Source organism: Hypanus sabinus, chromosome 13 (assembly GCF_030144855.1).
Source record: "Hypanus sabinus isolate sHypSab1 chromosome 13, sHypSab1.hap1, whole genome shotgun sequence".
Taxonomy (NCBI): domain Eukaryota; kingdom Metazoa; phylum Chordata; class Chondrichthyes; order Myliobatiformes; family Dasyatidae; genus Hypanus; species Hypanus sabinus.
Window position 1 is genome coordinate 54717261 of NC_082718.1, and position 144179 is coordinate 54861439.

The 144179-nt window shown below is 42.5% G+C and overlaps 3 protein-coding genes across 4 annotated transcripts; 1 reads left to right on the top strand and 2 right to left on the bottom strand.

The window, feature by feature from the left end:
* Positions 1 to 11045: 11045 nt before the first annotated feature.
* Positions 11046 to 14199, bottom strand: LOC132403497 (uncharacterized). The gene is made up of 2 exons (XM_059986900.1): positions 13960 to 14199; positions 11046 to 13681 (listed from the first exon to the last, which is right to left on the bottom strand). Exon 2 carries the CDS (start codon positions 13512 to 13514, stop codon positions 11781 to 11783), a length of 1734 nt encoding a protein of 577 aa, XP_059842883.1. The 5' UTR covers positions 13515 to 13681; positions 13960 to 14199; the 3' UTR covers positions 11046 to 11780.
* Positions 14200 to 26079: 11880 nt separating this feature from the next.
* LOC132403871 (glycogen [starch] synthase, liver-like) lies at positions 26080 to 108173 on the top strand. Its single transcript, XM_059987645.1, is given in 18 exon segments — positions 26080 to 26377; positions 37157 to 37220; positions 37222 to 37336; positions 41838 to 42029; positions 43060 to 43245; positions 56764 to 56908; positions 60118 to 60235; positions 62353 to 62473; positions 69538 to 69644; positions 70873 to 70932; positions 74544 to 74622; positions 76170 to 76283; positions 86156 to 86177; positions 86180 to 86275; positions 103854 to 103949; positions 104051 to 104214; positions 104943 to 105023; positions 105154 to 108173. Coding segments are annotated over 18 exon segments (2073 nt in total). The 5' UTR covers positions 26080 to 26256; the 3' UTR covers positions 105346 to 108173.
* Positions 108174 to 109624: 1451 nt separating this feature from the next.
* Positions 109625 to 115971, bottom strand: LOC132403498 (spexin prohormone 1-like). 2 transcript variants are annotated; one of them, XM_059986902.1, is made up of 6 exons: positions 115883 to 115971; positions 115708 to 115765; positions 114868 to 114930; positions 114079 to 114206; positions 112518 to 112573; positions 109625 to 109698 (listed from the first exon to the last, which is right to left on the bottom strand). In XM_059986902.1, the coding sequence occupies exons 1-5, from the start codon at positions 115967 to 115969 to the stop codon at positions 112571 to 112573; spliced, it is 339 nt and encodes a 112-aa protein (XP_059842885.1). In that variant the 5' UTR covers positions 115970 to 115971; the 3' UTR covers positions 109625 to 109698; positions 112518 to 112570. The 2 variants fall into 2 exon arrangements, with proteins under 2 accessions (XP_059842885.1, XP_059842886.1); XM_059986903.1 differs by lacking the exon at positions 109625 to 109698 and adding an exon at positions 109805 to 109887.
* Between the last annotated feature and the right edge of the window lie 28208 nt (positions 115972 to 144179).

Below are 144179 nucleotides of genomic sequence, written 5' to 3' on the forward strand. Positions count from 1 at the left end.
TGGGTGACTGGAGGCATGAGTAACTATTGTATTTGAACGGAAGAAATCACTCTATTTTGAGTCCAGTGTCTCATTTATATTGAGTTGGCAAACTGTGAATAGATGGAATTTGCTGATGAAATATGATTGAGATTAAGCTCAAAGGCATGACAAGTGCTGTCAACTGAGTGAGAGAGCTGTCGGGTGGTCTCCTAGGGTAAAAGTTGGGTATCTGTGGTCAGGAGAAATAGTCTGGTCCCAGTTGTAGATACAACATACCTTCAAAACTTGCTTCGCAAACTAATCACCCGGAGCTGTCCCTTTAAGGACAAAGCCCTCAAAATATTGGAGTGTTCTATAATTTAAGCAGAGAGTTCACAAGCAGAATGGGAAAGGGGACAATTCAATGAAAGAATGGTATGAATAATGGCAGGAATGGGAGAAGTGTGTGAGAGGGAAGGAGACAGGGATAATGAAATTAGAGACGAGAGGGGAGAAGGATTGTGAAATTAATGGGAAAGTTAGAGGGGGAGAAAGAATCAATAGGAAGGGTAGGAAAGAAGAATGCAAACAGAAATTGGAAAGAGATGGAGGAAGATGAAGAGCATATCAGAACGGAATAAGACAATTTGCTCCATCAAGTCTGCTCTGCAATTCAGTTGTGGCTGATTTATTATCCCTCTCAACATTATTCTCCTGTCTTCTCCCTGTAACATTTGATACCCCTACTAATTAAGAAACTCTGCTAAGTGTGCACATAATAAAGAACTTCACTTCCCAGTGGGCAAGCTGGGTGCTTCACCCCAGAACAAGAGATGATATTTGTCAGCTGGTCACAATGATCAGTGTGAAGCTAAAGCCATTCTGTAAGTAAAATGTTCTAATGTTAAACCAACGCTAAGTTTGTCTTTATTAAGAACAAACATAACAGAACCTATTAACTTTTTAAAACATATACCCAATAACTGAGCTACCACAGCTGTTTGTGGCAATGAATTTCACAGATTCATCACATTCTGTCTAAAGAAATTCCTCCTCATCTCTGTTCTAAAGACGTCCTGTGCTCAGGTCATAGACCCTCTCACTGTTGAAAACATCCTCTGCACATTATCTAGGCCTTTCAATATTTGTAGCATTCAATAAGATCCCCCTTCATTCTTCTAATTTCCAATAAGTACAGCCCAGAGCCATCAAACACACTTCATACATTAACCCTTTCATTCCCTGGATCAATCTCATAAATCTCCTTTGGACTTTCTCCAATGACATCCTTTCTTAGATAAAGGGCCAAATCTGTGAACCAGTACTCCAAGAACAGTGTGACCCATGACCTGTAACGACTCAGCATTATATCCTTGCTTTTATATTCTAGTCCTTTCAAAATGAATGCTAACATTGCATTTGCCTTCCTTACTACTGACTCAACTTATGTTAACCTTGAGCAAATCCCACACTAATATTCCCATTTCCTTTTGCATCTTTGCTTTCTGAATTTACTCCCTGTTTAGAAAATAGTTTTTATGCCTGTATTCCTTCTCACAAAGTCTATGATTTTATTCCATCTGCCACTTCTTTGCCCATTCTCCTAACCTGTTTCAGTGCTTCTGCAGACCTTCTGCTTCCTCAACACTATCAGCCCCTCCTCCTATCTATGTATCATCCACAAAGCCATCAATTCCATCACCTAGATTATCACCATATTCCCTGAGAAGTAGTAGACTTAACTCCAACCCCTGTGGAACACCACTCATCACAGAGAGCCAACCAGAAAAAGGTCCCTTTTATTCCCACTCTTTGCCTTCTGCCAGCCAGCCAGGTTTTTTGTCTATGTATATATTTCTTCAAATACAATGGGCTCTTGTTTAGTAGCCACATGTCAGCACCTTGTCAAAGGTCTTCTGAAAATCCAAATAGACAACATCCACTGACTCTCCTTTGTCTATCCTGCTTGTTATATCTTGCAGATCTTGCTGTATGCTGATCTTGATGTATTTTAACCTGTTCCTTCAGGTACCCTGAAACCTCATCCTTAGCAATGGGCTTTGATGCCTTGCCAACTACTGAAGTAAGGCTAACAGGCCTATAATTACTTCTCTTTTGCCTCCCAGCCTTCTTAAAGAGTGGAGTAATTTTGCAATTTTCCAGTCCTCTGGAACCTAGTGATTGTTGAAGGATCACTACTAATGCCCCCATAATCTCTTCAGCTACCTCTTTCAGAACTCTGGAATGTAGTCCATCTGGTCCAGATGATTTACGACTTCAGAGCTTTCAGCTTCCCAAGCACCTTCTCCTTAGTAATAGTGAATGCACTCACTTCTGCCCCGTGCCACTCTTGAACATCTGGCATGCTGCTGCAGTATTCCACACTGAAGACTGATGCAAAATATTTACTCAGCTCACCTGCCATTTTGTTGTCCGCTATTATTCCATCTCCATTACCATTTTCCAGCAGTCTCACGTCCACTCTTGCCTTTCTTTTTCTCTTTATATATCTCAAAAAAGTGTCTTCTTTTTGTATTATTGGATAACTTACTTTTCTCTCAGTTTTGTTTTTTTTACTTGCCATCTGTTTTTTAATCTTCCCAATCCTCTAGATTTCCACTAATTTTTGCTAATTTTCCTATTATACTTTTCCTATTATGCTGTTCTTGACTTCCTTTGTCAAGCTCAGTTGCCTTATCCTCCCTTTAGAATACTTCTGCTTCAGATGAAATGATTCTGCATCTTCCAAATTACTCCCAGAAACCCTAGCACTGCTGCCCTACTGTCATCCCTGCTAGTGTTCCTTTCCAATTAAACTTTAGCCATGTCCCCTCATGCATCTGTTACCTTTACTCAACTGTAATACAATACAACCAATTTTAGCTATGGGGTGAATTTTACCATATTATCACTGCCTCCCAAGGATTCCTTCACCTTAAGCTCCCTAATAAAATTTTTTTAGTGGGAAAAACTTGCCTTATTTTAACCTGTGGTCACCATGACATTAAAAAATGCAAATTTTTGCTTTGATTTAGTTAAGTAATTCAAAAGTTTTTACCTGCAAGTATAGTGGATTTCTGAAGGTCTAGTTTATCAGAAAAAGGGAAAGATGTTATCTCTTGCATGTAATACAGTATATTGGTCTAATCGGCTATCTCCATATATGGACTAGATGTCATGATTTTACTCAAGAATGAGTAAAGAACAACACACTATACACTAATATTCATTCCATTGTAGAAGAATTACTTTTGACTTATGATTATTAGCCCCTAACAGTTTTATCTGACAGAATGACGTAAGAATATTATAGAAGGATTTCCTTTGCTCACCCTTTACCTACCAGGATGTGGAAACCTAATTTAGGATTACCCATTGATCCTTGTGAAAATAAGAACAGGTATCGGTCATTCAGTCTCTCAAAGCATTCTGCCAATCTATTGTACAATGTCCTGTGTATGTTACTAAAAATGGCTTCTTTGGGGTGTTACGAGCAGGAATGCTTCTTTGTCGGATAATTGTTTCTCTCGCGGTTGTTTCGCTTTAGAATGGCTGATATGGTAATTGTATTCATTTGTTAGTCTATAGGGAATGTTATTGTGTCTTGTGATGCTGGGAACTTGTGGTGAACTATGTGCCTGTCGGGACACGCCCCTGCTGACTGCTCCTGTGGCTCCTCCCACAGGCCCCTGTATAAAGGAGACCTGCGGCCTGAAGCTCGGCCTCAGTCTCCAAGACCTTGTATGATAGACACTCACTCCTGGTTCCTTCTTCCAGTCAATAAAAGCCGATATCTCGCCTACGTCTCAGTGTGAGTTATTGATGGTGCATCAGAACTTGGAGGAGGGGTTTTGGTGTGAGGGGAGGCCGAGGAAGATGGACGTGTGCTGGAATGCTCGTGAGACCACCGGGGTGGTCCCAGGTGTGACGGCCGGATGGGTCGATTGGTTCGTTGATTGAGCTCCAACGAGTGCACTAAACAGACTGAACTTTAATAAGTTGGCACCTTTTGTTTTTTTCCTTATATATATATATATTGTATTGCCTACTACTCTTTTAATTTTAGTAAACTCTTTAAAGTGTATTTCATAACGGTATTTGTTGTGGATTTGATACTGTTGGCGGGCTCAAGGCGTAAACTCGATTCTCACAGCACCTGCGTGTACGGGAGGTGGGTTGGAGAGTGGCTGGATCTCCTTTTCCCCTAGCCTAGACGTATACCAGCCTGTTGGGTAAGTGTTATTTTTGTGGGGTGCTCGTCCCGGATTGGATTGTCAGGGGCTGTGGAATCGCGCAGGCAGCAGAGCGGAGATGGACAGAGATAAGTTTGCTTGTTGGTGCGAGTTTGAAAGTGTACCAGTACAGTACGCATGCGTAGTGAGCGGAGTGGATTTTCGAGTTTCGGGAGACGCGATAGTGCGGGGTTTAAGTTCGGTGAAGGGTATTGGGCAGGTAGAATTGGTAGCTAGACGGTGTGGTAAAGAGGTAGAGTCTAGCTGGGTGTTGGTTCGTACGAGTGCTGAAGTCAGGACGGTGGAACTGCCGGCGACGTTCAGTGTACCGGGGGAGGAGGGGCCGTGGGGGCTCCACTCCTACAAGGATGAGGCTGAGGAGTTAGAGCTAGAGGTGGACCCCAGAGAGGTGCCCGGCACTAGTAAAGGGAGGTGGGAGGAGGGAGTCGTGGGGGCTCCACTTCTACAAGGATGAGGCTGAGGAGTTAGAGCTAGAGGTGGACCCCAGAGAGGTGCCCGGCACTAGTGGGAGGTGGGAGGAGGGAGTCGTGACTAAGCCCCGCTGCCCAGGTAGGGTGGAAGCCTCGGAGCTGGCAGCCGCACTTAATTCCCTGGTGGGGGTGGCCGAGAGGCCACGGCTGAAGCTGGGGGTGTTCTCCGGAGCCAAGCCTACTCCGGACGGGGAGGTGGACTATGAGACCTGGATCGAGCATACGTCTTTGATGTTAGAGGAGTGGCCAGGCTCAGAGGAGGAGAAGAGGCAGCGATTGGTGGGAAGTTTGAGGGGTTTAGCAGCCAAAACCGTCCGGGAGTTGAAAGCTGAGAAGCCTGGGGGACTGGAGGACTGCCTAGAAGTTTTGGAGGGAGCGTTTGGGTTGTCAGGGGAACCCTGGCTGCTTTTAGCAGAGTTTCAACGCCGGAACAATGGAGAGGGGAAAAGCTCTCCGAGTACTTATTTAGGATGGAGGGGATGCTCTCGGGGCTGCGGCGCCGGGGGTTAGTGAAGGCACCTGACGTGGCTAGCGTGAGGATGAGTCAGATATTCAGTGGCTCTCTGGAGGAGGACAAGGTGGCGTGGACTATCCAGCAGGCTTATAGGAAAGGTCCCCCTCCATCCTTCGGGCAACTGATTAGAGAGGAAGAGAGAGCGTTGGGGCAGAAAAGGGGCACGGGCCTACGGGAGCGATTTTCAGCGATACAGGAAGTGGTGGCTGGGTGGCGGAATGACAATCCCCCGGGGAGTAGGGAACCCCCTTTGGAGGGGAGGGACAGGGGAGGTACCTGCTCTCAGGGGCGATCAGTGCAGTGGATTGGGAGCAGGAGCCATCCCGGGAGAGGAGGGGCGGCAGGCAGCGTGTGCTTTAACTGTGGGAAAGAGGGGCATTTCAGGCGGGACTGTGGAAGGCCGAGGGTGTGCTATAGCTGTGGAGAGGAGGGTCACTTTAGTTGGGATTGTGAGAGACAAGGAGTCCCGCGGAGGACAAGCCCCCCTACGACTGAAAAGGGAGAGGTGTCGGGAAACTTAGGGAGAGGCTCAGTGAGGGAACGGACTGGGGCCTCTGGAGGAACACGTTCCCAGAGATCAGCCAGGGGACCACCTGGCTCTATTCCACGCCTCTATTCTGGATGGGCTGGTAGGCCCCCGTGCCAGTGTAGGTCTACGGATAGAGGGAGTTTACGCAAAAGCCATTCTTGATGCTGGATCGCAGGTGACCTTATTGTACCGGTCGTTCTACAATCAATATCTAAAGCATTTGCCCGTAACCCCATTTACTTGGAGCGCTCCTGCAAGAAAGTAGCATATATTATCAAGGACCCCCACCATCCAGACCATGTTCTGTTCTCACTCCTGCAATTGGGCAGGAGTCCTACACCAACCACCAGGTTAATACCCTTCAACCATCAGGTTCCTGAACCAGCTTGGATAACTTCACTCACCTCAGCGCTGAAGTGACTCTGCAACCTACAGACTCATGTTCAAGTACGCTACACATCATATTCTCTGTATTTTTTTCAGTTATTATTTGCACAATTTACCCTCTTTTGGACATTGGATTTTGTCAGTCGTTGTTGTGTGGCTTTTCATAGATTCTGTTGTATTTCTTTATTTTCCAGTAAACGTCTGCAAGAAACTGAATCTCAAGGTGCACATGGTGCCATATATGTGCTTCAATAATTTACTTTGAGTTTTGAATATTAGGAGTTTCCTTGTTCTGAACACCACAACTCTTCCTAAGCTCTACAGCAATGTTGCTTCCGCTCAGACTGTCAAAATACTTCCATCATCTATAATACCTCAATTATATCACACTTTAATCTTGTATAGTCAAGAGAATTCAAGACTAGTTGAGGCAACCTGTCCTCTTAAGGTTTTTTTTAGAGATAGACTGTGAAACAGGTCCTTCCAGCCCAATGAGCCATACCACCCAGCAACCTACTTTGTTAATTCAATCCAGGACAATTTTACAAAGACCAATTAACCTACTAACTGGTATGTTTTGGACTGGGGGTGGAAACTGGAGCACCCAGAGGAAACCCACACTTTCACGGGGAGGATGTATAAACACTTCACAGAGGACACCAGAATTGAACTCCAAACGCTGACACCAGAGCTGCAACCTTTTTAATGCAAGTATTTCTTCAAAGAAAGAAATCTGATTGCATTTCCTCTTCTCTTTTCACAAACCCTTTAATATTAATCCCTTTTCAGCTATTTACCTAATTTCCCTTCAAATGTCATGATTGACTCAGCTTTAGTAACTGCATGTGGTGAAGCATTTAATGTTTCTAAACTCCACTCCAGAGAATACAAGTTTTTCATATTTATTGTCCATAATTTTCAATACACCCACAATCAACTCTTAACTTTCTCCATTCAAGTGAATATGGCCCAAGGTTACAACTCTCACAATGACTCAATCCTTTAATTTCTGGTATTAAACTTGTGTCATAGAGTCAATAATTCCAATAGGGTAGCCATGACAATACCAGCTTTTACATGGATTATTCACTTGCCAGTTTTATAGTTCTGCTTCCTGAAATGTACCTAAAAATCTTAAATCATTTTAATTGCTGGATGCAGTGTATAACTGCTGAGAAAGTGTCTGTGGAGGGTATGTTTCCTCTTGTGGAAGAATATAGAATTAAGGGTTACTGTTTAAAAATAAGTGGTCTGCCACTTAAGACCAAGATGAGTCAAAATTTATTCTCTCAGATGACAGTGGGTCTTTGGAACTCACTTCTTGATAGAAGCAGTCTTGGAATATCTTAAGATAGAGGTCAATAGAAGGGGTGAAAGATTATCAGGAGCTGGTGAGAAGGTGGAGTTGAGGTAATAATTAGAGCAGAGGTAAGAACAGTGATTTCAATGTTGTGAGTTGGCACTCTCCAACCTTCAGCTGAGGCCTGGGAAAGTGGCAAATATTGGGATCCTTTCTGAGTATCCTGCCAAAGTCAAAACCTAGACTATTAATGAATTGGGGAAGTGACTAGGGGTAAGGGGCAGGCAATATTTGGGCTGCATAACCTAGGGTGCACTGTCCCAAATCCAGACAGGGGTTGGTCAGCTCCGATGTGTTTGGTCGAAGAGCAGAGGTAATGTAGGAAATTTCCCCATTAGATTCTCGAGCCTTTTACCTGAAGGAAACTCTCACTAATCCTGTGAATGCAGCTGTGGATCACATCCTGGCACAGCTCTCGGCAACAATGAGCCAAATTTTCCAGGGCAATTGACTGTATTACTTCCCAATTTCAGGGATGAACTATTCAGTGGCAAAAGGATCACAGAAATACTGAATGCCTGGGAAATCAGCAATTGAAGGTGGGCGATAGTTTATGGGTGGTTCATAAAGCAAGATGTGTAAGTAAATACCTTATTAATAACACCTTTTCTGTAGAAAATTGTGATAAACAGTCACCACAAACAGCGAGGAGGCGAGTAAAGGCGAGACTGACTGGAGGGCCGAGGTGCGTCGAGGGAGCAATGCAAAGTCGGAGCGAGGTCAAGACACGTTCGAGATGGAGTTGGAGCGAGCAGAGCAGAGGAGTTTCGGAGCTCATTCCCCTCAAATGAGAGTGAGTTTGAGTTGATCTAAGTGTAAGACTGATTTGTAAAGATCGGCTGGAAAGTCACGCAGCGTCCAGGCCCAGAGTTTATCGACGTGGTGGGCCCGGGTCCTCACCCAACGGCAACGTGGTGTCTGGACAATTTAAATGCCAGGCCAGATGGATTGAAAAGGCAGGGTATCGAGACCAGAGGCGAGGGTCCAGCCAGTTCTGCTCACTGCTCTGTGACTCTCCGTGATGCTGATGCTGAGGCTATGTCCTGCTCCGGGCTTCGTGCCTGCGAGCTTCGCTGCAATTTCTCCCGCTACGTGGTGAGCTGTGGGTGAGGCTATGGGTCTGCTCTGGGCTACGGACTCACTTTCATTCCAAATGCTGTTGTTTGCGTGAGGTGTTTATCGTTTCACTTTCTCTCTGTGTATTGGGTATTGGCCTTTTTTAAAAATTGTATTCTTTCAGTTTCTTGTTTCATGTCTGCCTGTAAGCAGATGTATCTCAAGTTTGCATAATTTATACATATTTTGATAATAAATGTACTTTGAACTTTGAAATCAGCGAAACCTCAGAAACACCCGTCAACATTTCAAAGCCATGACCCACCTTGTGATTAAAATTAACACATTGCATGTCCCTGTCACCACCAATACCCATCAATCTAGAGATGGAAAGTATATATTTAATATAGTTCAATTTCCTATATTTTCTTGACTTTCACTGAGCATTCCATGATGCCAGAACTTGTTTCTCTTTTTATACCAAGTGGCCTGTCAATCTGAGTGAGGTCTCCTTCTCAATCTGGACCCCCACACCTGCTCCGTGTTAAGTGCTCAGAAAGGACCAATGATTTATCCTTGGTCTGAGAATTAATGTGATAACAGTTATAAATGAGGCTTATGGTTCACAAAAAAATCCACCTTATCTTCTGCTGGATTGCAGACTATTAGCATCCTCTCCACGAATATTCTACAATCACATCTCTGTCCGCTATACCAACCTATCCTTTTCCCCTCCTGCCACCTCGGCAGCAGCTAACACCCCTATCCTAGTCCTCAACATTCCTTTACACAAAAGATTCTGCAGATGCTGGAAATGCAGAGCAGCCCACACAAGATGCTGGATGATCTCAGCAAAATCTATGGAGAGGAATAAAGAGCCCAGTCTTGATGAAAGGTCTTGGCCCAAAATGTCTACTTTTTATTCATTTCCACAAATGCTGCCTGACCTGCTGAGTTCCTCCAGCACTTTGTGGGTGTTGCTTAATATTCCTTTCTTTGAATATTCATCATTCCCCAATTATGGCAACACCTCAACATTCCCTGGTGCTATAACAATGTTTGAATCATCAAGTGGGCACCCAAAGGATCAAACAAGCATGAAGTTGCACTTCCTTCCCCTTTCATTCACCTCTTCAGTGTTCACAATCCTGATAACAGTCCAATACCCGATAACACTTTCTCAGTACTGATAATGATCGTATCGTACTGAGTTGATAACCAGTCAGACACTACCGGTGAAAAGTAGTGAGCAAGTAACACTAGTTTGATATCTCATTGGTGACTGGCAACGATCACATGATAATCTGATACTCTCCCACAGAGACCAGCAGTGAGTGTGGGAATCTGAGGCTGCAGTGCTTCACTGTTTATCCTTTACAATGATTTGATTGTCTTGAAAATAATTGATCAATACTCTACATTTCACCACAGTATATATTCACATAAATCACCGTACATTTATTTAGCTGTCTCAGAGCACAGCATATTGATGCAATTACAAAGAAGGCACATCAGCAGCAATATTTCATTAGGACTGGGGGAATTTGGAAATTCATCAATGACTCTAGCAAAATTTACAGATGTACCATGGAGAATATTCTGGCTAGTTTCATGTCTGGTATGGAGGCGCCAACGCACTGAATCAGAAAAAGCTGCAGAGTTGTAAACGTAGCTAGCTCCATCATTAGAACTACTCTCCCCCCCTGCCGAGGACATCTTCAATGGGCCATGTCTCTAGAAGGCAGCATTCATCATTAAGGACCCTCACCATCCAGAGCATACCCTTTTCTCATTACTACCATCAGGCAGGAGGTACAGGAGCCTGAAGACACACACTCAATGTCTGAATGGACAATGAACTCCACCTTACTTTTTGCTCTTTTTACACTACTAGATTTTTTCAAAATCATTTCTTATTGTAATTTATTATAATTTTTGTACGTACTGCTATCACAAAACAACAAATTTCCTCCTGTACCTACTGAAGTAAGTAGATGCTCATGACCTTCTGCTGTAATCTAAACACTTCAAGGTTCATCACATGGTGCGTCTAGGGATGTTCTTCTGTATGTGACTGTTGTAACAAGTGGTTACTTGAGTTACCGTCATTTCCTGTCTGCATGAACCAGTTAGGCCATTCCCCTCTGACCCCTCTCATTAACAAGGCATTTCCAGCCACAGAACTATCACTAATAGGATTTTTAAAAAAAAATTTACACCATTCTCTGCAAAAGCTGTAAAGGATTTTGCTATATTAAAAAAAAATCCCAGGAGATTAGCTGCTTCTCAGATACTCAAACTACCCTGTCTAACACCAACAATCATTCCAAGGTCAAAGTCACTTAGATCACTTTTCATCTCCATTCTGATGTTTTGTCTGAACACCCACTGAATCACTTGACCACGTCTGCATGCTTTTCAGCATTGAGTTGCTGCCACATGATTGGCTGATTACCGAGCATTTCTCAAGCACTGTTTGCATTAACGAGAAGGTGTACAGGTGCACCTACTGAAGTGATTGTCACGTTCTCCTTCGGGTGTAACGAAACGCCGAATTTAACGTCCGGATAAACCACAGTTAATAAGAACCAGATCGCAGTAAGATTAACCATTTACTGTTCACTCTTCACATTAACATATGGTGAAAACTGTTGATAAAACAATACAAGATTGATACAGTATTTGTTCCTTCCTTAATATCACATTTCAAGTGTAAATACTTGCAAAGGTGACTATAACTACATTACACTAAGGTGCAGTATACAGGGAGAGTTTACCTGCTCCATTGACTACTTTAAATACACTTCCATGCAAACTATCCGCGACTCTTTAACTAACGAAAGCATAAACATTATCTACCGTCGTTACCTCTAACAGGATCAGCATTAACATCTTAGTTCAATATATCGATTATCTATTAACTTACAGCGTTGCTCTCACTGTGATTTCTCATGCCTGCAAAACTGCTTGTGCTCAGGTGAGCCTCGTGGAAAGCCCCCACCCTCGCGCTAATTTCAAACCGGTGTTTTCCCACAAGACGCGGCGAAACCGGATGTGACGTCATCGCATGCCGATATATTTTACATGCAATGAATATACTTTAAACACTTCTAATTCTAACTAGAAAATACTATTGAATGAATCACTAAGCGAAAATATTATAAACTAAATAACTGTCGTAAAGACAGCACACTCCCCGCTTGACCTTCGTAAGGTCACAATGAGCAGAGTACAAAACTTAGTCTCTTAATCAGTCATTGGGTAGAAGTAGAATAACTTCTGTAACTGGCCCTTGGTAAATTTTCACATCGCCTTGGTCGGTAGTCTTCAATTCGATCTTCCTGACATGTCCATCCCCGATAGGGAATGTAGCAGTGATTCTGGCCGTTGGCCAGCTGTTGCGAGCGACTTGCTTGTCCCTGAGCAGGACTAAGTCTCCAACTTGAAGATTCCTGCGGGGTTCTGTCCACTTTTGTCTCTGTTGCAACAAAGGTAGATATTTTTGTCTCCAGCGAGGCCAGAACTGATTTGCCAGAGCCTGGACTTGTCTCCATTGTTTTGTGTACAAATCCTTGTCTGAGAAGTCTCCTGGTGGAGGAGGTGCTCCTGCCTTCTGCGTAAGGAGCGTTGATGGCGAAAGTATAAAGGGGTTTTCTGGGTCAGAAGACACAGGTAGGAATGATTGTGCGTTTATAATGGCTGTGACCTCTGCCATTAGGGTGCACAGTACCTCGTGGGCCAATCGGGTGCGTTGCTGTATCTCAGGTTTCCTTTTCCAGGTTTTCCGTAAGGACGTGAACCGTTTGACTGCCTGCTCTTTGTTATCTGGTGAGCGCTGGCGTGGTTCTCTGATTGGCAATGGGGCAACCCCATTATTTGCTTCATCTCTGAAGACCTTGGTGTCTTTGGGTTTTAAAGAAATGGTATCTTGAGCTGATTGTGCAAGTTTGTTTCCGTGCTTGGTTTGAACGAAAACTGACTGACCTAGCGTCTCGTCGGTTACTTTACGCTTGGTAATGTCTTGTTGTGCTTCTTTAGGGTACACCTCAGTGAGGCAGATCTCGGAACAAGAACGGCTTGACTGAGTTTGACCGCAAACTTCTGTACAGTTCGAGCTGACAATTGTTGTCCTGGAGTGAACCTCTCCCTCCCCGCCGTCCTGTTGTGGGGGTGAAGGAGCGTTGTCGGTTCTTTCATTCTTGACTTCATCACGGAGCCGTGAGGGTAAATTTCCTTCCTCGTATGGATGTGATGCAATCGTGACTCTCTGAGGTTCCTCGTAGCTGGGGAAGTTATCGAATACGTATGGAGAGGGGAGACGAGCCTGCCTGTCTATTTGAGATTGTACATAGTCGCTTGTGCGTTCCAGTCTGGTCCTTTCTAAAGTAGATCTTGCTGCGGTCAGATCACGCGACCCTTCAGCTTCTTCTATGTACTTTGCTTCCGCCATGGCAGCAGCTTCTTCTCTTTCTAGCTGCAGCACTTGCAACTCTGTCGATATTTTTGCCATTTCCAACTGGATTTCGGCTTCTCGGGCGGCCCTTTCTTTCTGGATTTCGGCTTCTCTGGCAGCCCTTTCTTTCTGGATTTCGGCTTCTCTGGCAGCCTCTTCTCTTTGGATTTCGGCTTCTCTGGCAGCCTCTTCTCTTTGTCTGGCGGCCCTTTCTTTCTGGATTTCGGCTTCTCTGGCAGCCTCTTCTTTCTGGATTTCGGCTTCTCTGGTGGCCAGTTTCATTTTCAAAACTGCTTCTTGTCTGGCGTAATGCAGTCGCACCTTGGCGGCTTCTGCCTTGGCTCTTGCCTGTGCGGACTTACTTGATGTCGTTCTACTGCCCTTGTCGCTGGGCGCCATCGACTTGATCCCGGATCGAGCTGACATTGCAGCACGTGGAACACCTGATAACGCCCGGGTGGGCTTACTTGATGTCGGTTTACTGCCCTTGTCGCTGGGCGGCGTCGACTTGATGCTGGATTGAGCTGACATTGCAGCACTTGAAACACCTGATAATGCCGCTTTTTCACTGTCACGTTCTCCTTCGGGTGTAACGAAACGCCGAATTTAACGTCCGGATAAACCACAGTTAATAAGAACCAGATCGCAGTAAGATTAACCATTTACTGTTCACTCTTCACATTAACATATGGTGAAAACTGTTGATAAAACAATACAAGATTGATACAGTATTTGTTCCTTCCTTAATATCACATTTCAAGTGTAAATACTTGCAAAGGTGACTATAACTACATTACACTAAGGTGCAGTATACAGGGAGAGTTTACCTGCCCCATTGACTACTTTAAATACACTTCCATGCAAACTATCCGCGACTCTTTAACTAACGAAAGCATAAACATTATCTACCGTCGTTACCTCTAACAGGATCAGCATTAACATCTTAGTTCAATATATCGATTATCTATTAACTTACAGCGTTGCTCTCACTGTGATTTCTCATGCCTGCAAAACTGCTTGTGCTCAGGTGAGCCTCGTGGAAAGCCCCCACCCTCGCGCTAATTTCAAACCGGTGTTTTCCCACAAGACGCGGCGAAACCGGATGTGACGTCATCGCATGCCGATATATTTTACATGCAATGAATATACTTTAAACACTTCTAATTCTAACTAGAAAATACTATTGAATGAATCACTAAGCGAAAATATTATAAACTAAATAACTGTCGTAAAGACAGCACAGTGATAATAAACCTGGTTCAGATTCTGATTCTGATTCAGTGAACAGAGAGCCAGGTCTGAGATATACCGTATCTGAACATCTCCAGTTCCATTATCTTTGAAGGTGTCAGTTAGTTCCTACCTAATGAAGGGGATAGGAACTTTATATGCATTGAAACCATAACCCTTTATTTAATCCAATGGCTGCTTTTCACTCCCAGCCAGGAAGCACCTTCCAGAATATCAGTTGCCTCTTTGCCATCATCAGCAGCTGACTGAGTACGTGTATTGAACGCTAACCAAATCTAAGAAAGACACAGAAAATACTGTATGACATTGAGGCCAATTATGTGGAATATGCTCTGAGTAAGAATGGTGGAGGCAATTAAAGAGGAATTATTTAAGATATGTGTGGAACGTGTTTTTAGGGAGGTAGTGGAAGTGGATACAACAGTGGTATTTATGAGACATTTAGACAGACACACAAGGAGGCAGGGTATGGGGGTTAGGGATCATGGCAGCAAATAGTTTTACTTTAATTTGGCATAATGATTGACACATTACTGTGATGAACTGTTCTGTGTTCAAAGATATATAAATTCTGAAGCTGAAAATCAGTATTCAGCGGCTGCTTAGAAAATATGTAATAATCTTGTAAAATCGAGAGAGATGGATTGCAAATATAATATGGAATGTTTCTTCCAAAAATTAAATACAAGCACCAAAAGGACATTACAGCTGCATCAATACAGAAAGGTGCTAGGAAAAGGAGAGCAACGTCATGAAGGATCCCAACCACTCTGTTCATGGACTGTCTGTCCCACTCCCATCAGGAAGCATTCCTGACCAGGGCCACCAGACTCAGAAACAGTTACTTCCCCAATCAGTCACGCTGATCAAAATTTCTACTCACTAAACCATCCCACCACAAAGTTCCCACCATCGCTACTTTATCATTTCCTATCAGAGTCACCTTATGTACAAATATTCTTAAGTCTAGCATCACTTCATGGTCGCAAATCAATATATCAATGCACTTAAGCAGTCATATGTATTTATTTTTATTGTGTTATATTGTGCTGCATCAGATCCAGGGTAACAATTATTTCATTCTCATTTATACCTGTGTACTGGAAATGTCATTAAAAAATCTTGAATCTTGAATCTTCAAACTGCTTTTACTCCTGTGTGATTTGGATGCCAATTACATTAGCTTTTTCTCAGTGGTATGCAGTCTCCACCTGCTGGTAAAGTGTTTTAACTGACATAAAGGTGACATTAACTCCAGAGCACCTTTACTGGAACTTCCAGAGTAAATTTCAAGATAATCAAAAGTCCATGTATGCACAGGTGCAATGGAAAACTTACCTGCTGCAGCATCAGGGGCACATAGTATCAAATCCACATCATTCACAAACCAAAAAAACATAAATTATACAAAATTATACATGAAAGGGAACAATAAGAACAAAAAAAATCCGTTGCAGAGCAAATTGGTCAAAATGGTCACAGTATTGAATACTAACATAGTGATTATGGTTGTGCAGGTTGGTTTAAGAACAGAATTGTTGAAGGGAAGTAGCTGTTCTTCATTCGAAGACTTCAGCTCGTGTTTTTGATATTTATTGTATATTATCTTTCTTTTTGTATTTGGACAGTTGCTATTTTCTGCACGTTGGTTGAACACCCAAGTTGGTGTGGAATTTCACTGATTCTGTTATGGTTATTATTCTATTATGGATTTATTGAGTATGCCTGCAAGAGAATGAATCTCAGGGTTGCACATAATGATATATATATGTACCTTGATAATAAATTAACTTTGAGCCTGGTGGTGTGGGACTTTGCCTCTGTACATCTTGCCCAATAAAGCTCAGGGAAAATGAGTATGGCCTGAGTGATGGGAACTTTCGTGATGCAAACATTGACAAAGTGAATTGTGGGCATTTTGAAAATAATCACTTGTGCAGTTGTCAGTATGTTTGTGTGTGAATATCCCTGAGACTGTGCTTTTTCGTGCATAATTTTACTGAGTTTATGTTTTTTTGTTTGTGAATGATGTGTATTTGATACTATGTGCCTGTGATGCTGCAGTAAGTTTCTCATTGCACCTGTGCATATGTGGACTTTTGACTATCTTGTAGTTACTCCTAAAATTCCAGTAAAGTGCTCGGGAACTAAGATGACTGCACTGCTCCAAAGAGTGCTCTATGAGGTCTTTCTTACTCTCAGCCATTAGGCTCTATAATGAGTCAACCTATAGCTGAGTAAGTGATGACCCCCCTCCTGTTAGACGATTTGAAGTAATTTATTTTTTATTCTTTTCTACTTCTCTTCTAATACTTGTATATCCATGCACTTTAATGCTATTGTGACACTGTAATTTCCTTTGGGATCAATAAAGTACCTATCTATCTGAGCATAGAATGAGTAATTTGCATTGCAGGAGAATATAAAAACTATATTTGTTTCATATGGAATTATAAAATGTGTACTGATGTACAGTTTTGAATACTCACAGAAAAAGAAAATCAACAGTCCATCGGTGGATAAATCACAGAGAGATGGAAGAAAAGGCTTGGAGCTAATGCTAGGAATATTAGCAACAAGAAACAGGCCCTTTGGCCCAAATGGCCCATGCTGACCAAGATTCTCATCCAAGCTAGTCCCATCAACAATATTCACCACCACTAATTCTGTTTTATTCTTTGCAGATGCTACCTGGCCTTCCTATTACTAATTCAGATGTCCAGGATTCGGAGTAGTTAGTTTGAAATAGGTAGAAGTGCTGATTGTCTGATCTGCCTGAACTTTCTCCTGTATGTGTAAATGTATTTGGCCAATAAATTTGCTCCTTGAAAAGGTTAACTGTAGGGATGTTCCCTGCTGGTCACACCCTGCTCAATTCCATATGCAAATCCTCGGCAAATGAAGCAGCCTCTGCCCACATGGAGCAAACCTTGGACAATGCTCAGGTATGGGCTAATATGTGACAGGGAAGATTCCTCAGCAGTGTCAGAAACTGACCATCTCCAGCAAGAGAAAGTCTAAGCATCCACTCCAACTATTCAATGACACTCTCATCATTGATATTAATATCCAGCGCTTCCCGTCGTAACTCAAATGGGCTAATCATATGTATGGTGTGTCTACAAGAACAAGCCAGAGACTGTGAATCTTTGGAAGAGTGACTCACCTCCCAACACCACATAAGGTCTTTACACCATCTAAAATACAGAAATCAGGAGTACCATGGAAATCTTCCACTTCGCTGGAAGAGGATAACTCCTGCAACTCTCAAAAGGTTTGACACCATCCAGGATGAAGCAGCCTGCTCGATGGCCTCTCAACTGCCTTCCTAAACATGCAGTCCCTCCATCACCAGCGCTTGGTCACACAGTCTTCAAAAGACACTACAGTACTTGTCCAGAAGACTCCACATCAGCTTGAAGGACAAAAGCACACCCTGGGTCTTCCCCAAGTTACCAACCATGCCAATTTCAATAGATATTGCCATTCCTTCTTCTCCGCTGGGTCTAAACCCTGGAACTCTGTCCATCAGCACTTTGTGAGCATCGTTACCTAGTGGACTGAAATGATTTGAAGAGTCAGCTCACCACCACATTCTCAAGAACAACAATGGATGGGCAATAAATGCTGGCCTTACCATTGATGCACCATTTCAGAAAAAAATACAGCACAGAAACAGACCCTTTGGCCCATTTAGTCCATGCCGAACTAGTCCTATCGACTCGTACGAATGCCATAATCCCCCATGCCTCTCCCATCCATGTACTTATCCAAACTTCCCTTAAATGTTGAAATGGAAGCTGCATCCACCACTTCTGCTAGTAGTTCGATCCAGACTCAAACCATCCTCTGAGTGAAGAAGTTCCGCTCAGGTTAAGGTTCACGTTAATTATTTCACCTGTCACCCTTTACTCATGACCTTTGGTTCTAGTCTCATCCAACCACAGGGGGAAGAGCCTGTTTGCATTTACCCTGTCTATACCCCTCATAATTTTTGTATACCTCTATTAAATTTAGCCTCATTCTCCTACACTGCAGGGAATAAAGTCTTAAGATATTTAGCAAAGCAATTCCATTTTGCTTGATTTCTTAAGAAAGCAGTATGACAATGAAAAGGGCAGAAGAGGATTGTGGAGAGAACACCATGAGGAATGTGTCAGCATTGTAGTGCCAATGAAGGATTGCCACCTTGTCGTGGTGAAGAGTTCCTGAGGTCCTGTGAGTGATACTCCCCGGAGCTTAGCTCCTGGTAGGGTCACCCATAGCAGTAAGGTCAAGAGGGAGGCTCCAGGCAAAGAGCAATCCAACTAAGGCCTCAACAGTAAAGCTGTCAGAGGATGATGACACATCACAACAGCAGTGAAGGTGGAGGAAGGCTACAGCAGAGAAGAGTCTCCAGTCTTGGACCCTGATCCTTATCTGTCATGTACCGTGTGAAGGCTGTTGATGCATCAGCCTTCCCTCATTAAACAAAGTAATGCACAGGCGTTCTCCATTAAGGGAATAACCCCTTGGGAGAACATCATACTCAGCTTGAGTGAGTGATCGCCAATGAAGGGATTTAGAGCAGGTAGACGAGAACTTTCTCATTATGGTCCAGGATCTTCATGGTATCTTTAACATTGTGTTGGTGCTTTACATCTTCATGCTCTTCACTTGGAATATATCATATCATTCTCTAAGAGAACCATTGTAACCGAGCAGTGGTGTGGTGAAATGAGTATTACAAACTGGGATGGCAAGCCTAGATAGTGTGGACATGTAGATTATGTTTCCAATAGGGGGAGGGTCTAGGACCAGAGGGCACAACATCAGAATAGAATAATGTCCCTTTAGAACAGAGATGAAGATGAATCTCTTTAGCTAGAAGGGGTTGAATCGATGGAATTCATTGCTCCAGATGACCATGGAGGCCAGGTCATTAGGTATACTTAAAGTCGAGATTGATAGGTTTTTGATTAGTAAGGGCATCAAAGGTTGCAGGGAGAAGGCAGGGGAATAGATTTGAGAGGGACAAATCAATCATGATCAAATAGCAGAGCAGACTCAACGGGCCAAATGGCCGAATACTGTTCCTATGTCTTATGGTCTTATGACTTAAAACAGAAATGGTAATGCGAAGGGAAAGGTGGAGGGAGTACTTTAATGCAACGACAAAGTGAAGGTGAGCCAAGGTCTGCAGATACTACTGTGACGGCTGGAGGGTCTTTCTGACAGTTACGTACGGCAACAGTGTTCAAATGACGAGGTTGCGATTCAAGGACCAGTGTCACCACATTGGTTCCTGAAGAAGCAAATGATAATTTACAATGTTTGCACTTCTTTTTACAACTCTTAATCTCTCCTCCTAAGTCCCTTAATATATTTGCACTGTGCAAAATATAGCCTCATGTCCATTCCACATTTTAACTGATCCACTATCAGGGATCTCCATTGGCCTGTCACTCAGATACATTCTCATTGATGACCTCTACCTCCTGTTCTTTGCCAACATACTCAGAACCGACCCTTCCAATCAAGCTGTTGCTTAATTGCTGAGCTAGCGTCTGTGCCTGAGAGCATATTTTGTAAAAAAAAAACATAAAATGATGTGAACTCTCAGTAGATAAGGCAGCATCTTAGGAGAGAGAAGCAGAGTTTCAGGTTAAAAACTATTGCATATTTGTTTGAAGTTTCTGTCATCTGCAGTAGTTTTATTACTTCTTTTGAATCATATGTCTTATAGGTTGAACAAAATATGGCTTTACTCTTTGGAGCAAAGGACAATGAGAAGTAACTTGATCAAAGTGTACAAGATAAGAAGTATTGATCAAATAGATAGCCAGAGAGTGGAAATGCCTCATACAAGGGGGCAAAATATTAACATGATTGGAATAATGTAAGGGGGGAGATGTCAGAGATATATTTTTTACAGAGTGGTGGGTGTATGGATCATGGTGCTAGGAGTCATAGAAGCAGATATGTTAGAGACATTTAAAACATAGAAATCTACAGCACATTGCAGGCCCTTCAGCCCACAATGTTGTGCCGACTATGTAACCCATTCTGTAAACTGCCTAGAATTACCCTACCGCATAGCCGTCCATCCCTCTAAGCTCCATGTACCTATCTAAGAGCTTCTTAATAGACACTATTGTCACTGGCAGTGCATTCCACATGCTCACCACTCTCTGTGTGAAAAACTTACCCCTGACATCCCCTCTGTACCTACTTCCAAACACTATACCCCCTCGTGTTAGCCATTTGGGCCTCTGGCTATCCATATGATCAATGCCTTGTACACCTCTATCAGGTCACCTCTCATCCTCCGTTGCTCCAAGGAGAAAGGGCCAAGTTCACTCAACCTATTCCCATAAGGCATGCTCCCCAATCCAGGCAACATCCTTGTAAATCTCCTCTGCATTCTTTTAGGAAACTTAGATAGGCACAAGGATGATAGAAAAATCGAAGTCTATGTAGGAGGGAAGGGTGAGACTGATCTTGGGGTAAGTTACCAGGTCAGCAGATCAGGGGCTGAAGAGCCTGTACTTTGTTGTGCGCTGTGTTCTGTGTTCTAGTCTATATTGAATTAACACTAGTCCTGTGAAGCAATTATTGTAAATAATTCCCAGAAGGAAATCAAGCTTTATCATTTGAAAAGAAGCAAAATGAAATTGTAGTGGGCAGTGTTGTGTAGAGATGAATTCTGCTATTTCACAGCTCACAGTGTTAGGTTCGATCCTGACCCTGGGTTCAGTCTCTGTGGCCATTGTAACCCCGAGGTGCCCTGGACTCGAGTCATATCCCAAACACGGACTACTAGATAGTTTAATTGGTCTATTATATGTACTGTTTTCCATCAGTGTAGGTTAATAGCAGAAAGGAATCAAAGGGGAATTGATTGGCAGCTGTGAGGGCGAATGAGTTGCTGGACTGCAGGGAAAAGAGCGGGGAAGTGTTTAATAAAATTACTTTGGGAACTTATTACGGAGCCTTCTGTCATTATAAGAGCTAAATAAAACACCATTATTTTTCTTTCTCTACTGAAGGAAACGGCACGTACAACGATAAAGCACGTGGATTCAATAATTTTATGTTATTTCTGGGCATATGGCGATGTGCACCTGCGGATTTAAAATATTCGGTTGATATATTCATTAATTATTTAAATTAAACGCAAATAAAAGTTAGAGTTTGTGGTGAACTATGTGCCTGTCGGGACACGCCCCTGCTGACTGCTCCTGTGGCTCCTCCCACAGGCCCCTGTATAAAGGAGACCTGCGGCCTGAAGATCGGCCTCAGTCTCCAGGACCTTGTATGATAGACACTCACTCCTGGTTCCTTCTTCCAGTCAATAAAAGCCGATATCTCGCCTACGTCTCAGTGTGAGTTATTGATGGTGCATCAATTTTATTGACTGGAAGTTTTAAAACATGGAACCCGTTTTGCGTCCGGACCGGTTGGATTTGGACCCTCAAGACCCTGACGCAGCTCTCGCTTTTGAACACTGGCTTGCATGCTTCCAATCGTACTTGGCGGAGCTTCGTGCGACTGAACCCGCCGTTATGCACAGAATCCTACTCTCGAGGGTCTCCTCCAAAGTTTACTCCTTTATCCGGGACCTGCCGACCTACGAAGGGGCACTGGACGCCCTCAAACGACAGTACCTGCGGCCGGTGAACACCGTCTACGCAAGACATCGTTTAGCTACCCGGCAACAGCGGCCTGGCGAATCGTGCGCTGAGTTTCTCCGAGCACTACAGACACTCGTCCGAGCTTGTGATTGCAAGACGCTCACGGCAGAACAGCATGCGGAGCTGCTGGTGCGAGACGCCTTTGTGACGGGACTGAGGTCAGTGTACATGCGCCAGCGGCTGCTGGAGAACTCGGATCTTACCTTAAGCTCGGCGATAGAGAAGGCCAACGCTCTAGAAGCTGCGCGGCATAACGCCGACGCTGTCCAGTCGCGCGATTCCCCGCCGGTTCCGTGGACGCCTCAGACCCCGCCACCGCCGGCTCCCGGGAGCGAATTCGCCAACGCCGCCGCCAGTCGCCATTCCACGAGCTCCCCGACCCAGACCACGGCTGTGGCCCGTAAGCAACTCGTGCTTTGTTATTTCTGTGGCCAAAAGAAACATCCTCGACGACGCTGTCCAGCGCGAGAAGCGACCTGCTCCAGCTGCGGAAAGCGGGGCCACTTCGCCAAGGTCTGTAAGTCTCAACCTCGAGCGGAGTGCAGCGCTGCGGGTGAAACGTGGGGGCCGCCATCTTGCATGCCGGGATGTGGGCGGCCATCTTTGTCGACGTCAGCACGCCCCGCCCCCGATCCTCGGATGCTGACCGGGTACCCCGGATGTGAGCGGCCATCTTTGTCGGCGTCAGCATGCCCCGCCCCCGACCCTCCGATGCTGACCGGGTACCCCGACGGCGATCCAACTCTGGCCACTGTGACTCTCGACCAAAGCGCCCCACACCAGCTTGCAAGATCCATGATGGACATCCAGGTGGAGGGGCACTGGACTGGATGCCTGTTTGACACGGGCAGCACTGGGAGTTTTATTCACCCGGACACAGTGCAACGCTGCGGACTTGCAACGCGGCCGGTCAGTCGGAGGTTCCATTTGGCCTCTGGGTCGCAGTCCGCAGACATCCGGGCGGGTTGTGTAGCGACTTTGGTGGTGCAAGGCACAGTATATCGGGACTTTGAACTGCTGGTCATGCCTAATCTGTGTGCACCTGTGCTATTGGGGCTGGACTTCCAGAGCCATCTCGAAAGTGTGACTATGGTATACGACGGGCCCCTCCCACCACTCACTGTCAAGAATCCTCAGTTTTGTGGGACTTGTTCACATACCCCGCTACTGACCACACACACACACACGGACACACACATCCCATCCAGAACCAGGCCAACAGCTGCGCTACCGACACTTGCAGCCTCTCCACTCTCAAGATCCCTCCCCCACCGCTGTTCGCCAACCTGACCCCCGACTGTAAACCTGTGGCAACCAAAAGCAGGAGGTACAGCGCGGGGGACCGGGCCTTCATTCAGTCGGAGGTGCAGCGGCTGCTCAGGGAGGGGATCATTGAGCCGAGCACAAGCCCTTGGAGGGCCCAGGTGGTTGTTGTTCGGACTGGGCAGAAAAATAGGATGGTGGTGGACTATAGTCAAACCATCAATAGGTTTACGCAGCTTGACGCATACCCCCTACCCCGCATTGCGGATATGGTCAACCAGATTGCTCAGTATAAGGTGTACTCGACAATAGATCTGAAATCCGCTTATCACCAGCTCCCCATCTGCCCAGAGGACCGCCCCTACACCGCCTTCGAGGCGGGCGGCCGGCTCTATCACTTCCTGCGCGTCCCTTTCGGTGTCACGAATGGTGTCTCTGTCTTCCAGAGGGAAATGGACCGGATGGTGGACCAGTACCAACTGCAGGCCCCATTTCCCTATCTGGATAACATCACCATCTGTGGTCATGACAGGCCAGATCACGACGCCAACCTCCCAACGGTTTCTCCAAGTGGCCGCAGCTCTGAACCTTACTTATAACAGGGACAAGTGTGTTTTTGGTACCACCCGCCTTGCTATACTTGGGTATGTCGTGGAAAACGGGGTTATTGGGCCTGATCCCGAACGTATGCGCCCCCTGTTAGAGCTCCCTCTTCCCACCACTCTCAAGGCCCTCAGACGGTGCCTGGGGTTTTTTTCCTATTACGCCCAATGGGTCCCCCATTACGCAGACAAGGCTCGCCCCCTGGTCAAGTCTACCTCGTTTCCCCTCTCTGCTGAGGCCTGCGCGGCCTTCAACTGCATTAAAGCGGACATTGCCAAAGCTACGATGCATGCAGTGGACGAGACTGCTCCCTTCCAAGTGGAGTGTGATGCCTCCGATTTCGCTCTGGCTGCTACCCTTAATCAGGAAGGCAGACCAGTAGCATTCTTTTCTCGCACCCTCCAAGGCTCTGAAATTCGGCACTCCGCGGTGGAGAAAGAAGCCCAGGCCATAGTGGAGGCTGGTAGGCACTGGAGGCACTATCTTGCTGGCAAAAGATTCACCGTGCTGACCGACCAGCGCTCGATTGCGTTCCTGTTCAGCAACCAACAGCGGGGCAAGATCAAAAATGATAAGCTTTTGCGGTGGAGGATAGAACTCTCCACCTACACCTATGATATCCTGTACCGGCCTGGCAGACTCAGTGAGCCCCCTGATGCCCTATCCCGGGGAACATGTGCTAGCACACAGCTCGACCAGCTGTACGCCCTTCATGCACAACTTTGCCATCCGGGGGTCACCCGATTTTACCATTTTGTGAAAGCTCGGAACCTGCCGTACTCCCTGGAGGACATCAGGACGATGACCAGGGACTGCCAAATTTGTGCCGAGTGCAAACCGCACTTCTACTGTCCTGACACGGCACAACTTGTCAAGGCCACCCGCCCTTTTGAACGCCTGAGTGTTGACTTTAAGGGCCCCCTTCCCTCCACTGACCGCAATGTCTATTTTCTCAGTGTTATTGACGAGTTCTCACGGTTCCCCTTTGCCATCCCCTGCCCCGACACCACTGCCACGTCCGTCATAAAAGCCCTGCGCCAGCTCTTCACTCTGTTCGGGTATCCCTGCTATATCCACAGTGATAGAGGGTCCTCCTTTATGAGTGAGGAGCTGCGCCAGTACTTGCTAGCTAGGGGCATTGCTACCAGTCGGACCACGAGTTATAATCCCCGGGGTAATGGCCAGGTAGAGCGGGAGAATGCCACAGTGTGGAAGGCCACACTTTTAGCCCTCAAGTCCAAAGGGTTGCCGGTCTCTCGATGGCAGGAGGTCCTCCCTGAGGCACTGCACTCTATCCGCTCTCTGTTATGTACGTCCACCAATGCCACCCCTCACGAACGCCTATTCTCTTTTCCCAGGAAGTCTGTCACTGGGACCACCCTACCAGTTTGGCTGACGTCCCCGGGGCCAGTGCTGCTCCGGAAACATGTGAGGAGCAATAAATACTCCCCGCTGGTGGAGAGGGTTCACCTTCTCCATGCGAACCCCCAGTATGCTTACGTGGTCTTACCTGATGGGCGGGAGGACACGGTCTCCATCCGCGACCTGGCACCCGCAGGTGCAGCAGACCACTACCCTGAAGGCTCTCCGGTAACTGTGAACCCTGCACCAGAGGTGACACCGTACTCACCAGGCCCTACACAGACTCCTCACGACACTTGTATACCGGGCGTTTCGTACGCATTTATACCAGGCGCCTCGCACATGCATGAGGGATCACCGGCGCCTAGTGGGCAAGAACACGCGCAACCCCCGTCCCCTGTGCAATCGCCAATGTTGCCGGCACCTATGCGGTCACAGCCGGTGCTACGTAGATCGCAGCGACAGATTCGACCGCCTGATCGGCTTGACTTGTAAGAACCTTCGCTACATGAGGACTTTTTCCAACGAAGGGGGGGGTGAATGTGGTGAACTATGTGCCTGTCGGGACACGCCCCTGCTGACTGCTCCTGTGGCTCCTCCCACAGGCCCCTGTATAAAGGAGACCTGCGGCCTGAAGATCGGCCTCAGTCTCCAGGACCTTGTATGATAGACACTCACTCCTGGTTCCTTCTTCCAGTCAATAAAAGCCGATATCTCGCCTACGTCTCAGTGTGAGTTATTGATGGTGCATCAGAGTTTAGAATGACTCACTCGATTACTTTTTTGCATGCAACAAATTGAAGCTAAATTCACTATCGATATTTGAACACCTTATTAGAAAAGAAATAACGGAGTGGAATTGACCTAAATTACAAGTCAGTGGGGAAGTTTGTGTTGCTTCCGGGGTATGGGCTGGACACCGGGACAATCACGTGACACAGGCATGTCCCAACTGTTCTGAATTTTTCCTCAGCCAGGACCCTTCCTCCAGTCAGTTGTGCGACTTTGGAGGGGGAGCTTTTTCCCTACCCAGTCATTGAAATCCCAGTGCGGAGTCACAAGGAGCGACGAGCAATTGAGGCCAATTCTGCGCACGTTTGATCACAAGGAATTTCTCCAAAATGCCTCGGGGCAGGTCACTTTCAGTGACTTCTTTAAGTGGCCTTCTCGACTGGCAGGATGAGAATTTACCCGTGGAAGATCTAATGCTCTTTGAGGTGTCTTGGGAAGTCACTAACAAAGGTGAGCAGTCTGTTTCAGCCGCAGAATTCCCCCCTCCCCCGAAGACATTGGCATCATCCCACTGTCCTTAGACCGATTAAAGTTTAATAATTTCCCGCCGGGTGTTTGTGATAACTTAATTTGAAAATTACCCATATCAAATAATTAAGATTGTCCATTTTTAATAGCGAAATGCTGATATGTTAACCTTTAATTTCCTTGTCAGGTTGTGTGTTATCGACCCACCAAATCTTTGACCTTTACTCGTTGTTCATTAACTTAAAGCCAGTTGACGTTAGGAAATGCCTGTGTGTGTGGCGGGGAGGGAGGATTGTTTGGATGTCCAGGTGCAAAGTTGTGTTGTGTAGAATTTGGCTTTTCGCTTAAGCAACCCAGTAAGGCTGACATAGGAGCTGGAGCCCGTCACGTGCTGGGTTGGGTTCGGAGTCAGTTTTTAATCATATAAATCAGGGCGCAAAGAAATTCCTTGTTGGTGTGAAGCTGAAGAGTTAAAAGACGATAATGAAAAAGGTAGCATTATCGGGTTGAGACCATGACAGCGTCGCCTGGAAGGAGGTGAGTGGGTTAAGTGTTGGGATAACTACTGTTTTGAATATTATGGTTAAGTCAAGAAAGGAGCTCCAATTATCATATGGTCTGTATAATAAAGGTCATTTAATTACCTAATGAAATAATTAATGTTTTGAGAATTCTAAATGATCCGGTGTGTGGTATAGTGGAGAGTATCCTGACTAGGAAACAGTGTCATGGCCTGGTATGGAAACACCAATGCTCAAGAATGGAAAAGCAGTGGATTCAGCCCAGTTGATCGCAGAAAAAGCCTTCCCCACCATTTTCTTGCAGGCATGCTTTGTTCTACTGTGAATGCCTGCAAGAAAAAAATCTTAGGGTAGTATACAGTGATGTGTATGTATGTTGATAATAAATTTATTCAAATTTTTGACCTACTGTATATAAAGAGACAACGCTACATTCAGCCTTCAAAATATAGTTAACAGTCACATATAACTCTGCCATGGATGGTCCCAAGCTTAGCTGCGAAAGGAGGGTTGGGCATAGGGCTAGCAACCCCATCCTGTAAAAACTAAGTTCTGCAGAAACTCCAAAGAACTCAGCCCTGGGAAAGGAAGGATCTTAGAAGATGGGCTGCACTGGTATATCTGGGGACAATTTGATAGACTGGCCAAGAAAGAGGATTCTGGTGAGCTGTTGTTGATGGCTTATGCTCCAGTAGAGGTGATGGGCTAAGAAGAACAGTCACTAATGGGCTTATTAGAATTAAGCTCATCTTTAGTCATTATACAATGTTATGATATTGGTAGTTTACTTCCAAATTTGGGGCCACTTTTCACCCTACTAATGGTGTGGTAAATAATAGGAGAATCTGAGGTAAATGTAAATCAATTTTCCGATGATACTCAGCACAGTATATCACAATAAGGAAGCTGTGGCTGTTTGTAGTAATTACATTAAAGATATGGTGCTGAAAATGCGTGGTTCAGAATGTAGGTTTGAATTGAGTGGTAAAGCAGGCTGCTGGCCTGGAGATGTGACAGCCCAGAAGCATATGGGTGAAGCAGAGCAAAGAACAATCGATGAGCAAAGACTAATAGATTGTGTTTGATCCAAAAATCAGTGGGCAGTAAAATGTACTGTTTGAGACCTATATAATCTATTTTTCTCGTTCCTCAGTGATACTGTTCCAGCGGTCTAACCTAGAAGATCAATAATTAAGTTGAATTGAACCAGGGAGCCAGTAATTAGTGTTTTTGAATCAGAATTTCAGACCACTGTTCAAGAGCTGTGGAGCTCAGGGCTCCACAAAACATGAACCCGAGATTCTGCAGATGCTGGAAATCCAGAGTAACATTTTTAAAAAAAAGCTAGGGGAATGCAGCAGGTCAGGCAGTATCTATGGTTCCATTCCGACTCCCCTTTTAATCTTCCTTTTTTCCTCAACTGCCTGTCACCTACCTTGGGAGTCTGTCCTCCTACCCTTTCTCCCATGGGCCATTCTCCTCTTAGATTCCTACAGTCCTTTACATTGTCCACCTATCGCCACTCAGCTTCTCATTTTATCACCCCTCTCTCAATTACTACTTCCCCTTCACCTATCACCTTCCAGCTGGTACTCCTTTTCCTCGCCCACCAACTTATTCTAGCTTCTTCCTCCTTCAGTTCCAGTCTCAGTCTGAACTGTCAATTCTTTATTCTTCTCCATAGGTGCTGGCTGACCTGCTGAATACCCCCAACATTTTGTTTGAGGGGAACACTTGCTGTTGTCTTTTTTTTTTAAAAGGTTTTCAATATGTGCTGAGCCAGAGTATTGTTAGCAATTGGAGCAGATCGTTGGGGACTAACTAGGATTGAAGTGCAGGGGCAGCTGAAAAGTGAGGGAACTAAGGTCAGTAACATGAATTTCTGATCTTGATCTAGAAAGTGTAATTGATTTACACTTGTAATTGACATGTACTGAATAAGGTTTAAGAAAGCATTTTGCTTGCCATCTGCTCAGATTGTTTGAAAATATAAATACACCGAGTTAATACAAAAGGATAATAAATGGTACAATGCAGAGTATAGTGTTTTGGGTAAAGAGAAAGTGTTGTGCAAGACATGCAATTTTGAGAGGACTGGAACATAAAAGCAAGAATATAATCTGAAACTTTATACGGCATTTGGAGTATTGTGAGCAGCTTTAGACACCTTATCTAAGAAAGGATGTGCTGGCATTGGAATGGTCCCAAGCAAGTTCACCGGATGATCCAGGGAATGAGAGGGTTCATATGAGAAGCATTTGGTGGCTCTGGACCTGTACTCTCTAGAGATTAGGAGGGTAGCTCATTGAAACATATCAAATATTAAAAGCCCAGGCAGTGTGGATGTGCAGAGTATGTTTCCAGTGGCGGGGTAGTCTAGCACCAGAAGGCACAGCCTTTAGAACAGAGATGAGGAGGAATTTCTTTAGGCAAAGTATAGTGAATTTGTGAAATTCATTGCCACAAATGGCTGTGGATGCCAAGTAAGTGTGTATATTTGAAGTGCTGGTTGATAGGTTCTTGAGTAAGGGTGGCAAAGGTTACAGGAAGAAAACAGGAGACTGGGACTGAAAGGGGTAATAGATCAGTCATGATGGAATACTGGAGCAGATTTGATGGGCGTTTTGGCCTAATTCTGCCTCTATACGCTTGAGGTAGACATTAAGGTGCAAGCACCATGATGGGTTAGATTGAGATTTAGTTCATCTTTATCGTTCAGGAAGATCATTTGAGAGGCTTGTAACAGTGAGATAGAAGCCTGGTGCAGGTAAGGATGAGCATTTCATTATGATATCATGCCTTTATAATTGGAGCCATTACTGCACTACCATCTATTCTGATTTTCCGTATGAAAACTGGGAGGAGACATGGGGAGCATGTTAATTTGATTCAACAGATGTGATGTGGGTTGGAAATTGTTCAGCATTTAGCCAGAGTGTAAGATAACAATTCTTGAATTAAGGGACATAAAGAGGGCAGCAGTGCACAATTAGTTTTTATATTTTGGTAACAGACTTCTGTTTTATGTAGATAGAGGGCACCAAACTGCTACAATTAGTTAATTGTTATCCCTGGATAGAATTTGTGATGCAAAAGATTTCTATATCAATGTCCTGTTTATTAGAGTTAACACTTTTTTGTAAAATCAAGTAAATTGGGTAAGAATTGGAAATGTTAAGACTGGGTCAAAATTGCTTTTTTGGTGATGAAAGTAAACTGAAAGATTAAAATATTTGTAAATAATAAAATACCATTAAGTGAAGCTACTGCTCTACATCTTGAGAGCAATGTCCCACAACTTTGCAGGCCAGATCCAGATTGAAGTGCTGGATGTCTGAAAATGTGGCCCAAGAAGAGCATTTTGTGGGTGATGGGGATGAGGATGGGCAGATGTCATTATGTTGGTGATGTAATGAGATAGGATACAATGACACAAATAACTCTCAGAATGGGTGGGATAGCAGTGAAGGGTGTTGCTGGAGGAGGGGAAAGCTAGATGCATTGTGGGAGATGATATGAACCAGACCCCAGGAAGCTCTGAAGTTAATAGTGTAAGTTGCCCCCTGGTGTTAGAGAATGGTGGAAGAATTGGGTGGGAATTAATTGATAGGTGAAAGAGGATGGGATGCAGGAAAATAGAGGAAGTGGGACAAATGACATGATTTGCTGTGCTTGCAGCCAGGATAGATTTGATGAGCTGAATAACTTGCTGTGGTGCAGTCATTACATAAATTGCGGGATCACACCGAGCCAATGGTCTTTGAAGACTCACTAGAATGATCAAGATCAAGATCTGTATAAGTAGTTTGGAAGCCATTGAAAGAAAATGTCTTGTCACACTGTTTTCAGAGTTCTGTTAATGTAGTCAGAATTGAAAATCTTGGTAAAGGATAAGATGTGAGTGAAAGTGAAACATTTGCAGTTAAGCATACACTTGATGAGTTTTATTGAAATTGAGTATTGATATTTGCAGGAAATGGCTTTGACTTTATCAGATTTATTGTGATTTGTGGCTGGGAGAGATTTGTCTTGAAAGTATATATGTCACCATATCAGATTCAGTTTCTTGCAGGCATTCACAGTAGAACAAAGAAACACAATAGACTGAATGAAAAACTACCCACAAGGACTGACACATAATTAATGTGCAAAAGAAAGCAAACTGCAAATACAAAAAAAAATAAGTTAATAAATAATGCTGAGAACATGAGTGGAAAGTAAGTGCATAGGTTGTGGAATCGGTTCAGTGTTGAGCTGCGTGGTTAAGAAGCTGGATGGTTGATAATTCGGTGGTGTGGGACCTCCTTTCAGATGGCAGCAATGAGAATAGTGCATGTCCTGTATGGTGGTGGTCCTTGATGAATGCTTTTAAGTGCAATTGTTGATTTGTCCTTTCTGGTCAACTGCTAGATTAGTATGAACAACATGTCAAAGAAACATGAGCCACATTTGGTCTGAATGTATTCTTCTGAGGTTGTCAAATAGAAGCCGTTCAGTTTGATATAGAACCACCAAATGACATTGACTGTATCCAGTAGGCACAACTAATAGCTCATCGGCTATTGATATAATCACCACTAGTTGATTTGTAAACGCAGACAGCCTCGAATGTTGTATGTTCATGATATTAAAGATTAACTTTTTTGGTCACATGTAAATCACAGCATTGAAACAGAGTAAATGCATTATTTGCGTCGACAACTAACGGTCTGAGGATATGCTGGGGGTAGCACACAAGTGAGCCAAGCTTCCAGTGCCAATGCAGAATGCCCATAACTTGGCAACCCTAACCTGTATGTCTTTAGAATGTCAGAGGGAACCACAGCAGCTGGAGGAAATTTGCGTGGTACACTGATCATAGATCAGTGCATAGGCATATTGAGTCTGCACCAGCTTTCCAGCATGGCTGAATTATTATCCCTCTCAACCCCATTCTCCTGCTTTCTCCCCATAACCTTTTGAAGCCCTTACTATCAAGAACCTATTAACCTCCAACTTAAATGTATCCAATGACTTGGTCTTGTCAGCCGTCTGTAGCGATGAATTCCGCAGATTTATCACTCTCTGGCTGAAGAAATTCCTCATCTCTGTTCTAAAAGGACTTTTTATACTGAGGCTGTGCCCTCTGGTCCTAGACTCCCTCACTATAGGAAACAACCTCTCCACATCCATTCTGTCTAGGCCTTTCAAATGTTTCCCATATTAACCCTTTCATTCCTGGGGTCATTCCCGTGAACCTCCTTTAGACACTCTCAAATTCCTTGGATAGGGTTCCCTAAGCTGCTCTCATACTCCAAGTGCAGTCTCACCAATGTCATATAAAGCCTCAGCATTACATCCTCATTTTTATATTCTAGTCCTCTCAATGAATGCCAATATTGCATTTGCCTTCCTTACCACTGAGTCAAACTGCAATTAACCTTTAAGGAATCCTGCATGAGGACTTTCAAGTCCCTTTGCACCTCTCATTTCTGAATTTCTCCCCGTTCAGAAAGTAGTGTACACTTTATACCTTCTACTAAACTGCATGACCATACACTTCCCTACATTAAATTCCATCTGCCACTTCCTTGCCCATTCTCCCATTCTGTCCAAGTCTCTCTGCAGACTCCCTGCTTCCTCAACACTATCTGCCCCTCCATCAATCTTTGTATTTTCTGCAACCTTGGCCACAAAGCTATCAATACCATCATCTTAAATCATTGGCATGTATACAGTGGTATGCATCTGCAATGTGAAAAGAGTAAGTCCCAAAACTGACCCCTGTGGAACACAAGTCACCTGCAGCTAACCAGAAAAGGCCCCCTTTATTCCAAGTCCTTGTCTCCTACCAGTCAACCAATTACCTGTCCATGCTAGTATCTTTCCTGTAATATCATGGGCTCTTATTCAGCAGCTTCATTTGTGGCACTTTGTCAGAGGCCTTCTAAAAATCCAAGTAAACAACATCCTCTGACTCTCCTTTGTCCATCCTGTCTGTTATTTCCTCAAGTACTTCCAACAGATTGGTCAGGCAAGATTTCTCCTTTTTAAAAAAAATGCTGACTTTGGCATTTTTAATGATATGCCTTCAAGTACCTTGAAACCTTATCTTCAACTTCTTTCTAATCACTGAAGTCAGGCTAGCTGGTCTATAATGTCCGTTTTTTTTGGGCCTCCCTTCCTCAAATTTAAAATATTCAAAGTACTTTTATTATCAAAGAATGGATAAATCATCTGACCTTGAGACTTGTTTGCTCACTGGTAGCCACATAGCAAGAAACCTGAAAGAACCCAATTAAAGAAAGAAAAAAAATGTAAGTAAAAGAGTAAAAACTGACATGCAAGAGAAAGATTACAAAAAATCAAAAATCATAATTGTTGTTGAAATGAACAACAACAATCTGAACCAAAAATTCACTCCTCAGATCCAAAGCCTGGAGTACGCCCAAGACCTTGCGTATCAGTTTATCATACTAGCAGGCAAGGAACACAGCAGCCAGGCAGTCTTCATTGCCTCAGCGCCATGGGGATGGAGCAAAATTGGCTCTTGACCTGATGAACACCTTGTCGTTCCAGTCTACCTGGGCCGGCATTGAAATTGAACAAACGACAGAACAGCAAAGGCTCAGGCACCCTGGCGAGAGGAGTAAACATTATGAGAGTAAGCCAAATCTGCTGCCACCTCCAATCTGGGCTGGCATTTAAATTGTCTGAACAACGGATCGTATCTTGCATTAGGACCCACAAGCTGCAGAAGGCTCCGGGCCTAGACCACACTGCCCAGCAACTCGCTCTGGATCCTGAATTCATCACCCAGCCCAAAGCCGCTCTCAAGGTCTTCAAATCAGCTCAGTGCCCAGAGCGGTCCAACCTGTCACCTAGGTCAGTTGTACAGGCACCGAGACTCCTCTGCCTGGGCTCCGACTTCTCCTTTTGGCACCCAAAGTGATCCATCCTCATTCCTGGACCAGCTGTATGGGCATTGGAGCACCATCTGCAACGATTCTGCAACACACTATCTCAGCTCATCGCCTGAACTCACCTTAACATCACTCGTCACTTCACTGTTTGCGGTGATAATTTAACACAGTTTCCCTCAGAAATGTATTTTTAGTGATGTTTTTAGTCAGACTTCTTAGCTTCTTGACTACCAGAAAGCTGTCACTCATGTTCAGTAGCGCCATTTTAACTGGAAGACTTAATTCTGAAGAGTGGATATGCAATTTTCCAGACCAGTGGGATCATTCTGTAATCCAGGGATTCTTGAAATATCGCCACTGATGCCTCCACAATCTCATCAGCTACCTCTGAAGCAGTGGGAATTGAACACCATTTGCTGGTGCTATAAATTGTTACACTATCTGCTGTTAGACTGTCAAATGTAGATATGCCAATAAAAGGAAACACTTTTTCATTGAAAAGAATGACATAAGATTGTGCAGCAGGTGGGATGCCTCTGTGGGAAAGGGGTAAATTCTTCCTAATTCTCAGAACCAGCAGCAAAGCTTTACAATTTCATTCAGAAAGTGAAGTTTGAACCCTTACTGGGCAGTGCAGTCCAATTGGCTGATGTCCATCCAGTCCCTTTTGGGTGTTGAATTACCCCTGCCCCTTTGCACCACTGTTTGTTATGCAGTCCTGCTGCCTGTAAAGAGATAGTACGTTCTCCCTGTGACCGCATGGGTTTCCTCTGGGCGCTGTGGATTCCTCCCACAGTCCAAAGTCCTACCAGGTGGTAGGTTAATTGATCATTGTAAATTGTCCTGTGATTAGGCTAGGATTAAATCGAGGGATTACTGGGCTGTGTAACTCACAAGGCCAGAAAGGCCTATTCACCGCTGTGTCTCAATGAATAAATTACAGATTTGCGGGGAGGGGTTCAATTCCCGCTGCTGACTGCAAGGAGTTTGTACATTCTCCTCATGACTGTGTTGGTATTCTCTGGGTGGTCCAGTTTCCTCGCTTATTATCCTTTAATAAAAGAAACTGTAGTCCAATCAGTTGCTTAAATCTGCTCTGCTATTCAACAAGGTCTAATAACACATGGCTTCAGATTGTGTTCAGTTTAGATCAAAGGGTTAAGGTACAGTGAAAATGACTGCTCTTGATATCAGGATGCTCTTTGTGTTTGGCCTCAGAAAAACTGTACATACTTTAGTCAATCACCCCTTCTGGGACATAGACTACCAGCAACAGCTCGCCAGAGTCCCCTGTCCTGGGCCAACCTTTCAAATTGTCCCTAAATGTAGTGTCTTGAAGATCTTTCTCCTTGAAATGGTGTCTTTGGAGCATCTGCTAGCATTTCTGTAGTACTGGGTCACTAGGCATTTGTGTAATGAGGTTGTGAGCCACATGCCCAACCCTCCTCTTTTCATAGCCAGGTTTGGTTCTGTGCTTGGTGGAGTTTCAAAGAATTGTTGGTACAGAAATGGTTGGGAACAGAATTCATTCATACTTTTTTAAAAAAGCAAAAGTTCATGGTTGTTGGAACTCCATCACTTTAGTACAAAGGTATGGCCACAATTTGCTCCTTGGGGCAGTATGCAAAGTCGCTTCAATGATGGAGAAGCAACAGACTACAGATGCTGGAATCTGGCGCAACAAACAGTGCTAGAGGATCTTAGTGGATCAAGCAGCATCTGTGGGAGGAAAGAAATGCTGAATGTCAATGGGGTGGTGAAAAAATGGCAACAAGAGGTTACTAGATACCCTCTTCTTGTGGGTAGTTATTGGCTGGAATTTCTGTGGCCCAAATGGCACATGACACTTCTCGGGTCACGTCTGGAGTAGGCCCAAGCTGTGCTACATGCAGGCACAGATGGCTTCACTTGCTGAGGAGTTGTAAACAGAATGGAATGCTGTGCACAACACCACTTCTGACATCCTACTGGAACAGGTTGTCAATGAAGTGACTCTAGCTGGAAGAACAGCATCTTGCAATTCCCCCTGGGTAGTCTACAACCGAATGGCACAAATATTGAGTTTCCCCCCAATTTTAGGGAACCCACCCCTCCAGTGTTTAGTTTCCACCCTCATACCAACCACCGCCCCCCCCCCCCCCCATAATCTCTGGATCTCCCATTTTGCAACCTTTCCCCTCATGTCACCACCAGTCCTCCCTTCACCCATCTTTGTCTCCTCTTCCTCTTGGTTCCATCCACTCATTTCACACAGTTCACCAACAGTTTCCCCCTCCCACCCCACTCCATCATATCACCTCTATGTTTATGGTTTCAACTGCTAGTCACCTCTCCCCTAACGGCTCACTGTATCTCAGATTCCAGCACACTTAGCTCTTTAAATTCCTGCTCCTCTCCTTCCGGCAGCAGTCACCCGTTTTTACACTTCCTAGTTCCCCAGCCTTGGTCCATTATTGTTTTTCAGTCTTTATCTGCCTCTGTCTCTCATTCACCTGCCATGGACTCCTGTCTTCAGCACTGCTCGCCTCCCCTAATCAGCATAGCATTGCCCAAGCTCTCCTTGCTCTTCAGTCCACCAATCACTGCTCCTCTTTGTACTGGCCATTTCTCTTCTCCACTAAAAGTCCTGGTTCAGGAGTCTTGTGCAGGAGTGCCAGTAAATAACCTGGTCATAACAAACTGTCTTGGCTTGGAGCATTAACAGTTCAGTTCTCTCCAGAAATACTGCATGACCTGCTGAGGTCCTCTAGTGTTTTATGTGTGTTCTTCCTGATTTCCAGCATCCACAGAATCTCTTGTCACTCCAGTGGACGTAGCTGATGTATCTATTGCTGGTGGTGGAAAATGCCAATTCATCTTTCTCCAACATCTCCATCACCAAGTCCCCAGTCACTTACACCATGGACCAGAAACTGGGATGGACCAGCAAAAATTTTGTGGTTATAAGGGAAGGTCAGAGGCTGCTTATTCTGGGAGGTAACTCATCTCCTGATTACCCAAATTTTGTTGTCTACCCACAAGGCAATGATCGCAGCCCATCCACCATTCTCTGCATATGCTCCTATCAATACTAGTGTACTCTGGTTTCATGGTGCATAGAGTATAAAATACACTCCAAGGCCACTCTGACATCATTTTCCAAATCTGCGTTCTCTTCCCCAAGAAGGGAAAGATCATCCAAAGTCTGGGCATTCCCAAATGTTCCAGGAGGTGAAAATACCCCTACATTCCCAAATACCAGAACAAACAGAATGAGGAGAAGCATTCTGATAGACATGAAATACATAATTGCTTTGCTGTTTAATGATGTGTTGCTTAGTTTTACATTTTTCTTTCAGTTGGTGGTATCTACACTGTAATACAAACAAAGGCCAAGATCACAGCAGATGAATGGGGAGAAAACTGTGCTGATTGGTCCATATTATGAGCATAATGTGAAGACACAAATGGAAGTGTTTGAACCAAATAACTACGCCATAAAGAAGACAATGGATTTCATTAGGTATCAGGGATTTTGGGTAAGCATTACCCTGGGTCTGAGGAAGCAGCTGATTGGAAAATTGCTCCTGATATTTTATTACTGGTTCTTTGTGACAAAGCAACACACACAATGCTGAGGAACTCAGAAGGTCAGGCACCACCTATGGAGAGGTATAAACAGTTGACGTTTTGGGCTGAGGCTTTCCATCAAGACTGGAAAGGAAGGGGGAAAGAAGCCAGAATAAGAATGGGAAGGAGTGCAAGCTGGTAGGTGACAGGAAAATCCAGTTACAGGTGATGATGGGAAGCTGGGAGGTTATTGGAAAATCCAGTTACGGGTGATGGATGGGAAGCTGGGAGACGATAGGAAAATCCAGTTGTGGGGTGTGGTGGGATGCTGGGAGGTGATGGGTGGGAAAGGCAGAGCTGAGAAAGGAATCTGATAGGAGAGGACAGTGGGCCATGGGGGGAGAAAGAGAAACGGGGGGGGGTGTGGTGGGATGCTGGGAGGTGATGGGTGGGAAAGGCAGAGCTGAGAAAGGTATCTGATAGAAGACGGTGGGCCATGGGGGAGAAAGAGAAAGAGAGGCATCTGTGGGAGGTGATGAGTGAATGGAAAAATGGAACAAAAGTTCTCATTTCTGGCAATTCCTCCCTCCTCTTCTTTTGGCGGCTTCCAGACAGAATGAGGTGATCCTCCAGCCAGGGACTGACCGCAGCATGGCAACTAAGGAGGCCGTGGACTGGCATGTCAGAATGGGGTTGGAAATAGAATTGTTTTATTCCTCTGCCTAGATCCTGCCTGACCTGCTGAGTTCCTCCAGCATTTTGGTTATGTTGCTCTGGATTTCCCCCCCTGCAGAACCGCTTGTGTTGTTTATTGGGCATTTAGTCACGTAAGGTCAACGCTGGTGGATATTGAGAAGCAAGACAAATCCAGGGAGTGCACTTTCTAAATCCAGAGTTTTATCCATGCCTGTAGTGCTTCCATTTCCTTTAGCAATTGGGAGCATTGGTACAAGTCCTAAACAGTCACCTGCTGAAAGCAGGCTGTGGCTGCAATGTTAAATTTTCAAGTCCACACTAATGAGGTGATTATGTTGCTGGTAATTCGGAGGCCTGGACTAAAGATCAAGGGATAGAAGTTTAATTCTTGCTACAGTATCTAAAGCAGGGTTTTTTTTAATGCCATGGATCAATACTGTTAAGGAATGGGTCCATGTTCCCCAGGTTGGGAACTCCTGATCTAGAGAAATTGTATCTGGAATAAAGTTTGTTCCAGTTATACTTTACTGGATAGTTGTAAGTAAAAGCCTTTTGAGTTTACTAAGCAGCAGAATGCAGTGTTCTTGCATGAATAACCTATATATGACTCTAGTCCCTTGTGGCTGACACTTAGCTGCTGGTGAAAAGGATTAGCAGACCAGTCGATTTTTGAGCAATTATGAATGAGCAATAAATTCTGTCCTTCCTGGACGTATCAAAGTCTCGTGGATGTTTTAAACAAGAAAACTACTGACTTAATTTGTGTTTAGTTACTGAGATGTACTGACAAGCTATTAGTCAATACATATGGCCAAAAGGCAGTAATTCCATCTGAGCAAAGTAATTATATTCAGATGCTGGATAGAGATGAACTGTTGTGGTGTGTGGTCTTGTTCTTTGCCAAGTTTTGTGAAGTGAATGAGTAATTATCCTTTCTATCCCTGTGTTTGTGATAGCTACCAATATGGCATTAACTCTAAGAAGACAAACTCTGATGTAAGGTTAAACAATTTGCAGTGTGTTCAAGAAAAGATAGATGGGGGAGGAAACTAATTTACGAAAATAAAAACTATCAAGAAATGTCGGGAAATTGTTAGTGAGCCCTCCCCAAAGTGAAACAGATTTTCAACCCTGTCATTCCCCAAATGTATCTTTTTTTTTGCAGTGATGCTCTTTTTGAAATGTCAGCCCACTTTTGCACAGCAAGATCCCATAGACAGCCTTATAATGACCATGTGAAAATTTAATTTTCTAATATTTCAATTGAGTAAGAGATCTAAACCAGATCGCTTAGAAATCAAAGCTACCTGAGAGCACATGGGCCGTGGATTACCCTCCAGTCTGAAAGATGGTATACTTCAGCACCCACCCCAACACTGCACAATCCATCAACACTCCCCTAGTTTGTATGCAAGCTGCAAAGGACAGATGTGTTCTCAAACTACTCTGACTCTAGGCACTCTCTCAAACGAGTGTCTCAGTAATAATTAAGTAGCAATATTTTAAGTCTTTTACCTTCACTCAATTTAATTTCAGTCTTAATGATGGCAGGAGTTATGAATCTTTTGGGGAGGAGTTCTTAAAATTGGTTTAATTTTTTTTGTCTTGAGCTATAAAGCATGGCCTTTCCATTACATTGGCTGGTTAATATGGTCCTGCTGGAAACCGTGCCTTAAGTAGCTGCTCTCAGTCTGTGGAAAATGGAACAGTTGATGTCTCACATCAATGCAAAGGTAGAAATGAAATGTGTTTAGTTGCAGAGAAGTATCGAGAGCAAAAGGAATGTGAGTATCTCGAGCAGTGGTTTGGTTAAAGGAGGGTGGGTGCTGGAAATCTACAAATGCAATCCATCTATCAGAAACTGGTGTAAAAGTTGCAGCTTGATTGAAGAACATCCTTTCCCAGAATGCAACAGTGACTGAGCTCACAGTGGCCAATCGCATTACTTTGCTATAGCACTCCTACTCTGATACCACAGCTTGTATCATTTGGTCTCCCTTGGGGTTTATACTTTGTTTTCTCTACTCTTCTTCTCTCTCTGCAACTTAAATATTTCCAACTTCTCCCAAATCTAATCATTAACACAATAGTAATGTTCTTCCTTCACAGATGCTGCCTAATCTATTGAATATTTCCATTATTCTCAATTCTTGTTCCTGATTTCAAAGTAAGCTCGTTATCAAATTACATGTGCCACAGTATACTAACCCCGAGATTCATTTTCTTGTGGGCGTTCATAGTAGAATCAAAGAAACACAGTGGAATCAATGAAAAACCATCACCCCTACTGCCGATAGCAGCTCACTGGAGTCCTTTGTCCTGGGCCAGTCTTTCAAGTCTTTCCTAGTGAAACTTGTCTTGGTAATCATTCCTCTCCCAGAAATGAAGTCCTTGGAGGTTCTGTTGTTTCTGTAGCACTGGGATTTTACAGGATGGGGTTTGCTAGCCCCATGCCCAACTCTCCTTTGTTCACAATTAGATTTGGGACTGTCCATGGCAGAATTCAATGAAAAATGACTCAAACTAAGATGGACAAATAACCAATGTGCAAAAGGCAATGAATTGTGAAAATCCAAAAAGAAAAAAATAATTAATTTTGAGAACATCAGTTGCAGAGTCCTTAAGTGAGAAATCAGTTCAGTGTTGAAGTGAGTGTGAGTGGAGTTATCCATGCTAGTTGAGGGGTAATAATTGTTCCTGAACCTAGTGGTATGGGACCCAAGGCTTCTGTACCTCATTCCAAATGGCAGCAGTGAGAAGAGAGTATGCCCTGGGTGCCAGGGGTTCTTGATGATGGATGCTGCATTCTTGTGACAGCTCTCCTTGTAGATGTGCTCAGTGATGGGAGGGGTTTTCCTGTGATGACCTGGGCTGTATCCTCTGCTCTCCGTGGGATTTTCTGTTCAAGGCATTGTTGCTTTGATGCAAGTGTTCAGTTTTTTTTTCTTGGTTTCTATCATAGTAAGTGCAACAAATCAAGCATTTTTTAAAAAAAAAAGTATCGGTGATCTATTGGGAGCATTACTAAACGATTAAATGAGATGCTCTAAATTCTTTAAGGAATGGGGAAAATTGCTTTCTACAAGCAAGTGACATGAAAATGTTTGAATGTAGACAAGTGACAACTGTTGCTGGGATCTAGAACAAAAAAGAATACTTGAAGTGTTGGATTGGGATGTAAAATTGTTATTTTTCTTATTTCTATGCTTAAATTTTTATATAATCACCTAATACATATAATTAGTGAATATTTCAGTATTTACAGTAGTTGCTTCTGTATTTTTCTAGAAGCAGCTTGGTTTTCTGTAGCAGATGATATGCCTCTTGAATGTGGCGAGTTCATAGGTTAATTTCTATCACCAGAATTTTGTAATCTCCAGTCTGAGTATGAGATGAACATAACTTATTTTTCTTTGCTCTTGTAACACTTAATAAAATGGCAATAAGCAACAAGTTTAATGCCTCATTCTTGAATTCTCCTCACCCCCAAAAAAAAATTGTGGATTGTAGATGCATCAGGATGCAACAGAAGCATTTAACATTCAAAGATGTGTCAATGTTTCAGGTCAAGAGAATGCATCAGGACCAGTTTGAGTGTAGGCAGATCCTGATGTGGATAGACACCAGCAGAGGTTGCTACTTTGAAGGAAGCAGTTTTAGTAATATTTGACAGAAGTCAAGGATCAGATAACTTGAGTAAAAATGTGATTTTAATTAAAAACATGTTTCTAATCTGAATCACTCTCCTCTGATTCCTGCAATCTTTGTTTCCAGGTTTGTTTTAGCAGATGGTTGATCGAGGGTAACCCATGCGTACTGCTCTTTGACATTGGATCGGCAACGTGGAACCTGGACAAATGGAAAGGAGAATTCTGGGATGCTTGCAACATTGGCATCCCACATTATGATGGCGAATCAAATGACGCTATAATTTTTGGATTTTTAACTGCCTTCTTTTTGAAAGAGGTATCTTGGCCTTGGTAACAGATCTGGTTCACCTTCACCCGCTCATCAATTTTCTGAAGCTGCTGTGATTTGTCCTTGGAGGCAAATTCTGGAAACTAATGTGTGTAATAGTATAATTGATGTAGGAGCATCTTCAAATGGGCATATTGTTCATGAACTGTGGTTGTTCTATTTCAAAGAGAAAAGATCTATTTCCCAAGGCCTGATGACCATGTGTTTTAAGGAGCTGGAGGAGTGTGGTAAGTGAACCTTGTTCTGATAAGATTGGAAGCCACCCAATGCCTAACAGATTGAAGTGTAAAATATTAAAATACTGGCATAGGACAGGGGTGAATGAATGGAAATGAGGTTCAGGTCAGACAAAACCGAATGAATCAACTTGAACCTTCTGCTTTTTATGTCCAAGTTCAATGTCAAGATCCAGTCCAAAGTATCTGAGCCCAACCTTGGCAGATGGGTTGCTGACATTTATTTTAACGCAAACAATATCGATTATAGCAAAATCTATTTGTATTAAGTATAGTTTCCTGGTTACACCATAGCCTGTGTTGGTTGATATTCAAACCCAACACAATAGGGGGAAAAATACGTAGAGGAGCTATGAATTTAGTCTTGAATTGGTAACAGATAAAGGCCTGGTAGGTATTTATAAATTACTTATTGTGATACATAATGAGGGCATTTTGCCCATTAGGTTTGTCAGAAGAGAAACCCCATCAGTCCTGTCTACCCTGGTGTGTGCCTCATTCATGTATAGGGATTCCCAGCCTTTCTTGTGCCATGGACCAATACCGTCAAGCAAGGGGACTATGGACCCCAGATTGGGAACCCCCACTCATGTACAAATTCTACAAGCAACACCAAAGAAATGGAAAACATAGCGCTTTGTAAATTTATAAAGATCTCCACTCTTTTTGTTCTTAAGAAGAATCGTACCTGGACATATTGATGCATTTTTACCCACTGATTTTTGCGGAGTTGGTTAGTTTGTAATCAATCTAGTCACAGCTTGCATTTTTCATCATTTCAGCTTGCTGAACAATTCCATGACAAGCCCAACATCATTGCCCGCTTTCACGAGTGGCAGGCAGGTGTGGGATTGATTCTGAGCAGAGTACGAAAGTATCCCATCGCAACAATCTTCACCACCCACGCCACATTGCTGGGCAGGTATTTGTGTGCTGGCAACACTGACTTTTACAACCAACTCGATAAGGTAAGCTTTTAATCACCCGACCACTGAGAACTTCACTGGATGTATATGGAAGTTGGTTTACACTGTTGGGGATGTCTTTCACCTTTTGGCACTGCCTATATTTCTTGTCCTTTCAAAAATTGTATAATACTGTGCAAAGGTCTTGGGCACATGTATATCTGGGGAGCCTAAGATTTTCACCTTGTACTGTATTTGTCAACTTGGAGTGGAGTGAGTTTGTAAATCTGTAGGGAGAAAAGGATGAAGCTCCGTGGGTAGGGTGTGGGGCAGTTGGCAGAGAAGTGTTGGGGGCAGAGGGTGGTGTGGTTGCAGACGCACCCAACCCTGAGACACGAGGCAAGGTCCATTTGATTCCAAGCAGAATGATATGATTCCACGATGTCTTGCTGGTGCTTCCTGCTCCTTCCCCTCTCCATCCCCCTTTCCAACTCATGATTTCCCCTCTTCATGCCCCCTCCCCATTCTGAGACAAAATAGTCACATTTCAAAATTGGGTGTATCATCGGCCACATTTTTCATGAATTTTGCATCAGCAGTACAGTGCAATACTTAAAATTACTACAGTACTGTGCAAAAATCTCAGGCACCGTAGCTATATATACATGCCTAAGACTTTTGCACATACTGTATGTTTAGACACTGGTTTGTTATGCAAACTTTTGCTAAGAGTAGGGCTGCTGAATGATGTGCATGAAGCTGGAAGTGATGTGTCAACACACTCATGTGTGTTTATAGAAAACCAATATACTGCTGAGAGCAAACTCGATATCCAAGCATAATGTTGGCTTAAGAGGTAGGATTATAGCACCATGCTGCAGCTTTTAATGAGTAGGGAAAATATTAGCCTGGAGGCAGGAATTATGATTAATTTGGCCTTTTAGCTGTAAAGGGTTGAGTACTTGGTGCTAACAATGAATTGTATATTTTGGGATCTGGGCATCACTAGCAAAGTCAGCTTTTATTGTCTGTCCTTAATTGTCCTGAACAGTGTGTATCTGTAACCACACTGGTCGGACTGTCTGTCCAAAGGGCATTAGTATGTTTTAGGAAATTAGTAAATTCACTCAGTGGCCATGTTATTACGTGCCACCTGTGTCTAGTGAAGTGGTCACTGAGTGCATGTACATGGTTGTCTGCTACTGTGGCCCTTCCACTGCAAGGTTTGACATGTTGCGCATTCATAGATGCTAACCTGCACACCACTATTTAACCTAGTATGGTTTTGAGTTACTGCCACCTTCCTGTCGGCTTGAACCAGTCTGGCCTTTTACCTTTGACCTCTCTTATTAACGAGGCCATTTCACTCACAGAACCGCTACTCGCTGGATGTTCTTGGTTTTTACATCATTCTCTGTAAGTGCTACAGACTGTGTTTAATTTTTTTTAAGAAAAGACAAAATCCCAGGAATCAACAGTATGAGATACTCTACCCCATCCAACACCAATAATCAGGCCATGGTCAAAGTCACTTGGATCACATATCTTCCCCATTCTGATACTTGGTCTGAACAACTGAGTCCTTTGACCATGTCTGTGTGCTTTTATGCATTGAGTTGCTGCCACATGATTGGCTTATTGGATATCAGCATTAATGAGCAGGTGTACCAAAAAAAAAGTGGCCACTGAGTGGAGATGGGTAGTTTTGAGTCATGCAGCATAGAAACAGGCCAATCAGCCCTCTGCATCCATTCATCTGTATTAATCCAATCTTTGGCACTTGGTCTCACCAATTCAAGTGTTTGTCTGGACACTTAATTCCTGTCAGTGACTCTGCTTCCACTACTCTCTCTAAAACACTGATGGGTCTCAGCCCAAAACATTGATTGTTTATGCCTCTCCATAGATGTTGCTTGACTTGCTGAGTTCCTTCACCATTTTTGTGTATGTTGTCATTAATTGAGTTTAAATTTTGCATTTGCCCTGGTGAGATTTGAACCTGTTTCTCATTTCCCAGTGTGGTAAGTTAACTGCAGAACAAGCTTGCCCACACCACGCTGGTGGACCTTGAAAGTTCTTGCATCACTGCTACCAGTGCTGCATGTGATGGACCTGTCAATTGTGCTTCTGCACCCTGTGGAAGGTTGCTTGGCAACTGGAAATCCTCACAATTACATTCAAGGGTGTGGCTTTCCATGAGAATTGGTTCTAACAGTGAGATTTACAAGCTTAGAATGGACAGGTACAAAGGTGATGCATGAGGGATGTTAATTATTTCAGCTAGTGAACACACCCCCATCCCTGCATGGTAGGCTGCTGTAAATGGATTCTTGATTGTCAGCAGTACAGATTTGCTGAGCTGAAGGGCTTTTATTCTAGGCTGTATGACTCTAACTCTATGCTGGAGGAACTTGTTCTTCGTTTTCACGTTTCTGAGCACCCAATTGGGTTCCCTGTTTCCTCATAGCATAGATAATGGTGTGGTATTGTGTGCTGCAATTTGCTTTGTGCTGTGACCATCTGTAGTCAGCTGATGCCTTCCATTAGTGACGTATTACATTGACCGATTGGCCGGCCAAGTGAGTGAGCTTGACTGCCTTCACCATTGTCTAGAATTCAATCCGTTTGCTTTCAAGTGCAAGGTTAAATATATTCCCTTTCTTATGACCTGTGTCCTAAGATTCGCCAGGTTCTCCTTCCTGTTCTTCTGTATTACTGCTGCGATGCCTCTCTGACAAGAGGTCCCTACTTCTGTCCAGCCTGACAGCTCAAAACTTGCCCATTTAGGACATTCTTCAGCCATCAAGAGCACTAATATAGCCTAGGAAAATAATATGATGGTTTCTGATATTAATTTTGAGACTGATCATGCAATAAATTGATGCCATGATACAGGGACTGGCATGTTCTGAGGTTATAGTGGGAGATATTTGAAGTGATCTTCAGTGCAATAGTAACATTGCTAGAGAACAAAGTCCTCCCCATAACAGTATCAACTTATTTTAATACAAACGTGGAAAATTATTACTTTTCCTTAAAATACCAGTAAATTTAAACTTGTTTATCTTTCTTCTCCTTATCAATATTTTTGCAATATTTTTGTATTTCAATTTGCTATTGAGTCCCAACTGGGTTTCTTAAGGATTGAAAGCATTCCTTGAGGGTTTGAATGCTCTTTTTTTTTAAGTACATTATTTATCTACATTTTTTAAAATATATGTCAACTTGCTATCTCTAACTTGAAAGAAATTGCCAGTCACAAATCAATCGAGTGTTAACTCATTTAACCTCAACTGCCTAGGTCCAACATCACAGGAAGTTTATAAGCACAAGAGATTCTGCAGATTCTGGAAATCCAGAACAACACACAAAATGCTGGAGGAACTCAGGAAGTCGAGCAGCATCTATTGGTGGGGGGCGGGGGGGGGTGGTAGATGATGACTGTCTCAGGCTGAGATGCTTCATCAGGACCTAATGAGGGATTTTGGCCCAAAACATCGACATTTCTGCCCCTCCATAAATGCTGCATCACTCACAAGAGATTTGCTTATTGTTGCTGATATTGGTTGGAAGTGGGTGTGTTAAAAATGTACTTGAAATTATAAAGCTGCATAATTTAGATTGGTGACTTGTACAATGTGCAAAGAGTGATTTATTGTTTTATCAGACATGGGACTGAATAGTTTCTACACTAAGCTAAATATGTTTGTTACCTGGTGCTGATAAGCACTGAAGTGTTTTATTTAAAAAAATGTTTGTTAGGATGGATGTAGAGAAATATCCTTTCGAGTTTTTTTAAAAAAATGATTTGTTAGGATAGACATGGAAAATGTAATTTCTTTGAGTAAATCAAAGTTCAAAGTACATATGTCACCATATACTGTTCTAGGCTGAGATTTGCTTTCTTGCGGGCATTCCTTGTAACTGCAAGGAAACACAAGTCTATGAAAAACCGCACACGACAAAGATGGACAAATAACTGATGTGCAAAAGGTAGCCTGCAAATATAAAAAAGGATTTAAAAAACAATAATGATGAGTAAGTAATAAATACTGAACATGAGTTGTAGAGTCTTTGAGAGTAAATCCATAGGTTGTGGAATCGTTGGTGTGAGTGGGGCTGTTTCCTCCAGTTCAAGAGTTTGCTGGGTGAGGAGGAATGACTGTCCCTGAGCCTGCTGGTGTGGGAACTGTAGCTCCTTCCTGATGGTAGAAGGAAGAAAAGAGCATGGCCCGGATGGTAGACCCAGCATTCCTTTCAGATGTACACTGGAGGGGATGGCTTTGCCCATGATCGACTGGGCTGTATCTAATACTTCCTGTAGGATTTTTCTATCCAAGGGAAAATGTTTCCGTACCACACCATAATGCAACCAGTCAGTATACTCTCTAACGTGCATCAATAGAAATTTAGCAAAGATTTTGATGTGCCGAATCTGTGCAAACTTCTAAGAAAGTTGAGGCTATGTTGTGCGTTTTCTGTAATAGCAGTCATGAGCTGAACCCAGGACAGATCTTCTGAAATGATGAGAATTTAAAGTTGTTTACCCTCTCCACCCCTGATGAGGACCTCCAGTTTTTTTCCTCCTGTAGTCAATAAGCAGCTCTTTGGGTTTGCTGGCATTGAGTGAGAGGTTGTTTTTGTAGCACCATTCAGCCAGATTTTCAGTCTCCCTTCTATATGCTGTTTGAGTTGGCCAACGACAATGGTTTTGCCAGCTAACTTGGAGCTGTACTTGGTCTCAGCCATAAGTATAAAGTGAGTAGAGCAGGTACCTTTTAGTGTACCTGTGTTAATGGTGATTTTAGAGATGTTTTTGCTGACTGGGGTTTGCAAGTGAGAAAATCGAGGATTCAGTTGTTGAAGGATATATTGAGTCCTAGGTCTATGAACTTATTGATTAGTTTTGAGGGAATGGTATTGCTTAATATAGAACTATAGTCAATGAAGAGCATCCTGATGTATGCATCTCTACTATCCAAATGTTCCAGGTTGAGTGAAGAGCTAATGAATTGGTGTTTGCTGTGCACCTGCTGTGATAGGCAAATTGGAGTGTATCCAAGTCACTCCTCAGGCAGGAGTTGGCATGTTTAATCCCTAACCCTTCGAAAAACTTTACCACAGGGGAGTTATCAAGATCAAGGGAATATGACCATAGAATTGGAGTGAACATTAGAAATTGCTTTTCATGAAGTACAATATATACAACTTTGTTTTTTGACACTGACAGATGCTGATGTCAGCTGAAAGGTTCAGCCCTACAGAAAAGAGCTATTGTGATCACAGATGTGCCCTAAATGTAGGTAGAAGAGCTCAGTCTAGAATGGATTGAATATGTGTTTCTTGTTTCTTTAAATATTCTCCAAAAACATTAAATTGATGTACATGTACAATCTCCAGAGTAAATGCTTTGTTTTTCTTCCATCCATGAATTCTGCTTTATTCTGAATTGTTTTTGTCTGAAATGAGCTGTTCAGTCCACTGTGCTGACCATCTGGCACCTATTTACATTAATGCCATTTTATTTTGTTCCTATCAGGTCTCCCCACACTCATCCCAAAAACTAGGGACAATTAATATGGTGCGGGCCAAAAGGAAGCTTGTTGGCTTATCCTGCAGTGATGTGAAAAGCACAAACTGAAATACAACAAACCACTGGGAATACTCTGCGGGTTGGACAGTATTTATGGAGAGAGGAACACAATTGGAGTTTCAGATCAATAGAACTGAGGGGAAAATAGGAAAAACATTGTTTTGAATAGCAGAGAAGGAAAGGGTTAGTGGTAATGGGGGAGCATCTGTGATAGGACAGAGACTGTGGTTATTCAGTTGACACAGTTAACATAGAAAATAGGTGCAGGAGTAGGCCATTCGGCCCTTTGAGCCTGCACCGCCATTCAGTATCATAATGGCTGATCATCCAACTCAGAACCCTGTACCTGCTTTCTCTCCATACCTCCGATCCCTTTAGCCACAAGGGCCATATCTAACTTACTCTTAAATATAGCCAATGAACCGGCCTCAACTGTTTCCTGTGACAGAGAATTCCACAGATTCACCACTCTCCGTGTGAAGAAGTTTCTCCTCATCTCGGTCCTAAAAGGCTTCCCCTTTATCCTTAAACTGTGACCCCCTTGTTCTGGACTTCCCCAACATCAGGAACATTCTTCCTGCATCTAGCCTGTCCAATCCCTTTAGAATTTTATACGTTTCAATAAGATCCCCCCCTCAATCTTCTAAATTCCAGCGAGTACAAGCCTAGTCGATCCAGTCTTTCTTCATATGAGTCCAGCTGTCCCAGCAATCAATCTGGTGAACCTTCTCTGTACTCCCTCTATGGCAAGAATGTCTTTCCTCAGATTAGGGGACCAAAACTGCACACAGTATTCTAGGTGTGGTCCAACCAAGGCCTTGTACAACCGCAGTAGAACCTCCCTGCTCCTGTACTTGAATCCTCTTGCTATGAATGCCAACATACCATTTGCCTTTTTCACCGCCTGCTGTACCTGCATGCCCACTTTCAATGACTGGTGTACAATGACACCCAGGTCTCGTTGCACCTCCCCTTTTCCTAATCAGCCTCCATTCAGATAATAACCTGTTTTCCTGCTCTTGCCACCAAAGTGGATAACCTCACATTTATCCACATTAAATTGCATCGGCCATGAATTTGCCCACTCACCTAACCTATCCAAGTCACCCTGCATCCTCCTCACAGCTAACACTGCCGCCCAGCTCCGTGTCATCCGCAAACTTGGAGATGCTGCATTTAATTCCCTCGCCTAATCATTAATATATTTTGTATGATGTATACAATTGCATTTGGTGTTTCCAAAGAATTGCTGCTGTGGAAATAATTTTGGATAACAATTAGTCAAAAGGAAAACTGATGTGAGAGCCAGGTTTGGGTTTTTGATCCTCCACAATATTCTGTGCGAGAATTTAAACTGGAGGTGGCAGTGTTTTTTTTAAAAGAGGCCGAGTTGTGAGCTGGACATCAACACGGCACGGATGGAGAGCACGCTCGAGAGCGGTCTGTCACTGGATTGAACTCAGGGGACATAGAAAAATGGAAATCCCACTGGATTGAAGAGCTGTACTTCAATGTTTGCTTTTCTGGAAGGCAGGATGCAGGGAATTTGTAATTGGAAAGCAAAAAGTAAACATTGATATTGAAGGATATTAGTTTAGCATGTTAACCTTGTTCCTCCCACCTCAGAAACTGCCTGCCCTGCTGAGTGCTGAGTATCTCTATTATTTTCATAGAACAGGTAGATTTACTTGCCACCATTTTTCCTTTGCAAAGAAAATCCTTCATTGCTGAGCCTTCACCCGTGAATCAGAGTTGAGAAGGGTATTGTTACATTACACAGGGAAATCCAGACACCTTTGGAATAGCAAGCTCTTTCTCTGTGTTAATGCAAAGAGAACTCTGGTCAAGTTCACTGGTGGTTAGTTCTCTTGGGGAAACGATGTGTGCAATTGTAGAGATGTGAGAGGTCAGTATATGAATAAAACATCTGGGATGCAGAGAGTTGAAGTAAGATCCTGTTCCAGATTAAAGCTATGCTAGTTCCCTTTGGTTGATCTATATGCAAATTGGCCAATGCGCTGCTTTTAAATTTTGAATGCATGATGACCAAAAGTTGGAATGAGAATATTGGTATGGAAAGGCTCAATTGGTATTGCTGTCGAGAGGCCAAGTTCAATTGTCAAGGTGCATGAGAATCTGTCAAGATTTGGTTTGAGGGGCAGAATTGGAAGCCAAAATTTGGGAGATGCACAAAACTAACTGGGAATTGGGCAAAATAATTTGTTTAGTTCCTAATGATTTACTTCAAAACTATCAATTTGGTGCTTTGTACAATTGAACTGCAGTGATCAATGACACACAAATGTAAGGAATCTTGACTTTTAGTTAAAAACAGCTTAAGGAAGGCACTCGCCTATTTCCAAATCACTGATCTCTCCCTTCAGGAAGGGAAAGGTCCTCATGCACATGGGAACATTAACAACAGTTTAATGGTCATTATTATTTATCTTCTCCCTGGACAGTTCTTTGTCAGCAGGATGATGTTTCCTTTCCAGGTTTGGGTGTTCCTAGGTGGCTGAATCGGGCAAATATAGGAAGCAGAGACTCTGCCACACATGGGGCAGAAAGTACCCAGATGGGATGGGTAGGCTTTTAGTCTGAAGCCTTCCACCATTTACGTAGGCTACACCTTCTTCTGATACCTGTGTCTGAGGTTGTCGGTACCATCCCAAATGCTGCTCCTCCATTTTAGATGGTGAAATCTGTTTTTTTTGGAGTTCAAAAGAATGGGTGATTTTTCCGTTCCCCCCCCCCCCCAGTTATGAAGCAGTATAATGCAGCAACAGGCCCTTCTGTTCTCAATGTCCACACAGAGCATGATGCCAAATTAAATTGAATCACTTCTGTCTACACATGATCCAAATCTTCCCATTCCCTGCTTATTCATGTGCTTATCTATGTTGTTCTTCTCCACGCCTTGTGGTTCATCAGGCAGCTACCTTGCCTTTTCTTTAGTATTTTGTCTTTATAAAACAAGGCAGAGTTGCTCGCTGGCTGCTCAAGCCCAGATAAGAGCATGCAATGTGCAAGCCAGATTTGAACCTGGGACCACTTGCCTCAAAGTCTGGTGCTGATGCCACTGCACCCCGGCCAGCTATATGTGCCTATCTAACAGCCTCTAGATATCTGTTTCCAACTAGCTTAGCAGCTCCTTCCACATGCTCTATGTGTATTAAAATTAAAAACAACCTTGCTCACTTTCCTAACATCTCCCCCTCTCACCTTTAATCAATGTCCTGTACTGCTTGACATTTCTACCCAGTGAAAAATAATCTGATCGTCTTTCCTGTCTCTGGCTTTCCATAATTTTATAAATTCTCTGACTCCATTCCAGAAAAAGCCAACCCAAGTTTGTCCAACATTTCCTTATGGCTCAGGCCCTCAAATCCAGGCAGCATCCTGGAAAACCTCTTCTGCTCCTTTTCTAAAGCCTCCCGTTCCTCCCTGTAAAGGGGTGAGTAATTAGCAGAAGGACAACTCACAAACACAAGAAATTCTGTGGCTGCTAGAAATCCAAATGCACACAATGCTGGAGGAACTCAGCAGATCGGGCAGGTACCATGGAAATGAACCAACAGTTGTCATTTCAGGCTGAGACCCTTCTGCAGGACTGGAAAATTCAGAACTGTTTTGCTTGCTGCTGTTCCAAGTATACAGGTTTGGAGATGGCAGAAATATTCAGGAGTGAAAATGAAATTTTCGCTACAAGTTAGAAATTATGAAGAATTTGAAGGTATCAACAACCACTTCGAGTGTTACAATGATAATGAAGGTTTGGAGGATGCAATCCTTGAAGGAATAGTTTGAAGGCATTATCTACACTGCTGTTGTTCATTTACGGTTAAAAGAACACAGCCCCATAATGCACACTGTATAAATTCTTCCATCAATAACTGTTAGAAACTAATACACAGATCACTAGTATTGAGTAGTATTGATAGTTCTCTAATTTATTCTGTATTTCATTTACGTGCATAATTTGTTACTCAGTTTTTCTTTTGTATACCTTGACTATTTTCATGAAACTTAGGCTAACTGAAGCAGCTGCTTAATTGGGCCAAAATGGTCTGGTTCTGATGTGTCCCAATTAACCAGATTCCACTATATTTGATTATATTTTCAGCAAATACATTCATAAAGTGAAAGGTCCACACATATCAAGATCCCTGGAATGCTTATGTTAGTGAACAGGAGTTCCATTCTTTACATTAGTGGTCGCCAACCAGTCGATTGTGATCGACCAGTTGATCTTTGAGACTTTCCCAGTAGATCCTGAAAAAAAAATTATGCCTGATAAACCTTTTGATGCAAATATGTAGTAACTTCTACTTTGAAAAAGGACCACTCAACAACTTCATGCCCAAAAGGAACAACTTTATCTAGGATGGTAAAACAATATTCAAATACAGAGGTTACTGGAAGGAAAACCCCGCAATCCCGGAAACAATCTCTCTTTACAAACAGTTTCTGTAGTGGGCGTATTGCTATGTTACCATGATCCTAATTGGTATTAACTTACCTTTATACTGCTCACATTATGACCCTTCTTTCCCTTTAAATTCCAACATTCCCCAAATGTACAAGAAATGGGGAAAGAAAAATATTGGTGTCATTAGCTTGCGTACCCCGAAACTTATACTGGTGTCTCAGTAAGTTTACCAATACCGGGAAAGTTGAGGAGCTGAAGTCGGGGTTGAAGACCCAGCAAACATGCTGTTCAGAGGACGTGGACCTACAAGTGTTAAAGGACCTGTCACTCTGTGAATATTTTTCACGACAATTTGATGAATCCCTGGATGTAACGCAAACAGCTCAGCTTGTTGTATTAGTCAGATTGGCTTTCCAGGATTTTACAAAAGAGAACCTCCTCACTCTTTTGCACTTAAAGGAGAGAACAAGAGGTGAGGATATTTACAATGAGTTTTAAAAAAAAAAGTCCATAAAAATGACATCTCCATTCATAAACTGGTGGCAATTACTACTGATGGGGCCCCAGCAATGCGCAGTGTGTGCGTTGATTTTATAGCACTGTGCCATAATGACCCTGATTTTCCCGACTTCCTGGATTATCACTCTGATTCATCAGCAGGCCTTGGCTTGGAAGGTTTTGGACTTTCCTCATGTAATGACACTGGTGGTCAAACTGATAAACTTGATTTGAGCAAAAGCATTTCAGCACCGCTTATTCAGGACATTATTGGATAAGCTCGATGCTGCTATGGCCTGTTTGATATGCTAGTTACAGTGCTTTCTTGGTTAAATTTGAAAGTTTGACAAAAGCATTTTATGTAATTAAAATACAATTAGACAAAATAAAGGGCCTCAAGTTGGAAGTACAATCTGAGCTGATTTTTTTCTCTAAACAATTTAGTAGGCCGATTTTGCCTTTCACTAAGGTACGGGATCTTGGGCTTAAAAAGGTTAGTGACCACTACTTTACACAATCTATAGGTGCAGGGATAACTTTTTTTTATATTTTTAAAAAATGGGATCAAGCAAGAAGAGACTTAAAATAAATGACAAATTAATTCAAAGGAAGACTATTCAAGAGCTGGAAGTTAATAAATGAAAGATTGCAGCTGAATAGAGAGCAAATGTTAATGTGTGAAGCTGAATGAGTACAGTCAGAATTCTCCTAGTTTGACTTGGTATCTATTCCTTTGGTAATAATGATTTATATGTTTTTTTAAAGAAATCTGTTTCTGTGCTTGGGCCCGAGTTAAGTATATGGCAGGCTCTATATTGTATCTGTGGTACATAACTGGTGGGTAGGTGCTTGTGCTGAGTGAGAATCTGCAATCTAGCATATGCAGACTTGTCCTTGCAAGGCAAATATGTGGAGGTTGGGGAGAGTCCTGATGAATCTACACTCAGTGGCCACTTTAGGTGCACCTGGACACCTTGTTAATGCAAATCGCCCCATCATGTGACTGCAACACGATGCATAAAAGCATATGCACGTGGTCAAAAGGTTCAGTTGTTCAGACTCAACCTCCGAATGGGAAAGAAATGTAATCTAAGTGACTGGTGCCAGATGGTGTAGTTTGAGTAACTCAAACTACTGATCCCCTGGAATTTTCACACAGTCTCTAGAGCTTATGGAGTGGAGCAAAAAGCAAATTTAAAAAAAAATCCACTGAATGGCAGTTCAGTGGGTGAAAACGCCATTAAATGAGAGTGGTCAGTGGAGAAGGGCCAGACTAGTTCAAACTGGCAAAGTGACAGTAACTCAGATAACCATGCGTTACAACAGAGGTGCGCAGTAGAGCATCTCTGAATGCACAAGGCATCAAACCCTGAAGTGAATAGACTACAGCTGCAGGAGACAGGAGCATACACTGTTACAGGAGGTACCAAATAAAGTGGTCACTCAGTGTGAAGTGAAGTTCTGATAAATATCCTATAAAATGAATAGGAACAGGTTTATTGTCATATGTATCAAGGTGCCATGAAAGGTTTGCCCTGCATATTATACAGATCAGATTCATACAGTGCATTGAGGTAGGAAAAGGTAAAACAATAACGGTGCAAGGGAAAGCTACGGTGTGGGTGCAGTGTAGGTAAACTATAAGGTTACAATATCTAATGAGGTTGATTGGACTCGACCTCATAATTTAAAGTATTAGGAAACTATTTAATAGTCTTATAACAGTGGGATAGAATCAGGATTGGATTTATTATAAATAAGACATAGGAACATAATTAGGGTGCCCTGTTATTCAATCAAGGTCGATTTCTTTACCTCAATCCCATTAGTTATCTTGTGGCAGTGGTAGAATGCAATACATAAAATGTACTATAAATTACAGTAAGGAATGTATATAGGTTGGAAGTGAATTTCTTTCAAAGGACGAGTCTAAGCGACAGTGTATTGAAGGCCTTGAAAAGAGGAGATTGAAAGGATGTTTACCTTGGCAGTCTCAATAATGGAGGGTTATAAATACTGTATAAAGGAATTGAGGAGCAGGTGAGATAACAATGTTACCCCAGAGATGATTGAGGGTCTGGATGTGTGAAGGGGACTGAGTTCATTTAAGTAGTGCTTGAAATCTGGCAATCCCTACAAGGCAGTGGGGAAAAATGTTCCAAGGAAATTTATTGTTGAAGTACATGTGTCACTGTGCTACCCTGAGATTAATTTTCTCAGTGGGGAAAAAAAAAGACAGACTACACCTGATATTTTATTTTTAATCAGCTGACCTCCTCATAAAGAAGAGAATTGTTTCTTTGCATCTTGTTTATATTTAAAATATATGCACCTAAAGGCTGTTAACAAAGTAGTTATTTCTGTAAACGTAATCTTGTGATGCTTTTTAGGAAGCTTGTGCTAAAGTGCTCAATGTTTCCGGTAAGACTGGAACAGAGCACATCCTTGCCAGAATTGGTGTTTAAACCTCTCGTACATATTGTAAATTTGTGTCTATCTCTTTTACAGAATTTTAAGTTAGTTTTTTATGCTTGTGCTTATACAATGTTTGTCTAGGAAGTAAAGTGCTCAGAGCAGCATTGGGCATTTAGTCTCGTCAAATGTACTATATCCCTCAGCAGCTGTCATTGACATGGAAGCCTTGCTGCTTTCTCCTTAAACCTGACATTTGTGGAGTGCTCTGACCTTTGGGGATCTGCCCATCAATGGAAATTAATAAGCAAACTGCAATGGAAAATGGCTGTCTTCTGCTATTGGCCTTTTGGGCTTTACTGACCTTTTTTTTTACAGTCAGGACAACCCTTTGTTAGGACATCTAATCTTGAAGTAAATGTTAGTTTGTCAAATCTGATTGTAATACATAATGGCTGCAGAATTGTAACTATAGATTCTAACAATGATCTTGTGCTATTTCATGATTTCTCAGTGATGAAAAGACAAATTATTTGTGTAGTATTGGTGTTTATTGGTTGGTGTGGAGTTGGAGGATGGAAGGGTCTGATTTTACACTGGCTGAATAATACAAGCTTGTTCATTCCCACTTTCTCTGTTTTGGAAACAGTTTGATGTTGACAAGGAAGCAGGAGAAAGACAGATCTACCATCTCTACTGCATAGAAAGAGCGACAGCCCACTGTGCACACGTATTCACAACGGTCTCTGCCATCACCGCAGTTGAAGCAGAGAACATGATCAAGAAAAAGCCAGGCAAGTTTCATGCTGGTCAATGAAGTCACCTCCCCCATCCGCTTGTCTCACTAAAGTGCCAGTTCCCAACTTTACTGAATGAATCTGATTCCTCACTCATTAAATCATGAGTTCCCAGTGGCCAACCATCTTAATTTCTCTTCCCATTTCCATTCCAAAGTGTTGATCCATGGCCACCTCTACTGCCACAATGAGGCCACTCTTGGGTTAGAAAAACAAAACCTCAGTCTGGGTAACCTCCAACCTGATGATATGAGCACAGATTTCTCTAACTTCCAGTGATTTCTTCCTCTCTCCCTTTTTTCCTCATTTCCCCATTCTGGCTCCCTTCTTACCCCTTTTTCTCCTGCCCATCACCACCTCTGGTGTTCCTCCCCTTTCTCCCATGTCCCACTCCACTTTCCTACCAGATCCCTCTTTCTTTATCCCATTGCCTCTTCTTCCTATCACCTCCCAGCTTGTCATTTCATTCCCACCTTCCGTCTCACCTGGCTTCACCGATCACTTGCCAGCTTGTACTCCTCCCCCTTTTTCATATCCTGCTTTCTTGCCCTTCCTTTCCAAGGGTCTCAGCCCAAAACATCGACTCCATAGATGCTGCCTGACTTGCATTTTGTGTTTGTTGATCTGGAACTCCAGCATCTGTAAAATCTTTCTATTTTTCTTTCTTTTTTTAAAAAAATCATTTGATGCAACCATTCACTGTGCACTTTAAATGCCCGATGATGTCAATGCCTGCACCTTTTAAAGGGCTGGGCCTGACCCAGGATTTCATGGGAATCTTGGAAACTCTGCAAGATATAAAGTGTTGTTAATACAGCAGCCTCTGGGTTACACATGACATCACATTTTGCAAATTATCCCATACACTTTTAAAGCCTTTTGCAAGCTATTAATAATAATAAAATGTTTCCTGGTATTTATAAATGACTTTGTACAGAATATATTACATTAATTATGGTGGGTATCGACTCAAATAATTATAGCAAGTGTGTGTAGTGCGGTATGAAAAGTGTTACAATAGAAAATAGATAATTGACCAGAACCCTTCAGTAACTTAGGAAATGCGTATATTACACAGGCATGTATTCATTTTTTTATACTTGTGAAGTTTCTAACTACATTACCTTAATGCTAATGGCCTGAGGTTTGGCCCTTTCTGTGAGGATCCAGCACCCAAGGTTGGGACCCACTGCTCTAAACCAACGAAATTATGGGGATTATTACTATTTGCTCACTACTATAGAATAAAAGATTTCATTCCAGTATTCATGATACTACGGTCATATACAAGCTATGGTTTGTGTTTGTATTGGTCCAATAGTTGTTCTGTGTCTTCTGAATCAGTTGCGAGAAACTTTATGGGGAAATTAAGAAATGTTGGAATATATGTGCACTGATAGAGAATTGTCCTTCACAAATGTTAATTAAAGTAGGTGTGTTCACTTAGATGTAGATTCAGCCACAATATGTTTTTATAAACTGCCTCTAACAAATGGAATAAGGGAACTAACTGTTCATTGGAGTAGCAGATACAGATGTTTCAAGGTGCTTCTAAAATGCACTTTATCTTACTTCATATTAAACCAGCAGTTTATAGAAGGAATATTCATACTATGATCGACACATAAATGGAGCTAATCTCACCTCTCTAACCCCTACCTTAATGAAGATCCATAAACCTACTTCTCAACTCGCATTCTTTGTTTTTTCTTATGAAATTCTGCAATAATGTCATTGATTGCCCGCAGACGATGCCCTAGTTTGCATAGTGTTGACAGTGGTGGCCATTTATCCTGTAATACAGTAATTCATCTTTCATTGCCTCCATCAGTTACTTAAAGTTATTTTGTCTGCTCTTCTGAATCTTGCACTGTTACTGTGTGAAGAACTGCCAGGTACTTCACCAGATCTGGCCCTTTATTAGGCTAAATTTGCATGTTGGCGCGTGGCCTAGTGGGCAAGGCATCAGACTAGTAACCTGAAGGTCACTGATTCGAGCCTCAGCTGAGGCAGTGTGTTTGTGTCCTTGAGCAAGACACTTAACAACACATTGCTCTGCGATGACACCGGTGCCAAGCTGCTTGGGTCTGAGTGCCCTTCCCTTGGACAACTTCGGTGGCGTGGAGAGGGAAATGCCTGCAGCTTGGGCAACTGCTGATCTCCCATACAACCCTGCCCAGGCCTACGCCCTGGAAACTCCAGGCGCAGATCCATGGTCTCTCGAGACCGACGAACGCCACCACCACCACCACCTTTCTCCGGCATCTCTGTGCACGTGCCTCTAAGACACTTTTATAGAATATAAGGTTCAGGGTTCCAGCCCTGTGGTTCTGGTGTTCGGGATGATTCTGTATGGTAAACACAAGAGAATCTGTAGATGCTGGAAGTCCAGAGGAACACACACAAAATGTTGAATAGATTCAGCAGGTCAGGCAGCATCCATAGAGAGGAATAAGCAGTCACGTTTTGAGCCCAGACCCTTCAGGGCTGAAAAGGAAGGTGGGGAAGAAGCAGAATAAGGAGGTGGTAGTGGTGAGGGAGGACGAGTACAAGCTGGCAGGTGATGGGTGACACCAGGTGAGTGAGAAGATAAGTGGGTGGGGGAGGTGCTCTGGAGTTGAGAAGCTAGGAAATGATGGGTGGGAAAAGGTAAAAGGCTGAGAAAATCTGACAGGAAAGTGTGCACCATGAGAGAAGGAGGGATACCAGTGGGAAGTGATGGGTAAGTGAGGACAAGGGGTAAGAGAGCCAGAATGGGGAATGGAAAAGAGAAGGGGGGTGGGAGAAGAATTACCAGAAGTTGAAAATCGATGTTCATGCTAACAGTGTGGAAGCTAACCCAACAAAATATGACATGTTGCTCATCCAACCTGAGGGTTGCCTCATCGGGGAAGTAAAGGAATCCAAGGATAGACTCTTTTGTGCAAGTTCCAATGTTTGAATGACTTCCATGTCTAATGGGCATTGAGGTCACATTTGGTTTAGTTTTACACCGGAACGCATTTTGGTATTGTAGTATAGGTGAGTGTGAATGTCAAGGGATTGATGAAAGAACAGCTCATGATATTCATAGTAGTATGTTTCCATGCTGGAGACCGCTTCCCTTTTCCAGTTCAAGTGTAGGCCCACTATGGTACTTTTAAAACACGTTACATCATCAAGTAACCACCACAGAAATCAAATTTCTATTTGTTAACTTGGTCTAGATGTAATCACACCTAATGGATTGAACATCAAGAAGTTCTCTGCCATGCATGAGTTTCAGAATCTGCATGCCCTGTACAAGTCTCGCATCCAAGAATTTATTCGGGGCCACTTCTATGGGTATTGTATGCTGCATTTTGCATTTCTTCATTTCACAGTGCTAGGATTTTTATATCTGTCGAACAGATGGTATATTGAGACACATAATTGAAAGTTGACACCCATTGAAAGCCTAAGAGCCATAAAGCAGTTTTCCAAGCTGATTAAGTGTTTGTGTGTACAGTGAGCAGACTAGTGTGCTGAAAGAAAACTTGAATGGATGGATACTTTATTGATCCCAAAGGAAATGACAGTGTCTCAGTAGCATTACAAGTGCACAGTTATAGAAATATTAGAGGAGAAGTAAGAAAGAATTTAAAAAAAAGTTATCTCCAAACAGTCGAACAGGAGGGGGTCATCACTTCCCTGACTATAAGTTGACTCATTACAGAGCCTCATGGCCGAGGGTTAAGAAAACCCTCATATAGCGCTCTTTGGAGCAGCGCAGTTGTCTTGGTCTATTATTAAAAGTGCTCCTCGGTTCAGCCAAGGTGGCATGCAGAGTGTGAGGAACATTGTCCGGAATTGCCAGAATTTTCCATAGGGTCCTTTGTTCTACCACAGCCTCCAGTGTGTCCAGTTTGAATCCTATAACAGAGCCAGCCTTTCTAATCAGTTTATTGAGTCTGTTGGTATCACCCATGTTGATGTCATTGTCCCAGCTGTACTGGTGACAACAGACTGGTAGAATACGTGAGGAAGCCTGCAATCTCCAAAGGACCTCAGTCTCCTCAGGAAGTAGAGGCGCCTCCAGCCCTCCTTGTATGCAGCCTCTTGTGTTGGTTCTCCACTCAAATCTGTCATCCAGGTGCACCCCCAGATATTTGGGTCCTCAGCACATCCCCGTTCTCACCAACAGTATTAACAGGGAGATGTGCAAGCTTGGTTTTCCTAAAAGTCCATTACCCATCTCCTTTGTCTTACTGATCTTGAGCTGCAGATGATTCAACTTGCACCATTTGATAAAGTCTTCCAGCAGGACCCTGTATTCATCCTTCTGTCCTCCCTTTATACACCAAAGTATAAAGTACCAAGGCATTGGTTTAAAAAAGAATGGGAGAGTGTGAAAACACTCCCAAGGATACTTTGGAAATAAAGCCTAGAAATTCTTAAGCCTTGGAAAAATTCTTTCCAATGGAAACAACGGTTGCAGGAATAGTTTCATGCTCTTTCAGCAGTGAGAATGGTTGTGTTGGCCACAGATAATATTACCAAGACATAGTGTGCAAACCTGTCTGAAAGTCAGTTCATGATTAGGCTTCCTTGTATCACATTGATCTCTCTACTGCAAATCCTCTCCAGTTTTTTGTTTTCTGATAGTTGCTTAGACTTTCTGAAACAATGCATTCAAAGACCATTTTCTCAGGCAAAATGTGCAAAGTCAAAACTCATAATTTAATTGCACTGTATTGCTTTCCTGTAACACACATTCTCTGTAGCTGTCACGTTTTATTCTGCATGTTTTGTTACCTTGTACTACCCCAATACACTGTAATGAACTGAATGGATGAACAGTATGCAACACAAGGTTTTCATTGTACATTGGTATAAGACCATAAAATATAGGAGCAGAAGTAGGCCATTCGGCTCCACCATTCAATCATGGGCTGATTCAATTTTTCCAGTCATCCCCACTCCCCTGCCTTCATCCCATACCCTTTGACATCCTGGCTAATCAAGAACCTATCTGTCTCTGCCTTAAATACACCTCCACAGCTGCTCACGGCAACAAATTCCACAGATTTGCCACCCTCTGACTAAAGTATCTCAGTTCTAAATGGTCGTTCTTCAATCCTGAAGTAGTGCCCTCTTGTCCTAGACTGTATATATGATAAACCATTTCCATTGGTATTATTTGTAAAAACATAGAACAGTACAGCACAGGAACGAGCCCTTCAGCCCACAATGTTGTATTGAATTAATTAAATTAGTAATCAGATGTCCAACTAAAGTAATCCCTTCTGTCTACACAATGTCTATATTCTGCACATTCTTCTAAGAGCCCCTTGAACACCTTTAGTAATTTGACTCGTTCACTAGTGTTGATGTAAACACAACAGTACTGAGTAGTATTTTTATGAATGGAAGAAAAGTGTTCTAGTTGCTATGAATATTTAATTGTTTAAATTTTATCCTAGCCACCTGGATTTCAATTTGGAAAAGACGCTCTTCTTCTTCATTGCTGGCAGATATGAATTTACAAATAAAGGGGCTGACCTCTTCATGGAAGCTTTGTCAAGGTTAAACTTCCTCCTTAGGGTAAGAATTGTGGCCGGCTTTTTACAAGTACAAATTTCTGTTATAGGCTTGTGTTGAATTGTAGCAATAATACGTTACTTGCACGTTGTGATCATCTGTCATTAACTCGTTCTGTAATTGCACAATACTAGTTTAACCGATGTTTAAGATATCCATTTGAGAGGTATGCAGGTAATAAATCTCACCGGGATGCGATTGTTTAAATTACTGGTTTATCATACGAAGTGATTTTATTAAATTGTCACACATTAAACCATTTGCAGTGTAAGTAAACTATGTTCAAGCTGTAAAACCAATGAACATAAATCAGAGCAGTTGTCATCCTGAGCACCACCACTACTTTGCTCTTTTCTTTTTAATAAACATCAGAGTCATTTACTTCTCTCCCTCGAGTCTGAGCTTAATTTCTTTACTATGCTTTTTCACCTGAAAGACGAAGCTTAAAGACGGTGGGAATTGAGACCAAAATCAAAATGTGCTGGACTTGCTCAGCAGGTCAGGCAGCATCTGTTGTGGGGTGGCAGGGAGGCAGCAACCCCCTCATCAGAACTAGTAAAGAGAAAGTAAAGTTGGTTGTAGGGTGGGGAGAGCCGAACAGAATGGAGAATATCTGTAAGGTGAGAACAGGATTGCTGTGGGAATGAATTGTAGAGGCTGTCCAGTCTGTGGGTTAATGGGAGCAGTTAGAGAGGGCAAGTAACCAAAGCTTTGAGAAAGTGAGTGAACAAAGGAATATAGCCATGAAGCATGAAGAGCATTCGGCTGCAACTCCTTGAAGACCGTGTTAGGGATCCAGAGGAGCAGCTGGATGACCTTCAGCTTGTATGGGGTGCAGAGGAGATAATTGATCAGAGTTGTAGTCACCTTGAAGTTGCAGGAGGCGAGTAGCTGGGTGACTGTCAGGAGGAAGGGAAATATAAATGGGCTTTTAGAGCAGAGCAGCCCTGCGACCATTCCCTTCAAACATAAGGATACCACTTTGAATACTTTAGTGGGGGATGACCTCCTGGTGAAATGCCATGGCAACTGGGTTACAGGCACTGAGCATGGGTCTGTGGTGCAGACAGGAAAGAGAGAACAAGGGAGCAGTAGTGATGGGGGACTCAGTAGTCAGGGGAACAGACAGGAGTTTCTGTGGACATTAACGGGACACCCGGATAGTATGTTACCTCCACGTGCCAGGGTCGGGTATGTCTCAGATAACGTCCACAACATTTTGGAGAGGGATGGAGTGCAGCCAGATATTTTGGTACATATTGGTACCAATAACATAGGAAGGAAAAGCAATGGTGGGGTCCTGAAAAGAGTATTTAGACAGCTAGGTAGAAAGCTACGAAGCAGGACCTCCTTGGTGGTAATTTCTGGATTGCTGCCCGTGCCACGCGCCAGTGAGGGTAGAATAAAGATGATTTGGCAGACAAATGTGTGGCTGAGAAGCTGGTGCAGGGGGCAGGGCTTCATATTCTTGGATCTTTGGGATCTCTCCTAGGGGAGGTATGACCTTTTCAAAAGTGACGGGTTGTACCTGAACCCAAGGGGGGGACCAGTATTCTCGCGGGCAGGTTTCTTAGAGCTGCAGGAGAGGGCTTAAATTAACGGTATGGGGGTGGGAACTGCAGTGATGGAACTCGGGATAGGACAGATGGTAAAAAGTAAAGATAGAGTGCGGTCAGACTGTCAGGAAGGGCAGGCAGGTGATGGGACATAGTCGCAGCTAACAGGTTGAGTATCAATATGAACATGTTGAATCCTTGTGGGTTGAGTTAAGAAACTGTAAGAATAAAAAGACCCTGATGGCAGTTATATACAGGCCTCCCAACAATGGCTGGGAGGTGGACCACAGATTACAGCAGGAAATAGAAAAAGTGGCTTAAAAGGGCAGTGTTATGATAGTCATGGGAGATTTTAACATGCGAGTTGGTTGGTAATGGACTGAGTTTGTTGAATCCCTAAGAGATGGCTTTTTAGAGCAGTTAGTTGTTGGGCCTACTTGGGGATCAGCTATACTGGATCGGGTGTTGTGTAATAAACTGGAGGTAATTAGGGAGCTTAAAGTTTAAAAAAAAACATTTAGGAACTAGTGATCACTATTATTTGAGTTTAAGTTGAAATTTGATGGGGAGAAAGTAAGGTCTGACATAGCAGTACTTTAATGGAGTAAGGGAAATTACAGTGGTATGAGAGGAGTTGGCCAAAGAAAACTGGAAGGAGCTGCTGGCAGGGATGTCAGCAGAGCAGCAATGGCAAGTGTTTCTAGGGAAAGGATGAGGAAGGTGCAGGATAGATTTATTCCAAAAATGAAGAAATACTCAAATGGCAAAATAGTACAACCATGGCTGACAAGGGAAGGCAAATCTATTGTAAAAGCAAAAGGGCATACAACAAAGCAAAAATTAATGGGAAGATAGAAGATTGGGAGGTTTTCCTACAGAGAGCAACTAAAAAACATCAGAAGGGAAAAGTTGAAGTATGAAAGCAAGCTAGCAAATAATATCAAAGTGGACAGTAAAAGTTTTCTCAAGTATGTTTAAAAATAGGAGAAATGAGAGTGAAGCTAGAACCACCACAGATTGAGGCAGGAGAAATAAAAACAGGGGAGAAGGAGGTGGCTGATGAACTAAATGAGTATTTTGCATCAGTCTTCACTGTGGAAGACACCAGCAGTATGCTTGATGTAGTGTGTGAAGGAAGAGAAGTAGGTGCAGTTACTATTACAAGGGAGAAGGTGCTCAAAAAGCTGAAAGGCCTAAGGGTATAGAAGTCACCTGAACCAGATGAACTGCACCCGAGGGTTCTGAAAGAGGTAGCAGTAGAGATTGTGGTGACATTAGAATTGATCTATCAAAAATCATTGCACTCTGACATGGTGCCAGAGGACTGGAAAATTGCACATGTCATTCCACTCTTTAAGAAAGGAGGAAGGTAGCAGAAAGGAAATTCTAGATCATTTAGCCTGACCTCAGTGGTTGGGAAGGTGTTGGAATCAATTGTTAAGGATGAGATTATGGAGTACTTGGTGACACAGGACAAGATAGGACAAAGTCAGCATGGTTTCCTTCAGGGAAAATCCTGCCAGATGAACCTGTTGGAATTCTATGCGATTACAAATGTGATAGATAAAGGGGATGCAGTGGACTTTCAGAGGCCTTTGACAAGGTGCCACACATGAGGCTGCTTACCAAGTTAAGTGCCTATGGTACTACAGGAAAGTTACTAACAGAGCAATGACTGATTGGATGAAGGCAGCAAGTGGGAATAAAAGAATCCTTATCTGGTTGGCTGCTAGTGACTAGTGGTGTTTTTCAGGGTTTGGTTTTGGGAACTCTTTTTTTATGATGTACGTCAGTGATTTAGATGATGAAATAGATGCATTTGTTGCCAAGTTTGCAAATGATACGAAGATTGGTGGAAGAGCAGATAGTGTTGAGGAAGCAGATAAGATGCAGAAGGACTTGGGCAGATTAGGAGAATGGCCAAGAAAGTGGCAAATAAAATAATGTAATGTTTGAAATTGCATGGTCATGCACTTTGGTAGTAGAAATAAATGTGCAGACTATCTTTTAAATGGAGAGAAAATCCAAAAATCTGAGATGCAAAGGGAATTGGGAATCCTTGTGCAGAACACCCTAAAGGTTAACTTGCAGGTTGAGTCGGTGGTGAGGAAGGCAAATGCAATGTTATCATTCATTTCAAGAGCCGTGATAGGATGCTAATGCTTTATAACACACTGGTGAGGCCTCACCCTGAGTATTGTGAACAGTTTTGGGCTCCTCATCTAAGAAAAGATGTGCTGTCATTGGAGAGGGTTCAGATGAGGTTCACGAGGATGATTCCGGGAATTAAAGGGTTATCATATGAGGAACACTTGTTAGCTCTGAATCTGTACTTGCTGGAATTTAGAAGAATGAGGAGAGGGATCTCATTGAAATCTTTCTATCATTGAAAGGCCTAGACACAGTAGATGTGGAAAGGATGTTTCCCATGATGGGAGAATCTAGGACAAGAGGTTACAGCTTCTGTATAGAGGGTCGTCCATTCAAAACAGATGTGAAGTAATTCCTTTAGCCAGAGGGTGGTGAATTTGTGGGATTTGTTGTCACATGCAGCTGTGGAGGCCAGGTCATTAGAAGTATTTAAGGCAGAGATTGATAGGTTCTTCATTGGACATGGCATCAAAGGTTACAAGGAGAAGGCTGGGAACTGGTGTTGAGGAGGGAAAAAAGGATCAGCCATGATTAAATGGTGGAGCAGACTCAATTGGCCAGATGGCCTAATTCTACCTCTATATCTTGTGGTCTTACAGTCTTGTAATGCAGAGCTGTAGGACATGCCTGGCAGCTCAGGCTCTGCTAACGGAGAGAAGACAAAATGTGCCAGTTGGATAAGTTGCAGCAGAATTGTCACTTAAAATAAGTTTGGCATTTACTTCTAAGTGTTCCATTATCTAATAATTATTTTTCTGTCACCTTCATTCCTTTAGATCTGTTACTCTATACTGGCTTCAGAGCAGTTCCTATCTTGAGGAAATCTCTTTGATACTAAATGACACTAACTTGTGTTGTCAGTCAACCAAACCTTTGGTATTTATTCCATAAAACCAGAAGACACAAGAACAGAGTTAGGCCATTTGGTCCATTGTGTCTGCTCCACCAGTCCATCATGGCTGAACTTATTATCCCTCTCAACCCCATTCTCCTGCCGCCTTCCTGTAGCCTTTCACATTCTGACTAATCGAGAGCCTGTCAAACACGAGGAAATCTGCAGATGCTGGAAATTCAAACAACAACACACAAAATGTTGGTGGAACAGAGCAGGCCAGGCAGCTTCTATAGGAGAAACATTGTGGACGTTTCGGGCCGAGACCCTTTGTCCTGACGAAGGGTCTCGGCCCGAAACATCGACAGTGCTTCTCTTATAGATGCTGCCTGGCCTGCTGTGTACCACCAGCATTTTGTGTGTGTTGTTGAGAGCCTATCAAACACCACTTTAAGTATACCCAATGATTTGGCCGCCTCTGTCATCTGTGGCAACAAATTCCACAGATTCACCACCCTCTGACTAATAAAAGCGGCTAATGTCTGTGTATATTTTAAATCTGTATCTTAATCTAGCAAATGGTAGAAGTGTTATTACTTAGAGTGGTTGGAGCAAATAATATTTGATTTCAGAGGAAGTCTGATAAAGCAGGAAATACAGTGATAATGTGTAGATAGGGAGAATGGCAGAAATAGAAAGGAGCTGTTAATGGATTAATAAAGTGAAGATTGAAGTTGAGTTGGAGAATGAACGCCAACTATTCTGACTATTTGCATATTTCTCTGTTAATTTAGTGTAAGAAAAATGAGATTATCCTATTTTAAATACCTGAATGCAATACAAAGTATATCATTGGATTAATGAACTGAAGGAGAAAAAAATGATGGGGGTGGCAGGGGTTGGAGGGCAGGGGAAATGCCTTTACTTTTGGTGCTGAAGGAGGATCTTTGACCCGAAACATTTAACTGTTTTCCTTTCCACAGATATTGCTCAACCCTGCTGAATTTTTCCTGCATCTTGTATTTTTATTTCAGTTTGCAAGCATCAGCACATTCATATTTTCTTTTCAAAGAAATTTAGTTAGGTTTCTGCTCAAGGGTCATTTCAAGGTGTCAGGGGGTCAGTTGCACATGTGATGTCCTTTCACCTGGATCTGTAGCAATACAGAGTTCTACAAAAGCTGTCAATATTGTGCTACAATGGACCACATCGAGATAACTGAAAGGCAACATCGGGTGTTTCAGATTTAATCTGCGAAATCCTGAATTGGGTCCTTATGAATTTTGATGGAGCCAGTCATTTAATGAGCTATAAAAAACACAGTGGTCACTTTATTAGGTATACCTTGTTAGGCAAATAACTTGTAGAGCACCATTCATACAGGTGTAGTTCAAAATGCTTTATGATGGGATAAAGTGCAAGCATGAAAATAAAATAAAAATGAAAAGAAAAAAACAAAAAAATATTAGTTGAAAGGATAGTTAAGTTTTTTTTTGCTGACATTTAAGTGTCAACTGCATCCCTTTTAGCTTTGGGTATTGAATTCCACAGTTTACCAGCATGATTCAAAAACAATCCGACCTGCTGGTTAATCTGAGTGAGCTTCTTTAAATTTAAGAGACCAGTAGAAGACCTGAGAGCTCGAGCAGGATTATAAATCAAAAATAATTCTGTGATATATTCCAGTCGTAGTCCTAGAATTTTCACGCACAGTAGTCTTTAGAGTTTAGAGAATGGTTTGAGAAACAAACATTAAGTGGCAGTTTAGTGGTCCAAAACATCTTATTGATGAAAGACAAATTCTGCAAATGCTGGAAGTCCAAAGCAACAACAACCAAATGCTGGAGGAACTCAGAGCAGTCCTAAGACAGTCCTGAAAAGTCTCTGCCAAAACGTTGATGGTTAAGGATTTCCATAGATGCTGCCTGACCTGCTGAATACCACAGCTTTTTGTGTGTTGCTTTGTTAATGAGCGATCCGAGAAGAATGGCCAGACTGAATCATGCTGACAGGAAGGCAACAGTAAGTCAATTCACCACACATTGTGACAGCACTGTGCAGAGGAGCATCCCACAACGTGTTGAGCCTTGAAGTGGGCTGCAGCGTGAGAACACCACAAACACACACTCAGTGGACTCTTTAGGTACAGGAGCCCAATCAATGTTAATACAACTAGGAATCAATGTCTGATTAAACTTGGAGTTCCTTTCGCTAGCCCATTTGGTGCTCAGCTGTCAGTGTTCAATGAATAGTTCCATTCATTTTTAAAACCTTGGGCTACTACAAGAATCCTAATTTTATGAAATCTGACCCAGGACAGCTTAGTGCTTGTTCAATGCACTGTAGTTGCTGTCCCTGTAGAAACACTGGGCAGTGCTGTTAATGGAAAGCATGACACTATACAGTTTTCAAACATAGCCAATTAATGGCTCATAGTAGATAGTGAAGCATGCTCTGGAGATCCTTCCCTATGCAGGGCGTAACAGGAGTTGTTCTGTTTACATGTGACATATCTTTTCTCTTATTAGGTTCAGAAATGTGATGTAACGGTTGTGGTATTTTTCATAATGCCCGCCAAAACTCACAACTTTAATATCGAAACCTTGAAGGGGCAGGCAGTCAGGAAACAGCTATGGTAATATAATCTTTTTTTAAACACTTTTTAAGTGATCATTAATGCGTTTATATAGTTAAACTTGTGGCTCCAGAATGAGTTAAATTGCTCCAGATTCTCATGTTTTGACCATTGATTTTTAGTCTTACTGAAACAATTTATAAATAAGACTTTACACAGAGCTTTGTTCAGACTTACTGGATTGGAAACTTACTGTTAAATCGAGGGCAAACTGAATCCTCTTCTGCAAGTGAGAGGCAAGCAATGACCATCAGATAGCTGCCATGAGGAAATGGAGGAGGGTTAAGGTTAACAAATGCCTCTTTGCTATAGCTGGAAGAGTACTGAAGTTTCTCGTTTTATCACATCATTGAATGCTTGATGACATTACTGGACATTTTTGAGCAAAGTTTCAAATTTTTGAAATGGGAGCGGGGAAAGCTGTTCCGTGAAGTACAGCCCACCTGGTTATATTCTCCAATGCACCACTGATAATACAAGGAAATATACCCTTGGTGTAGTTCACTGCCAGTAAAACCTGAACTGTAAGCATAACAACTCTTAGCTGTAAACTTGCAGATGCAGCACCTGTGCCCTGACCAGTCCTGATTATCCAAAAAAATTAATATGTTAATTATCACAAGGGGGCTTGCGTCAATTTCCATATTTTCCTATTTTACAGCTGACTAATCAGAATCTCACTGTGACCAAATGGCTGCCTTTACACACTCTCATTAACTCTGAGCACTTAGTACTGCAGTTCCCATTTGTAACGAGGGATAAACTCACCAGACTGATGATTTAAGTTACAAGTGAGGAACTGACTAAAAGTAAAAAGAAACACATTTTGTGAGGATGCTTCCCTTGTGTGAATTTAGATGTGAAGGCTGATGTCAGGTGTTCATAGTGACAAGTTATTTTTGGTCTCTGAATTCCTTCCCTGGCCCAGTATCAAACCTAATGAGTCTGTACATTTGACTCTTGTGCAAAGCCTTAGAGAAAGATTTGCACTGGATTTGTCCACATCCAGAGTTTTATTCAGTACTGGAGGGAAAGATGGTTTTAACTGGTATGACTCCTGTAAATATCCTGGCTGTGAAGTGAATCCCAAAATGGCATGAGGAAGGATTAGACAGAGAATGTTGGTACTGAGTATTTTTGTGCCCTAGATATAACTGTTGTTTGCTAAGTGTGTTTATACAGAATACCAGTGTGCCATATAATGCTTTTGTATGTTTGTTGTTCACAGGGATACTGCCCATTTAGTCAAGGAGAAATTTGGAAAGAGACTCTATGAAGCATTGTTAAAGTAAGTTACACAGGTCCTTCATAAAATTACAATGGAAAACAGATGTGTTTGTTAGTAATAGTATTTGATTGTTAGTGTTTTAAAACTTAGTCATACGGCATGGAAAGGAGTTATTTGGACTAACTTATCTATGTTGACGAAGTTGTTAACTACACTAGCCTGTTTGAATCGGCTTCAGATGATACTCCTTTGGACATGAAATAAACAGAATATATCTGTGAGGCAGCACTGAGATATTCTGCATGAACACATACTGATTATCTTTACTTGCATCTGTGCTGTCATCAAACTTGTACTGGCTTTCACCACACACACCCGTTTGCATTAATCATAATATAAGCATAATCTTAGAACAGTAAATACTGATGTGCTTAGTGTTTCTAGAGCCAGGCACATATGATCTGACCATTTGCTCTTGTGCAGCAAAACCCTGTAATAGTTTGCTGACAGGGATACACCAGGCTAGGACTATGAAACACTTCAAAACACTTATAAAAGCCTTCTTTTTTAAATTTGGCCTACTTGTGGGATTACTTAATGCCTTTTGATGTTGATTACATTTATATCATTTGGTATATTCAATCACGCTCTATTCTATGTAATGTTTGTCTTTTCTTATTTTTAATTTTGTTTTGTATTTAAACGACTGTATTGATTTACCTTTAAATCTATGTCAAGCACTGAGCCTGCATTTTAATGTTGTTACCATTAACCAGTAGGAGTTTCTATTAGGCTTCAGTAACCCTGATTCGTAGCTCGCAGTGCCTTTTGCACATTGTTCTCCCTGTAATACGTTGTGTTCCACCAAGGGCTCTGGTTCCTCCCACATCCAAAGTTGCTCTAAGTTGCCTCTGGTGCAGTGGTTGGTGGTTGTGAGTATAATGTTAATGACTATATGATGACAGTAGTTTACAGGGAAATAATTGGGAATTAAGGGATTATTCAGAGTCATCTTAAATTCAATGGCCTAACTGTCATTAGCAAATGAGAAATAGCAGCAAAATTATAGTTTGTACTTATTGAAGCTTCATAGTAGTCCTGTCAAACAGAATTTGATGTGGAGCGTCAGTGTAATGAGATATTAGTTCAGGTGATTAAAAAGTCTTGGTAAAAGTAGTAGATTCCGGGGAACCTACTGAGCATGGAGAAGCAGAGGTTCACAAGGCCCTCGACAGCTGAAAGCGAGGAGGAAGCAGTAAAATTTGGGCATGATCAAGAGGATAGATTTAGCAGAAGGGAGGGTGGATGGTAGAGATGCTGAAGGCTAAGGTGTCAAAGTATGTGCTGTGGTTTTCAGTTAATTGGGCCATTGGTTAATCGGGGCAGCCACTTGTTTGGGAGAACTCTTAAAGAACAAAATCTAATTGAGGAATTTTGGACACTATGCTGCTTAATTGGGACAGGAGACTTGCAGAACAGTTTCTAATTAACATCAATCATGTGCACTTATGTGACTTTTGGACTTTGCCCTGTGCTTAGAACAAACAGCTTTTTAAGTAACATCACTGGCATGTTTGTATTCAAAAAGCAGTGTTTCTTTTGTCACTGATAGTTGGTGAGAAATTAGTAAGACAATTCAGAACTGTTTTGTTCACTGTAGTTTCAAGCATTCAGACTTGGCAGAAACAGCTGGGAGTGAAAATGAAACTTTCACTACAAATTAAAATCTACAAAGATTTTGAAGGCATCAACAATCATCTTGAATGTTACAATGAAAATGAAGATTTGGAGGATGCAGTCATTGAAAACATTGTATGAAGGCAGTCCATTGTCTGCACTAAGTGACTAAAAACGAACAAAATTAGCACAGTCAAAAGAACATGGCAGCGTACACTGGATGAATTCCTCTGACTATCTGATAGCTTTTGGGAACTAATACAGTATTGCAATATTGTATTGATAGTGTTCTAATTTGTTCTGTATTTAATACATAATTTGTTACTCAGTTAAACAGTAGTTTGTCTTTTTTATACCTTAACTATTTCCATGAAACTTTGGCTATTATGGGGCAGCTGCTTAATTGGGCCAATAGGGTACAGGTCACAATGTGTCCTTATTAACTGGCATCCACTGTATATGTTAACGTTTGCCACCTTGAAATTCATTTTCTTGCAGGCATTTACAGAACATTAAAGAAATACAATTGAATTTCAATAGAAAATGCAACAGAAATACAAACACCCTACCAGGGGTTGTGGTGGAGGTATAGACATTTAGGGATATTTAAGAAGCTCTTAGTTAAGCACATGGATGTTAAAAAATGGAGGGCTATGTAGGTGGGAAGAATTAGATTGATCTTGGAGTAAGTTAAAAGGTCAGCACAACATCATGGACCAAAGGTCCTGTGTTGTACTGTTACGTTCTTTGTTTTTATTTATGAAAAACTATATGCAAAGTCTACAAACAACCAATGCATAAAAGATGACAAATTGTGAAAAGAAAATTGTTAAAAAATGTATTAAGATCATGAGTTATTGAGTCCTTGAAACTGAGACTGTAAGCAGTTCAGAGTTGAGATGGGTGAAGTTGTCCACGACAGTTCAGGAGCCTGATGGTTGTATGGTAATGAATGCTCCTGAACCTGGTGGTGGAGGATCAAAGGCTCTGTACCTCCAGTCCGATGGTGTGAATTGGATGGTGGGAGTCCTTGATGGGTGCTGCTTTCTTGTGGCAGCACTCCATGTAAATATGCTCAATGGTGATGGTCTGGGATATTTCCTCACTTTTCGGTTCCTGGGCATTGGTGTTTCCATACCAGGTGGTGCTGCATTTGAGATGATTGGGGCATTAAAGTCCATCTGGGCTTCCTCCAACCTGATGGCATGAACATTGATTTCTCTAATTTCCAGTGTTTTCTCCCCCCCCCCTTGCCCTTCTGTCTTTTTCCATTCCCCATTTCTGTCTCCTCTTTTCCTCACATCACCTCACTTTGGTGTCCCTCCTCCTTCCCTTTCTCCCATGGTCCACTGTTCTCTCCTTTCAGATTCATTTGGCCTTTTACCTCTTCCACCTATCATTTCCCAGCTTCTTCATTCCCCCTTCCCCCTCACCTGATTTCACCTATCACCTGCCAGCTTGTATTCCTCCTTTTTTCCTTCTCCTTGCCCCCTCCACACTTATTCTGGCTTCTTCCCCCTTCCTTTCCAGTCCTGATGAAGGGTCTCTACTTAAAAAGTTGACTTTATTCCTCTGCTGAGTTCCTCCAGCACCTGTATTTCTAAATAAAATAATTTCTAAAATATTCAGATTTATTTGGAGAGGCCCCTCCAGCCCTACAAGTCACACTGCCCATTGATTTAACCCTAGCCTAATTATGGAAAAAATTTATAATGGCCAATTAACCTATTGAACTTTGTGTCTTTAGACTGTGGGAGGAAACCTACGCGCACACTGGAAGAAACGTACAGACTTGCTTACAGAGGACGCTGGAATTGAACTATGAATTCAAACATCCTGATCTGTTATTGTGTTTTGCTTTGTGTTACCCTACCGTACATTTTCAATTTCAAAGAGACTAAATTAAAATGAATGGATATTAAGTAGACTAGGCCAACTGCAACAAAATTGTTCTGATCTATCCTGTTAATACCACACCCGTGTTGTGTTTACAGAGGGGAAACTCCAGTCATGACCAAGTTCCTCGATCGGGATGACATGACTATAATGAAAAGAGCCATTTATGCAACGCAGGTATGCCTGGGAGTAGAACCATTGTTTCAGCAGGGTGGGTAGTACTGAAAACTATATTTTCCCATGGTTGAGAAACTGTATAAATTCATGTAAATTGCATAAAAATTCATTGATTCTGAAATCTTTACTTTTTATCTTCTGATTGAATCCTCCGGAGGGACTGGTAAGGATTTTTCGTGAATTTGATGTCAGAGGATTTCCATTGCAATGATATTGAATGAAAGTGCATGTATTTCTCATAATATTTAGATGTTAATGTCTTGGGTGGTTTTAAAATATTGTTGACACTGGATTTGGCAATGGTTATCTTTGGATGTGATTTGGGCCATGATTTTGAACAGTCAATCTTGCATATTTTAAAGACTTGCTAACTTTGTGCCAATTGCCTCCTGATTTTTAATTCTGATTAAAGCCACTCTTTCTATCCCCTCAAAGCTGTTCTCACATTTTGCACATGTCATGCTAGAGGAGCTCAGCAAGTTGAGCAGCACCAATGGAGGGAAACGGTTGATATTTTGGGAGGTCTGAAATGTTGACAGTTATTTCCCTCCATCGATGCTGCCCGACCTGCTGAGCTCCTCCAGCATTTTGTAGGTGTTGCTCAAGATATCCAGTACCTGCAGAATTTATTGTCTCCCTATTTTTTTTAAAGATCATTGCTTTATTGGTTCGTAAACGCTCTACCCATCTTTGATCCCTATCCCACTAGTACCATTACTGACCTCTGCCTTGAGTTTCAACTACATGGGGGAAATTTTTTCCAAAAAAGGAAGAAATACAATATGTAAGCTAATTTGTGCTGGGGTGGTACTGTAGCACAGCAGTTAACGTAATGCTATTACTGTACCACTGACGCATGTTCAATTCCACACCATCTGTAAGGAGTTTATAAGCTCTCCCTGTGTCTGTGTGGGTTTCCTCCCACATTCCAAAGATGTACAGGTTCATAGTTTAATTGGGCAGATGGGTGTAATTGGTCAATCAGAAGTCTGGGTGTCAAAGCCCAATGGCTAAAACCTAGAGAGGGGCATTGGGAGCCGAGTTCTGGAGTTGAAGTGTCCGTGTGTGCGTGGGAGGGAGGAAAGAGGATTGTTTTTGCTGCTGTTTTGTTAGTGTTCTGTGTTGTTCTGCCATGTGACTGCTATGCTGCCGCAGGAATGTATGGCAATGCTGCTGGGGTGTGTTGGTTGTTAACACAAGTCGTCTGTTTTAGTGTATTTAGGCTAAATAAATGTGAATCTGAATCTAACTGGAGGGCCATGGGCTCATTGGGCCAGAACCCCTGATATTCTGTATCTAAATCTATTTTTGCAGTACTTTGATCTTAATTTGTTTTTTTTTATGCTTCAATACAGAAGGGTTATCTTGCTACTTAAAATTTTTTGTATTGGATGATACCACAGACTTTGTGCCTTTATCAACGAGTCAATTCCATTCGTGACCTCAACTGTGAATTTAAAGTTTACCAGTTTTATTGCATGAGGCTAAGTTGTATTTGCTGTTACTGCACGTACTGATTTTTGGAGCTTTTTCCTACCTAACTTCAGCGTCACACATTGCCTCCAGTGACCACCCACAACATGCTCGACGATGACAAGGACCCCATTCTCAACACCATCCGACGAATCGGACTATTCAACAACCGGGCTGACAGGGTCAAGGTTTGTCATTGAGCTGCTGTCCATGAGTGAGGGAAGCATTGCCTTCAGCTCCAGGCTGACTGGCTGCACATTCGGCTGTACATTCTTCTGCTGTCTGTGTTCAGAATACATTGTCATTAAACAATTAAAGATCTTGAGGGCACAGTATTAAGACAATCGGGGATCTAAGGGGGCAACTTCATGACGCAGTGTGGTGTGTGTATATATAGAATGAGCTGCCTGAGAAGTGGCATTTGAGCAACACATGGATAGGGAAGCTTTAGATGGATATGACCCTGTCAGCATGGACAAGTTGGGCTGAAAGGCCAGTTGTTGAGTGTAGTCGAGTCACTATACGGTTAATGTAGATGCCCATAGGGTTTTTATGGAAAGATACAGAAATAGATTGCCAGGCCTTATTTCCACGCAGGTACTGGTGCTGCCCAGGTCAGGACCTGACCGGATTTGAACTCGGGACCATCTGCCTCAAAGGCCAGTGCTGATGTCACTGCACCGCTGGTCGGCCCACATTATTACATTCAAGAGAGAGTTAGATAGAGCTGTTATAGATAGCGGGGTCAAAGGATATGGGGAGAGGGCAGGAACGGGGTACTGATTGTGTATGATCAGCCATGATCACAGTGAATGGCGGTGCTGGCTAGAAGGGCCAAATGGCCTACTCCTGCACCTACTGTCTATTGTCTATTACCCGAAGGTGTAAAATGAACTGCTTTCTTGGCAAATCCAAAACTCTGCAATATTACAACTGCCACTGTTTTGGAAAGAGGACTTACTTAATGAATCACTGGTGTGATTTTATTTCAATAGAAATAAATTGGCATGCTGGCCTTTATAAATCAGAGCATTGAGTATAGGAGTTGGGATGTAATGTTGAAATTGTACAAGGCATTGGTGAGGCCGAATTTGGAGTATTGTGTACAGTTCTAATCACCAAATTATAGGAAAGATGTCAACGAAATAGAGTACAGAGAAGATTTACTAGAATATTACCTGGGTTTCAGCACCTAAGTTACAGTGAAAGGTTGAACAAGTTAGGTCTTCATTCTTTGGAGTGTGGAAGGTTGAGGGGGGACTTGATAGAGGTATTTAAAATTATGAGGGGGATAGATAGAGTTGACATGGATAGGCTTTTTCCATTGAGAGTAGGGGAGATTCAAACAAGAGGACATGAGTTGAGAGTTAGGGGCAAACGTTTAGGGGCAACATGAGGGTCAACTTCTTAGAGTGGTAGCTGTGTGGAACGAGCTTCCAGTAGAAGTGGTAGAGACAGGTTCGATATTGTCATTGAAAGTAAAATTGAATAGGTATATGGACAGGAAAGGAATGGAGGGTTATAAACTGAGTGCAGGTAGGTGGGACTAGGTGAGAGTAAGTAAGTATGGACTAGAAGGGCCAAGATGGCCTGTTTCCATGCTGTAATTTTTATATGTTTATATGGTTATATAGAAGATTTAATCCCATAATTTTGATCTGCTCACCTACTGCCATTACCTATCATTGGTTTCTGTGTCATATTTAAATGAACATTATCCCCAAGTGTTGCTGATTGAGGCAGGAATCATTGGAGCAAAGCAGACCAGACGCAGCTGCAACGTACAGTGATATGAAAACTGGTCTGCAAAGTGCCTAATGAGGTGGAGGGAATGCATTTCTAAAGATTAAATTAAAGATAAACTGAACTGCATCTTAATGAGGTGAAATGTGGGTATTGTTTAGACTGGTGAAAATAAGCATTACTTTAACGAGTACAGATGGCTGAAGCGTTGGCTTCCCCCTTCTAATAGGTTTCTGGATGGCAGGTGTAATTAAATACTGTGATCTATCATTCAGAATTTGGTGAGGCATTAAGGGATAAAAGGTTTGTGGTATTGATTACCCTCTCTGAGAAAATCGTGCAGTACAACTTGTGGTGGTGGGGGGGGGGGGGGACTGTTCCATGGTATTTTTGATTAGCAAAATCTACTAAACTTGTCTCAAGTCTCAACCTCAAGTGGAAAAGGCTACGTATATTTACCCTGTCCATAGCCTTCATAATTTTGTATGCCTCTATCAAATCTCCTTTCGTACTCTGCTGCTCCAGGGAATAAAGTTCTAATCTATTTCCTCTCAGTCTCTCTTTAACTCTGTTTAGATGCACCCTATTTCATAGTATTTGCTGCTCCTTAATCTTCAGTTGCTAGCACACCCTAGAATCCCAGTTGTGACCATTAAGGATGAATACAAGGATGATTCAGGGAAAGAAAGGGTTATGAAGAACGTTTGATAGCTCTAGGTCTGTACTCACTAAAATTTAGAAGGATGAGTGGGGGATCTCATTGAACCCTTTTGAATGTTGAAAGACCTAGACAGAGTAGATGTAGAAAGGATGTATTCCGTGATGGGGGGAGTCTAGGACAAGAGGGCACAGTCTCAGGATAGAGGGATGTCCATTTAAAACAGATGCGGTAAAATTCCTTTAGCCAGAGTGTGGTGAATGTATGGAATTTATTACCACAGGCAGCTGTGGTGGCCAGGTAGTTGGCTGTATTTAAGGCAGAGCTTGATAGGTACTTGATTAGATGCAAAATCAAAGGTTCCGGGGAGAAGACTGCGGGGTGGAGTTGAGGAGGGAAAAAAGGATTGGCTGTGATTGAATGGTAGAGCAGATTTGATGGACTGAGTGGCCTAGTTCTGCTCATATGTCTCACAATCTATTATGATCTATTCAATATTTTCCTATAACTCAAGTCCTTAAGTTCTGGCAACATCCTCAAATTTTCTTACATTTTCAATTTTGTTTGATTGTACAGCCAAAAGAAACACTGTTTTGTGCAAAACACAGAACCAGTCTCACATGGCACATACAATTATGGTAGCAGAAAATCATTGTTACTTAAAATTAATATTGGGGAAAAAAATAACATTCTAGCCCATGTCCCTGAGTGTCATGGTCTGTAGATTGATGGTGTATGGATGTGGTCCCAGAGCCATGTTTCTGCAAGAACAGTCTGCAGCAGTTCCTCATCTCACACAGTGCAGTTGCAATCGAACAAAATCCAGCTTGTCTCCCACCAAGTGAACACTTTTGGGCAGCACCGACAGATGTGGCCAGCATCCAACACAGTGCTGGGCAGCAGTGATGCCGCCATCTTTGGCGGCCGCTCTGGGTAACTCCGAGATATGAGTAAGGTCTGGTCCATGCAACAGCAGACGCCATGTAACTCCCCTGCTACTGGTCTCACCCAGCAACCAGTGGGTCGAATTTGCAGTATTCTACGTTACCAGTGTCCAACAGGGCCTTGCGATGACAACAAAAATATTCGACATACCCCTCCCCTCACCTCACCATCCATTGAATTGTGCACTGCCTCCACACACCGCTGATGCCTTCTCAGACTGCAACATGCAACACCCAGCTCCATCACTATCGAGCAACTCGCTGATGGGCTGGAGCCGCAGTACCTGATGTCCTTGATAACCAGCAGCATCTTGCGATTGTGAAGAAGGGAATCACCTTTTTGTTGGACCCAGAGAGGCCGCTGTGTCTGAATGCATTGCCATCTTACTGGATTTTAAGCCCGCACTGATCCCTGTGGCACATCATTAGTCACATGCTCCTAGTCAGAGAGAGAACCATCTGCTACCACCCTTTCTTCTCCTGCTAAGCCAATGCTGAATCCAATTTACTACTTCAAAGGTTTCAATAGGTACATTTAGTGTCAGATAAATGTATACAATATACATCCTGAAATGCTTTTTCTTCGCAACCATCCAGGAAAACGGAGAAGTGCCCCCCAAAGAATGAATGACAGTTAAATGTTAGAACCCCAAAGTCCCCCCCAGCTCCCCTCCCTTCCACGTGTAAGTGGCAGCGAGCAACAGTCCTCCCCACCCTCCCCCCACCAGCCAAAAAAAGCATCAGCACCCACCACTGAGCACTCCAGCATGAGCAAAGCCACAGCAAAGACAGACTTGCAGTACTCCAAAGACTACTTGTTCGCCCGATATTCGACATACCACAGGCTGTCTCTCCCTCTAAGGGAGAAAGAGGTGTCTCCATTTCACAGTGAGATTAGAGACAAAACAAACAACTCGCTGGCTTACAATGTTAAAAGTCTGTTGTGTGGCCTTTCTTTTATTAAGCTCTGTGCCCAAAGATCTGGTCTCTGGTCATATAACCTTATATCTTCCATCTCCCACAACACACCGACCTCCAATTTTCACCCCCGTCTCCAGAGCCATGATATCTTGGCCCTCTGAAGACAAGCAAAGCTCTTGGGCTGAGCCCTTGGTGTGCTGAATAATGGCCATTCGTGAAACCCTGAGAGTGAGTCCCATTCCCATAAAGAACCACAGTCAATGTGTAACTCCAGGTCAAGGTCTTAAAAGGAACCTGAAAGGGAAAAGCAGAGATATTAGAGATCGACATAGACCTGTTTCCGAAGATGCAAGCAAAGGAGTCGCTGTTAGGCGCCATTGACCCTTCGAAGCTCCTCCCCTCCAAAGCTCATCCTCAATGTGAACAGACTTGAGTTTCTGACCAGTCTTCTATGTAGGAACGTCAAAGGCCTTGCTGAAGTCTATGTGGACAATATCAACCTTCACTGATCTACTCAGAAAAGTTTAGACATGACCTGCAGACACAAGGGTATGTTGACTATTCTTAATTGGGCCCTGTCAATACAATACTATACAATATTCTGTCCCTTAGAATACCTTCTAGTCATTTACCCACTGCCAATGTTTGGCTCACTGGCCTAGAATTTTCTAGCTTATGTTAGAGCCTTTCTTGAACATTTGCTATCCTGCAGTTTTCTTGTACCATGCCTAAGAAAGATTCAAGCAACTCTGCCTGAGCCTCTGCAATTTCTGCACTAGACTCCTGCAAGGTTTGAGAGGACATCTTGTCAGGCCCTGGTGATTTATCCATCCTAACATGCCTCAAGACAGCAGATCAAGTCAATGACCTCACTACTCTTTTTGCCTCAGTTCTATGGACCCTGTGTCTGTCTCCCAAGTAAATACAGGTGCAAAAGTTCATTTAAGATCTCCTTTATCTTTCACTCATCTCACTAATCTTCAAGAGGAACAATATTGTCTGTTGCTATCCTTTTGATATATCTATAGAAGCTTTTGATATTCTCTTTCACCTTGTTTGCTGGAGCAACTTCATGTCCTCTTTCCTTGCTCCTGATTTCTCTCTTAACCGTTCTCATGCATTCCTTAGGCTCCAATAACTCGTTTGTTCCTTGTTGCCTCTACCTGATGTGATTCTCATCTGTAGCTAGGCCTCAATATCTCTCAAAAACCATAGTTGCCTAAACCTGTTAGCCTTGTCTTTTATTCTATCAGGAACACACAATCTCTGTACTCTCAATATTTCACTATTGAGGCTCTTCTACTTACCAAGCATTCTGTAACCAGAAAACAAACTGTTCCAATCTACACCTGTCAGATCTCTTCTGATGCTATCAAATCTGGTCTTTCTCCAGTTCAGAATCTCAACCCAAGCTTCAGTCCTATCCTTCTCCGTAATTATCTTGAAACTAGTAGAATTATGATCATTAGGTACAAAATGTTCCCCTACACACACAATTCTGTCACATGCCCTGTCTCATTCCTTAAGAGGAGATTCAGTGTTGTGCTGTCTGTTAAAGATTATTGCCAATAATTAAAATAAATGGGCCCAGAATACACAGACTCGTACAACTCAAACTTATTTTTATTTTACTTGTGCACCAGGAGAACAGCATTGGTCTCTGTCACCCACGCCACACTGTTCTGAAGTTTTTATACAGAATCAACTTGCCAATTATGGATACTGATCATTGTTATTTGTATATGTCTGATTTCCTTACTTGCAAGATCAATCAATGTTCACAGTAGAGGTTTTAAAAGTCAACAGGAACTATAAGCTGACAACTGATGATATTTTGAGGTTGGTAAAGCAATTGTCCCATAATTATTTGGTATATTTCTCATGATTCCATTGTTCCTCTCTTGTCTGTCTCCGGCACCCCCTACTGTTCAAAAGAAAGCTAGGTTTTTCTAGATCAGGAGTTCCCAACTTTTTTTTTATGCCATGGACCAAAGCCATTAAGTACGGTGTCCTTGGACCCCAGGTTTGAACAGTTCTAGATTGATTGTACACCGCCATAGTCACTCTCGCCTATCTGTCTGCGGTAAGCAAGCTTGCCTCTAGAGGTCTCACTTGTCTGGGTTTGACTGCACACTGCCACAGTCACTCTCAGCTGGGTGTTGTCTTTCATCGTTGCCTGCAACTTCCACGTGATCTCTGCATAATGACTAAGGAAAGTTTCCTGAAGGCATTTGACATGCTCTATCCCATCCAGTCCTTTTACACCTTGGGCAATGCAATCTTTGTACAGGAAGTTCAAATCACCCACCATCACAGCCTTATTTGTCCTGCAACTGAATTCTATTCCTACACATTTGCACCTGTAAGTCCCACTGGGTGGTCTATAGTAGAAACCCATTAACATGGTCATCCCTTTCTTGTACCTCATTTCCACCCATATTGCCTCAGCAGATGAGTCCTCCATATGTCTTTGAGCCCAGTTGACATTTTTCCAGATGAATAATGCTACTCTTCCCCCCCTTAAATACCCCCAACTGTATAAAACAGCACACTGAGCTGCCAATCCTGCCCCTCCCAGCAACAATTCTCACTGATGACTACAACATCATGATTCTGCATGCTTATGCATGTTCTGCCTTGCCTTCAGTGCTCCTTGCATTGAAATGTATTCAACTTAGAACAGGGTCTCGTTGTGCTTTGGCTTTGTTTCTGACTGTGCATGTAGGATTAATATCTACTTTCCCAACAAGCACTCCACTAGCTGTACTGGCACTAGTTCTTGGTCCAACCCCCGCAACTCCAGTTTACCCCTCCGCCCCCTCCCCCCCCGAGCAGTACTACCTTTCCACAAGGATATTTGCCCCCCTCCTGTTTAGGTGCAACTGTCCCTTCTGTACAGGTCCCTCCGACCATGAAGGAAGCCCAATTATTCATAAATCTGAGGCCCTTCCTCCTGCTTGACATCTTCCTGCCTATGTCAATGTGGACCATGACATCTGGCTGCTCACCCTCCTGCTTAAGACTTCATCAGAGACATCTCTGACCCCAGTACCTGGGAGGCAACACTCCATCCAGGAGTCTTGTTTTCATCCACAGAACCTGTCTGTCACCCTAACCAGAGAATCGCCCATCGCTACTGCTCACCTCTCCTCTATACAAACTCCCACCTTCCCATCTGGGGCACAGAACTAGCCTCAGTAGCAGAGACCCACTGTGGCTTTTCTCTGCCACGTTGTTTCCCCCCAACCCCACTCACTAGCAGAATCTAAAATGATATACTTACTGAGGGGATGGCTTTAGGAGTACCCTGCAATGACTGCCTCTCACTCCTGACGGTCACCCATTTACCCACGCCTGAAATGTAAGGGTAACAACCTCCTTTAACTTGTGACAATGAACCTGCCAAATGATCAGTATGTCATCCAGCTCTACCTCCAGTTCCCTAACAGTCTTTGAGGGGCTGCAGATGGATGCGCTCCTTGGAGATATAGTCATCAGGGATACTGGAGATCTCCTTGACTTCCCAGATCCCACAAGAAGAGCACACCTCTACTTCCTGGGTTCCATACCAACTGCTCTAATCAAAGAAAGAAAGAAAGATGTAAGAGTTTTTGAGGAAGTTAAGATCTATCTACAGTTCCCTAACAGTCTTTGAGGAGCAAGGTCTTTGACAAGATTCCACATTGGGAGGTTGGTCAGGAAGATTCAGTCACTTAACATTCAGGATGAGGTAGTAAACTAGATTTGCAGGACAAGCCAGAGAAAGGAAGTAGATGGTTGCCTCGTTGACTGGAGGCCTGGGACTAGAGGTGTGAAACATAGATCAGTGCTGGGTCTGTTGTTGTTTCTCATCTATATCAACGATCTGGATGATGATGTGGTAAACTGCATCAGCAAATTTACAGATGACACCAAGGTTTGGAAGAGTTGTGGATGGTGAGGAAGATTATTAAAGCTTGTAGCGGAAGCTGGACCAGATGGGAAAATTGGTTGAAAAATGGTAGATGGAATTTAAATTGGATAAGTAGGAGGTGTTGCACTTTAGGATAGGACTTGCACAGTGAATGTTGGGGCATTGAGGAGTGTGGTGGAACAGAATACAGACAAAATAGGAATACAGACAAAAAAAACAGGAGCCACTTAGTAAATCTGTCTCGCTCCAAGTAGCAGCTACTGCTATCTGCAATTGAACTGGAAGTTCCAACAGATGCCTCTTTTTATTATTTAACTTTGTTATTTAATAGCTTTCTAAATCTTAGATTAGCATTGCAGAAGTCTGCTCATTCATAATATGGGGGTTTAGTAATGATTTTTCAAGAGACAAAATTCAAGAATGGTTCCACAGACTGGAAAATTACAAATGCCACTTCACATTTTTGGAAGGGAGGGAGGAAGAAGAAAGGAAATTATAGGCCATTTAGCCTGACTTCTGTGGTTGGTTTAGTGGTGGCTGTAAACCTGTCAATCAAAATCCAGTTTATTTTCATTGACATACCAAAATTCAAAGTAAATTTATTATTAAAATACATGTCAATTTATATTAAAGTACATACAGCATTAATGGCAAGACTCTTGGCAGTGTGGCAGATCAACGGGATCTTGGGGTCTGAGTCCATAGGACACTCAAGGCTGCTGCGCTGGTTGTCTCTGTGGTTAAGAAAGCGTAATGTGCATTGGCCATCATCAATCACGGGATTGAGTTTAGGAGCCAAGAGGTAATGCTGCAGCTATATAGGACCCTGGTCAGACCCAACTTGGAGTACTGTGCTCAGTTCTGGTTGCCTTACTACAGGAAGGATGTGGAAACCATAGAAAGGGTGCAGAGGAGATTTACAAGGATGTTGCCTGGATTGGGGAGCATGCCTTATGAGAATAGGTTGAATGAACTGGCCTTTTCTCCTTGGAGTGAAGGAGGATGAGAGGTGACCTGATAGAGGTGTATAAGATGATGAGAGGCATTGATCATGTGGATAGTCAGAGGCTTTTTCCCAGGGCTGAAATGGCTAGCACAAGAGGGCACAGTTTTAAGGTACTTGGAAGTAGTTACAGAGGAGATGTCAGGGGTAAGTTTTGTTTTTGCACAGAGAGCGGTGAGTGCGTGGAATGGGCTGCTGGCGATGGAGGCAGTAACAATAAGGTCTTTTAAGAGACTCCTGGATGGGTACACGGAGCTTAGAAAAGTAGAGAGCTATGGGTAAACCTAGGTAGTTCTAAGGTAGGGACATGTTGGGCACAGATATGTGGGCCGAAGGGCCTGTACTGCGCTGTCAGTTTTCTGTTTCTATGTCACTATATGCAACCCTAAGATTAATTTTCTTGCTGTCATACATAATAAATTCATAAGAATAATAACCATAATGGGATCAATGAAAGGCTGCACCAATTGGGGCATTCAACCAGAGTGCAGAAGACAAGCTATGTAAATACAAAAAGAAAAAAATAATAAATGAGCAATAAATATTGAGAACATGAGATGAAGAGTCCTTGAAAGCGAGTCCATAGGTTGTGGGAACAGTTCAGTGATGGGGCAAGTGAAGTTATCCATTTTGGTTCAAGAGCCTGATGGCTGAGGGGTAATAAGTGTACCTGAACCTGGTGGTGAGAGTCCTGAGGCTCCTGTGCCTTCCTAATGGCAGCAGTGAGAAGAGAGCATGTCCTGGGTGTGGGGTCCCTGATGACGGATGCTGCTTTCCTGCAATAATGCTTCATGTAGATGTGTTTGATAATGGGGAGGGCTTTACCCCGATAGAGTATTTTTTTTTAATTTGTTTTTTAATCCATTTTTATTTTCTAGGTTGTTTTTCACCCTGAGTTTCTATAAGTCCACTTTTACCCCTGGACTATGAGGAGTTTGTCCGAGACTGTCATCTTGGAGTATTTCCATCCTACTATGAGCCTTGGGGATATACTCCTGGTAAGTGTCATCAGCTCTGTAACTAATCTGACTTTCAAACGATTGAAAAAGTTTCAACTTGTCGTGTCAGGAGAAGATCTTAGGGAATTCACCTGGAGTTGGTATGAGAGATGAAGGAAGAGAGAACTTGTGCTTAATTAAAAAATCATTGAACATAAAACTGCAGTATCGTACAGCACCTTCGGCCCACAGTGCTGTGCTGATCTTACAATCTGCTCTAAAATCAATCTGATCCTTCCCCTCATACATTGTCTTCAATTTTTTTTACATCATCCATGTGCCTATCTGAGAGTTTATTAAATGATTCTAAAGGCCACCACCACCACCACCCCCTGAAAGGGCATTCCACACACCCACTACTGTTTTTTTTATCCCCTCTATAATTTCCTCTAATCACCTTAAAATCATGCCCTCTCATATTAGCCATTTCTGCCCTGTGGGGGAAATATCCACACAAATGATATCTCTTATCATCTTGTACACCTCTTGTATCAACTCACTTATCCCCCTTTGCTTCAAACAGGGAAAAACCCTAGCTTTTCGGCCTATCCCTCACAAAACCAGAAGATTTAGGCTATTGGGCCCATTGAGTCTGTTCTGCCATTTCATATCTGATCCATTTCCCTCTCAGCCCCAAACTCCTGCTTTCTCCCCATCTGTCTTAAATATACCCAATGAATTGGCCTTCATAAATTCCTGTGGCAACAAATTCCACAGTTTCACCACTCGCTTGTTAATGAAATTCCTCCTTATCTCTGTAATAAGTGGACGTCTCTCTATCTGAGGCTGTGTCATCTGGTCTTGGGCTGCCCCACCATAGAAAACATCCTCTGTGCATCCACTTTGAGTCCTTTTGATGTTCGATGGGTTTCAGTGAGATGCCCACCTCCCATTGGTCTGAATTCCAGTTAGTATAGACTGAAAGCCGTCAAACGCTCCTCATGTTATAAAGCCTTTGAATTCAGGAATCATTTTCGTAAACCTCCTTTGAACCCTTTCCAATGTCAGCACATCTGTAATTGGGAGCTTAACATCAAAGGACATACTTTGTATTGAAAGGCATAGGCAGTACTGTGGCTCTCATGATAAGAAATGGAATCGCATCTTTAGAAAGGGGTGACTCAGGGTCAGAGAATGTTGAATTTTTGTAGGTGGAGTTAAGGTTTAAAACAAAAGTATGGGAATCATGTATAGGCCTCCAACTAGCCAAGATGTGGGGTTGAGATTGCAAAGGGAGCTAGAAGAGGTGTGCAATAGCTTAATGACACAATTGTAATGGGGGACTAAAATATTCAAGCGGATTGGGAAAATCGGTTGGTGTTGGATCATAAGAGGGAATTTGTTGAATGCCAACAAGACAGCTTTTTAGAGCAGCTTCTGCTTGAGCTTACTCAGGGAAAGGCTAGCTTAGAAGGCCTACCAGTGCCTTTACTTCCTGAGAAAGCTGAAGAAATTTGGCCAGTCCCCTAAAACCCTCACTAATTTTTATAGATGCACCGTAGAAAGCATTCTTCTAGGGTGCATCACAATCTGGTATGGAAGTTGTCCTGTCCAAGACTGGAAAAAGCTGCAGAAGATTGTGAACATAGCCCAGCACATCACACAAACCAATCTTCCATCCTTGGACTCACTTTACACCACACGCTGTCAGAGCAGTGCTGCCAGGATAATCAAGGACACGACCTACCCAGCCAACACACTTTTTGTCCCTCTTCCCTCCAGGAGAAGGTTCAGGAGCATGAAGATTTGTATGGCCAGATTTGGGAACAGCTTCTTTCCAACTGTGATAAGACTGCTGAATGGATCCTGACCCAGACCTGGGTCGTACCTTCCAAATATCCGGACCTGACTGCACTACCTTACTTTCCCTTTTCTATTTTCCTTTTTTTCAATATACCGTAAATTCCGGACTATAAGCCGCTACTTTTTTCCCCACGCTTTGAACACTGTGGCCTATACTACGGTGTGGCTAATGCATGTTTTTTTTTCATGCCGCCAAAAACATTTTGCCTCGTAACAGTAGACCAATAAAATTGATGAGTAGTTCACAGAGGTCCAATGAAATTGTATGATAAATCAAGCGCACTTTCACAATTAAATTATTGTAAATCAGTCATTTGTACTCACCCTCATCAACATGGAAAACACTCGAAGAAAAGCATATGATGCAGCTTTTAAGTTAAAGCCGATCAATCTGGCAGTTGAAGAAGGAAATCGAGCTGCTGCACATAATCTTGGCATAAATGAATCGATGGTGAGACGGTGGAGACGCCAGCGTGAAGAACTGAGTCAATGCAAAAAGACGACAAATGCTTTCAGAGGTAATCATAGCAGATGGCCCGAACTTGAAAACTTTCTTGAAGACTGGGTTAACACACAGAGAGCAGGCGGCCGCGATGTTTCCACCGTGCAGATCAGACTGAAGGCTAAAGCAATCGCCACCAAAATGAAAATCGAAGATTTTAGAGGTGGGCCATCGTAGTGTTTTAGATTTATGAGACGAAAAGGCCTGTCCGTCAGGGTACGCACGACTCTGTGTCAGCAGCTCCCTCCCAACACCACGAGGAAAAACTTGCTAACTTCCGCACATTCACTCAAACAAAGATAGCGGAGAATTCCATCGGGCCAGATGATATCATAAATATGGATGAAGTACCTTTGACGTTTGACCTGCCTCTCACTCGGACTGTTAATAAAAAAGGTGACTCGTCCATCACACTGAAAACAAGTGGCCATGAGAGAACGCATTTTACTTGTGTTCTGAGCTGCTCAGCATCCGGACTAAAGATGGTGATTTTTTAAGCGGCTGACAATGAAAGTTCAGTGAAAGCTGCCATCAAGAATACAAACTCAGTTCCAGCTGTGATTCCTGGGGGCACCACGAAGTATTTGCAGCCACTGGACATCAGCGTGAACCGGGCATTTAAAGTGGCGCTGCGCGTTGAGTGGGAGGCTTGGATGACGAGCGGCGAGAAATCCTTTACCAAAACAGGACGCATGCGAAGAGCAACTTTAACTCAAGTCTGCCAGTGGATCCTAAATGTGTGGAGCCGTGTCACAACATCCACTATCACCAGCGGGTTTCGAAAGGCTGGACTGCTGCGTGATGAAGAGGACCGCATGCGCTCAAGTGAGAGTGGCAACGAAGAGACTGAAGTGAGTGACGAGATCCTGAGGTTTTATTCAATTCGGACACCGAAGGACTTTGATGGTTTTAGTGCGCAGGAGGAAGATGAAGAAGGCGATCAATAACTTTTCCTGGTAGGCTGCAGTATATATATTTTTTTTACCGGTCGTTAGGAGATATTGGAACGTTGTTCGTGCACTGTTCAGTAAAAAAGTATATGCAACGTAATTTGTGTGTTACCGATACGTATGTATATTTAAAAGTAGCTGTGTTACAGGCACTGTTTGAAAAAAAGCATTTGCAATATGTATTTGTTTATGTTACCATACGGATTTAATTAAAAGTTTAAAAAATCCTCACGTGTAATATCTTTCTGTGTAAATATCTCATATTACAACGTGGGACACCTGCGGCTTAAAATCCGGTGAGGTTTGTACAAGTACAAAATTGATTTTCTTTCTAAAATTAGAGCGTGCGGCTTTTAATCAGGTGCGCTCTGTAGTCCGGAATCTACGGTACTATTTTTCTCTGTACCCTTTTCTATTTTCTAATTATGATTTATAATTTAAATTCTTATTATATTTACTTTGAACTGTACTTAAAGGAGCGCAAAGCACAGAATCACATCGCTGTGATGATTGTACGCTCTAGTATCAATTGTTTGGTGACAATAAAGTAAAGATTGGGTGTAGTGTAATAACCCAGATCTTATTAGGGAGCTTAATGTAAAGGAATCCTTAGGCAGTGATCATAATGATTGAATTTGTACTGTAATTGGAGAAGGAGAACTGTAAGTCAGATGTATTAGTATTGCATTAGAATAAAGGGAATTACAGGGGCATGAGAGAGGAGCTTACCCAGGTGGGTTGGAGGAAGATGCTGGGGAGGATGACAGCAGAGCAGAGATGGCTGAAGTTTCTGGAAATTGTTCACAAGGCACAAGATATATACTTTACACAAAAGAACATGTTCTCAAATGGCAGGGGTTGGCAACCATGGCTGACAATGTAAGTTAAGGACTGTATAAAAGCCAAGGAAAGGGCATATAAGGTAGCAAAAGTGAGTGGGAAGTTGGGTGATTGGGAAGCTTTTAAAAAATCCATCAAAAGGCAACTAAAAAAGACACAAGGGAGGAGATGAAATATGAGGGCAAACTAACCAATAATATAAATCAGGATACTAAAAGTTTTTTCATTTGTATAACGAGTAAAAGGGAGGTGAGAGTTGATATTGAACCACTTATAAATGATGCTGGTGAGGTAGTCATGGGGGACAAAGAACTGGCAGATGAACTTGATGGGTACTTTGCATCTGTCTTCATTGTGGAAGACGCTAGCAGTGTGTCAGGGAGCAGGAGTGAGTGCCACTGCTATTACAAAATAACAAAGCAAACTCCAAGGTCTTAAGGTGGACATGTCACCTGGACCAGCTGGACTACATTCCAGAGCCTTGAGAGAGGTTGCTGAAGAGGTAACGGATACATTGGTCATGATCGTTCAAGAATCAGTTGATTCTGGCATGGTCCTGGAGGACTGAAAGACTGCAAATGTCTGTCTTCTTTAAGGAGGGAGGAAAGCAAAAGAAAGGAAATTGTAGGCCAGTTAGCTCTGTGGTTGGGAAAGTGTTGGAGTCTATTATTAAGGATGAGGATTTGGGGTACTTGGAGACCAGTGATAAAATAAGTCAAGTCACCATGGTTTCTGTAAAGGGAAATCTTGCCTGACACATAGTTCTTCAAGGAAGTAACAAGTAGGGTGGACAAAGGAGAGGCAGTGGATGCCATTTACTTGGATTTTCAGAAGGCATTTGATTAGAAGCCACACATGAGGCTGCTTAATAAAATAAGATCATATGGTGTTGCAGGAAAGATACTAGCATGGATAGAGAAATGGCTGACAGCCAGGTGGCAGCAAGTGGGAACAAAGGGGGCTTTCTCTAGATGGCTGCCAGTGACTACTGGTCCTCGGGTCAGTATTAGGACCACTACTTTTCACATTGTTTCTCAGTGATTTGGATAATGGAATTGGTGGCTTTGTGGCAAAGTACATGGATGATACAAAGATAGGTGGAGGGATAGGTAGTGCTCAGGAAGCAATGTGATTGCAACAGGACTTGGACAAGTTTGGAAGAATTGGCAAAAAAGAGGCAGATGTCAAGTCAAGTCACTTCTATTGTCATTTCAACCATAACTGCTGGTACAGTACATAGTAAAAATGAGACCATGGTGTTGCATGACAGAGTACAAAAACCAGACTGAACTACACAAAAAAAAAACAGCACAGGAAAACTACACTAGAGTACAGACCTACACAGGACTGCGTAAGGTGCACAAAAACAGTGCAGGCTTTACAATAAATAATAAACAAGACAATAGGGCAAGGTGTCAGTCCAGGCTCTGGGTATTGAGGAGTCTTATAGCTTGGGGGAAGAAACTGTTATATAGTCTGGTCATAAGAGCCCGAATGCTTCGGAGCCTTTTCCCAGACAGCAGGAGGGAGAAGAGCTTGTATGAGGGGTGCATGGTTTCCTTCATAATGCTGTTTCCCTTGTGGATGCAGCGTGTAGTGTAAATGTCTGTGATTGCAGGAAGAGAGACCCCGATGATCTTCTCAGCTGACCTCACTATCCGCTGCAGGGTCTTGTGATCCAAGATGGTGCAATTTCCAAACCAGGCAGTGATGCAGCTGCTCAGGATGCTCTCAATACAACCCCTGTAGAATGTGATGAGGATGGGGGAGGTGGAAGATGTAATTCCCTTAGCCTTCGCAGAAAGCAGAGACGCTGCTGGGCTTTCTTTGCTATGGAGCTGGTGTTGAGGGACCAGGTGAGATTCTCCGTCAGGTGAACACCAATAAATTTGGTGCTCTTAACGATCTCTACCGAGGAGCCGTCGATGTTCAGCGGGGAGTGGTTGCTCCCTGCCCTCCTGAAGTCAACAACCATCTCTTTTGTTCACATTCAGAGACAGGTTGGTGACTCTGCACCAGTCCGTTAGCCGCTGCACCTCCTCTCTGTAAGCTGACTCGTCGTTCTTGCTGATGAGACCCACCACGGCAAACTTGATGATATGGTTCGAGCTGTGTGTTGCAGCACGGTCATGGGTCAGCAGAGTGAACAGCAGTGGACTGAGCACACAACCCTGGGGAGCCCCCATGCTCAGTGTGATGGTATTGGAGATGCTGCCTCCGATCTGGACTGACTCAGGTCTCTCAGTCAGGAAGTCTAGGATCCATTTGCAGAGGGAGGTGTTCAGGCCCAGTAGGCTCAGCTTTCCAATCAGTTTCTGAGGGATGATTGTGTTGAATGCTGAACTGAAGTCTATGAACAGCATCTGAACGTCTGTGTCTTTTTTGTCCAGGTGGGTTAGGGCCAGGTGCAGGGTGATGGCAATGGCATCATCTGTTGAGTGTTTGGGACGGTACGCAAACTGCAGAGGGTCCAGTGAGGGGGGTAGCAGGGTCTTGATATGCCTCATGACGAGCCTCTCAACACTTCATGATGATGGATGTAAGTGCAACGGGACGGTAGTCATTTAGGCAGGACACTGAAGACTTCTTCGGCGCAGGGACGATGGTGGCGGCCTTGAAGCATGTTGGAACAATGGCGCTGCTCAGGGAGGTGTTGAAGATGTCAGTGAGAACATCTGCTAGCTGGTCTGCACATCCTCTGAGCACTCTACCAGGGATGTTGTCTGGTCCAGCAGCCTTCCATGGGTTGACCCTGCACAGGGTTCTTCTCACATTGGCCACGGTGAGACACAGCTCCTGGTCATTTGTAGGAGGGGTGGACTTCCTCGCCGCCACGTCATTTTCCACCTCAAACCGGGCATATAAGTTATTCAGCGCAAGTTATTCATCTGGGAGGGAGGCATCACCTGCACAGTCAGGTGATGTTGTCCTGTAATTGGTGATGTCCTGGATGCCCTTCCACATGCGCTGCGTGTCGCCGCTGTCCCGGAAGTAACTGTGGATTAGCTGGGCATGTGCACGCTTTGCCCCTCTGATGGTTTGGACAGTTTGGCCCTCGCTGTTAGAGCTGCCTTGTCGCCTGCTCTGAAGGCGGAGTCGTAGGTCTTCAACAGTGCACACACCTCCACTGTCATCCATGGCTTCTGGTTAACGTGTATAGCGATGGTCTTGGACAGAGTAACATCATCAATGCACTTTCTGATGTAGCTGGTCACTGATGCTGTGTACTCTAAGTTGGTAGAGTCTCCATCGGTTGCAGCCTCCCTGAACATGTGCCAGTCAGTGTGCTCAAAGCAGTCTTGAAGAGCAGAGATGGCTCCTGCTGGCCAGGTTTTCACCTGCTTCTGAACTGGTCTGGAGTGTCTGATGAGGTGGAATACAGTGTTGGGAAATGTATGATAATGTATATTAATAAAAGGAGCAATAGTGCTGACAATTACCTATATGGGGAGAAGTCTCAAACATTAGAGGTACTGAGGGACTTGGGATTCCTCGTACAAGAATTTCAAAAAGTTGATTTGCAGGTTGAGTCTGTGGTAAAGACGACAAATGCAATGTTGGCATTTGTTTCAAGGGGAATAGAATATAAAAGCAAGGAGATGATGCTGAGGTTTATAAGCCACTAGTAAGGCCGTACTTGGAGTATTGTCAATGGTTCTGGGCTCCATACCTCCAAAAGAATGTGTTGCAGTTAGTCCAGAGGAGGCTCACGAGGATGGTTCCGAGATTGAAGGGATTAACATATGAGGAACATTTGGCAGCTTTAGGCCTGTACTCACTGGAATTAAGAATAATGTAGGGGAATCTCATTGAAACTTACAGAACGTTGAAAGGATGAGATGAGGTGGATGTGGAGAGGAGAGGATGTTTCCAGTGGTGGGAGTATCCAGAGCTAGAGGGCATAGTTCCAAATTGAGGGGCTACCTTTTAGAACAGCGAGAAGGAGGAATTATTTTGGCCAGAGAGTCATGAATCTGTGGAAAGCTCTGCTGCTGTCTGCGGTGGAGGCCACGTCCTTGGGTATATTTAAGGTGGAATTTGATAGTTTCTTGATCAGTCAGGGCATCAAAGGATCTGGTGAGAAGGTAGGTGTATGGGGTTGAGAGGGATCCAGGATCAGCCATGATGAAATGATGGAGCAGACTCAGTGGGCTGACTGGCCTAATTCTGCTCCTATGTCTTATGTTTTTTCATGGTCTTGTCTTTTCTTAGATAAGGAGCCCAAAACTTCACAGTGCTCAAAGTGAGGCCATAGTGCCTTATAAAGCCTCAACAGTACATCCTTGCTTTTGTATTCTCGTCCTCTCAAAATGACTACTAACATTGCATTTGTCTTCCACACCAGATTCAACCTGCAAATTAACCTTTTAGGGAATCCTGCACAAGAACTCCCAGGTCCCTTTGCACCTCTGATTTTTTGATCTTTTTTCTCCATTTAGAAAATAGTCTATGCTTTTATTTCTTCTGCCAAGGTACATGACCGTACACTTCCTGACATTGTATTCAGTCAGTCACTTCTTGGCCCATTATCCTCATCTGTCCTTCTGTAGCCTTTGTACTTAACACTACCTGCTCCTTCACCTGTCGTCATACTGTCACAAACCTGGCCACAAAGCCATTATGTCAGTCATCCAGATAACTGACATATAATAGAAAAAGTAGTCCCAACCCAGACCCCTGTGGAACACCACTAATCACCTGCAGCCAACCAGAAAAGGTTCTCTTTATATATCCAGTCTTTGCCTCCTGCCATTAAGCCTATGCTCTATCAATGCCAGAATCTTTCCTGTAATACAGTAAGCTCTTAAATTGTTAAGAAGCCTCATGTGGCACCTTGTCAAAGGCCTTGTGAAAATCCATGTGTCTATCTTACTATTTCTTCAAAAAGTTCCAACAGATTTGTAGGCAAGAGTTTCCTTTAAGGATCCCATGCTGACTGGCCTATTTTAACATGGGTCTCCAAGTCTCCAAAGCCACATCCTTATCAATAGACTCCAATATCTTCCCAACCATTGAGGTCAGAGTCATACCATCTCATCCAAGCAGCACCCTAGTAAATCTCAGCAGCCTTTTTGAAGCTTACACACTCTTCTTATGGAACTGAATAGAATATTCCACGTGTTGTCAAACCAGGAATTTAAAGATTTGCGACGTTACCACATAGCTCTTGAACTCAGTCCCCCAACTAATGAAGGCCAACACATCAATCACACCCTGCCTTAACAACCCTGTCAATTTGAATTAAACAAAAATATTCAATGGCTCTGAAATTATCTGGAAGCATCGTTGCTTTGTATTATAGGAAAGGAGCAAAACCGGTTTGATTTGTACTTTAGCAAAAACACTGAGCAAAATGTAATGGTTGCGATGTAGGAGAACTAAGCAGAGTAGAATTCTACATTGTCTTGGGTGTCCTTCTGGGGTAATTATTTAAAGTCTATTTGTTCCAAAGTGCAGGAGATATTTTACTCTGTCCACTGAACTCCTTTTTCATCAGGGTTAAGATGCATGAAGCACAAAATAAAAACTAAGTGATAGAGGCTGTCTGTCAGCAAGCCAACACTCACTTCCTCTCCACCCTAAAATGCTATCTGTTTCTGTCAACAAATGCTGCCTTGTCTGCTGTTTCTAGCACTTTTGGATATTATTTGTTTCTTAGCATGTGTAATTTTGTTTTGATCATTGTTTGGAATGCACAATCTGACCAACTATTGCACTAAACTGTGAACATAAGATCTCATTTTTTTGTATTGTAGGTTTCCAACTATTTCCTTTTTAGTAATTCAGGCGTGCATGTAAAGTTAACATAGAAAGCCTACAGCACAATACAGGCCCTTCGGCTCACAAAGCTGTGCTGAATATGTTCCCACAGAATGGAGTAGGAGGCTCCTGAAAATCTCTCCTTCCATCGCTGAACTTGGTGTTGTGTATGAGTGTTCATTCATTTCCTCCTTATTGTCCTAGAAGCGAGTCTGAATATGAAGCAATGGTGGACTAAAGGGGGGAATAAGTCATCGTAGGAAACTGCTGCTCAACAATGACTCGAATGTCTTTTCGCGTGTAATGCTCACTATTGTGTGACAGATAGTGAAAGGTGAAGCAAATACAAATTGCTGGAGGAACTCGGCAGGAGTACTATGGGTAAGGGTGATGAACTTGGAGCATGGATCAGTACATGGAACTATAATGTATCCATGACTGAAACTTAGAGGAGAGAGGGGCAGGAATGGGCAACTATGGGCAACTAAGGTACCAGGTTTTTGAAAAGGTAGAGGAGATAAAGGGGGGGGGGTGTAGAGTTGCACTACTAATCAGGGGCAATATCACAGCTGCACCCAGGGGAAAGACAATGGAGGATACAAAGCCCATTTGGTTGGAAGACAGGAGAATTGGATTGGTGTGATCACACTGTACTACAGACTCCCAAACAGCCACCAGAAAATTAAGAAACAAATATATAATCAGATTAAGGAAATATGTGCTTTTTTTAAAAAAAAAGCATTAAAAAAAATCATTAATTTTATCCAGGACGATTTCTTAAATCAGTATGTGGATGGTCCAATGAAATGAGGGGCTGTTCTGGATCTGGTGATGGGTAATGAGCCTCCAGGTGACTGACCTTTCAGTGGGGGAGAGGTTAGGGAACAGTGACCACAGCTCCTTAACTTTCAGGATAGTTATAGATAGGGATAGGCATAGTCCCTTGTGGGAGAGCTTTAAAATGGAGTAGAGCAAATTACGAGAGCATTAGGCAGGAACCAAGAAGTGTCAATTGGGAACACCTTTTTTCTGGGAAAGCCACCATCAGACATGTGGAGGGTGTTTAAAGGTCAATCACACAGAGTATAGGAACGGTATGTTCCTGTCAGAAGGAAGGACGGGTGAAAAGATAAGAAACCTTGGATGTCCAAAGAGGTGATGCATTTAGTCAAGATGAAAAAGGGAAAGTACATAAAGCATCAGAAGTTAGGATGAAACAAAGCACACAAGTATAAAGAAGCCAGAAAAGAACTAAAGAAAGGAATTGGAAAAGCCAGGAGGGGCCATGAAAAGACCTTGGCAAATAGGATCAAGGTGAATCCCAAGGTATTCTGTATATCAAGAGGAAGAGAATAACTAGGATAATGGAGGAAGCATTTGCTTGGATGCAGAGAGTGTGTGAGGTATTTTCTTACCCCTTGGAGCGACAGAGGTTGAGATGTGACCTGAGAGAGGTGTACAGGATGATCAGAGGCATTGATCGTGTGGACAGTCAGAGGCTTTTCCCAAGGGCTGAAATGTCTAGCACGAGAGGGCACAGTTTTAAAGCGCTTGGAAGTAGGTACAGAGAAAATATCAGGGGTAAGTTTGTTTTCTTAAAAAAAAACTTCAATACTTACCAAGGAAAAATGAGGAGAAACAGGAGATCAGTGCTAAGTGTATAATGGTGTTTAGTGGTCGAGGAGGAGGAGGAAGCGTTGGGCTTCCTAATGAGGATTAAGGTGGATGCCCCTAGGGCCTGATGGGATTTACTCTGATTTTGAAGGAGGCAAGAGATGAGATTGCTGGGGCCCTTGACCAGTATCTTTTTTGTTTTCTCTAGCCACAGGTGAGTCCTGGAGGACTGGCAACAATGTACCTCTAAGAAAAGAACAAAGGAAAATCTTGAACTATAGACTAGTGAGTCTCACATCTGTGGCTGGACAATTGCTGGAGAAAATTCTTAGGAGTTAGACTATATGAGCATTTGGAAACACATGGACGAATTGGAGAGAGACAGCATGGCTTTGTGTGTGGAAGGTTGTGCCTTACCAACCTGAATGAGTTGTTTGACAAGGTAATCAGAGAGACTGAGTCAGTGAATGTTGTCTACATGGATCTTAGTAAAGCATTTGACAAAAGTTCCTCATGGGAGGCTAGTCCAGAAGATTGAGATGCATGAGGTCTGCAGCAAATTAAATGTAGAAAATTGGCAAAAAATACAGCACAATTTAGATCAGTTGCAGATGTGGGCTGAGAAATGGTGGATGGCGTTTAACTGAGATAAATGTGAGGTGTTGAAATTCGGTAGGGCAAATGCAAGAAAATGATACATTGTTAAGGGCAAGATTGTTAACAGTGCTGAGCAGAGAGATCTTGGGATACAATTTCATAGTTCCTTGAAAGTAACTACACAGGTGGATAAGATAGAAAACCTACAGTACAATACAAGCCCTTTGGCCTACTAAGTTGTGCCGAACAAGAAATTTTTACCTGAGAAATTACCCAGGGTTACCCATCTATTTTTCTGAGCCCCATATACCTGTACAGGAGTCTCTTAAAAGACCCTATTGTATCTGCTTCCACCACCGTTGCCCGCAGCCCATTCCATGCTCTCACTCTCTGCGTTTTTTTTAAGAAAACAAACTTTCCCCTGATATCTTCTCTGTACCTATTTCCAAGCACTTTAAAACTGTGCCCTCTCGTGCCAGACATCTCAGCCCAGGGGGAAAAGCCCCTGATTGTCCACACGATCAATGCCTCTGATCATCCTGTACACCTCTCTCCGGTCACATCTCAACCTCCGTCGCTCCAAGGAGTAAGAAAAAAAGGCCAAGTTCACTCAACTTATTCTCATAAGGCATGCTCCCCAATCCGGGCAATATCCTTATAAATGTCCTCTGCACCCTTTCTATGGCTTCCACATCCTTCCTGTAGTGAGACAACCAGAACTGAACACAATACTCCAAGTGCGGTCTAACCAGGGTTCTATATAGCTGCAACATTACCTCTCGGCTCCTATACTCAATCCCACGATTGATGAATGCCAATGCACCATAAGCTTTCTTAACCACAGAGTCAACCTGTGCAGCAGCCTTGAGTGCCCTATGGACTTGAACCCCAAGATCCCTCTGATCCTCCACATTGCCAAGAGTCTTACTGTTAATGCTATTTTCTGACATCATATTTGACCTAACAAAATCAACCACTTCACACTTATCTGGGTTGAACTCCATCTGCCACTTCTCAGCCCAGTTTCTTTGCATCCTGTCAATATCCTGCTGTAACCTCTGGCAGCCCTTAACACTATCCACAACACCTCCAACCTTTGTGTCATCAGCAAACTTACTAACCCATCCCTCTACTACTTCATCCAGGTCATTTATAAAAATCATGAAGAGTAGGGGTTCCAAAACAGATCCCTGAGGCACACCGCCAGTCACCGACCTCAATGCAGAATATGACCCGTCTACAACCACTCTTTGCCTTCTGTGGGCAAGCCGGTTCTTGATTCACAAAGCAATGTCCCCTTAGATCCCATGCCTCCTTACTTTCTCAATAAGCCTTGCATGGGCTACCTTGTCAAATGCCTTGATGAGATCCATATACACTACATCTACTGCTCTATTATCATCAATGTGTTTAGTCACATCCTCAAAAATTCAATCAGGCTCCAAAGCACGACCTGCCTTTCACAAAGCCATGCTGACTATTCCTAATCATATTATACCTCTCCAAATGTTCATAGATCCTGCCTCTCAGGATCTTCTCCATCAACTTACCAACCACTGGTCTATAATTTCTTGAGCTATCGCTATGCCTTTTGTTGAATACTGGAACAACATCAACAACCCTCCAATCCTCCGGAACCTCTCCAATCCCCATTGATGATGCAAAGATCATCACCAGAAGATCAGCAATCTCCTCCCTCACCTCCCATAGTAGCCTGGGGTATATCTCATCTGGTCCTGGTGACTTCATACCTTCCAAAAGCTCCTGTACATCCTCTTTCTTAATATCTACATGTTTCAAGCTTTTCAGTCCACTGTAAGTCATCACTACAATCACCAAGATCCTTTTCTGTAATGAATCCTTTGCTTCAGTATTCGCTAAGTACCTCTGTCATCTCCGGTTCCATACACACTTTTCCACCATCACACTTGATTGGTCCTATTCTCTCACATCTTATCTTCTTGCTCTTCACATACTTGTAGAATGCTTTGGGGTTTTCCTTAATCCTATCCAACAAGTCCTTCTCATGGCTCCTTCTGGCTCTCTTAATTTCCTTCTTGAGCTCTTTCCTGCTAACCTCATAATCTTCTAGCTTTCTATCATTAGCAAGCTTTTTGAACCTTTTGTAGGCCTTCTTTTCTTCTGACTAGATTTACAACATCCTTTGTACACCACAGTTCCTGTACCCTACCATCCTTTCCCTGTCTCATTGGAAAGTACCTATGCAGAACATCACGCAAATATCCCTTGAACATTTGCCATATTTCTTCCATTCATTTCTTTGAGAACACCCATTTCCAATTTATGTTTTCAAGTTCCTGCCTGATAGCCTCATATTTCCCCTTACTCCAATTCAACACTTTCCTAACTTGTCTGTTCCTGTCCCTCTCCAGTGCTATGGTAAAGGAGATAGAATTGTGATCACTATCTCCAAAATGCTCTTCCACTGAGAGAGGTTCATTTCCCAAGTACAGCCTCTCCTCTTGTAGACATATCTACATATTGTGTTCAGGAACTTTCTTGAACACACCTAGCAAACTCCATCCCACCTAAACCCCTCACTCTAAGGACATGCCAATCGATATTTGGGAAATTAAAATCTCCCACCTTGACAACCCTGTTATTATTACACCTTTGCAGAATCTGTCTCCCTATCTACTCCTTGATATTCCTGTTACTATTGGGTGGTCTCTTTTTTAAAAAAAAAATTAAAAAAAAAACATCCAGTAGAGTTATTGACCCCTTCCTATTCCTAACTTCCCCCCACAGTCTCTGTAGACAATTGCTCCATGGTGTTCACCTTTTCTATAGCCATGACACTATCTCTGATCAACAGTGCCACACCCCCACCTCTTTTGCCTCCCTCCCTGTCCTTTCTGAAACATCTAAAGCCTGGCACTCGAAGTAACCATTCCTGCCCCTGAGCCATCCAAGTCTCTGTAATGGCCACAACATCATTGCTCCAAGTAATTGCTCTAAGCTCATCCGCTTTGTTCATAATTCTCCTTGCATTAAAATAGACACATCTCAAACCATCGGTCCGAATGCATCCCTTCTATATCACCTGCCTATGCTTCCCCCTCGCACTGTCTCCGTGCTTTCTCTATTTGTGAGCCAACTGCCTCTTCCTCAGTCTCTTCAGTTTGGTTCCCAACTCCCAGCAATCCTAGTTTACTCTCCCAAATAGCCTCAGCAAACCTCCCCACCAGGATATTGGTTCCCCTGGGAATCAAGTGCAACCTGTCCTTTTTGTACAGGTCATTCATGCCCTAAAAGAGGTCCCAATGATCCAGAGATCTAAATTCCTGCCCCCGCTGCAATCCCCCAGCCATGCATTCATCCTCTACCTCACCCTATTCCTATACTCACTGTCATGTGGCACAGGCAGTAATCCTGAGATTATTACCTATCGTGGTTCTGCTTCTCAACTACTATCCTAATTCCCTGTAGTCTGCTTTCAGGACCTCCTCCCTTGTCCTGCCTATGTCATTGGTACCAATATGTACCACGACCTCTGGCTGTTCTCCCTCCCACTTCAGGATATCTTGGACGCAATCAGAAACATCCCGGACCCTGGCACCTGGGAGGCAAACTACCATCCGTGCTTCTTTCCTGCATCCACAGAATCGCCTGTCTGACCCCCTAACTATAGAGTCCCCTATCACTGCTGTCATCCTCTTCCTTTCCCTACCCTTCTGAGCCACAGGGCCAGTCTCTGTGCCAGAGGTGCAGCCACTGTTGCTTCCCCCAGGTAGGCCATCCCTACCCCCAACAGTCCAACAGGAGTACTTATTGTTAAGGGGGATTGCCACTGGGGTACTCTCCAGCCTCTGACTCCTGCCTTTCCCTCTCCTGATTGTTACCCACTTAGCAGTCTCCCCAGGCCCCGGTGTGACTACCTGCCTATAGCTTCTCTCTGTCACCTCCTTACTCTCACTGACCAGACGAAGGTCATCGAGCTGCATCTCTAGTTCCCTAACATGGTCCCTAAGGAGCTGCAGCTCAATGCACCTGGTGAAGATGTGGCCGTCCGGGAGGCTGGGAGTCTCCACATCTTCCCACATCTGACACTGAGCGCAGAAAACCGGCCTCTCACACATACTTCCTGTCTGTATTCTACTCGGGCAACCTGCCTCGCCTCGACCCGTTAACGCGAAAGCCCCATTGAGTCCCCTTCCTACTCTCTCCCACTATCTGTCGTCCACTCTATAAGGTGTCTATGTAAGATGATCAAGGAGGCTTGCGGAATGCTTGTTATTGTTAGTTGAGGCATTGAGTTCAAAAGTCAATAGGTTATGTTGGAACTTTGTGAAACTCTAGTTATGCCACATCTGGTGTATTGTGTACAGTTCTGTTCACCCCCACTATAGAAAGGATGTTGAGGCTTTGGAGAGGGTGCTGAAGAGATTTACCAGGATGCTGCCTGGTTTAGAGGGCATGTGTTATCATGAGAGGCTGGACAAACTTTTGCTTTCTCTGGAGTGCTTAAAGCTGAGAGGAGATTTGGTGGAGGTTTATAAGATTGAGAGGCATAGATAAAGTAGACGGAGAATCTGTTTCCCAGGGTTAAGATGTCTAGTACCAGAGGGCATGCATTGCAGGTGAGAGGAGGTAGACTCAAGTGGAATGTGAGGGGTAAGTATTTTACTCTGAATGCCAGGAATGTGCTGCCTGGTTTGGTGGTAGAGGCAAATACATTAGACTTTTAAGAGACATTTGGATAGGCACAGTTTATAAGGAAGATGGAGGGATATGGACATGGTGTAGGTAGGAGGCGCTAGTGTTTGAGTGTTTTTTGATTTGCTTTTTAGCTGATTTAGCACAACATTGTGGGCTGAATGGCCTGTTCCTGCGCTGTACTGTACTAAGTTCTCTCAAGCAGTATGGAGAGGAATACAATTGGCATTTTTGGCCAAGACCCACAGAAAAGGAAGGGGCAAGATGGCGGGTATAACCAAGTGAGGGAGAAGGTTTGGTGGGGTATTAGGGTGAAGGGAAAACCTGGGAGGTGATGGGTGGAAGAGGTAAAGGGCTGAAGAAGAAGGAATCTGATCAGAGAGGGCAGTGAACTATGGACGAAAGAGAAAAAATTAAAAGATGAATTTTAACTTGCCCAAAATATGAGTCAGTGGAGATCTTGTAGAGGTATACAGATTTCTGAGGAGTATAGATAGGGTAAATGCATGTAGGCTTTTTCACACCTTGGTTTGAATGATACCAGAACTGAGATCATAATTTAAGAATGAATGTTTAAGGGAATCTTGTGGGGATCATCTTCACTCAGAGGATGGTGTGAATGAGGAATGAGCTGCCAGCAGAAGTAGAGGATGCAGGTACAATTGTAACATTTAAGAAGTTTGGATGAAGGGGTTATGGAGGACCTGAGTGCAGGTAGATGACATTGGACAGTAGACCAGGTTAGCATGGATTGGCTGGGCTGAATAGCCTGTTTTTGTGCTGCAATACTCTGATTCTAAAGCAGAATTCTTACCTCGGATATTTGCATTTATAGCTGAGTGCACAGTGATGGGAATTCCCAGTGTGACCACCAACCTCTCTGGCTTTGGTTGTTTCATGCAGGAACATGTGGCAGATCCAACAGCTTATGGTAAGTTCTGTGATTCAAATGCAGCACCACAGGACATTCTGCATTTAATTTCTCCAAAAGGGTTTGTGCTTCCTTGACCTGTGTGTTTTTGCTGCGTACAGGGATTTATATCGTTGATCGGAGATTCCGGTCTCTCGAGGACTCGTGCAATCAGTTGACTCAGTTCATGTTTGGGTTCTGCAAGCAGTCACGTCGCCAGAGGATTATCCAGAGGAATCGGACCGAACGGCTTTCGGAACTTCTAGACTGGAGATACCTGACCAGGGTAAATATAAGTACATGACTCCATGATGGAAGAGTTGTTGAGCTTGGTTATGCCTTTGGAAGTGAAACATAGTAAAACTTAAATATTCCTTGGGATGGTGCTGCAAGACTAGGGGTTTTCTGAACTTCTGGATGTTGTTCCCATAATATCCCAACACTTTTCCTTCATTTTTTTGGGGTATTATACAGTAGTATGATGGATTTCCAGTGAACACTAAGTTTGAAGAGACTGGGAAATATTAAAGCAACTGAAATCATAGCTCCAGATGTAAAAGTACCCAAGTTCTTGATCCTAGGGATTCTGGACCCCAGTCTTGGCTCCATCTGCTCTCCATGCCTGTTGAACCATCAGGATCTTCTAACATTCAGATGCTGGATTACTGTCTGGTACTTTTTAATACCTTATTCCAAAGTGCAGTGGAAATAAGTTTAATAATTTTAGCTTATTGACTGAATGATCAGCCATGATAAATAGGAAGTAGGACAATTAACTAAGCTGTAAAATTTAGTAATAAATTTGCCTCAAACTTTAAAAAAAACTAAGCAATTTCAAAATTGAATAAATTAATTGAGGTTATTTTGCAAGAGTTTTTTTTGCACTGTTATTTTGAATTCTGAAGCTCTAGCTCAATCTGAAAACATGGCACATGAGGGATCTGCAGTATTGGCTTCCATAAATTTCACTGCATTCTTTCGTAGTGATGACAATTTTCAATTCTTTGTCTTCAGTATTACGTGCATGCCCGCCATCTTGCATTGTGTAAAGCCTTCCCAGAAAAGTTTCAGATGGAGCCGACTGCGCCACCACTGGTAAGTCCACTTGTGTTACCAATTGATTTGATTGGTGTTAAGGCAGGATTACAAAAACTGTATGCCACAAAGACCTGCCTTTCCTTAAGGGGCAATGTCATAGACTAACCTTTCTTTTTTTATATGCCAGACGGAAGGTTTCAGATATCCCCGGCCAGCCTCTGTGCCCGCATCCCCATCTGTGTCTTTGCCTTCAAGTCCACACGAGAGTGATGATGAGAATATTGAGCGGTATGATGAGGAGGAGGAGGCAGAGAAGGATCAAAGGAACATTAAAGCACCTATAGGGATGAACCAGTCAAATACGGAGTACCAAAACTGAGTTGATGGCTAACATAGCCCTTTGAAGTTTCACTTACAATATCTTGATGGGAAAGTGGAAATGTGAAAGCTAGCAAACTAAATCCATATAATGTAGTTATGCATTCTCAACTATATCAAGGCCAGAATCTTTTATGAAAGACCTGTTTGCAAACACACAGAGTGAACTTATAGTGAAATTACAATAATTAGGAAAGAGATGGTGCATTTTCCCCATTCCTGCTGCAGTTTATCAAGCTAGGTCCGTATGAATTATGCACTTTGCTGTACGTCTGGTTACGTCATCCACCTCTCGGCATTACAGAAGTTAATTCCAGTAATAGCTTTCCACTTTAAGGAAAAATGAACTGTCAAAACCGTCCTTGATTCTATTGCACACACCATCTCCACAAATTTGTTAGAAAAATTTTAAGAATGTTACATTACATGATATTTGGTCTTTGGGAAATATTTTCTGTAATCGGTTTTTGAATTGAAGGCATGGCTGGCAATGATTTTTATCACTAAATGCCCAATGCTTTAGAATCCATGAATTGAAGGACCTCCCAAGATTTGTCATTTGAACTGGTATTTCAGTGTAGAGGTTGAAGTTTATTATTACTACTTTTGACACACACACAGTATTAGTAAACAAAACCAGTTTGTAATAGTGTGATTGGAAGCACTTTTTTGGATGCTAATCATCATTGTTGTGGGTGAGGGCAGTAGTTGTCCCATTCACTGAAGACCACTTACAACACTACTTTCACCACCGAGCACTTGCCCATCCCAACCCCCGTATGAAATGGGGCACGTTAATCATCCTATCCCCGATACAAAAGAAGACAATATAATTTGAAATTGACTCCTTCACAATAATGCAGCTGAGAATCTTTTCTATAACCGGAGATTATCAACTTGAAACTGGTGACATGTTACTTGAAGAAAGACAAGATATTCCTGCTGTATAACCTGCTTTTTTTTCTCTCCCTATAACCACACTTTTATACACACTACAGGTTTGGGTCTGTTCTATTAGTTCCTAGTAAGAATAATTTCCACCTCTTCTGCATTTCTTTGCAACTTGTGGTTTTAGAATAAATTATTATTTTGTAGCTGTACTTATAATCTAAAGTTGCCTTGGGAAGAAATGTATCCAATTTCAAACAGTTTTGAATCTGTTCCACAAAGGTCAGTCAAACTGCAAAAAGTGAGAAGCTTACAACTAATTGATGCTATCAGTATGGACTGAATCTTGCAACTAATTAGCACATCAAACTCTTGCTTCTGGAACCAGACTGAGATAAAAATCTTACTTCATCTGAGTGGAAAGTCTGAAATATGACAGTCACTGCATATCATGCCCATAAGGCAAGAAAATCTTTTAGTTTAATGCTGGACTATATTGAAACACGTGGGGAATAGAAAATACCCATGAGTTATTCAACAGATTTAAGGTAGAGTTAACTTGATTTGAATTCCTTCAAGCAAAACTGTTCATTTTTATTAATGTTCTCTCATCCCTCTAAGCACCATTGCAGGGAAACACTGAAAGGTGATGGTATGTTTCCAAGGTGGATAATCTAGGAGCGATGCACCAGCTCTTTTGTTTTCCCAAAACTTAACAGCTGTTCCAAAATGCATCAGCATCATTAATTCACCACACATTACTTAACTGCAAAGCTTTTCTTTAAATAGTGGCATGAGCTGCCAAACAACTTAAATTCTATGAGCTGACAAACATGAAATATTTAGTTCATTGTTTGAATTTGTGTTGCAAAACCCAGAAGAGGACAAAGGTCTTCAGTACCTTGTGTATTGTCTCTATTTTAATATCCAATATGTTGTTATCTTTATCTTATTTTGACATTAAACAGGGTTTCTAAAATGTCCTTGGCAAGGAATTTGACTTCCACAATTATGTGTGTATAAAAGAAATGACAAGTTGATCTAACCAACATTTATTCGGAGAGGATGGAAGGAAAATTGTGCTTGGTCATGAGTTACGTGGGCAGATGTCTCCAGTACAGTCAGGTTTGAGCTATTCAATAGCCCCAGCTACCAATGGCAAAAGTTAGATAGTAAACATGTTATTGCTTTGAGCAGTACAAAGGGCAATAAAATGTGTCCAGTGAGATAGGTAATCAGTGGTCTATCTCTGAATCAGATAGACTGCAAAAGTCCACAGGTAATGCAGTAGGAATGAAACTAGTGTAGTGACAGTGTACACAGACTGGTTTTAATAGGTGCTGTTTTATAATTGCAGCAATTAATGATCCATTTTGCATAATGTGGAAGCAATCGCAATGACTGACCGCCACCTTAATTTATGAAAACCATCAAAAATGCTCAATACTACAGTTTCATCTCAATTAGAAATTTTCATTTTGGCTAAATGTGGTGAAGTTTGCATTATTTTGCCAAACTGTTAAATGCTAACTTTCATAATATTGGCCTGTAAGTGCGAAGGCTGCAAATTAATATTTTGAACTTGCTTGCCACTAGCTCTGAATCAGAAATTGCAGACTGCATACGAACTTCTTAATTTCAGATCACAATACATCATACAATGTCCAATTTGCTCTTTATATTATCCAAGTTTAATTTTGGTATCTTTTAAATATTTACTTATGTGATCAGTGTTCTTGTTTGTTATGCTGTAGTAGGATATCAGATGATACATTCTGCTACTGGAACCGCACTGCCAGCACAAAACACTATGGATAAATGGTTTATATTGATATCCAAAAACTAATTTATTTTGATTAATACTAATTGGGTGTAATTGACGATTGGTGTGCAATAAATATGTAATATTTAAGCTGTTAAATTTATATTAAAAAAACTTCTCCATTCTGCCTACTGTTTGGAGTATTTGGTTAACCTATTATCGCCGTTGCTCAATTCTCTCTTTTGAGAGACACTTGTTCACAACATTAAGTCTTGCAATGTGTTTCAAAGCCAGACCATCATCTTTGACTGTTTCGGGTTGTTTTAAGAGGTGTAGCTATCCCATACTTCACACAAATGTTGGTCTGCAGGCCAGAGAAATTATCACGGGGTTTGTTGAGGAAAGCCATTTGGTTAAATTGGGTTGCCTAAGGGAGAAAAATTGAAAGCCACAGCTCTCTTGCAAAAATGATGAATGTGACAATTTCCAAGGTGTCAGTTCCAGTTACCATCTGCTCTTTCCAGATGAATATAAAAGACTGCTAATTTGAGCACAGCAGTGCTCGTCCTCTACATCCTAGACACAAAATGTTTTAAGAATTTGATCTGGTTATTTATCTCCTGAACAACGATTCCACAAATTAAGGTGTACAAATTGCCTGCAGTGTTTTGTAATGGTGACTACACTTCAGTAATACTTAATCAGCCACTAAGTGGTGGGGTATCATGAGGCTGTGAAAGGGATTGCTGAAAGCAGGTTGCTCTTATCCTAGATTACAGACTTCCTTGTAAAGTGAGCATTAACTTCTATAACCCTTTAACATAATTTGTCAGTAAGTAAAATTATTCCAAAAGTGCAAAATTATTTAAAGCTTAATGTCTTGGGAGGATAGATTGAGATGGTAAGAGCTATAGGTGGTGGATAGCTAGAGACTTTTTCCCATGGTGGAACTGGTTAATATGAGGGGGCATAATTTTAAGGTGATTGAAGGAAAGTATAGGGGCAATGTCCTTGTTTGTTTTCTTTCTTTTTAAAAAAAGAGTAGTGGGTATGGCAATACCCTGCCAGGAGCGGTGGTAGAGACAGTTGCATTAAGAACACAAACTCTCAGGTAAGTGGATGATGGAAAAATGGAGGAAGGTGCTAGATTGATCTTGGAGTAGGTTGAAGGTCAGCAGAATATCGTGGGCCGAAGGGTCTATAATGTACTCTGTTTCTACCTTTTGGTTTTTTTTGCTACATTGAATGGGGATGTAATAAGAATTTTATTTACAAAACCATGTTTCATATCTTGAATGGAAGATATTAATTTGAAATAGTATTAAAATTGAGGGAGAACATTTCTAATTTTCCAGATTGTAAATGTGCCTTAAATTGGAAGAAATTATTGCTGAAAGTATGACTGAAAGCCATGATACTTGGGCAGGAGTTTTGTGTTCAAGAAGCTAAAGAATTTTTAATTTGTTAAACAGTTCTACATTACATAGATGCAAAAAGTTGTATATCCATTACCAATTACAATGTGATCAACAACATATAACCATTATTTTGTGTAGCCATTGGTACAGAATCTAATAGAACAGATGAAATCAAAATTTAATGGATCAATAGAGAAAACTCTGCAGAAGTCCGAGTATTTAGTGATTTTCTCCAGTTTTGGTTCTCTTCCCAGAAATGCTACTGTTTAACTTTTCTTTTTCTTATCTGTAATTTCAAAAGAGTTACATGTAACAGGAAATAATTCATAGACACAGGTTAATCAAAATAGGTAAAGATGGGTTGCCAAATCTAGTTGAATGTTGCTTGGAGGCTTTAACACATGACTGCTTGCCCTTGTGTTCCTTCTATTTAATGGCCTGACTTGCCATCACCATAATACCATGTTCTGCTATGCTAAATAGAAAATGAAGAGTTACTTGGCTGCATGGTTTGTGGCTCAAACAAGCTCTTACCATTTGCACTCCCCAAAAAATGCATCCACCCTATCAAAGACATGTCCAATGTCATTCTACAGTTGGGGTTCCCAACCTTTTTATTATGCCTTGAAGCCTTAGCATTAACTGAGAAGTATGTGGACCTCAGGTTGGGATGCTCTACAGCAGATGTAGATAGTACATTCAGATAGTAGTATCTGAAAGTGTTTAAGGAAAAACACAGCATTGGGCTTTAAAATTAAGAGTTTAAATATTGACTGTTCCAATTATTTTTAAATCTAGAGTTGGATAAGATTATAAATTGTCTTAATCTATATTTATATGATTTGTATATGCAGTAGGTATATAATTGTAAAATAAGAACAGCACTGAAGTGTAATACTAATCTAGGAAATCTTTTCTCTTTATGCTATCTGAGTTATCATCAAGTTTTCTCATCTGCTTGGCTGCAGGAACAACAACCTCAGCTTCTTACAATTTATTTTATATGTGCAGGTCCTAGAAATGCTTAGCAGATCAGGCAGCATTTGTGGAAAGTAAAATAGTTGATCACTTTGTCTTGCACCTTCTCCCCGCCCCCAGATAGAAAGGGGAGGAAATGAGTTGGATTTAAATTCAGAGAGGGTGGGAGAGAGATAGATAAGGCAAGAGAAAGATGAATCCCATCAGAGCAAATAACCGAGCTTCTCCCAGATTGGCAGCCCTAGAAGAGAAATGGCACTAATCCTTTATCTCTAAAGCACTATAAATCTAACTTCTATTTCTTCAAAGCCTCATGGCCTTTCAAAAAAGTGTCATCTAGAGCTGGACACAAATGAGTTAAGTATTTGCATAAGTTTTTGTTTGTATTATTTATAAAGCCTGGATTCCTGTATGCCTTATTGACAGTTTTATTAGCTTATCTTGCTACTTTAAGGTTTTATGTACAAATAGTTCCTTTTCCGCTCTTTAAAATTCTACCGTCTAGCATTACCTTTTCACCCTTTGCATCAAACTGCATCATCTCACACTTTGGTACATTGAATTTTATTAGTCACATCTGACCATACCCTTTGTTCTCTTAAGAGTCGCATCTGTTGCTGTTTGCATAAAATTCAATAGTACTGTTACACCCAAGTTGTACAAGTAGAGGTGATCCCAAAATTTTGAACTTGAGTGATATGTGTCACTCAGTCTATTGAACATTTTCTAGAGCTGTGCTCTTTTTGTACCTTTATTCTATGTATTGCTAATAAGACACAGGTAGTACTTGTCTAATAAGGGGTATACTGGTATGGGGGGTTGGGCAGAGGTGGTTCACAAAATTGAACTCAGGAATGTAAGGGCTAATGTGAGGAGTGTTTGATACTCTGTGCCTGTACTCACTGGAATTTAGAAGAATAAGGGGTACTCAATGAAACCCATCAAATATCAAAAGGCCTGAATTGTGTGGATGTGGAGAAGATGTGTCCTATGGTGCAGGAGTCTAGCACCAGTGAACTCAGCTTTAGAATACAGGAGTGTGCCTTTAGAGATGAAGAATTTCTTTAACCAGAGGATGGTAAATTAGTGAAATTCATTGCTACAGAGAGCTGTAGAAACCAAGACACTGGGCATATTTAAAGTGGAGGTTGATGAGGGCATCAAGGGTTATGGGGAGGGGAGCAGAAGGGGGTTGAGGGATAATAAATCAGCTGTGATGTAATTGTGGAGCAGACTTGATGTGCCAAATGGCCTAATTCTGCTCTTGTGGTCTGCTTTTTCATTTGAAAATCATATACAATGATCAACAGCATTGTCCTCATTTCCTCATGATAAAGACTAACAAAGTTTCATAATGCCAGTTATTCTCTGAATCTCCTTAATTAGCCTGTGGTTGTTAATCTACCAGTTTTATTTAAGCTTTTATTAATCAGGCCACAATTGTGATTAAGGATTTCATCCTACCCTTTCATTTGAACAAGAGATAATCTCAAATTCTTAAGAAATCCTACTTCTACTCATCAAACAGCTAACTGAAAATTAGGTAAGAACTTAAAGACAATTGCTGGCTTCGGAGAGGCTTCAGAGGAGTTTTGAGAAGAAAGAGTTGATGGGGAGTGTTTGATAACTGGGCCTATACTCCCTAAAGGTACAAGAATGAGGAGATAAAGAGTAGCTCTGGATAGAATGTTTCTAATAGTGACTGTTTAGGACCAGACAGCACAGCTCTGGAATAGAAGAACAGAATTGAGGAATTTCTTTAGCCAGAGGTTGGTTAATCCAGAATTAATTGCCACAGACGGCTGTGGAGGCCAAGTGATTGGGTGTACTTAAAAGTGGAGGTTGATAGGTGTTTGATTAGTAATTGTGTCTAAAGTAATGGGGATAGGGAAAATACATCAGCCATGATCACATGGTAGAGCATTCTTAATGAGCCAAATGTCCTAATTCTATTCCTATGTCTTATGGTCTGTAGTGAAATCTGAGTAGCCAGCGAGTCTGAAAACATTCAGCTTCTAGGTGTCAGGTAGTAGTGAGATAAAGGAGATTTGTTGGCGACTGCTGAACTTCACTGCCTTGGAAAAAGAATTCAGCCCCCATCCCTTTGTTCATAAAGATGAGTATTACCTGGGATTTTGATCAATTTAGCTGATTTCTTGTGTGAATCACATGCTCCTTTTTCACTGTAGAGCCCAAAAGAGAAAATTGTAAAGCATGAGAAGTTAAAAATTCAAAAACTGAAATGTTAGCAGTTCAAAATGAACTACCTCTTCTAGCAATTACAGTTAGTAGTCTTTTTGAATAAGTCTCTATTAGCTTTGCACAACATAATAGAGCAAGATTTGCCCATTCCTACTTGCAAAATTGCTCAAGTTGTACTAGGTTAGTTGGGGGAGTGGTGGTGGATGGCAATCCATGGTTGCTCTAGCAGTAATCTTTGGGTGGTTGTCCTGTTCAAAGACAAACTTTCTCTACAGTTTAAGCTTTTGGGCAGGGGCTAGCAGATTTTTATCCAGGATCTCTTTATTTAGCAGCATTCATCTTCCCATCAATCTTGACCAAATTTCTAGTCCCTGGTGCTGAAAAGCATCCCCATAGCATGATGCTACCTCCACCATACTTGACAGTAGGCATGGCTCGTGCAGTATCAGATTTACATCATATGTACTACATATATATCCTTGCCCATAAAGACTGCAAACTGTCACTTGGAAGATGCTGTAAAGATGTAGAAGGCCTTGTGGTCACATGAGACTAAAAGGGGACATTCTGGCCTCAACACTAAGTGGTATGTGTGGAATAAAGATCTCAACTCCATCTTGGATGTAGAGTCAGTAAACTATCCTGATCTTAGTTGGCTCAGATCACCATAGAGGATGTATATCTATTGAAAAGAGTTACAATTTTGCATTTTGAGAAATCAATTGTAATTCTGATTCTTCATGCAGCACCTAAACAAGCTCTGTTCCAGTAGTTTAGACTTTCTGATCTAAGTTTATCTAATTTTATTAACTACTGGAAGAACCCCTCTGTGTAGCATTTAGAGAGCAAAAGAGAGCTAGAATTATCTTGGTATGGTGAAGCTCTGATATTCTAGTACTTTGATGGGATGGGGAAATAGATCTTCCACATTACTGGATGCAGTTAATAATAGCCAAATTCTCTTTACATATCATGTTCTTGTGAAGTCCATGAGTTTAACCAGATCAGGAACTACAGAAGCATTCCGGACCCAACTTAGAACATAGAAAAGTATACCATTGCCTGGGCTTTTGGCTGGGCAAAAGTTTTCATTGCACCTGTATGTACAAGTACTCATGTATATGACAATAAATTCGATTTGAGGTCTCCTCATGCCCATCTTGGTTCCTTCTGCACACCAGGCCCCTGGTCCAGACCTGCTGCACTCTCAACTCCCAGATTTGGCCACATTCACCCTCTTGCAGCATGAACCCCAGATGCCATTCCGGACCAATGAATGAGCCAGACACGGATTTCCAAACAATCCGACACGGGATTATTGGAGTATCTTGCAAAATTTGCAGCACTTTATGGCCATGAAAGATGATATGCCCCAGAAATTCAGATTACTGATAGTTACAAACTGGAATGACGATGACAATCCAGTGAAGAGGTCTACTGCTTCTCTCCGTATTTCTATGTGTTTAAAGTTACCAGTTTTACATACCTCTGTGTGCAGTGAAATTGTGGAACGTTTGCAATCGGTGTAGGAGGCTTGCACCCGTCTAATTGCAGCCAGTAATATGGCTATTGCTTGTAATAGGGTTATTGGTCTGCTCAATCGGCTTCTGCTTTCTAATAGGTAAAAAAAAAATGCTGTTGTTGGGTATGCAAGGCAGAACTCGTACCACTAACGGGTCAACACAAGAAAATAGGAGCGGGAGGTGACCATTCGGTTCCTCAAGCTCACCCCGCTATTCAACATAATAATTTCTAATGCAATACCAAACTGTAATGTACAAAGCATCTTTGAGATATTGCGACCGTTGTACCATCGCTGTCTGGTATGGGGGGGGGGGGTGGCAGGGAGTGGCTACCGCACAAGATCGAAATAAATTGCAGAAACATGTAAAATTAGTCAGCTTCGTAGTATCCAAGACACCTTCAAGGAGCGGTGCCTTCGGAAAGCGGCGTCCTTCACCCAGGGGATGACTTCTCGTTAGGGACAGGACGGAGGTACAGAGTACACACACTCAGCGATTCAGGAATAACTTGTCCTCCCCCCGCCGTCCGATTCCTAAATTGACATTTATCCCATGAACACTATCTCACTACCTTTTTATTTTTTTTTCTTCTTTGCACTACTTATTTTAACAACTATTTAATAAACATATATATACTTAATGTAATTCAGCTTTTCTCCATTTATTTGTTATGTATTTGATTGTACTGCTGCCATAAAGTTAACGAATTTGACGCACATACCGGTGATACTAAACCTGATTCTGCCTCTTACCGATATCTATGTTTTCAGTGGGATCGTGTTCTCTTTCATCTTCCGCTATGAACCGCAACCCCTCTGTAAAAAAAAATCACAAATTTGAACGGAGGACCTAGTATGTCATTACTCTGCCTTTCATTGCGAATTTAAGATCCTACTGAAGGTGAACCTAGTTGTTGAACTGTTGGTCAATGACTGTGAGAAATGACCTCTTTGCCGGCAAGAGTGACGATCAGTTGGCAAGAAATCTGCTTCCTTCCTCAGTTGCATTCAGTTCAGTAGTGTTGATGCTCGGGGAGTGCGGATTACAAAAAAATACTCTTCGGAGTGTTTAAATTTATGTAATAACCTTCAATGCCTTGGGCTCTACGAAGCCACTTCACGCCAAAGAATTATTTTTATGTACTTACTAGGTCATCCAGAGTACACAGTAAATCTAACCTAGTCCTCCTACTCATTAAATAATTGATTACTGCAAACTATTTGGGATCTGCTGTGAATTAATGGCGTATATACAATAAAGTTAATTATACAAATAATCACAAGCACTCCATTTCAACTCATCGGGTCCTCTGCAAACATTCTAAGCCTCCCATCTCCAGACCCCAACACTCCGTAGATATCGAGAGGCAATAATACCACTCCCGGGCCTTGTAGTCTTTTTATTGTTATGCGTTCCAAATGAAGGCATAAGATCCAAGTAGTCCTCAGTTACCAAGTTTATTTCACAAACTTTAATTACCTGTTCCATATTGAAACAAAGAATAAATATAAAATGCCATAATTACTTAAATCCCCATTAAACAAGTACCAGCTCAATTAACCGAAGAGAATACGACCGCAGGTTTGACTTACGTGCGCCTTTTAGATACAGCATTGCTTGAGGTGTCCAGTTACGCTTCCAAAACTGAGCCTATTCAACAAGAAGCGTAATCTCGTCAGTTTTAGCGATAAATGCGGAGCGGAAGCATAAAGCGCGGAACCGGAGTCGAATTCGTTTAAAATAACCCAGCATTGAGCAGACCAATACCTGTGGCACGCTGCTGGACTGTACGAAGAGCGAAGATGCAACGACCAAGAACAGAGTGAGAATCGCGGCAGTCCCCAGACCCTGCATAGCAAAACGCAGCTCAGTAAATAACTTGTCACAATCTTTTCTGCAACCGCACCTCAACATTTTTTAAGAAGTGCAATTCTGTTTAGCTTACGTCGGTAAACTTTGCATTTCTCCGTCGCTCCAGTGAGCATTTGTATTACTTCGAGTCTCACCTGTGGGAAGTTATATGAACCGCCAAGGAACAGACAACTGCCTCAATGTTTGTCTGGTGCCGTGGCTCTAGGTTCAGCAACCAACAGGTTAGACCCGATTAAATCATTTCCCAAGGAACACTTGGAAGGAGACGGAATAATCTTGCGGCCATTCGGTACAATGGGGCAGCCGCCTGCAAGCGCCACTTGCAGCTCGCTCACCTTCATAGTTCTTTAAATCCTTCAAGGTTTGATAGAAGATCAAGTTGCGTTTTTTTTTCCCTGAGAGCGGCGTGCACTCTTTAAATGCTCGACCTTTTTTTTTAAAGAGCGACCACTTGTCAATCTTGGAGATGGAGAAGATGAAGCCAAAAGGGAAGAACCAGACGGAGGTGTGACGGAGCATCAATGAATGATGGACATCAGCGAGGAGCCAAAGGCAGCCTTCTCGATGTTTTAATCTTTTGCCTAACTCCCTCAGCAACATCAGTGCTTGTCTCCTGACTTGGAGAGAGGGAATTGACGAACGAGAGCTGAGTATTGCGCAGGATGTTCGATTACTTGTTTCAGTACACCGACGTGACAGAACAGGACTCTCCAGTTGAAGCAAATCCTGATTTTGACTACTGTAAGCTTAAAACAGCAAACGGTGGAGGGGCTCAGCATTTGTGAAGTTAATCAGCCAGTTTGCTTTCTAACTGAACTCAGTCTGGGCAACCGACAAATAAACTTCCATTTTAACTTGTGTTCTAACTTACATCTTTTATAATTGTTTTAGTGCATTCAGGACCCTTAAGGGTGAAACAGTAAGGATGAGCTTCCTCTACCTATTAAATCTTCCCGATACGCTACGTCTCGAATAGACCCGGGCAACTAAGTCCAGCTATTGGCCTTCACGTGAGGCTTAGCTATTAACCCCGTAGAATCGTTTCTACTGACAGGAACACGAGGAAATCTGCAGATGCTGGAAATTTAAACAACACACACAAAAAGAGCCACTTTTCAACATAATTGTATAATTGTAAAAACAAGCCTGAAGGCTTTGTGTGTCAATGCGAGGAGCATTCGTAACAAGGTGGATGAATTGAATGTGCAGATAGCTGTTAATGAATATGATATAGTTGGGATCACAGAGACATGGCTCCAGGGTGACCAAGGATGGGAGCTCAACATCCAGGGATATTCAATATTCAGGAGGGATAGAAAGGAAAGAAAAGGAGGTGGGGTAGCATTGCTGGTTAGAGAGGAGATTAACTCAATAGAAAGGAAGGACGTTAGCCTGGAGGATGTGGAATCGATATGGGTAGAGCTGCATAAAAACTAAGGGGCAGAAAACGCTGGTGGGAGTTGTGTACAGGCCACCTAACAGTAGTAGTGAGGTTGGGGATGGCATTAAACAGGAAATTAGAAATGCGTGCACTAAAGGAACAGTAGTTATAATGGGTGACTTCAATCTACATAGAGATTGGGTGAACCAAATAGGTAAGGGTGCTGAAGAAGAGGATTTCTTGGAATGTATGTGGGATGGTTTTCTGTACTAACATGTCGAGGAACCATCTAGAGAGCAGGCCATTCAAGATTGGGTATTGAGCAATGAGGAAGGGTTAGTTAGCAATCTTGTCGTGCAAGGCCCCTTGGGTAAGAGTGACCATAATATGGTGGAATTCTTCATTAAGATGGAGAGTGACAGAGTTAATTCAGAAACAAAGGTTCTGAACTTAAAGAAGGGTAACTTTGAAGGTATGAGACGTGAATTAGCTAAGATAGACTGGCAAATGATACTTAAAGGGTTGACGGTGGATATGCAATGGCAAACATTTAAAGATCGCATGGATGAACTACAGCAATTGTTCATCCCAGTTTGGCAAAACAATAAACCAGGGAAGGTGGTGTACCCGTGGCTGACAAGGGAAATTAGGGATAGTATCAAGTCCAAAGAAGAAACATATAAATTAGCAAAAAAAAGCGGCACACCTGAGGACTGGGAGAAATTCAGAGACCAGCAGAGGAGGACAAAGGGCTTAATTAGGAAAGGGAAAAAAGATTATGAGAGAAAGCTGGCAGAGAACATAAAAACTGACTGTAAAAGCTTTTATAGATACGTGAAAAGAAAAAGATTGGTCAAGACAAATGTAGGTCCTTTACAGTCAGAAACAGGTGAATTGATCATAGGGAACAAAGACATGGCAGACCAATTGAATAACTACTTTGGTTCTGTCTTCACTAAGAAGGACATAGATAATCATCCTGAAGTAGTAGGGGACCGAGGGTCTAGTGAGATGGAGGAACTGAGGGAAATACATGTTAGTAGGGAAGTGGTGTTAGGTGAATTGAAGGGATTAAAGGCAGATAAATCCCCAGGGCCAGATGGTCTGCATTCCAGAGTGCTTAAGGAAGTAGCCCAAGAAATAGTGGATGCATTAGTGATAATTTTTCAAAACTCCTTAGATTCTGGGTTAGTTCCTGAGGATTGGAGGATGACTAATGTAACCCCACTTTTTAAAAAAGGAGGGAGAGAGAAACTGGGGAATTATAGACCTGTTAGTCTGACATCGGTGGTGGGGAAAATGCTAGAGTCAGTTATCAAAGATGAGATGACAGAACATTTGGAAAGAGGTGAAATCATCGGACAAAGTCAGCATGGATTTGTGAAAGGAAAATCATGTCTGACGAATCTTATAGAATTTTTTGAAGATGTAACTAGTAGAGTCGATAGGGGAGAGCCAGTGGATGTGGTATATTTAGATTTTCAAAAGGCTTTTGACAAGGTCCCACACAGGAGATTAGTGTGCAAACTTAAAGCACACGGTATTGAGGGTATAGTATTGATGTGGATAGAGAATTGGTTGGCAGACAGGAAGCAAAGAGTGGGAGTAAACGGGACCTTTTCAGAATGGCAGGCAGTGACTAGTGGGTTACCGCAAGGCTCAGTGCTGAGACCCCAGTTGTTTACAATATATATTAATGATTTAGACAAGGGAATTAAATGCAGCATCTCCAAGTTTGTGGATGACACGGAGCTGGGTGGCGGTGTCAGCTGTGAGGAGGATGCTAAAAGGATGCAGGGTGACTTGGATAGGTTAGGTGAGTGGGCAAATTCATGGCAGATGCAATTTTATGTAGATAAATGTGAGGTTATTCACTTTGGTTGCAAGAACAGGAAAACAGATTATTATCTGAATGGTGACCAATTAGGAAAAGGGGAGATGCAACAAGACCTGGGTGTCATTGTATACCAGTCATTGAAGGTGTGTATGCAGGTACAGCAGGTGGTGAAAAAGGTAAATGATATGTTGGCATTCATAGCAAAAGGAGTTGAGTACAGGAGCAGGGAGGTTCTACTGCAGTTGTACAAGGCCTTGGTGAGACCACACCTAGAATATTGTGTGCAGTTTTGGTCCCCTAATCTGAGGAAAGACATTCTTGCCATAGAGGGAGTACAGAGAAGGTTCACCAGATTGATTCCTGGGATGGCAGGACTTTCATATGAAGAAAGACTGGATCGATTAGGCTTATACTCACTGGAATTTAGAAGATTGGGGGGGGGTCTTATTGAAACGTATAAAATTCTAAAGGGATTGGACAGGCTAGATGCAGGAAGATTGTTTCCGATGTTGGGGAAGTCCAGAACGAGGGGTCACAGTTTAAGGATAAAGGGCAAACCATTTAGGACCGAGATGAGGAAAAACTTCTTTTCACAGCGAGTGTTGAATCTGTGGAATTCTCTGCCACAAGAAACAGCTGAGCCTGGTTCATTGGCTATATTTAAGAGTAAGTTAGATATGGCCCTTGTGGCTAAAGGGATCAGGCGAGAAAGCAGGTACAGGGTTCTGAGTTGGATGATCAGCCATGATCATACTGAATGGCGGTGCAGGCTCAAAGGGCTGAATGGCCTACTCCTGCACCTATTTTCTATGTTTCTATGTTTCTATGTTTCTAAATGCTAGTGGATCGCAGCAGGCCAGGCAGCATCGATAGGGAGAAGCACTGTCGACTTTTCAGCCCAGACCCTTCGTCAGGACTAATGGGTCTCAGCCCAGAACGTCAACTGTACTTCTTCCTATAGATGCTGCCCAGCCTGCTGCGTTCCACCAGTATTTTGTTGGCGTTGCCTGTCTACTGACAGGAGAAGGGGTAACGGCGGGTTATTGGCACCCGAAAAAACAGTCACGGGGCAGATGGGGCTCATCAGCCATGGTTGGCAGCTCATCTAGGAGAAAGAAAACTCTGATCTCAAACCTTCACTGCCGTGTGGCTATACCCACTCATGGGGAAGGCTTCGGGGGTAAATCCCGAGAAAAAAATCTGGAGCTGGAGTCCCTAAGGCAGTCCTACATTGAGTTCAATGCTGACTGGCAACTCCCATGACACCGCTTGTGCCGAACTGAATCAGTCTCTGCCGTTCTCATGGATTCATCGGCTGCGTCGATAGGGGGGACCTTTTGCAGGGGTAACAGCTTGCTCTTCGTGTTGTACTGCCCTGGCTTGCATCCTGTCCTGTGGATCATGTAGACACATGCAAAATCCATGGTCGACCGTGGACCGTAAGCAAATAGGTAGCGCATAGGTGCATAGGGTGATAGGGTGTGTGTGTGTGTGTGTGTGTGTGTGTGTGTGTGTGTGTGTGTGTGTGTGTGTGTGTGTGTGTGTGTGTGTGTGTGTGTGTGTGTGTGTGTGTGTGTGTGGGTGTGTGTGTGTGTAGGGGTGGATCAAGTTATTTGCAGATAAAATATCTGAGATAAAAACAAGCACTGGAAATAGAAACAGTTAATGTGTTCTTATTTTAGAACGGGGAGTTAGTTTTCAGTGACAGGGAAGGTGGGTTACAGAATGTACCAATGATTCACCATCAAATTCCCTCATTTAATCTATTTGAGCTCCATCGCAGATATTGGTTCTGTCCTGTCCAAATTTTGCCAAACTACTCTGTAGCTTAAAAATTGTTTTGTCCCTTTCCCAGTTCTGGCCAAGATTCTTTGATCTGAGGCATTAACTCTGTTTCCCTTTCCACAGATGCTGAACTACTGAGATTTTCCTGCATTTTCTATTACTGTTGAAAAGAGTAATTCAACATAGAGTAGCCCATTTGGCCCGCCTCACCGTGTTGACCAGTAGGCATGCTTCTGTATCGTAGGTGGTTCCCATGTAGACATTTCTGTCAGTAACACGGCTTCCACCACTCTCTCAATGTTCAAAGTTTTAAGTAAATTTATTATCAAAATGTGTATTTGTCACCATATACTACCTCGTCATTCCTTTTCTTGTGGGCATTTACAGGAAAATAAATAGAATATGAAAAGCTACAAATAACAAAAACTGACAAACAACCTATGTGCAAAAGAAGGCAAAGTGTGCCAATAATAAACAAATGAATAAATAATACTGAATTGTAGAGTTCTTGAAAGTCAGACTATAGATAGTGCAATCAGTTCAGCATTGAGGGAGTGAAATTATCTGCACTAGCTCAGGAGTCTGATGACTGTAGAGTAATAACTGCTCTGGAACATGGCAATATGGGACCTGTACCTCCTTTTCTTTTCAAATCTCTTTATTATTATTATTATTATTATTCAAAAATAGCACAAGTACATCGAAGTAACAACACTTACAATGCCTCATAAAAGAGGAAATTATCTTAAGGATTGAAAATTTTGTGAATAAAAAAAACCCTACTTAGTAGGACCTGTACCTCCTGCCGAGAACAGTGCATGGCCTGGATGGTGGGGAGTGCTGTGATTTCTATTAACATATCCAAAGTAGACTCAGTGGCTACTTTATTTAGGTACCTGTTTATTAATGCAAATATCTAATCACAAACAAGAGAAAATCTACAGATGCTAGAAATCAGAGCAACATGCACAAGATGCTAGGGGAACTCACCAGGCCAGGCAACATCCATAGAAAGAAGTTTTGGGCTAAAACCTTTTGGCAGGCCCAAAATGTCGACTGTACTTTTTTCCATAGATGCTGCCTGACCTGTTGAGTTCCTTCAGCTTTTTGTGTGTGTTGCTTTAATACAAATATCTACTCAGTCAATCACATGGTAGCAACTCAGTGCATAAAAGCATGCAGAAATGGCCAAGAGGTTCTGTTGTTCACACCAAACATCAGAATGGGAAGAAATATGATCTATGTGGCATTGACTTTGGAATGATTGTTGGTGCCAGTTGGAGTGGTTTGAGTATCTCAGAAAGTGCTGATCTCCTGGGATTTTCATGCACAACAATCTCTAGAGTTTACAGACAATGGTGCAATAAACAAAAGAGAAAACCAATGAGTGGCAGTTCTGTGGGCAAAAATGGATCAGAATTTCCAATCTGACAGGATGGCAGCAGTAAATCAAATAACCACATTGCAACAGAGGTGTGCAGGAGAGCATCTCTGAACACACATGTTGAACATTAATGCGGATGAACTACGATAGCTGAAGAGCGCATACATGCACTCTGTGGCCACTTTATTAGGTACAGGAAGCACTGTACCTAACAAAGTGCCCTCTGAGTGTACATACTATTTTGGAGAATTCCACAAGTTGGCCACCTGCTGGGAGACACATTTTTCCTAATTTTGATGCAATGATCCCTATACCCAACTCCCCCTAATAATCACTAACCACCACCCTAAAGGTACCAGTTGATCCACCATTATATTTTCTGCCTGATAACCAATCTTCAATCTATGTAAATGCTCAATCTTTGCAAATGCATTATCCCTAATCCCATTTTGCATATGGGACTTACTAAAATGCCTTCCAAACAGACCACATATGCAGGTTCTCATTTAACTATTCAACTTGTTACATCCTCAAAAATCTCCAATAGATAGGCTAAGTATATTCCTCCTTTCATTACCTCAAGCAATTTTTGCCGAAGCTTACCAAGTTTCTGTTTTATAATAGATTCCAATACTGATCCCTCCACTCTCATTTGGTTCACTGATCTGTAATCTCCTTTCTTGTTTTCTGTCTCTTCTTTTTCAAATAGGTGTGTTACATTGGCCATGGGTAGGAACTTCTCCAGGGTCCAGAGAATGATGAAACATGGTCATCCTTGAAGTGTATTGAAAACTTAAGCTTTAAGTCATTCCAGATATCATCTACTCTGCAAACTGTTTTTTCCTAGATCTCCCTTCTGGAAAGCACTGTAGGGATATTAAAACAAAAAAAAACATCATCTTAAAAGTTTCATCTGTAGACAGTTAATCTGATCAAAGATTCTAGTTGGACCCACTCAGCCCCTCTATCTACTACAATTTCTAAGCCCCAGCCCAGTGGCATACCTTCTAATTCTCCTGTTCAATAGCTTAGAGTGCTTCATTCTCGGACATGCTGATTGTCTGGGTAGGAACAAAGGTGCAATGTTTGTTTTTATTTGAATGGAGGTTTTGCACAACTTGCGGAGTGAGTATAGCTCAGCAGGTCTGGTAGTGAGTGTGGTAATGGGTCTGGGAGTCACCTGGCAGGCGTCGGGGCTGGTGTGCTCCACCAGGGTAGGCACAGCACAGCATCCAGGCTGGAGTTGGTGTTGTTCCTCCACCAGTGTTCAGTAAGCGGAATACAGGCTCTATTGTGGTCGACTGATGATTTCGATGGGCTGGGGGTCTGGACATGTGTATTCTGTGTCATTGCATTTTGTTGATATTTTATGCGTGCTCGATGTCTTGTATGTGCAAGGACTGGGCCTCGAGCCACAACGTCAGTGGGGGGGGGGGGTGGGTGGTTGTTGGGGCCAGTGTGCTTCACTGGGAGTGGTGTGGCGTTCTGGGTCAGTGCTGCCCCCCAGTGTTTACTCCACAGGAGACGGGCTCTATTGTGGTCCACTGGGGACTAATGGCCCGAATTCTGGGACTCTTATTGCGTGATTGTGCTTGCTAGCTTGTGTATGCTTTGTGCTGTGTGTGACTGTTGGTACAGTGTTTTGCACTTTAGTCCCAGAGTAATGCTGTCTTGTTTGGCTGTATCCATGAATATTCATGTATGATTGAATGACAATTCAACTTGAATTGAATTGAGCTGCTGAGTTATGGAGCTGAAAGCAGCTTGTCCCAGTGCGGTAGGGAAATGAAAGATCTTAAAGGGATTAAGCATTAGCTTTATTTGTCACATGTTTGCGTCAATGACGAGCACAGTCTGAGGGTGAGCTGGGGGCAGCCCACAAGTGTCGCCATGCTTCCAGCACCACCATAGTATTCCCACAATTTACTAACTTACTTAGGGTGCCACAGTAGTGCAGTGGTTGACACGATGCCAGTACAGCTTGGGCGTTGGAGTTTGGTGTTCAATTCTGGCATCCTCTGTAAGGAAGTTTGTACGTTCTTTCTATTTGCGTGTGGGTTTCCTCTGGGTGCTCTGGTTTCCTCCCACAGTCCAATGATGTATCAGTTAGTAGGTTAATAGGCCATTGTAAGCTGTCCTGTGGTTAGGCTAGGGTTAAATCGGTGGGTTGCTAGGCACCAAAGCTCAGTGGGTCAGAAGAGTCTGTTCCATGCTGTATTACTAAATAAATAAACTCCCCCCATTACCAAACCACACTGTAAACACTTTAAATCACTTTTTATAATGCTTACTTACTTACTGTACGTTACGCCACTGGCATTTGGGGCAACGATGATGGTCCTCCATCTCTGTCTGACAAGGAAGACAAGGAAGGATTTTTCATTGCTGCTTCCATAACAATTTTATTTTGTCCAGTCAGGGTCATTAGCCCTGAGCTGAAACCTGTGAACATGGAGGACTGGTGGACCAGTCTTCGTCTGGACTCTACCCTTTGACCTGTTTGGCATGGGTGACCCTACCAGGAGTCAAAGCACAAGGCCTTGACCCCAGCCAACATAGAGGCATTGAGCCACGCAAGGCTCCAAGCCCCAAGACAAGGCTGTGGTCCCCTGGAGGACTTACGATGCTGATTACATTATAAGCATATGATGTGACGTAAGTATTTATGTACATTTTATTCCATATCCTTACTTTAATCTCTGGTTTTATTTTTATATAATTAGTTATTCTTTACAACTATTGAATGTTGTTGTTTTTTGCTGCATGTGTTTTGTTTATAGATAGTTATTCACACTTATTAAAACCAAAGTGAAAATGTATGTGTCTGCAACTGCCACAGCCATATATGTTCCAAGGTAAACATCAGTGTCTAATGAAATTGTAATCTGAGAATTTATGACTAGAATGTTTGAGAATAACAGAGGAATAAGTCAATTAATCTAATTGATTTGTTTTGGCAAAAGACGTGCACTGGATCACAGTAAAGCAGGAAGGAAGTAGAGTGCTGATGGGAAAAAGCTGGTTGGTTCAGTGTTTAGGAGTTTGTTCAGTTCTCCCTCAGCTCCAATGATCTTCGGTTCAGTCCTGACCCTGGTGCTGTCCATATGGAGTTTATTCACTTTCCCTGTGGCCTCATGGGTTTCCCAGAGTGCCCCTGTTTCCTCCCACATCCCAAAGACATGCTGGTTGATAGATCAACTGCTTGTTTTAAGTTACTTTTACTGTAGGTGGGTGGTAAGAAAACAAGGACATGTTAATAGGCATGTAGGAGAAAACATTTACAGGGAATTAAGTGGGGAATGGTATTTATGGGATTGTTCTAACAGCTGGCGTAGAGTCAATGGGTCAAATAGCCTCCATCTGTGTGGGCTGGAAATGTGAGAAACTCAGCAGTAGAGACCTACAGCACTCCTATTACTGGATGTGAGCTTTCTCATCCTCAACCCCTTCATCAACAGGAACAGCCTCCCACTGATGTTCCTCGAGAAAGGGACTCGGCCATTCCTGCCAGTTTTACCGTGTATTTGACTCCAGAGCCACGGGTGTTATTGATTTTTGACCAGCTTCTGAAATGGCCTAGCAAGTAACTTGGCAAAGGACAGTCAACAATGGACAATAAACGATGGCACACTTTGTGCTGCCCACGTACCACGAATGAACACAAGAATACCTACCTCATTAGAAAAAATGATGACAGAGTTTTCCCAGTTTCTTGCTGAACAGTTACTCCATCGAAACATATTATTAGGTCATAGCAACATGCCTGTACCAAACATAATGCCATATTGAACTAATCCCTTTGACTGCATATGATCCATATTCCACCATTCTCTGTATGTTCAATTATCTCAGTGCAGAAAGCAGGATCTTACCGCACAACACTACCACCCCTTTACACTCTCGCATCCCTCCAATACCTTGCCCTCCCCATCTCTGTAACTTCCCCCAGCCATGCAATGCTCCACAACTGCTGAGTTCTTCATGTTTCAACAGGTTACTGCGACTTTCATGTGCCTCTGCACTCAATTCAAGTTTAAGTCCAGGTTCCTGGTGATTGTCAATAAGCATACATGCACAAGGCACAAATACTATGAAAATATGCTTTTTGCAGCAGCAACATAGTACATTACAAACATGACAGGCATAAGGTAACATAAATTATATGTAACTTATACAATTAAAATACAAAATAAACATTACAACATTAGTGCAAAATATATATAGTCTAAGGTAGTGTTGGTCTGGAATTTCTTCCCTAAGAAACTCTTTCAACTCTGTACTTTTTACTTATTTTATATGACCATCAGACAAAGGAGCAGAATTAGGCCATTTTGCCCATCAAGTCTGCTCCGTATTCCCTCATGGTTGATCCAGTCCCCTCTCAACCCCATTCTTCCTCCTTCTCCCCATAATATTTTATACCCTGATCAATGGAGAACCTATCAACCTCTGTCTTAAATGCATCCAGCGACCTGGCCTCCACAGCCCCCTGTGGCAACTAATTGCACATTCTTACCACCCTCTGGCTAAAGAAAATCCTTCTCATCTCTGTTCTAAATGAATCTCCCTCTATTTTAAGGCCGTGCCCTCTGGTCTAGACTCCCCCACCCCACCAAAGGAAGCATCTTTGCCACATCCACTCTATCTAGGCCTTTCAAAATTGATAGGTATCAATGAGATCTCCCACTCATTCTTCTAAATTCCAGCAAGTACAGTCCCAGATGACTGCTCATATGTTAACCCTTTCACTCCCAGAATTATTCTTGCGGACCTCCTCTAAACCCTCTCCAGTATTAGCATATCCTTTCTTAAATAAGGGACCCAAAACTGTTCACGATACTCTGAGTGAGGACTCACCAGTCTCCTTGCTTTTATATTCTAGTCCCTTTGAAATGAATGCTAACTTTACGTACATCTTCCTCACCACTGATTTAACCTGCAAATTAATCATTTATTATCACTCTACTTGCTCTATTGCACCACTTTATAATTTTTGATTTTGTGAGGAAGAAATGTAGTGGTAATGTTGAATAGAATGCATATTTAATAATTTAACTTTTTTAAAATAAGTGTTCTCTTGAAAAAAAATTGACCCAGGTATTAGACATTATCTAACCTTTTGATTCTACAAGTCAGGAAATAGTTCTGTTCATTTGACATTTTGATCCCTGTAAATGAGCCTAAAGCATCGATAAGCTCACAATGATGCCAGTTCAACCTTACATCTCAGACGTGCATCCACTCTCTACTTGCGTAACTTGGCATTGTAGTCAGCATTACTTTACAAAAACTGTAGTATCAACCGTGTTTTGACTGAAATGTACCTCCGTAAGGCTACTGCAATTAGGGCTGACCTTTAAGATCTCTAACAGATATTGCTAGTGACGCACCAAGTATCTGACAGTATGTTTGTGGTTTACTTTCACTGACAAACATAATCAATCACATCGTTTGCACTTTATGTCATATAGTAACTTTCTGAATATTGTGCACAGTACATAGAATATTGCTAAACATAGCTTTCCAGTAGGTTAATCAATAAATATACTTCTAACAAATGGCAGAGGGAAGGCATGAATTAACTTCTCGAAGATTAAAGAGAAGCTATATGTAAAAAGGTAATGGTAAGTGATGGTCTACCAGTCTTCATTAACTTCAACTTGTTTGTCTGACAATAATGCATTAAGCTAATTTGTGTTTGCATGTTTTTAACAATAGTCAGGATCAGAATCAGGTTTATTATCAATGGCATGTGACGTGAAATTTATTAACTTAGCGGCAGCAGTTTGATGAAATACATAATCTAGCAGAGAAAATAAACTAAAATAATAAATAAACTAGTAAATTAATTACATATATTGAACAGATTAACTAAAATGTGCAAAAACAGAAATACTATATTTTTTTTTAAAAGGTGAGGTAGTTTCCGAAGATTCAAAGTCCATTCAGGAATCGGATGGCAGCGGAGAAGAAGCTGTTCCTGAATCGCTGAGTATGTGCCTTCAGGCTTCTGTACCTCCTACCTGATTGTATCAGTGTATATATAAAATGTTAAAATAAGTGGCGCAAAGAAGAAATTTTTTTTAAAAAAAGTAGTGAGATAGTATTCATGGGTTAAATGTCCATTTAGGAATCGGCATGCCCCAGGTGCTGGAGGTCCTTAATAATGGACGCTGCTTTTCTGAGACACCGCTCCCTAAAGAAGTCCTAGGTATTCTGTAGCCTAGTGTCCAAGATTGGGCTGACTAGAGTTACAACCTTCTGCAGCTTCTTTCGGTCCTGCGCAGTAGCCCCTCCATACCAGACAGTGATGCAGCCTGTCAGAATGCTCTCCACGGTACGTCTATAGAATTTTTTAGTGTATTTGTTGACAAGCCAAATATAAGCCATTCTTCTACTTAAGGTTATGTGGATTGAGATCCTCATCTATATTTTTGTTAAAGATGGTGTACTTTATGTATGAAATTCTTTTTTTTATCCATTTCATCACTTCTAGAAAAAAAGAAAGAAAGTATTCTTAGTTGAATCTTTTCTGGTCCCTCTGTATTCTTCACCAACCTTCAAGGCTTTATTTATCCATGGTGTTCTGATTTAAAATAGGCCCCTTTCTTTCATATTTTCCGCAAGTTGATTTCTAAAAAATCCCATTGTTGTACATTTCCCAGTTGCAGGTGTCACTATCTATTCTACCTTGTCTTTCTGTATTCTACCCCACTGGCAGTCTGATTCACTCATTTTTGTAAATAATTTTTCCACTTTTTATTTGGATCTTAAATAGCTTTCTCTTCATTCCCTCCCTCCCTGCTTTGTTTCCAGAGTTGGTAAGTAAAAACTATAAAATGACAAACATAATCACAAATCATAAATACGAGGTTCAGCAGATGCTGGAAATCTAAAGGCACACACACAGAGTGCTGGAGAAACTCAGCAGGTCAGGCAGCATCTATGAAGGAAAATGAACAGTAAATGCTTCAGGCTGAGACCCTTCTTCAGAACTGGAAAGGAAGGGGGTAAGAGCAGCAATAAGGTTCTAGGGGAGGGGAAGGTGTACAAGCTGGAAGCTAATAGGTGCAAAAGTCAAAGGGCTGAAGAAGAAGGAGTCTGTTTGGAGAGGAGAATGGACCATGGGAGAAGGGGAAGGAGGAGGGGCTCAAGAGGAATGTAATAGCAGGTGAGGAGAAGAGAATGGATAAGCATGGAGCCAGAATGGGGAATGGAAAAAGAGAAAAGTGGCACTACAGTATTGACTATCTTTTTTCAATTAAAATATCTTGGTGTAAAGAATGATACTGCCTTGCAGCACGGTATCATTTGACCTTTTTATAAATATATGGAGGGGAACTGTCAATGGTGCTAATTGAAAATGCCTGAAGAATACAAAAGCTTTTAAAACAATCTCAACATAAGGTTATGTTGCAAATACTCCTGTTTATTCACTGCTTTGTTGAATGTGATAGCATTAGTGATTTATCTGCAGGGAAATTCTTCTTTCAAAGTTCAAAATTCAAAGTAAGTTTATTATCAAAGCACATATAGTCACCATATACAACCCTGAGATTCGTTTTCTTGTGGGCACACTCAGTAAATCCAAGAAGCACGACAGAATCAATGAAAGACCGCACCCAACAGGACAAACAACCAACGTGTAAAAAACTGTGCAAATACAAAGGAAGAAAATAAATAATATAAAAATAATAAATTAATTAACATTAGATATTGAAAATATGAAATGAAGAGTCTTCGAAAGTGAGTCCTTAGGTTGTGGGAACAGTTCAGTAATGAGATGAATGAAGATATCACTGGTTTGAGAGCCTGATAGTTGAGGGGTAATAACAGTTCCTGACCCTGGTGGTGTGAGTCCTGAGGCTCCTGTGCCTCCTTCCTGATGGCAGCAGCAAGAAGAGAGTACGGCCTGGGTGGTGGGATGATGGATGCTGCTTTCCTGTGAACAGCACTCTGAGGGTGGATCCACCGAGATGCAACACTGAGCGTCATAGGAAGTCATTCCTGCCTGTGGCCATCAAACTTTACAACTCCTCCCTCAGAGTGTCAGACACCCTGAGCCAATAGGCTGGTCCTGGACTTATTTCCACTTGGCATGATTAACTTATTATCATTTAATTATTTATGGTTTTATATTGCTATATTTCTACACTATTCTTGGTTGGTGCGGCTGTAACAAAACCCAATTTCCCTCGGGATCAATAAATTATGTCTGTCTGTCTGTTCTGTACCATCTGTAAGTCCCACCAACTAATATTCCTATGGACTCTTGTAATTGCCATGCAAATACTACAGATGTACAGATGTATGATAATGAAGCATTTTGGTGGTATCAGTCAAGCAGATGTTCTGGACTTTTGTATTAATGCACTAGCACATTCTTAATTCATGTTTTTAGATATCACATTGTATTGTAATAAATTTTCCAGTGAGGTCGATGAGTTTGAAGGAAGCTTGGGAAAGTGGGACCCTGTGAGTTGAATGGGATGGTGGGAAGTGAGTGTAAGGGAGCACAGAAACTGGAACCTTTATACGATGGAAGAAGGCTCAACGAATGTTATCTGGTTAGCCAGATTCCAAACCACCTGGATTTCCAAATGTCAGCAATTAGTTATTGAAGACTTACAATAGAGTGCTGTTCTATATCGAGTGAATGTACTAAAATCCAAGATACTTTGCAACATGTCAACTTAATCCATTGCAACCTAAATATGATTACCAGTTTCACTTGTTATCCATGTTCCCTCCCATTGTTGCATAATTATATTTAACTGCAATAAATTGCAGTGTTTTGCCTAATTTTAGGTTCAGATTTATTTATCTCATGGATATTGGAACATACAGTAAAATACTCCATTTGCGTTGACAACCATCATACCAAGGATGTACTGGGGTCAGTGCACAAATGAAATAATTTAAAATTTAAATAAGAAATACATTTATATTTCTCCAGCAACTTCTATGCTGACTCCACTCATTTTTCTAATTTAGCCTTTGCCTAAATTTTAGCCATTCGCTTTGGATTTCTGATTCCAAGTCAACAGCAGTGGCAGTGCTGGACCATGGGTGAACCTAACTTGTGCAGAGACAATACTCTAATTAAATTTATTTACTCCATTACTGTTCCTCAAATTACTATAAGTTGTCTTAAGTAATCTTCCATATCCATGGACTATCTCAGTTTTTGTGTTTTCTGTGGCAATTTCTCAAATATGTTTTGATACCCCATAAAGCAGGTGTCAATGCATTTCACAATCCACTTCAAAGTTCAAAGTAATTTTATTATCTAGTACATATATATGATCATACACTACCCTGAGAAACACCTCCTTTCAGGAATTCACAGTAAAAAAAAAGAAATATAACAGTACTAATGAAAACAACGCATGAAGGCTGGCAAGCAACCAATGTGAAAAAGAAGACAAATTATACAGAAACAATAAATAAATAAACAAGCAAGCAGATGAAGAATGCTGAGAACTTGAGGTGTGACATCCTTGAAAGTGAGTTCATAAATTGTGTTCAGTGTCTTGGGGTGAGAGAAGTCATTCGTGCCAGTTCAGGAACCTGAGGGCTGAGGGATAATCTCTGTTCCTGAATCTGGTGACGTGGCACCTAAGGCGCCTATAACTCCTTCCTGATGGCATCAGTGTGAGGAGAGCCCTGCCTGGATGGTGGTATACTTGATGATGGATACTGCTTTCTTGTGGCAGTGCTCCTTGTAGATGTGCTCAATGGTGGGAAGGATTCGCCTGTGATGATCTCAGCTGTCTCCACCACTTTCAGTAGATTATTCTTTGTGGGCTTTTTGTAGACTCACCTGAAGTGTCAGTTCCTGCAGTGATTGAAGAAGTCTGGTTGATACAATTTTCCATTATCTGCATGCCTACACTTTTAGCAATGAAGCTGATATGAGACAATATATGATAATTAATACAATATTCTAGACTAGATTGAAATAAGAATCAATATTCTAGATGTTTGAAATGAAATATGGTCCAACATCTATACTCCATTTTACTCTTATGATAATTCCACACTGAGTGTTCAGGGAGGGATGAGCATTTGGTGAAAGGGCATCTCGTGACCATTTTGGGGCAGCCAGACACTTGGCTCCCTTTAACTCTTTATATAACTGAACAAACTTTTAGTATCCTGCTTTATATTATTGGTTAGTTTGCCCTCATATTTCATCTTTTCCCTTCTTATAGCTTTTTTAGTTGCCCTTTCTGGATTTTAAAAGGTTCACAATCATCCAACTTCCTACTCACTTTTAGAAACAAAGAAACATAGAAAATAGGTGCAGGAGTAGGCCATTCGGCCCTTCGAGCCTGCACTGCCATTCAGTATGATCATGGCTGATCATCCAACTCAGAACCCTGTACCTGCTTTCTCTCCATACCCCTGATCCCTTTAGCCACAAGGCCCATATCTAACTTCCTCTTAAGTATAGCCAATGAACTGGCCTCAACTGTTTCCTGTGGCAGAGAATTCCACAGATTCACCACTCTCTGTGTGAAGAAGTTTTTCCTCATCTCAGTCCTAAAAGGCTTCCCCTTTATCCTTAAACTGTGACCCCTCGTTCTGGACTTCCCAACATCGGAAACAATCTTCCTACATCTAGCCTGCCCAATCCCTTTAAAATTTTATACGTTTCAATAAGATTCTCCCTCAATCTTCTAAATTCCCTCTTTTGTTCCAAAAACATTTTTTGATAAAATAGATTCTATGATTTTGTCTTATGTTTGGAATAACAAAAGCTCTAGAGTGAATAAACTTTTATTGCAAAAATCAAAAAAAGATGGAGGACTGGCCCTACCAAACTTTAGATTTTATTATTGGGCAATTAATATTCATTATATTGTGGCAACCCACTTTCTGCGCAGGTGAACCGGCTCACAAATAGTCAGCGTGCGGGGAGAGACTTTGGTAATGCACCTCTGACGTCATTTCCGCCCGGAGAGGGCGGGCGCTAGGGATTGAAATACCAGCACCGCAAAGTTTGAATAAACTAGTCTCGAAACAACTTACCGACTGCGTGTCGTTATTTCAGCGCTGTGTGTAGCACATCGTTACATTGGTGACCCCGACGGTCCAATCCCATTTGGACCAAAGATGACCGACTCTTCATCTGTTCACGCAGTTTCGCTAAAACTGCCGACTTTCTGGATGCTGCGACCACGCGTGTGGTTTAGTTAAGCAGAAGCCCAGTTCCAGATTCGGCAGATATCCTCTGATTTCACACGTTACTACCACGTGGTGAGCGCCCTTGACCAGGAGACGGCTGCCCAGGTTGCGGATTTCATATAGTCGCCCCCAGAAGAAGGCAAATATGAAGCATTCAAAGTGCTGCTCATTAAGACCTTTGGCCTCTCACGTGAGCGGGGTGCCCGCCTGCTTCACCTGGACGGTTTGGGAGACAGAATGCCATCAGCATTGATGAACGAGATGCTGTCCCTGGCTGACGGACACAAGCCCTGCCTCATTTTCGAGCAAGCGTTCCTGGAGCAACTGCCCGAGGACATACATCTGCTGCTGGCCGACGCAGATTTCAGCAACCCCCGGAAGGTGGCGGCCCGGGCAGGCGTGCTATGGAATGCCAAGAGGGAGAGCATGGCGTCCGTTGGTCAGATTACCAGGCCACACACCCTACAGCGGACCAGACCGGGCCCGGCAGGGGGACGCACACAATACAGAGACAGGAGTGAGGAGGCCAGTGAATAGCGGTATTTCTACCACCAGCGGTGGGGCACAAAAGCCCACTGTTGTCACCCGCCCTGCCAGGGCCAGGGCCAGCTGCTGCTAATGACTATGGCGGCTGGCCACCAGGACAGCCTCTTGTACGTCTGGGACAAACAGTCAGGACGCCACTTCTTGGTCGACACCAGAGCGGAGATCAGCATCTTGCCCCCGACGGGGTACGACACCCGCAACAGGAAGCCAGGACCCACCCTGAGGGCTGCAAACGGCAGCATGATACGGACCTATGGCACCCGCAGAGTGTAGCTGCTGTTCGGCGCCAGCCGGTTCACGTGGGACTTCACACTGGCCGCGGTGGCCCAACCACTCCTGGGGGCAGGCTTCTTGCAAGCTCACAGCCTGCTGGTCGACTTGCAAGGGAAAAGACTGGTCCATGCCAAGACTTTCCAGACGTTCTCCCTGGGTGAAGCCAAGTTGCCGGCCCCACACCTGGACTCCATCACGCTGTCAGACAATGAATTCACCAGACTCCTGGCGGGCTTCCCATCGATTCTGACACCGCAGTTCACGGCAGCCATGCCCAGACACGGGGTACAGCACCATATTCCGACCCAGGGACCACCCCTCCACGCCCACACATGAAGGCTCCCCCCGGAAAACCTCCGCCTGGCGAAGGAAGAATTCAAGCAGATATAGGAATTGGGGATCATACGGCGGTCCAACAGCCCATGGGCCTCCTCCCTGCACATGGTGCCCAAAGCAACAGGGGGCTGGAGACCATGCGGCGACTACCGCAGGCTGAACAAGGCTACGACACCGGACTGCTACCCTGTGCCGCACATTCAGGACTTTGCAGCAAACCTGCACGGCACACGGATCTTCTCCAAGGTGGACCTCTTCCAGGGATACCATCAAATCACGACGACGACGTCCCCGAAACGGCACTCATCAGCCCCTTCGGCCTTTTTGAGTTCCTCCGCATGCCATTCGGCCTAAAGAATGCTGCACAGACGTTTCAGCGGTTAATGGATGCGGTGGGACGTGACCTGGGCTTCGCGTTCATCTATTTGGATGACATCCTCATAGCCAGCAGCAGTCATCAGGAGCATCTGTCCCACCTCTGTCAACTCTACGCCCGACTGAGTGAATACGGCCTGACAATCAACCCGGCCAAATGCCAGTTCGGACTCGACACCATCGACTTCCTGGGCCACAGGATTACTAAAGACGGGGCAACACCTCTGCCTGCTAAGGTAGACGCAGTCCGCCATTTCCCCCGACCCACCACAATCAAAGGCCTTCAGGAATTTGTGGGTATGGTAAATTTCTACCACCGCTTCCTCCCTTCAGCTGCCCGAATCATACTTGCCCTGATGTCGGGTAAGGGCAAGTACATTACCTGGGATGAGGAGTCCGCCACCGCTTTCATTAAAACGAAAGAAGCCTCGGCAAACGCCGCGATGCTAGTGCACCCCAGAATGGACGTCCCTACCGCCCTCACAGTGGACGCATCTAACACGGCAGTTGGTGGAGTGCTGGAACAACTCAGCAAGGGTCGCTGGCAACCCCTGGCGTTTTTCAGCAAATACCTGCGACCACCCGAGCTCAAATACAGTGCTTTCGACTGGGAACTATTGGCGCTATACCTGGCAATACAGCATTTCAGGTACTTCTTAGAAGGTAGGCCCTTCAACACGTTCATGGACCACAAACTGTTGACCTTCGCCTTCACGAAGGTGTCCGATCTCTGGTCGGCTAGCCAGCAGCAACATCTGTCCTACATCTCCAAGTACACGATGGACCTCCAGCATGTCTCGGGAAAGGACAACGTCATGGTGGACGCACTCTCCAGACCAGCTGTCCAGGCCCTGTCCCTGGGGGTGGACTATGCAGCACTGGTGGAGGCGCAGCAGGCAGACGACGAGATGCCCAGCTACAGGACTGTTGTCTTGGGTTCGCAGCTGCAGGACTTTCTCGTAGGCCCAGGTGATAGGACCCTCCTGTGCGACGTGGCTACCAGCCAACCTCGCCCCATCGTCCCGGCAGCCTGGAGGCGGCGGGTTTTTGACTCCATACACGGTTTGGCGCACCCATCTATCAGGACAACTGTCCAGCTGGTCTCCAGCAAGTTCGCGTGGCATGGACTTCGCAAGCAGGTCAGTGAATGGGCCAGAACGTGCGCGCAGTGCCAAACAGCCAAGGTACAGCGGAACACTAAAGCCCCGCCACAGCAGTTTGAACCCATCCACCGGAGGATCGACAACATTCGTGTGGATATCGTGGGCCTCCTACCAGTGTCCCGAGGAGCGCGGTATCTCCTAAAGGTGGTAGACCAGTTCACGAGGTAGCCAGAGGCGGTCCTGCTGATTCCTGCCGATTCCTGCGCCCGAGCACTGATCGTAACCTGGGTAGCACGCTTCGGGGTACCGGCCCACATTACCTCCGACAGAGGTGCCCAGTTCACCTCCAGCCTGTGGTCGACTGTGGCCAGCCTGTTGGGAACGCAGCTACACCACACAACTGCCTACCACCCACAGTCAAACGGACTGATGGAACGCTTCCACCGTCACTTGAAGTTGGCTCTCATGGCCCGCCTGAGAGGACCTAACTGGGTGGACGAGCTTCCCTGGGTCCTGCTTGGAATTCGCACAGCGCCCAAAGAGGATCTGCACGCCTCATCGGCAGAGTTGGTGTACAGTGCGCCCCTGACCGTCCCAGGAGAGTTCATACCAGCCCCAAGGGGACAAGAGGAAGAACCCGCAGCAGTCCTAGACAGACTACGCGAAAGGCTCGGCAACCTGGCCCCCGTACCAACTTCACAGCACGGACTGACCCTGACCCATGCACCCAAAGACCTGCAGAACTGCAAGTTTGTGTTTGTATGAAGGGACGGACACTGGGCGCCACTACAGCGGCCGTACGAGGGGCCGTTCAGGGTGATCAACAACAACAGGTCCACGTACGTTCTGGACATTGGGGGGAGAGAGGAGGTTTTCACGGTGGATGGACTCAAACCAGCCCGTGTGGACTTGGCGCAGCCGGTCGAGGCTCTGGCACCGCGGCGCAGAGGCAGACCTCCCAAACAGAGTCCGACCCAGACTGAGGACATTGGGGGGTGTATTGCCGGTTCTGGCGGGGGGGGGGGGGTTATGTGGCAACCCACTTTCTGCGCAGACGAACCAGCTCACAAATAGCCAGCGAGCGGGGAGAGACTTCGGTAATGCACCTCTGACGTCATTTCCGCCCTGCGAGGATGGGTGCTAAGGATTGAAATGCCAGCACGGCGAAGTTCGAATAAACTGGTCTCGAAATGACTTACTGACTGTGTGTCATTATTTCAGCGCTGTGTGTAGCATATCGATACAATATTACTTTTTGGATTTATGTTATAGATAACCAGAATCGCCCTCCATGGTTACATTTGGAGGAAAATTCAGTAACGGGGTATTCTTTAGCTTCTTTATTGGGAGTTTCCCTTCCTTTTTCATTCTCCAGAATAGGTATCATTAAACATACTTTAAAAATCTGGTTTCAGTTTCGAAGATTTTTTGAATTAAATAATTTTTTACTTTCTTTTTTTATTTATTCTAATTTTTTTTAAACCATTAACTTTGGATAAGGCTTTTTTAACATGGAAAATTAAGGGAATAAAAACTTTTCAAGATTTGTTCTTACAGGATTGTTTAATGTCTTTTTCACAGTTATTGGATAAATATGATATCTCTAACACATTTTTTTAGATACTTACGGGTCAGGAATTTTTTACGTGATTTTTTACGGAATTATCCTTTGGCCTATTCTTCAAATTTGGCTTATGCTATCTTTCAGCTTAAACCATTTCAAAAACGATTAATAGCTATCATTTATAAACAGTTAATGAATGCTCGCATGTCACCTAATGGTAGGGTTCAACGCACTTGGGAAGTAGAACTTCAACATTCATTTTCAGGTGATCAATGGAGTAAAATTTATTATCTAGTTAATAATTCATCTATCTGTGCATGCAATGCCTTAATTCAGTTTAAGATAATACACAGGGCCCATATGTCTGAAGATAAATTGGCGCATATATTTCCTAATATAAGCCCTATTTGTGACAGATGTAACATAGAGGTGGCAACTTTAATTCATATGTTTTGGTCCTGTGTAAGTTTAAATAATTTCTGGAGAGATGTATTTAGAACACTATCTAAAGTTATAGATGTGGATGTTCAACACAATTCATTTACGGCAATTTTTGGGATCATTCCAGAGGAAGCAGGCAGAGTGTCTGCTTCCACTCAACATGTGATAGCCTTTTCACCTTTACTGGCTAGGAGAACTATCTTGTTAAACTGGAAAGAATCTAATCTGCCTACTGTTTTCTATTGGATCTCCTCCATTACATCACGTCTAAGCTTGGAGAAAATTAGATGCCGGACCTTTGATACATCTTTTAATTTTGAGCAAGTCTGGCGACCCTTTATTCAATATTTTCATATGATTTAATTTATTTATTTTTTATTTATTTTTCTTTATTCTCTTTGGGGAAAATCCTTATCCATGAAAGTTCGGAGGTGACTGAAAGGATGTTTTCTCTTTTTTCTTTTTTTAAATTTAACCTCAAACGGACTGCGCAATCTTTCTTTTCTTTTCATTTTCTTTTCTCTTTTTTTTTGTTCTTATTTAGTTTATCGGGGTTTTTATGAATTAAATTTTCCAATTTTTTTTACGATTTGTTAAGAGGAGTTGTGGGTTTTTTTTGATTATACTGTATATATAACAGCGTAACGTTATACCTATTTGATTTTGACAATAGGTCTTTATTGATGTTTTATATGTCTTTTGTATTATCTGTTTGATGAACTTCTCCTCTGATTTGTATATTTTTTTAATGGAAGCCAATAAAAAGATTGAAAAATGAAATGAAATGATACAGGTACATTCATCAAGGACATCATGCTGTTTTTCACTCGCTCAGTTAACAGAGAGATTTACTCAGTAGACTTTTTACTACCTCTGTCAAACTTTTTCTTCAGCACATTACATATTTCTTCTTTATCCCCCAATCAATAAGTTAAATTGTTTATCAACTTTGTGCTCAGTTCAAACAACTGACTATGTTCATGTTTCGATTTATTTCTTTGACCTGGTAGATCGACATGGTTACTTTTGCTTAGTTTTGATAACACTGCTAGTGTCCAGCCAGGTTTTTAATTTCTCAGCAGAATTTTCTGAATCTTAGTCCATATCTTCTCAACTTCAGAAATTGTTTTAAGTTTGATCTTAATGAGCACTCTTCACTTTTGACATCAATCACAGTTATTAGAAAATTTAATTGTTGAGTTTTAACCCAAATACACCCTACAGCCTGTTTTTTGACAAAACTGTGCCCAAAATAGATTGCGGCCCAACTTATTTAGCAAGGATCCACCATAAATAACCAAGTAAAAGATAATTTTCTTCTCGCTCTTAAACTTCCTTTAGATGGAATACTGAAGCAGAATCAGATGATTTCTCCGACAATTCAGGAACAGAGGATGCTTTTATCTGGTATCAGGCATGAACTAGAAATTCCTTCATTGTCCGAAGAATCTTTCAGCTCTGTTTTCATGACCATCTTGTTCGTGATGTCAAAATTGTGGAAGTTGGTGATTTTCCAATCTGTGGGTTCTTTTAGGATTCCAAGAATGAGTGAAAACTTGTTGCTTTACACTCCTATATTTGAAGTTTAAACACAAGAATAGATGCATAGTATTTTCAACCAAAGAGAAAGGCAAGATGGCAATTTTTGCAGAGACTGACACTTTTATACAGAGTTAAGGCCACATTCTTGAGATAAGTGAAGGCCAATTAAAACCAAACACCGACACAGCATGTGGATCATGTGCTAACTTAGCCAATGAAAAATGAAGAGGTGATAACTAATATGTAACTACTATAGTTACCAGTATATGGAGACAAACACAACATATTGTGAAAAATATGAGTTAGAAATGTTAGTAAAATGCATTTGATAAAAAATCAGTAATTCTACAAATATCTCATCAAAAACATAAAAAACGTAACCAATTCCAGCTCACATAAAGGCATGTAAATTGGGCAGCAAATCTGACTCTGACAGATCCTAGACAGAGGCATTAGGTTGACTATACTGCAGTGGTTTTTATTATTTCACACTGCTTGTCAAAAGCGAAAGAATAATGGCTCTCTGGTCTATGTCTGAAGTCTATTAACTGTGCTGACAATGTTACTATGGAACCGGGTTTAGTCAGGGCACGTTGGGGAAGGTGTTTGTGCTGGGACTGTGTAGAATGAATGAGTTCCATTTCTTGGGCTGGACAGACCATTGGACGTCAGGGTCCTGAACAGGAATGGATGACAGTGTCCAAGCCTGATACAAGGCTCATCAGTATTCAGCTGTTTGTGGTAAAGCGATTATACTATCAGATCTGTTTGTAAAATTACTGAACGACATCACCAACTATCTACTGCTGTTTGGTTAGGCTTTGATCATGAAAGTTGATATGCAGGCCTTGAAGAGGACATATTGTTAATGAGATTCCCCAGTCAGAAGCAGCAACAGTAAAATGGGCAGAATGGTCTTGGAAGATTTTATTGGAATTTTCACTTAGTGATAAATGCGCCCATTGTGTGAATTCCATAAGCCTGTTTTATTCTCTGTTGTAACAATATACATACAAAGCTGCGTTATTTTATATAGAGACAGAGCATGCAATGACTTCATCCAGCCCAACAAATCATGCCACATAGCAGCTCACATGTTTCCAATCAATATGTAGGAGGACACCAGAGAAGTTAACAGGCAAGTGAAGAGAAAGGCAAGAGAGGAGCCAGAATGGAAAATGTAAAAGGAGAGAGGGGGTTGAATATATTACTGGAAGTCATTGAATTCAATGTTCATGACTGTTTAATGCACTCCATGGATATTGCCTGGCCTTTTGAGTCATGGAGAGAATGTACAAACTCCTTACGGACTGCAGTGTGTCTTGAAACTTGGTCGCTGGCATTGTAATAACATAGTGCAAACTACTATTCTACCATATTCCACCCCCCCCCCACCTTCATCAACAGTAATCTGGAGAATCTGTTGAGATAAGCTTATGGTTCTGAATGCCCCGTTGCTTTGTTTCTAAAGTCCAGTCGACACAAAATCTAAACAAGGATCAACTTTATTAACCATATACATTTACACATATCAGGGATTTGCTGCAGTGTGGTGGTGCTACATGAATGAATTGAATGAACTGACTTTATCTCTTACATCCTTCACATACCTGAGGAGTAAAAATCTTTATGTTACGTCTGTCTAAATGTGCAATGTGCAATTTAGAGTAATTTGTAATAAATAGTATGTACAACAGGACAGTCAGCACATGCAATGAAAAACAACATTCAATGATTATAAAAAATAAAGAATCATAAAAATAACATTAGAAGTATGGATTCAAGGTATAGTTGAATAGATACGGACTTTGATTTAAAACTCCTTTCTAGCAAAAGATGTAAATGCAAAAGTATTTAGCAAATACACAATATGTCACAGATCTGTGATTACAAGTAAATATTTTCAATTGGAGTCAAAAATTTTTATTGATGGTTCAAGTAATATATAAAAATAACTCTTATTGAAATGTTTTCACAATTTTCCTCAGGCAGCCTCTTTGTCAAGCAATTTTTCCTTTTTGGCTAATTCAACCTTCTTCTCATTTATACAATGCTCTCTGTCATCTAAGTTGCTTCAAAGCCACTGTTAATCTCTTTCTCCATGTAAACTCCCCAAAGCATGTCATAGTCACACATTTTCACATCATCGTTTTGAGTGACCATTGACCAGTCAAAGGCAAGTGCCTCAAAGATCAACTGAAGGTCATCAGATTGTGGGTAGAGATGTTGAAAGTCCTAATGCAGATCAGGATTTTCAACATCTCAACCCAAAGCATCATCCATCCTTTCCCTCCACGGAGGCTGCCTGACAGGTCACATCTTTGCATTCCCTTCCACCCACAGCCTCAAATCCTTGGCATTCAGCTTTGATATATGTAGACTGGGGAAAATACACACTTAGGACAAGAAATACTTTTCCAGGTCTTTAATTCCTTTATCTGTTATTGATGTTTTAATGCAAAAAGTGGGTATCAAAATCAAATTGGATCTTTTTTAAAGTCACAGTTCCTGCTGTTACAATTTTGCTTAATTTTGGTCCACACACTTGTGTATCAACTAGTTACATATGCACAATGAAAAATAAAACAAAATATAGAAAATCAATATTGTAGTGGCAATTCTGAAAAAGCAATACAAACACATTGGAATCCCACCAACCCTGGATTTATATACAACATCAAAAATAAAAGTAAATACATCTCATCTTAACTTTTGGCACACACGTGCTTAACTTTCAAACATGTGTAGGCCAGCCCCTGAAACAAATTCTTCTCACTCACACTACATGAACAGATTCACACATCCACACTACTCTGTTAGGTTCACAGTCAGTCAAGAAACAATAATGTAAGACAAAAATAAACTTGTACAAACACTTTTACAATATTGCTTTGTAGTTAAGTTATTAGAGAGACTAACCTACTAGCCCAATACAGACCTTTGCACAACCACGCCATCCAGTGTCGATACCTTACTTGCGAAAATCTAAAGCATCCACAGATAAAAAAAACATCAAATTACCGATATTCTAGATTTACAAACAAGTATGAATGAACTTACATGGATAATATCAAATATTATTGACCTTTCCTCATCATATGTCCAGCACACGATATTCATCTACACCTGGGCAGGGCCAGGATCAATGTCCTAGGGAGATTGTTTGCTAGTGCTGTTGGGGAGGCTTTAAACTAATATGACAAGGGAATGGGAACCCACAGTGAAAAGAGGGAAGTGGTGCAGAGACCAAAGCTAGAGTTAGCGAAGAAAAAAGTAAGAGTAGAGTGCATAAAAGTAAAAAGCAAAACTTGCATAGGTCACTAGATTCTAAAAGGACAATGAATATAAGGGCACTTTATCTAAATGCCCATAGTATTAGAAACAAGGTTAATGAACTTGTGGCACAGATCAGTACTGAGGCATATGTATAATGGCCATTACAGAAACATGGTTGCAAGGTGGAGATGACTGGGAATCAAATATCCAAGGGTATCAGGTAATACGGAAAGATAGGCAGGAAGGCAGAGGAGGTGGGGATGGCGCTCTTGATTAGGAATGAGATCAGGGAGCTTGTGAGAGATGATATAAGATCTATGAAGCTGAATGTTGAGTCCATCTGGGTAGAGATTAAGGATAGTAAAGGAAAAAACACTGGCGGTTGTTGTCTATAGGCCACCTAATAAAAATATTGCAGTGGCAGAGGTGATTAACCAAGAAATTACTGAGTCTTGTAAGAAAGGAATGGCAGTTGTCATAGGGAATTTTAACTTCCATGTAGATTGGGTGAATCAGATTGATCAAGGAAGTCTTGATGAGGACTTCATAGAATGCATCCATGATGGCTTTCTTGAGCAGCATGGTAGTGAACCTGTAAGGGAAAATGCTGTCTTGGATCTAGTCCTATGCAATGAGACAGGTAAGATTAACGATCTTGTAGTCAGGGATCCTCTTGCAAAGAGTGCTCATAGTATGGTTGAATTTTGCATTTAGATGGAGGATGAAATAGTTCTAAAACCAGTGTATTGTGCTTCAACAAGGGAGACTACAATGGGATGAGGGAGGAGTTGGCTAATGTGGATTGGGAGCATAGGCTATTTGGTAGGACAGTTGAGGAACAGTGGAATATTTTCAAAGAGATTTTTCACAGTGCTCAACAAAAGTATATTTCAGTCAAAAGTAAGGACAGTAATTGCAAGGAGAGCCAGCCTTAGATAACTAAGGAAATAAAAGATTGTGTCAAATTAAAAGCTCATGTGTATAAAGTCGCAAAGTATAGTGGGAGACTGGAGGATTGGGAAAACTTTAAAAAGCAACAGAGAACAACTAAACAAGAAATAAAGAAAGGGAAGATAGAGTATGAAAGTAAATTAGCAGAAAATATAAAAACAGATAGCAAAAGTTTTAATAAATATATAAAGTGCAAAAGGGTGGCTAA

Coding starts and splice junctions, on each gene's coding strand:
- LOC132403497 (XM_059986900.1), bottom strand. CDS start 13,514: ATGTCAGCTCAATCCAGCATCAAGTCGACGCCGCCCAGCGACAAGGGC.
- LOC132403498 (XM_059986902.1), bottom strand. CDS start 115,969: ATGCAGGGTCTGGGGACTGCCGCGATTCTCACTCTGTTCTTGGTCGTT. Junction 115,766..115,882: donor AGTCCAGCAGCGTGCCACAG/GTATTGGTCTGC, acceptor CTTGTTGAATAG/GCTCAGTTTTGGAAGCGTAA. Junction 114,931..115,707: donor GCTGTATCTAAAAGGCGCAC/GTAAGTCAAACC, acceptor TTTTTTTTACAG/AGGGGTTGCGGTTCATAGCG.